Raw genomic sequence first — 117,670 nt, forward strand, 5'->3', positions numbered from 1 at the left:
GCTTCGAACAACTTAAAGTATTGTAGGTTACTTACAGCTGTTGTTCTTATGGCGGATATAATTCTTCACATAAGTTGACTGCTTTGTGCTGTAAATATGCAACCTTATGACAGACCCGACTACAATGAAGCTTGTTACCAGGCGTAAAAACACAAATACTTACAAGTGTTGTACTTTAATGTGAAAATGCTGTATATCTGCAGAATAACGATTATACTTTTCTTTTCCTTACCAGATAATTAATAAGTGGAAATGCATATTTGGTCTTTTGGTAGCCTACGCATAAGAGGCGATACTTCATTGATATAATATTAAATTAAGCATTTGGCAACTCTCGTAACTTTTGGAGCTTTTGTTTGAGTAATTTAAGGAATGTGTACCGCCAGAAAGGTAAGGAATAATTATATGCTTTCGACAAAACTTTCAAACTTGTTAGAACGAGTTGGACACCTCAGAGCGTATCGTGGTTTAAAAGTAACGAAGGTTGACATGTGAATAAGGAACTACATATTTTCAAATTTCAACAATCAATTAACTATGAAAAACTGTTGTTAAATAAAAATTTATTTTTTTAATTTTTTGACATTTTATTCTAAGAAAAAAGCTTTTTGTCATATGCCAAGCACCAGCAGGTTCAAACCTTTGCATTACTTCAAAGCATCAAGTACCAAAGCTTTAGATACGGTGTTCCTACTCACATCATGCGCAGATCGAAAAGGTTTAAAATTAGAAAAAATAAAATGTTTTTTTTTTAATCAATAATCAGTTTTTTTCAAATATCTCAAAATTCTTAGGATTTATAAAAAATACAAAATTACATAAACATAAGTCTAACATATGGACATAAGTCAAACTACTAAAAATGGCAACACTATATTCATGGAAAAGCCTGTGTAGCAAAAACCTTTAAAATTGTCCCTATTCACCCCAAATTACGGCAATGTTTTAAAAAGAAATGGGAGAAACTGTTCAACAATTTGGACCGAATAGACATCTTGTGTGACGTTTTTTCTGAAGGTATTGTTTCATGTTTATCTGAAAATTCTAGATCATGAAGTAGGCTACTCGTGATTTTTATGGACTACGTGACTACGTGGACTACGCTACTCGTGTTTGGGATGGACGACAAATGGCTCCTCGTGCCCCATCCTGTGAGTACCATCTGCTTTCAACCAGATGAGAAACGAAATTTGTCAACAAAGAGCCTCCACCCGGACGGCACAGCTGCAAGGGGCAATTGATAGCAAGTTCAGACGCCCCACCATTCTGCAGCTCAACATAGAAGGCTACACAACAAGCAAGACCAAAGTTGTGGAGCAGCTTGCCCATACCAACCGGGCACTCGTCATCCTCCTCCAGGAGACCCACTGCATTTCTGCAGATAGGCTAGCCATTCCCAACTACATGCTAGCTGGGTCTACCTTAAGCAGGAAGCACGGCATTGCCACGTTTGTGCATGAGAGCCTGAAGTGGACGTTTGTCGACCAATCTCCAACTGATGCCGAGATTGAGTGGGTGTGCATATGTATCTCAGACTACAACATCGTCAACATCTACAAGCCCCCACCCTCGCGAATGTTGCCATCATCCCTTCCAACGTTCCCCTCCCCCAGTCTCTACGCTGGCGACTTCAACTGCCAGCACATCGACTGGGGCTACAACAACACAAGCAGCGACGGAGAATTGCTGGCTGACTGGGCCTCCACAAACCATCTTGCCCTCCTATTCAATCCAAAGGAACCAGCCAGTTTTCACTCCGGCCGCTGGGGAACAGGGACAAACCCTGACTTGGCCTTCGCGAGTGTCGACAGCTCTCTTCCAGACAGACGTGTGCTTGAGAAGTTCCCGCGGTCCCAACACCGGCCGTCCCTCATCATCGCCCCAAAACTTGTGGCTCCTGTCCCGAGTTCACCGGTGAAGCGATGGAACTTCAAAAAAGCCGATTGGAATCAATACAGCCTCCTGACCAATGAGTCTGCTGCAAAGTTACCACCGACTGAAACATGCAACGCAGACGAGGCATACCAGGACTTCTGCAATGCCATAATAACTGCGGCAAAGGCCACAATACCACGTGGCCATCGAACCAGCTATAAACCATGCTGGGACTCTGAGTGTGAATCTCTCTACCGCTCATACCTAGCCGCCACAAGTGGTGCTGCTTCTAACACCGCCGCCACCAGACTACTTGAGCGGCTGGACACAAAGAAGCTTGAGCGGTGGAACGAAGCTGTCCAAACCATCGACTTCTCACACTCAAGCCGCAAAGCATGGAGCATCATCAACAACCTCACTGGGCGCTCAGCAAACTCCCCTCGTCAGTGCCCCGTTTCTGCTAATGCCATCGCTTCCCAGCTAGTGCAGAACGGGGTGTACAAGACAAAGGACCGTAAGGCACCCCGCCTTGTTGCCAAGGAAGTATCTGCCCTATGGCAAGTGGAAACTAGGGTGCGGTGAAAAATTAAAATTTTAGAATTTCAACAAAAAGTATGTCTTAAATGGTGGCCCTACACATAAAAACATGTCTGATGGTGTTTTGGAGTTGTTGCACCCCTAACTGTCCGTGCAACTTTGGAAAGTTGTATGCGGGGGGGCCCAAAATCATAAAAAATAGCATAACTCATGATCCATGTGTCGTAGGAAGTTAATTTTTGGCTCTGTGGAATCAGAAACACCATGTTTTTATTTGTTCCAAGAGAACTTTTAGCTCTAAGAGCAATAGAATTTAAGTTATGCTCAAATGTCTAAATTTGAGACATATTTTGGGCAAAAATATCACAAAATTGGCAACAAGTTCAGATTGTAAACCAATGACAAAATTTAACAAGAAAAATTTTCATTTCTGTCATGTGTCAGTGCTTGACTGTTGAGCTTACACTTCAAATTTTGATAATGGAGCACTGGCTTATAGTATACTGTACAAAACAATGATGCAAAATTGTGTATGATGCGCTCGAATACTTTGGAACAAGAAACTCTGTAGTTTGGGCTAATTACCGGTACTTAAGCTAAGCTCTTTAAATGTTGTCACTTGACTAATCAACGTGTGGGACATTAATCATAAGCAATACATTACACAATCATAAGCAGTGCATCAGTACACACAATACGATGTGTTGTCAATTTTTTTTCTAAGAGAGTTTGTCGACAGTAAATTGATGCTTAGTATGAAACTTTTTCATAAGTTTTCTTGATTTGATTCGCTGGCGTATCATGCCATCTCGTTTTTCAAAACCAGCTACTGCTCCAGCAGCTTCAGTAACAAGCTTGACATGTCTCTCTACTCTTTGATTGTGACAGGGATGCTTTAAACTCAAAGGTTTGTCATACAGCACGTTTAAATCAGCATCACTTAAGTCCTTGACAGCAGGCGGCTCTGTGATGCTTTCGAGTGCCAAATCAGTAAGTTCATGATATGACTTTGCCTTGACATTAAGTTTTGGTAAAACAAATTTTCGAATTGCTTGGTTGGAATTATCAACATCTTCAACAATCTCATCTTCTTCTTCTAGATGCCATCCAGAACCTTTTCCAGAAGTAGAGCCATTTCGTAATGCTCTTATTTTATTTACACCCAATCTTCGAATATCATCATCCTCGTCACACAACATTGCAAGCAAGATGTTTTCATGGTGGCCAAAATAAGCATTTCTTTGAAGAGTTTTCAAGGCCTCATCTTTTACTTGCTGATTTGAAAATTTGATAACACGCTGCAACATTCTGAAGAAATTCTTGCTGCCATCAGAAATCTTGTTGTTCAGTTTGATGTCAAACCAAGAAGAAAAATATACTTTTAAACAAAATTCAGCCAAAACTTTGAGGTTCTTGGATGGTGTTGAAGTTGAAACATATCTTCGAAGAATTCTACATCCAAGAGTTAACCACCGAGAGTGCACGATAGGTCCTACTTCTATAAATCTCAAATCCTCATCCACTTCTCCTGAAATGATGCACCAACAAATTCTATAAGCGTAGAATTGGTCTGAACTTAGATCATCAGTAACGTCATTTGGTAAAGTCGGGAAAGTGGAATATGGAAGTGGCTGAAACTCTGCAATAGGCCATTCGGAAGCTGAACCGCTAATATCTTTTCCAATTGCACCTGAAAAGCTGTCAGGACTTTTTGTGCAACCATCCAGTAAGGAGAAAACATGTCGTAATGGCAGTTCATTGCAATGAAGTAAACAAATTACCCATTGCAATGGGCGTTGAAGGTGTCTCTCCAGGTTTACAATACAGCCATTGATATTGCCAGTGTTCACAGCAGTTCCATCAGAACCAATAATTTTCAGTTTATGCTCCAGATCAGTTCCGGACAAGACATTATACAAATTTTCAGCAAGTGTTTCTCCTTTACTATTGCTTGTTGTAAAGTGTGTCAAATAAAATTCCTCTGGCTCACCCACAACAACGTAGTGTTCTTCCAATTTTGTAGACATTGAAGTTTTTCCGGTTTGTTCTTTTACCAAGGTTAGAGTTAAATCCTTTCTGCCATCAAAATAAATCGCATCAACCAGCTGAAAAAAGTTCTCTTCGTTTACTCTGACTTCTGTTCTGAACTTTTCTCGTTCTCTTCTTAATTTTGATGGGTCAATAACCATTGACCGGTCATTTTCGGTTACATATCCAGCATCTTCTAGTGCACTGTTGGCAATAGCTGCTCCTGCCCTATCAGAAACTAAATAACGTTCACACATCTGTGCTAGTTTAGGCCAATGTTTTCGATTTTGATTTTTTTGGACACAACTAGATAAAGGAATGGCATATTCAGATGATGACGAACATACTGACGGTGATGAATCACTTAAAACAAGCTCTTGCGCAGATGCTGAAAATTCATCATCAGTGTCTGATGTTTGAGAGTTTTCAGGCTGAGATACAAGGCCATATCTTTTGCTAAATTTTTTATCTGCAGAAGTTGGTGGCTCAACCATTGAAATGCATTTTTGCTTTCTTGTCGTTTTTTGATCTTGATAAAAACTGTGTTCTTTGTTAGTCATCTTAACACCATGCTGCTTTTCCAAAGACAATGTTTTCCTTTTGTCATGACAAAATATATCAAATAAACAGTCTATGTCAGCCAAAAACTTTGATTCTTTTGACTGGTAGCTCTTATCATTTCGTTTTGATTTAGGGTAACGACAAAGCATGCTAAATTCATTCATCAGGTCAAAAATTCTATCAGCAACAGTTTCATAATGAATAGTGTAAACATTGCACCAGTTCCACAAATCGATGAGCTCTTTGGCAACTTTTACTGCAGCAGGTTTCTGTAAGAAGTTATCCTCATTCAATGTTCTTTCAATAACCTGTTTTTTAGTTGGTAAAAGGCCAGATAGAAAATTTTCTATACTTGTAAATGTAGTTCCTGAGTGAAGCACTTTCGTTCGCTTTGTAGCCTGACTTCTTCTTTTCATGTTTCTGGAATTTAATATAGACAACTTTATACAACTATCGAGTCAACCATTAACAACTGACTTTAAATTCTTAATATGCATTCTGAAACAAAAGTTTATGTAGTGTGCAACTGCAACTATATCAGCTTACTCCTTATGAACTTCATATTTATATTTCATCATGTCATGATTTGTACAATTGTCGAGAGCTTACTGGTCTAATCCTCTGTACACTCCACATATACACAGATAAAATTAATTGCTAATTACTCTTAATTAACCTTATTAAAATAGAATCAATTAGTACGACAAAATAAAATATTAACATACAATTTGTAACTGAAGCGACTTTAAAGAATTATTATGCACTATGCTCAAACAACTTATTTCACATCTAAAAAACCGCAATCTTTCATACACAGCTGTTAAGAAATCGCCTTATCTCCAATCGAACTATATCAGCACTTCTGAAAATGGGAAAGAGCTTGTATAAACATCGTAAACGTCAATCAACTATTTTGGTTCAAACGCTGTTGAGAAAATAATTATGAAAATAAAACATATCGCTCTGCAATAAGATTGTGTACAAATCGTGACACATCATTACTACCGCTATCCTTTTACTCCCAGCTTTGCTTGACAACACTGCTCCATTTCTCATGCATTCCTGCAATGATCTGAGGAAAAGTTGGATATAAGCAGTAAGCACTAAGTAGCGTGATATTAATGAAAGTTGTGTGATTGTGATGTAACAAAGTGCAATTGTCAAAACTTCAAGTCATTTAAGACATAAAAAGTAATGAAACAAAATGCAATAATTTGTGAAATTTCATGACAAGTGAGATAATTGGGCACTGAAATTCGATTTTTACGCGTAACTTAAATTCTATAGCCCTTAGAGTTAAAAGTTCTCTTAGAACAAATAGAAACATGGTGTTTCTGATTCCATAGAGCCAAAAATTAACTTTCTACGACGCATGGATCATGAATTATGTTATTTTTTATGATTTTGGGGGCCCCGCATACAACTTTCCTAGGTTGCACGGACAGTTGGGGGTGCAACAACTCCAAAACACCATCAGACATGTTTTTATGTGTAGGGCCACCATTTAAGACATACTTTTTGTTGAAATTCTAAAATTTTAATTTTTCACCGCACCCTAGTGGAAACACCACCAGAAGAAACAATCTCTGGAGACTTCACTCCAGAGGAATTCTCCACCGCCCTCCGCCTAGTGAAACCACACAAGTCTCCAGGGCCCGATAAGATCTGCCCTGAGCTTGTGCTCCATGCTGGCCATGCCCTAAAGTCCTGGTTACGTAGATTCCTCTCTTCCTGCCTGCACCACCACACAATCCCAAAAATCTGGAGAAGAGCTTTAGTAGTTGCGATCCCTAAGCCTCACAAGCCACCAGAGGACCCAAGGAGTTATCGTCCGATATCCCTCCTCTGTGTTCCTTTCAAGATCCTCGAAAGACTGATCTATGCCCGCGTCAACCCAATCATCGACCCGCTCCTTCCAAAAGAGCAAGCTGGGTTTCGGCGCGGAAAATCCACTGTAGATCAGGTCACACTGTTGACCCAAGACATCGAGGACTGCTTTGAGGCAAAAAAGAAGGCCGGCGCTGTCTTTCTAGATCTCACAGCTGCCTATGATACTGTATGGCATCGCGGCCTTACTTACAAGCTGCTTCGCCTGCTTCCTGACCGACATATGGTCCATATGATTATGGAACTCGTCAGGAATCGAAGCTTCACCCTCACCACCGGCAACCCACGGCGAAGCAGACTGAGACGCCTGAAAAACGGCGTCCCACAGGGATCGGTCCTGGCTCCCCTTCTTTTCAACATCTACACCCACGACCTGCCAACCACGGTCTCCGCAAAATACGCTTATGCGGACGATCTGGCAATTCTCCACTCCACAAAGTCGTGGGAAAATCTAGAAGACACCTTGAGCCAGGACATGCAAACCATCTCAGCTTATCTCCAGAACTGGCGACTGAAACTCAGCGAAACCAAAACTGTGGCGGCAGCTTTCCACCTACACAATCGGGAAGCTGATCGTGAGCTACATGTCCACAACAACGGAAAACCTCTGTCCTTCTGCCCCGAGCCAAGGTATCTTGGGGTGACACTAGACAGATCGCTCACATACCGCCACCATTTGGTGTCACTGCGCAAGAAACTGACATCCCGCGCTGCATTACTGAAGCGCCTGGCAGGCTCTAGCTGGGGGGCGAGGGCTGACACTTTGCGAATAGCAGCCTTAGCCCTTGTCTACTCTTCAGCAGAGTACTGTGCACCTGTCTGGTGCCGCAGTGCTCACTGCCACAACATCGACACTGCCATAAACAGCGCCCTGCGCACAGTGACCGGATGCCTGCGTCCCACACCATTGGACAATCTCCCCATTCTCGCTGGCATCCAACCTGCTGAGCTTCGTCGCGAAGAAGCCACTCTGTCCCTCGGTCGACGGGCACTGGAGCCTAACCATCTTCTCCACCACAAGATCTCTGCCTTCCCAAACGGGCACCCCCGCCGACTGAAATCAAGACACCCATTCGTGCCAGCCGCTCGGCTTCTGATCAACGAAGCTGATGAACAAGACATCTCTGCGGCTACTTGGGCGGACCATAAATGGAATTCTGAATGGAAGTCAAGCACCACCAGACTCCATTCATTCATCCCCGACGCCGACACACGCCCCATCGGCCTGACACTACAGAGACAGGCATGGGTGCGCCTCAACCGTCTCCGTACGGGCGTCGGGCTTTTCCGCTCAACCATGCACCAATGGGGAATGGCTTCTTCCTCCTCCTGTGAATGTGGTGCCGAGGAACAGACCGCAGACCACATCATCAATGACTGTACCATCTTCAAACCACCTAACGGAGTGGAAGGTCTGCGCGTCATGGATGATGAAACTAAAGACTGGCTGCTCTCTAGCAGCCTTCCAGTGTAGTCCGGGAACATCGTGAATCTGGGGTGGTAAAAGGATAGACCCTCGGCCCCAGAAGCTCAGACGACGACGACGACGACGTGATTTTTAGTTTACAAACATTGACACTCCTCATGGCGTAGGTCAACCATTCTACTTATTGTGCGCTTTCAGGGCCGTTGAGAGAATAGCTCAGGCTGTTCAGAGAAAAATTTTGGCCTGGTGCCAATAGCATTTCTGGGCCTATGCTACAAGACACCGCTAAAAAGACGACGTCTATAATAAAAAATAGCCAAAAAAAAAAGAATAACTCGTAAAATCATTGGAGAAAAGATCTGTTTTCTTCCCAAAAGCAGAAGTTTTCTCCAAAATAAAAAGAACATGGAGTAAATGCGCTATAGCAAAAACAATATGCGGCGTTTTCTTCAATTTCTTGAACTCCGAAAAGACCCGGCCTAAAAATTATCACATCACTGCATTTGATCTTTAATTGCTAAATCTTGTCTTTTTTACATCGTTTGAAGTTTGATAGCGTTGAAAAGACGTAAAAAAAACTCTTTTTGTTTGCTGGGATCAATTGGGTTGTTGGTTTATTTATTTTGGCATGAACACATTATTTCTTTACAACGTCCAGATCATTGGAAAACAAATTTTGCCGAATTGATGCAACGCTTTTAGACATTGATCGAATGCAAAGCAGCCGATTTTCTCATGAGAACGTGAACACCTTGGTTCAGTTAGCAACGCGAAGTATTTGATGGTTACGTAATGCTGTGGACTTTGGACTGTCCAGCAACAACTAACCAATAGGTGAAGTATTATTTTATTTTTCTTGGGTGACGTAACTTAACGTTGTTGCATTGAAACAGCAAATGTTATTCACGTTAAACTAGCTGTGTCCTTCATGTACTCCACTGTTATGCCATTACGTAAGTGCTGTACGAGATTGAATCGCCGTTTGTCGTTTAAAATTCTTCAAACAAAGTGCCTGACCACTCATCGCAGAGACGCGCTTCAACAGCCTTTTTCTCTTCATGTCACTTCGTTACATATCCCGCATACCATCTGATAGCCAGGCTGCAAATGAAATATGCTGCCATGCAGCGTTCACGCATTGCAGCTTTGCCGAAAATCGAGCGGTTTGGCGCCATTAGAGTTAGAGGAGCTATTTTTTTACAAAGGTTTTTTGTCACTATGCGTTGAATCAATTTGAAAAGGAAACTTTTGTTTAAACAATAATTTCGATAAAATATTTTTGCCTTGTTCCTTTTATAAGTGAGAATGTTAAAAAAAAAGAGTTATTATGTTGCATGCTGAGTAAAGTACTATTTGGAATTCTTAACCTAATACTTTAAAACTAATATTCAGCCTATTTTGTGGTCCTTGTATTTCCAAGAAACAGTTTACTGAATCTTAATAAAATGTATGTTCAATTGTTCAAGTTAATCTAGTTTAGAAAACATAATTGTTTTTTCGTCGAAGTAACATGGCTTTGTGTGACTGCAATTCTGATTTTATATGCTGATATGTCTAATTTTTTTCATACAGTTAAAATACTCAATTTCAACTTTCGGCAATTACGACATCAAATAAAACCAGAAAAAATGGGCACAAATTTGTATAAAAACAAAAATTTGACAAGTGGCTTATTGTAAGTTTTTTTTACATCAAGAGTTATAGTGAAGGCCTGGGCTTGAAGTTTTTATTTAAAATTATACTCTTTGAGTTAGAAGCTTCGTTGTAACTGTCAAGCATTCCTCATTAAAGCTCGTTGTCGTTTGCAGAAAATCGGTTTAGGTTTGTTTTATTTTTTAAAATAGTTTCAATTTTTACACCTACTTTTTCATTCCATTTTTTATTGTATCGTCAAAAAGCGATGGAAGACCAAGGCTCAAGTCAGGTAAGAAATCAAATTATCTACACTACAATAAGTATTGTAGGTATGTGTGTATGATTGGAACAGTAATGTTTCACTGAATAGCTTGTTTGCAAGGTAACGTTTGGTAAACGACGCATGGTAAACGACGTAAACGATTTGTAATTTATCTAGCCTACTTAGTGAGTAGTTTTGAGATGGTTCTATTCTTGGCTACCGAACGCTGGGAGTGAGAAGAATATGTCACAAATGAAGGTTGGACCAATTCCTTTCTTTTGGCCGCTATTTCTTTAGAAACCAAACCGGACCAATTCATGACACCCACTCCTTAACAAAAGCAAACTGTGTTTAAATCCAACTGGGATCACTTTGTTGAAAGCCGAACGCACGATCTGCTATTCCATGTGATACCATAAAAGCAATGCAGGAAATAAATTGCACTCATATATTGCTTTCTCGGGAACAGAGTCCACCGACCCGCTCTAATGCGGTTGCTAAATGCTAAGAATGGGAATACGTGCAATGAATGTCTTCACGCGATATTTCTGCCCCATTTACTGAGAGTTTGGCTGCATGCTGTTTTTTAGGGTGTATAAAAATTAAATTTCACGCTTCAAATAAGCGATTTGTTACCACTTTTGTTAGTTTTTAATCTTAGAATCAAAGCATTGACAGAACTCCACAAAGCGTTATGCGTTACATATAGCCTACAACACTGTCTTGCTATTTTATTACGTTCAAATATTGCATAAAGTATGAAGAATAATAAATAAAACAAACAAAATAACCTGGTGTGTCGGGATTATGCGGTAGAAACGTTAAACTTCACTATTTTGTTCAATTTAATTGTTTCGTCTTAGATAATTTAGTGCAGGGTTTCTCAATTTTTTTACTCAGGGAACACCAAGACTTATTTTATCTTACAGTACAATGAGTAGGGGTCCCACTCGGCATAAAATCATAAAAAATCATAAAATTTTGCTTGATTTGGAAAAAATCATAAAATAGCATAAAATATAGACACAATCATAAAAAATCATAAAATTTAGTTGTAATGGAGAACTGAACATGTAAAAATCAAAAAAATTAATATAGTGTAATGTGTAACAATTCCAACCATGATAACAGCATAATTATTTGTGTAACGATTGTGTTGAATGCATTGATTTAGGATAACATGTGGTTGCGTAATCAAGTCCAGTGTTGCCTGTGGAGCTGGAATGAGAAAAGGAGCGTAACTAGATACTTTCAGTGCATGTTTTAAACGTCATTAGACATAGACAAGTAGACGCTGACAAGATTTCAAGACATTGCAGTTATTGTGGCAGAATGGTGAAAGGATAATTTGACAGCAATGTTTTGGGAAAAACCGTAGGGCTAGGCAAGGAAACTATTGAGGCCATTTGCAAGCAATGTGTTACTCAGGCGAAATTCATGGCGGAAATTCATGGCCGTAAATCTTGAGCGGTACCTCTGACATTACTTCCTGTAGTTTTTGCCTTAGCAAAAAACTTCAAGTCAAACATTGCATCTACCCAAAGATACAAAAGGATTTAAGAAGCATTAAAGGATCCTTTGATTGAAGCTTATATTTCATTTGTATCATTTGCTTCTGGTGACTTTGAACGGTTTTTAGTCCTATTCCAATATGAAGAGCCACTGAATCACATTTTTTACTCAGCAATGTGCTATCTGATCACAGCTTTGCTTAGTAAATTTATCAAAAAAAAAACCAACATAGCCTATCATCCACAGAGTCAGAAAATCTTGTGCTTGATGTCACAAACAAAGAACTTCAGAAGCCATTGAACTTCATTGATGCTGGAACATGAGCAAAAATTTTACTCAGTGATATTGCAGTCCTTACTGAAGCCGACAAGAAAAAATTTAAATCAGACTGACTAAACTTTTTTGTGGTTGCTACAAGTTACCTTTTACATCATTTACCATTGCATTCACCTGTTCTTAAGCAGGCACAATTTTTGTACCCAGAAAAAAGAAATGATGTTGGAACTACAACTTCTACTGTCAATCCATTGGACAGTCTCCAATTGCATTAAAAAGTGTCGTGCAAGTGCTTTTGCAATTGATGTATCTGTTTCAAGAGAAGAACTTTATGATAAGACAAGACTGCAGTGGTTGCGGTATCAATCTAAGGATATTCTAGATGAGTTTTACAAAAAGACTGATCTTGAAAGTAACAAATACAGTATACACCAATTCCCAATCTTCTTACTGGACTCAAGCACAAATCAAATATAGCTGTAGCTAACTGCTCTTGGCTGATGCTGAGCTTCGTCGGAGTCTGCAAATCAAATATGGTTTAACAGTAACACCCCTACCAAAAGTGTCTTCCTACAAGAGAATTGACTATTATTAGACAAAAATTGGAGGCCTGTTTGATGATGCTGGGATAAAAAATATCCGCAACTATTTAGTCTGGCAAAATGTTTTCTAACATTAAGTCACGGCAATGCCAGTCCTGAAAGAGGATTCTCCATTAATACACATTTGATTGATTCACATAGAGGTTCTCTTAAAGGAATCACAATTGTTTCACTGAGGATGGTGAAAGATGAACTAAATCGGTATGATGATGAGGTAAACTTCCCCATTAACTGTTTGAGTAATGTTACTAGAAAGTTGGTTTACATGAAAGTTGCCATCTGATCATGGCTTTGCTTAGTAAATTCATCAAAAAAAAAGAACGTATCATCCACAGAGTCAGAACATCTTTTGGTTGATGTCACAAACAAAGAACTTCAGAAGTCGTTGAACTTGATTGATGCTGGAACATGAGCAAAAGTTTTACTCAGTGATGTTGCGGTCCTCAGTGAAGTTGACAAGAAGAAATTTAAATCAGACTGTCTAAACTTTTTTGTGGTTGCTACAAGTTACCTTTCACATCATTTGAGTAATGTTACTAAAAAGTTGGTTTATACGAGCCATGCAAGAAAGATCAAGCCACAACAAATGCTGATTAACAGGTCTGTTCCAAAGGAATTATGATAAATTGGATTTCCGCAGAACCTAGAAGTACTGGTTATTCCCAATGTCTTTGCAAGTCTGTTATTGCGTTGATTTGATTTTTAAAGTGCAGCTTGCTCTGAACTGAGCTAAACAATTTAACCACATTTAAATAATGTAAAGTATAACAAGCTTACAGTAGGCTATATTATGTTTTCTACTTCCACTCAAAAGCTGTACCGTAGCCTATGTTTGCTTTTACGTAATGACTTGCATTGATTGTTTTTCCGTAATCGCTTCTTATCCTTAAACTGTGAAAATAAATACTTTAAAAAAATTAAATGTAACAAAACATCGAGCTCTGATGTAAAATCATAAAATTTTGATGAAAAATCATAAAAAAAATCATAAAATAACCAAAAAAATTCATAAAAAATCATAAAATTTTTGACTTTTTTGGCATAAAATCATAAAAAAAAATAGGAACATCTTGAGTGGGACCCCTGAATGAGTCAAAAGAAAATTTCTGAGCACGTTTTAAGAATAAGGTCTTTAGAACCTGACCAAGAAAACTCGAAGCTGAGCTAACTCTTTTCATTTTCCGTTAATGTCACATTTATTGGAACAATACTTCGAGTTACTGGAAGGTACAGTAGGTTGCTGTTTCCTATTAAATTATCATCACTCTTTTCAATAACATCAATATCACTTGCAGGTTCAATTTATGTTTAATAAGTAAAAGGCATAGCAGGATTATCACAAGTTTTTTAGGCTTCCAGTTTATACCCAGGGAACCATTGAAAAGGATTTGGTTTTATGAAACATTGGCTTACTGGTACTGTATGTATGCTAAAATGTACAAGTTAGCTCTAGTTTAAGAAACACAGTTTCTGAAACGCTGAAATCGTGCCTTTCTCAATGCTATTTTTACTACAATACACAAGGTGGTGTTGTTTGATTGCAGAGATGTACGTATACGCCGTAGACTTGCGGCGTAGACTTTTTGTTTACGCTAACGCTTGCGGCCACATCTTTTTGGATAGTTGTCGCTTGAGGCTACGCCGTAAAGTTTTCGCGGTTTTTTAGCGCATAGCGTCAATGCATACTTTTTAATGTATTTTTTTCGCTACAACACGCCAATACCTTCCAGCGCTGCAGTTGAAAGAATGTTTTCAATGGGCAAAGACATATTGAAACCAAAACGAAGCAAAATGTCAGATGAACACTTTTAGATGCTTGTGTTTCTTCATGGAAATTCAAAATAAAACTTGTTTGTTTCGAGTGGTTTATACCGTGTGAATGTTTGGCACCTAGCAAACAAAATGAGTTTACGCTAGTGTATGCGCTGACGCTGACGCCGCCAACTCTTTTTACAAGTTACGTTGACGCATACGGCGTATGGTTTTTCGGACGTTTGCGTTTACGCTGACGGCGTCAATATTTTTTGTATGCGCGTACATCACTGTTTGATTGTTTCTACAATGAAAAAGAGTACTTATTTAAGGTATTTCCAGTCTAGCCACTAACGAATAGCTGATGAAGCAATGTTTTTATAATTCATTTATTTTCTTTCAGGAATTCGTGCTTATCTCGGTGAGAAACCCAACGATATGTAACACGTTTGATGAAGGAAGATATGTCACCTATGAAATCATATTGCAAGTAAATAATAACAAATTTGTGCAAGAGAGAGAAATTACTTTGTTTGCCAATCAGATTCTGTAAAGCACACAACAAACTTTAGAGAAACGCTTAAGTATGCTTCGTACGAGAATTAGATAGGCCTACCACATTCCTTGAGAACGAAAAGGAAAATGCAACTTGTTGAATCATCGTGTTCTTAAACATTTAAGTTGATTCGGTCCAGTTGCTGAGATTCCGATTCATTTTAGTTTTATTTTTAAACTGTTTAGTCTGAGACTCCGGAGTTAATTTTTCTGAGGTTGGAGCTACTGTATGCAAAGCTCAACTCAATGTAAAACAGCAGACATCAACCCTTCTACATTATTTAGGTTTGAGGATAAGTATGACCCTTATCAAGAGTTGTTTATATCGAAATTAACCTTTGATTGAATAATAACAGATGACTCGTATTCAAAATTGAATCTTAAAATAAGTGCAGAGATACATACAGAGGGTTGTGATTTATTGAATGTAGCCTGCACAATGCACATGCTTTGCTTTATTCAAGTAGCATTGTCGAGTCGTTTTCGTCGAAGCACTTGTGTGATGGGATTAACAATTTTTAAAACTGTTTCTGCATGGACGAACAATCGACCATATGTGCAAGTTGTGAACTGAAATAATAATTGTTAAACACTGGAGAAATGCTGTTGTTTCATATCGAATTTTGACTTTACAACGTTATTACAACGTTAGGATTCATGAATTGCTTGGCACTAATAGTGGGCAGCTGGTGAACGCATTACCGTCGGCAAGATGGCAAACGTTAATTATTTTACCAGAATTTCTGAAACATATGACGATAATGCTCTCACCAACTTAATGGCTTTGATTCCTCGTTTAAAATAAGTGGATGCATCTGACCCCATGCAACTGGTACTACAAGATTAGCATTTACGGAACAATTGGAACGTAGTGATTTAACTATTTCATCAATGAAATAGTCTAATAGCCAGGCTAATAGGTTAATAGCCAGGCTAATATATAGGTTAGGACATATTAAATTTAAAAAGTTTAATTGTAGGCCTACTATATTAATTATTATAGATTGCCATATATTCTTTTGTAATAGCTACTTTGTGAAATACTGAGGTTAATTTTGTTGATAAAGGTGTCACGAAAACGTTCAATGGTTGGTTGGTTTTGAATCTTTATCTTCAAACTGGCAACGCCTTTATAAATTATTCCTGGTAGTTTTGCATACTTGTAGAGGCTTTTGACGCAGGTATACTTTTGTAGTTTTACTTTTCATTAATTTTATGTCAATCTCAATAGTGCTGCTTGTTTTCATATTTTGTAGCACAATAAAATGCGTCGTTATCCGGACCTGTTTTGAACACTCTAATTTTTTTCTAAGTAGCTCTCAATTAAAAGATCTCATTATATTTGCAGACCAACAGCCTGTCTTTTACAAGGAAGCAATCAGTGGTTCAAAGAAGATATTCGGATTTTCAATGGTTAAGAAGAACGTTAAGTCGGACTACTGGAGGGTAAAAGAAAACTTAGTAGATTTCATTGTTGTGATAGTTATGTTTGGCTGGGAGATCCCATCAAAACTGTAAAACTAACACGGAACTAAAGTGGTATGAGTAGGAATATTAAACCAGTAAAATGTTTATTTGAGAAAGTAGTTCCAACAGGCAAGATCGATTGTATTTAATCAAAAATTAAGAGCCTAAAATGTAGACACTAAGCTCATGTTTAGCAAAAGTTTCGAAATTTTAGAGGTTGAAGCAAGATGAATTGTAACATCAGATTGATTATAAAACGACAGAAAATGTTCAGTAAGATTGTTCGAAACGATTATTATTTTTGGTCAAAATCAAGACGACAAATATTGTGTCGAAACATAACTTTTCGAAATATTTTTGTTTGTAAAACCTATGACGTTTCAGTGCCATTAAAGCATTCAATAGGCGTACCAGTAGGCCACATGCTGTTTGTCTTGGGAATGACACATCCAATAATAAAATTATCACACAAGCAAAATATTACTCAATATGCTGTAATCCCACAGGCATCCTTTATTTACCTGCACTTAATGACCAGTTGCATATATTCTGCTCAATCGTTGCGAATCGTAATAGGGAGCATAAACAGAGATTTATTGATATTCTCTCGTTGTGTAAATAGCATTGTCACAGTTATTGATTGTTCTATTACAATGGCAAGGCTTTTAGTGGCTGTCCGTTTTCAATTTTTCTACTGTTGTCAGCTGATTGCTACTATGTGCAACATATCAGTCTACTCCACATGATAGCCTGTTTACATCATACAATGTAAGATTTTTCGCTCATTACCAGCAAACTTATTTTCACTGCTTTATAATACAAGGAAGCACACAATTATCTGCTTTAAAATAACACAGTGTTTTAGTACAACTTATACTGTACTAAAGACTGTAATCGAATTGAACTTACGAAAGGTAGTAGCTGAGACACCAGTCCATCTATCATTGATCCGATCAAACGATTACACTGCCAAGTTGTCCAAAACAAAAAAGTTTTAGCTGGAAATTGTTGTCTCTGATACGGATCTTGCCCGACAGCACGGACAAAAAAGTTATAATGTGCATTAAGTACTCGGCAAAACAAAGTACCACCACTGTCGGTACTGTGTGAGTCCGAATTGCTTGAATACTTTGCATGCCTAGCTTAAGTTTAGAAGGCATGTCAAGTTTCGCTTCCAGGCAAATCATTTGATTGCTGCAAATTCAATTCGAGTTGTATTTCTGGTCTTTTTTAGATTTTAACAATAACAATAAATCAGTTAAGCCATCAGCTTTATGGATCAATAGTAGGCCGATTTTGCCTAACCATCCATACAATACCTTCCTGTTTTGGAATCTGTCCAGCTCAATGGCTGGTACGCAGTTTTGTGTTATGATATTAGGTGAACGCTGCAACATCACTTAAAGGGCTGAGAGAACAATTTGTATGGTCCCAAACAAGATAGTTCTAAAAAAAACAAGAATTGAAGACTTCACTTTAAGCGCAGGAATAATTGGTAGTAAGTTTGTCAGCGACAAAGGTTGTTTTCCACGACTAAAAAGGATTTGTCTGTAAAAAAAACAAACTCAGAATGACGGTTTTTATTTTGGTTGTCCGAACTCTTCAGAAAATTCTAGGTCTGGGATTACAAGTGTATTTTAGTTACAGTGGTTAAAAAGTAATTTAACGCATGGAAGTGCCATAAGAAGATTCAAACTATTTAAGATCATAATAAATAGAAAGAAAAAGAATTAAACAATGAATTGCAAAGGATCAAATTCAGGCTTGTAGTAAAACAATATTTTTATCTCTCGATTTGTGCTTAAAAAGGTCAAATATAGAACTAGAACTTATGAATTCATAAACGAAAAATTACGTTTTATATTTAAAAAGCAATAAAATTACTGCATTGCGACTAAACCGAACTGTAGTTCAAAATTTATCAAACTATGTTCCATTTTTTTTCATTTGCTGATGTATTATTGTTAAAAACGTTGCGATTTCAATCACCTGATTGTAAAATTCCACGCTGTTTTCGATAGCCCACCTGCTTGACTCAAACTGGAAGTAACAACATCGTGGTTAATTTGTTGTAACTCTGTGCTCACAAAGGTTAATTGACAGTTAGTGTGATTTTTTTTCACAATGTCATTTACGTCATTTATGATTTGATTACTAACGTCATTTATGATTACTAACGTCATTTATGATTTGTTTGGCTTTTCAAATGCTGGGATTACATTGTCTGTTTTACAGTATGTCAAACAGTCATTCAACATTGCGATGTTATTAAGTCCAAACTAAAGTTTAAACGTTTTTTTTTAACTCCATCGCAAATTACAAAAAGTTTTACCACATTTTGTATCAAACGTATTAGCTGGTTTTTTATGAGGTCACGCAGTTTGAAACACAAGTCAACCAGTTTTGAGAGGTTTTTCCTTTAAGCAAATTAGATATTCTGAAGCCAAGTTGCCATTTCCTTCCCTACAACGTGTTTAGAACAATCAAAAATTAAAAAGTTTTCATCGTTTGTAAATAGATTGGTTGACTGATAGGGGTGGGCAAATAAAGGCATTTTGATAATAAGTATTTCCAGGACCCAATTTTTTCATGGCCATTTTTCTCTCTGAATAAGAATCCGATGAGTTCTTTTGTCTATGACGTCATTTTAGGTTGGTTCAGCAGCCATTTTCAAAATGGCCGCTGAAAAATTGATATTTTCCATCAATCAGATAAAGATTTGATCATATGGGTCATGTAATATGTCTAAATATAGGTTGTTTGGGGCGTAGATTCTAAAAATTAACTCAGTTTTACGATTCACTGCATGGCTGTGGCGATATCATCTAAAAGTACGAAAAAAAACGCTTTTTACATGAAAAATTTAAAATTTTTAGTGTGTTTTACTATCTAACAGAAAATAATCATACGAATATCTCATGGACAATCATTCCCACATAATTACACATGCCAGTTCACATAATTCTGCTCAAAAGAGAGTCCACAGTCGTCGTAATGTTGGATACTGGCTTTAGTACATTTTTAATGGAAGACTTCAGTTCTTCTGCATCAAATTTTTCAACCCGGTATCGTCCGTCAGCAGCTTTAACTCGTCTCATTTGTCGAATTTCGGGTGCTATAGTTAGTCGAAGATGGTTAACTTCGGCTAAAAGTTGTTTTCCACTCAAACATTCCAATGAATCAAGCGATGTACTTGTAACTGGACCGCCATGCAACTTGCACAAGTCGATCTGACGTAAGGTCTTCTGTGTATTCTTGTTCTTTAGATCTGCTTTTTTAATCAGTGAAAGTTTTTTTGTTGCCTCGACAGTAGCCAGAAAGTCCGACTCCAGTTTTTTCACGCTGTTGACTTCTTCTGAGCCTTTTGCCCATTTCCAGCGTGCTTTCTTTTCCAATACAGATTTTTGTTCAAAGCTGGAGTCCACCAGTAAGCCATTTGTGAAAACCACATTTTTCCGCGAGTGTGTAGCAACAGACATACTCCCACCTGTAACTCTTATACGATTGTCAAATTTTGCAAACTGTGACTCGCAGCCCAAATTTGTCGGTAGTGCCTGCTTCAGTGCTTCTCTATTTACGCCCACGTTTACATCTTGCCACAGGATTTCGACTGCCGAAAGTTGCCTCTCCACAGAATCAATAACTTCCCCCATCACTGCAGCTTCCAACTTATCCAGACCACTTGGTTCGTCTTCTCGCTTGGCCTCGATTCTTTCATCACATTCAATTTTTGATAAAAAAAAAAACCTTCACTCCATTCCAATTTCTGTCGTCATGCCGCACCTTGTCAGTCTCATCAATGCCTAAAAATTGCATCAGAGGGAATATGATTACATTTCCCATTTTGGTGTAGATTTCTGAGCATCGAGTGAACCATTCATTCTGAACGTATGCGGCAACTGCAAGCATCAACTTATTGCTGTTGATGTCTACCACTTGGTGAAAGAACGCATCTATGTGCACACGATGTTGCAAATACAACCGCGCTAAATCTGCAATACGCCCAAATCGGTTAGATACAAATCCTCTGAATCCTCGGTGATCAATATTATTATCTTCCATCCACTGTGTATAGTCATTGTATAGCGAAACACTGTGAGACGCATGACTTGGCGAAAATAACTTAGCGAGTGCTATGAGTCCTAAGGTATGAACTGATGTGCCATGGGAGCTGAAGACTTTCTCACCAACAGTTAGTGGTAAGAGATTTTGCAATCCAATTTTCGGCTCAGCATTTTTGTACACTTTATCTATGCCGTGGTCAACACACAGTATTATGTGAGCACAACATTTTAATCGCTTGTTGGTGTCTATGTCCAGTTTGTCCAGTAAAACATTACAATCAGCCGCCCGGTCAGACATCCAAAAGTCAATTTGACTCTTGATATCCTCCACAGTGCAGTTCGCGAGGACAGCTAAGGTTTTCAATTTGAAACTGTGCGCTTTCGCTCCGTCTTCACCGGAATGACTCAAATTTTCCACGTAACCAGTAGTAAATGACCTTTTATCACCAGCATTTCCAACGATTGTAATGTGATCTGTTTTAACATCGTAATGACGGTGACCGGCAGCTTTCTGTGTGTCATCGAGGCCTGTAGTGATAACTTTATCATCTTTATGCAGCAGCTGTCGCGCGACGTACTCGAGATTCAAATACGATGCATCTTCCAGATAACGCGATATCGTACGTCGACTTGGGAGTACGTAAGTCAGATCACGTACTGTTTGGTCAGGTTCATCATCATTATCGTCATCGCTATTCATTCCATCATCATATTTGTTTCCGGCATTGCAGTTTTCCTCGTTCTCGGTTTGCCACTGTTGACCAAATATCATATTAGCTACGTTGACGATTAGTTTGCATATTTCATTGGGCGATGCGGCCGTTTGTGAGAAACACTGGACCAAGCAACGTATGACTGTCTCATTGAAAGATTTTCGTCCAGTCCTCACCTTCACTGACGGGAACTTTATTTCTTTTGATGTTACGGTTTGTTTCTCAGCTGACTCTTTTGACGAACGAAGCTTTCTGTTGGGAAATGATATTTGGGATGTCGATGGTTCAGAAGCCTCGTAGCTGACATCCTTGTCTGTGTCGACTGCACAATTCATTGCTTCTATGCTCTCTAGATTATCCAGTTCTCACGGGATAAGCCGCTAACCTCAAAACTCTCAATAGCCTAGCCTAAGAACCTGGACCCAGCGAAACAAAAAATCGGGATGTAAGTTTTCTTGAGCTGACGGAAGTTCGCGCGCCATTTTCGCTTCATGTGTGAAGTTCAGAAAACGAAGTTCGCGGAAGTTGACAACAGCCACGAACTAAAAGTACAAAAACGAATATCCGTGAACTTCCATACAGTTTGAAAGTGCCTTCTCAATCTTCCTGGTAACATGGTTGCATATAACAAGAAGCTCAAACGATCATTGGCGTTATAAATACACAAATAATAACCTAAAAATGATCTTTTCTGCAGAAAAATACAAGAAGGTGTCATGCCAGGTAGCTAAACGTGCTTTTATTGTAATCTTTGACCCTCAAAACATATGTTTAGACATATTGCACAGGTATATTCGTCTCACTCGTATGTCCTGAGAGCAAAATAGCCATTTTTGGCCGCCATTTTGAAAATGGCCACTGAACCAACCTATTATGACGTCATAAAGCAAAAAAATCAACGGATTCATATTTACCAGCCCAAATGGCAATAGAAAAAATGGGTCCTGAAAAATCGACCTGAATTTGCCCACCCCTACTGATAGCCTGGTTTGTTTATGATAATTGAGATAAAAAAAAGCGGTTTTATTATGCCAGTTCAGTGGCTCATACTCTCTTTTGAGTGCTTTTGAACTAGCATTTATCGATTTTAAAAGTAGGCTACCCAGTAAAGGAGTGTAAAGCACTTCTCGTCACTCTGACAAATTTCAAATTTAATTCCATCTACTCAACAAAACAGTTGTTCATTTTAGAACAGAGTGATGACCAGGGCCACTGAGAGCATAACTTAGGCCGGCACCAATGCAATCCTTGAGCCCCTAACTACAACGCTTCTAAGAAAAGCGTACTACATCCAAATAATACAAAGTAATTCCTCAAGTCCCGGGCACATGGGCTGTATCCAAGGGGGGGTGATCACTCCCCCCCACTTATTGGAGTGGTTTGGAATAACTAAGACGATTTTAGCCCACTGTCTAAAAATCACCCCCCCCCCCGAATTCTAAAAGTGGATAGAGCCCCTGCCCGGGCCCCTTAAAAAGGCTACGGGCCCTAAAATTAATTCAGGGGCCAGATCCAACCGTAATTTCTGGACACCTTCTGTCAAAGGTACTGATTAGAGATGTACCGATATATCGGTATCGGCATCGGTATCGGTGATATCGGCCATTTTTTGAGTATCGGTATCGGCATCGGTATCGGCAAAATTTGGCCGATACTGTGGCCGATACTAAACATGTAATAAAAAGGCGTTTGCTGTGAATTTTCTGCAGAAGCAAAGATATAGATTTTTTAAAGTAGTAACTAACGTCACATTGATGTAGAAAAATAAAAACCTGTTCAAATTTTTGATACCTCACACTCCCATGACTTCATGCGCACACCTTTTGGCATTGTTTGCTTACAGTGATTCTTTCACTCAAACAAAACGTTTTGTTTCAGAAGTTTTGCGTTGTTCGACTCTTAAGTTGTGAAGGAGACTCAATTTCTCCAATATTTATCATTTATATATGTTTCTTTTTTACTCTCAACAGAGGATAAAACCAGGCCAGGACTGCCCAGGTGGCGGAAATGTGTATAATTTTGCATCGTTTTTGCGTTGCTGGACGTTTGGGAGACCCGTGTAACTTGGTTCTTTTTGGTGGGCTGGTTCTGTCGGTTTATGATTTGGTTTCCGCATTTAGTTATGGTGGACTCGCCAAGCTTGGGCAATGTCGTGGCGGAGTGGGTGGGAGCGGTGAGACTGCGAGTCCTCGCTGGGCTGGTCAATAAGTGGTCTTGTTGCACCTGGGATGGCGGCCTCGTTGTGGGGGGAGCGTTCTTCTCGGCTGTCGGCGCGGTGCTGGGCACTCACTGGTGTGGCGGGCTATTGCAATTCGCTGGCCATAGCGGTGTGGCTTCCACGCTAGCCATTTAGACCATCCAATCAACTATATGTTTCTCGGCAGCCGCTTTGCAGCAAGAATTGACATCGACAAGAATTGAAATGGCTAGTGTGGAAGCTGCACCGTTGTGGTTGGCGGGTCGCAGCTGCTCGCTGTGCTGGTGGGTGCTCGGCCTTGTGCTGGTGGCCGGGAGGGGCGCTCCTTTCTTCGCGGTGGGGTTGTCGTCTTGGGCGCGGCAGGACCGTTTTGATTGGTTTGGTGAGGATTCGTGGTCCCATTGCTTTCGTGTTGGGCCTGCTAGTTCTGCCGTGGAATTGTTTGGGCTTGGTGGGTATGTTGCAGCGAGGGGTGGAAGTTGGGTCGCGGACTGGTGGAGCCGGCTTGCTGGGGGCAGCCGGGTTGCATAGTTTTTTTGGACGTTTAGCAGCGTGGGGGCGATGCGGGATTGTGCATTTTTGCTGCCTTGGTGGTCTTCGCCTGGCAAAAGCTTTTCAACCAAACGACAAGCGCCCTTAGGTTGCATATTACTTGTCGAATAGTTTTTGTACGACTACACAAATCATTTGGTTTACATTTTACATCTTATTATCAATTATGATAGCCTATTTGGAGAGTTTGCGCAAATACTTTATTTAATTTTTCAGAAACCCCAATTATGATGTAATGTTTCTTCCCTTATACCCTAGTCCTCAATTATGGTGGCCTTTCATTACTAAAACCTACTATTATGACACAAAAATGCGGTTGAGATTGGATTCTTGAATCTTTAATAAATTATACCAATTGAAAGCTTTTTTTAATAGTTTTATGCAAATAAGGTAAAACTTAGCATTTGATATAATACCTTGCAAATACCAAAATTGCATCTTTTTGTAACACCAAAGTATCGGCCAAAATATCGGTATCAGTATCGGTATCGGCCTAAAAAAGTGATATCGGTATCGGGATCGGTATCGGCCACAATATTGGTATCGGTACATCTCTAGTACTGATGATGAAAAATTGTGACTGTTCATATTTTGCGCCGGACTAAAATATTCGTATTTTGTTATGACTTGTCAAAATTAAAAATTTACTTTGCTTTGGTTTTTATACTGCATTGCCTGTGGGTCAATAAATTTTACTGCATTGCGTTTGGTCCTGACTGGTATGTTGACATCAAACGCATTATGACGTGTCGTTCTTGTCAGCGTCAATCATAAAACACGAAGCGTCAAGATTTTGAAGATATTCAAACCCATGTTGAAAGAGCTACTGTTTTTACGTTGATTTTTCATTCACTTTAGTTGTTTTTTGTTTGCCTTGCAAGCTGCTCGGTTTCGGAAACCATTTTGACAGACAAATCCGTTCTTTGTTCGATCATAATTGCAGCTACCTCCTCTTTTGCGCCGGATTACCACCGTCTTTCCTCCTAATTATTATCGTGGTCGATGGGGGTGTTTAGAATTTTAATCACCTTTACCGCTCAAAAAATCTTTCAAACGCACAAGATCCAATATCTATCACAGTAAAAATAATTTCATTAGGACGTGTTCTGTGTTCATTCGTTCCGAAGTACTGCAGTACTTCATTTGCCATGTATGTATTCATTTGGTAGGCCAGTGACAGAGTTGAACAGTTTTCTCAACCGGTCTAACTGAAAAGTATACATGATTACAATAGCCAAAGTACATCATGACATAAACATTCTATTACACAATCTGGCCATTACTGTAGGAAAAGAGCCAAAAAAAAAAACTTGTTGCATTGAACGTAGCCAAAATCATTGCTACATTGGGACCTATGAGCTGCAGAATTTGATAAATGTTATCGAAATTCGGCTATGAAGCATTGAGATAAATTCAACCTTGGTAGGATTCAATAACCAACTAATAGCGGGGAGGTACTCAACGCTAATGTATTTATTGTTGGTGAAAATTTAACCCCAAACCTATGGCATAAGCCAGGGCTTCCCAAAGTGGGGTTCGCGACCCCCAAGGGGTCGTGTAACAAACTTCAGGGGTCGCAGAAAGTATACCAATTTTCACAAGGTACTGCATATTAACACTTCTGTGCGAGATGCTGTGAAGGTTATTAATTTATTAAGAGTTGCGCACTCAATAGGCTGCCTGTATTTGCTTTGTGGCAGAAAGCAGTCTCACCAATCACACTGAATAAATGTGTTTGCTTTTTTTGTTTTGTTTCCAGTAGGCTGCCCATATAGGCTTCGTTGTTATGGATAAAAACAAACTGAACTGAAAACGGTAAATTGTTTTTGGTTTTCGTTAAGTTTAAGATTTTCAACAAATATCACAAATGTATATTTCTTCACTGTTCGTCATTTTAATCGTAAGGGGTCGCGAAAAATTTTAGGAGATTAAAAGGGGTCGCGAGCAAAAAAGTTTGGTAAGCCCTGGCATAGGCAACCTGTACTCACTTATTTGCTATAATGCGTTATATTTGTATTGACCAAAAGAGTAAGATTGTTCACTCTGTAGTTCCTCTTTTTGATAATTATGACTTGGCAACTTATGTTGCGTGTTTGTGCCAAGATAGCAATGTAACTTTTATAAAGCATATGGGTGTGGTATTTATAGCTATTATTAAGAGTTACATGAAGAAAACGTTCTATGAACTCACGTTCTTTCTTGGTTTCCATGCACGGTATCTTCCGAGTCATTGCCAAGGAAGCAAAATAGCATCAATTCATTGTTAAAAACTTCGCATTCATTTTGACACTCCAAAAGCTTTTTTTTTGCTACTATTTGAAAAATATTTGGTCATTCTAAATAAGAGAATAGAACATTGTTGGTGCTATGGGATACGAAACACCAGTTGATATTTTCAGTAAAACACAATGTATTGATTTTTATTTTGTTTTATTGATTAAAATTGTCAGAAAAACAATTGGGATAAACATCAAGATAGTTTAGCTTATCCTTTTCGGCCGTTAAAACGAAAACGTTTATTTCATTAAACTGTCAAACTACTAGTTTGAACTATCGACCTTCCCAACTGTTCATTAATGTTGATTTGTTGCATTTCAGTGGCTTGTTCATCAGCCATTTTAAAATCACCACAGGAAATGTTTACAAACCACTTTGTCCAAACACATTGTAATTTCAAGCGCATGAGCTTCATTTGCGTTGATCATGAAGGTCTAGCAAGCCAGTGCATGGTTAGCTACAAATAAACGTGGTTGTACTTTGACCTCACAATCCCGCTGGCCGATTCCCAGCCGGAAAATCAATTCCTTTTTTTATTGATTAAAGCGTCCGTAGATGTTGCATCAACGTAAACAAGGATTGATTTGTTGGCTGGTATCCTTAACCTAGCTTCCATAGCAGTGGAGCAATGTTTGGCCTCAACTGGCGCCCAAGGAAGACCACAACAATGATCACGACTATAGTTTTTGAGAGATAAATTGGGTAATCACATGCAAACTTTGTGAATGTGATGCACTATTGAAAAGCAGACAATTGCTAAAAACCTCAGATGTAAAAGATTGATGGACAAACTACGTTTCTGTTGTAATTATTTCAGTGACCGATTTATTAGTTACTAGAGTCTCCGCTTCCGCCTTTAGTAGGCGTTACCGGTCTACATAAATGTATGGTTGACGTTGAACAACGAACATATCCAAGATTTGAGAACGATACTGCGTATTGTTAAGGCTGTGAAGTAGGAGTCGTGGTGACAGAAGGACTTTGGGGTGTCCGGAATCGAAGTGGTTAAAAAAAAAGACCGACTCTGGCTTGATACAAAACGATAAACTATAACATTTTGTTTGTCATTTTAGACTTCTTGCAATATGATAAATAAGACCAAAACTCTATTACTTACAACACCACTTCAATGCACTACATTTAATAAAACCATTGATTACTCTTTTGAATTCAAAAATTGAAAAAATTTGCCAATCCTAAAAAATTGGCAACACTGAAGCCGGTGTCAGAGTCGGCCAGTTGCAAATCGAGGAGTCGGAGTCGAATATTTTTCGCCCGACTCTACTGCACTGCTGGTAGTGCAGTAGTAAGCAAAAACTTTTTTGTGCCACTATGAACAAACACAGTGCTATACTGTAAATATAATGTACGGAATGTAGATACCGGATACCTAACATATTTCTGTCATTGTAAAAAGCTATTGTTCGTTTTCGGATGCCTTTGCTTACAAGAAGTCAACCATTAATGTAAATTAGCTCTCAAGAAGAGATATCTGAGTATTATTTACAGTATCAGGCAGGCTTACTGAAAGTGTGTTTCGATTTAGGGATATTCCGTCTATTCCGATGGGAAGGAAGTGGTTTGGAGTTTTCAACGAAGACTATCTGAATAAGCGACAGGTCATTTTAACGGAGTTTCTACAAAAGTGAGTTTGGATAAAACGTTTCTTTTCCAGTTTCATGTATTACACAGCAAACCATTGTACTATTTCTATTATTTATGTAGGGCTGTAGGCCCACACTTTTACACTGCAAATCATATACGCACTGTGAAATGAGCATGTGATAATGATGTGAGCGTGATCTGGGAGTACTACTTTCTTCTTATTTCGCAAGCATGTAGTGAAACTAAACATCCAAAGTGACCTCATTCACCATATCATGTCTACGCAATTAACATAATTCATATTAAATAAACATTTGAAGCAAAATATAGTAAAATAAAACTTTAGTAATTACATGTACGTTTTTGATGTTTAGAATCGTTAAGGACACTCTTCTGATCTCCCACACAGCGCTTCACCTTTTTCTACAAACCGAATTGAGCCAGCGAGACATGGCTAAAATGATCAGCCTTACTTCTTCTAAAGGTCAAGGTCGCTCTATGGATTCGCTAGAAAACGCTTGGAAAGCGTATGGCGTTCATGCCCCTCGTGTTCCAATCCGAAGATCAGAGACAGAAATTTCTACATTACAAAGGTTAAATGATGGAAAAAACTCAGCTTTAAATACATCCCAGTCTGTCCCTGTGATACCACAATCGGATGAATCTTCTCGAAATGACATGTGGCACACCTTAAAACCTTCATCTTCGGATGTGTTTGTACGGGACGGGACTGGATTGAACTCCGATGTTAATGGTAATTCGGAAGTGATTGGAAGTTTTTCCGTTGACAATGCCTCTTCTCGAATGCGTGGTAACTCTCTGAGGCGTCACACGGAAGATATCGAATGGAACGATTGGGTTGTGATTGAAGAAGTGGTGCCAGAAATTCACATGACTCTGAAAGAGCAGCTGCAAGACTTGGAGGAGATAAAAAACAACTTAAAGCCAGAAGACTATACCAATGTTAAATGGCAGATTGAAGACACCAGTACTCCATCCACATCCTCGGATGACGTCCCGATGTCCGCTTTTAGCAGAGATGACTCATCAACATCGCTTCTGATCAAAAAGAAGGTTTCCACGAAAACAAGAGCAAAGCAACGCAGCATGGACAAAGACGAAAGTTTGACTTTAGTAGCTGGTGATGACGTTTGTTGCAGCCATTCGTCTCCTTCACCTATATCAGTTCCTTCATCTTCAATGTCAGCTCCTTCATCTTCCATGTCAGCTCCGTCATCTTCCATGTCAGCTTCGTCATCTTCAATGTCAGCTCCTTCATCTTCCATGTCAGCTCCGTCATCTTCCATGTCAGCTTCGTCATCTTCAATGTCAGCTCCGTCATCTTCCATGTCAGCTCCGTCATCTTCTATGTCAGTAAGTCGTCACCAAAAAAATACACCATCCTCAAATGTGAACAAAACAGTTTTGAACGTGAATGAACAGATGAGGAATGAAAGTAACAGCTCCGAAAAATTATCCGGCTATGCCCAAAATGGACCTTCACGTAAGTTGGTGAAGATTCCTGGAAAAGCTAAGGGACCATTGAATAATTGTGAAAAGTTGACGGCAAAAACTGACAAAAAAGAAACAGCAGATGGTGTCACAGGATGTGATAACTCTTCAGAGAAGCATCAAAATACTGTGGATATCAACAAAAAGTCAGATATTCAATCACAAAACGAAATTTCGGATGCTCAAAGTGAAGTCAGCAAACATGACAAAGCGAAAGAAATTGCACCTCAGGAAAATGTTAGCGAAGATTGTGCGACAGCGCCACTTAGCGATAGCTGTAAAACTACAAATTCAGCGGTGACACTTCTTTCTCAAGATTTTAAAGCTTGCGAAGACGATAAAGATCAAAGTAATCTAAATTCATCAAATTAGTTGCAACTATATTTTTGCATTATTGTGCAATTAACATCAACATTGCAGTTGGCAGTCTTTCTCATCGTTGTCAACCGAGGTAAAGCACCACTGTTACACAAAGGTCTGAGTTTTTATTTCGTGTGTTGGCTATTGGTTATACGGTATAGATTTTTGACATTACTTTCTCTTTTTTCTTCAAAATTACATTTATCTTCAGTGTAATAGGTTAGCTAAGCTTAAAATTGGTCCCTTTCTAATTTATTGAGACTTATATTGCTATTATTTTAAACTATTTTTGAAAATAAAAACAATTATCTAAAATTTGTAACACAACAAAAACGTACCAGAAAATCGGTCTTTGAATACTGCAAAAAATAAACAATAATTGATGAAATAATTGTTGCAAAGTTTTAAGAAAGTACAGTCTGGTGTATTTTAGCAATTTAATGTTTGAGCACGGCGCCTAAATACAAAGGACGTTTGAGTTTTTATTACAAAAGTAAAAAAATTGTGCATTTTTTCTCCAATGTCTCCTTTGTCTGTTTGCTTGGCATATTCGAATCAACATCTTCTCATCAATTTCCCAATTTGCATCAAATATTTTTTGTTGCTAAAAAAAGGCTGGAATAGTATCCAATTCTAACCGTTTAAGCGTCCAAATCCAGCTGTCTAAAACGGAATTTATATATGTGAAATTCTGTACTGTGTTTGCATTGTTTCTTCCGTGATTTTCCACTAAACACTGTTTAATAAAAAAAAGTGGTTTGTTACAAAGACAACATAGCACTGTTATTCTATCAAGCATAGTATGACTTTCAGTCTAAAGTTATATGCAATACTTGATGTGCTTTTTGAACTTGCTGAGGTGCAAACTCTAGCTATGTGGTAAGCTACACTGGATGCTAAATTGTGTGTTTTCTGCCATTTTTTCTTGAGTCTCTATTCACATTTCAGTAGAAGCATAGCTTGATACATTAGCCTCATTTTCTAAAAAAAACATTACGTCAAGTGTAGCGCAGTGGCAAATGTATGTCATTCTTATGCAATTCAATATTTATAAACGTCATAAGAATAACATAAATCCCCTTACTGACCGTCGTTTTTCTTTTTTTTTCCTTAGAGATGCCAGTCTTCCATGCTTATTAAGATTGGCCAACCGTTTGCCTTTGCGGCTTTAGAATGTTTGTTTAATTTGTTCATGTAATCCTTTGATACCGTTGGTGGTAGTAATATAACAGGACATGCCACGTTTAACGTTTCACCAATAAACTGTCTTTTTTTCAGCAGTGTCAAATCACCACGGTCCACGACATATGCTGTATACGAAAATTGATCGTTTTATGTAAGGCTTCTATTTCGTTGACTCTACGAGAAAGTGCAAAAACCTTCTTTGCCTTTTATTGAATGAGCAAAATTTTATTGTTTTAGCTATCGTGGCATAAGTACATTAGTTTTTATTGCATTTTTGTTTTTGTATTGAAACTTTTCATAAAACAGTACTATGGTATTGCTTGTTGAATTATGAAAGTCATATGCAAACGGTGATGTGTTATTTATTTATTGCATTTTCTTTTCCTAATACATATTCTGCAATGCAAGGATTCTGCTGTTGTTTTATATTCAGGATCAGAAACTCGTGAGTTGGCCCATAGCCATGGTTGGGCTTTGTGGAAATTTCACCACCTTAGATAGATGATTACAAGACAATTAATCAAACAAAGAGTAACATTACAACTGCATGATTGTAGAACATTAGATCTCAACTTCGTGGCTTACAGTACCCAGGGTTGGAAGTAACGACTAGTTGTCACTATTCGATAGCGTTATTCGTTGCTTTCTGAATATCGAATGCTTACACCCATTCCTTTTAAAAATAAATATCGAATGCGCGTTATTCATTGCTTTTTTATGCAAGCAACGAAGTCATTATTCGTTTTTCAGCACTAATCGATATTTAGGAGAACTGCTGAATCATTTTTTGTTGTTCACTTACTTCGTCGTCAAAACGAATTTACGAGATTTAGTTTTCGGATTACTATCCCACCTATAATCCCCTTCCGGTTTTCGAACTTTAAAGAATCAAGGAAAAGTTTGCGGCAACACAGTTCAGAAAAACCATGCAAGTGAGCGTCGTTAACGATGTTGCCAACCTTGCGGTTTTCCCGCGAGTTTGGGCTTGTTTTTTTTCGAGTTTGCGTTTTTTTTTTTTTTGAGTTTGCGGGTTGCTTGTTTTGGGCTTGTTTTTTGGCCAGTTAAACATTTTTTGACTTGTTTTTGACACTGACATTGCGAGGTTTTTATTTTAGTCAACATTGTAGGCTATCCCTTCTTTTCAAGATAATTATTGCTTGGAATGGCGTAGACAAATGTCAGTCTTGAAATAAACGTGATGTAGCCTATGGACTATAAAGGTTGTATTGAAAATTTTGAACTGCTAAACTGCGTGCTTTATGCTAATTGCTAGCCTACTGGTTGCAAATTTAGCATCGATCGCATAACTTTTATTTGGATAAGATTCCAAAATGTTGTCGAGTTACATAGGCTAACTGTTAGCAAAACTTCTTTGTTTACCTCGTGTTAAAATTTGTCTGTCTTCGCCGGTTTCATTAAATTACATCATTGCGTTTTTGTAGTCTGGTTATTCTTCAAATTACTGATTAATTTATTTGTAGTGTCTGGAATGAATAATAATTTCCACAATGTTCATATAGGCTATATTTGCTATTCAAATCTTGTGTTCGCTAATTTCGGGCGAAGAAGATTTATAATTTGCTGTAAACTTGTTAAAACTTTTGATAGCTTTCGATTTTCGCGTCTCATGATTAGTGCACTGCAAGCCACTGCATAATAGGCTACTGTTGGTCTTATCGTCTGATATGTCATTTTACTCATGAGTCATGAGAATTTCGCTTTTATTTAATGCCGTTGTAACCTTTTTGTGAAATATGGAAATGAGTAAGAATTAAACAATAAGTTATATTTTTGTTATTTCTAAAGTTAAACTGGTAGTTTTGTTTCATCTGTGCTGTTAGCAATTATTTATTATTTTTATTTTAATTATTTTTAGTAATTGCTATTCGTTGCTTTTTAAGTATCGAAAGCGGAAAGTCATTGCTTTTTGGGCACTATCGAATAGTGAAATAGTCATTGCTTTTTGACTAACGACTTCCAACCCTGACAGTACCCTACAGAAAAGATAGATAAATAGTTCACGGCACCCTCACTAGTATTTCACCAAGCGGTTCATCGCAATGTCTCAGAAAATAACATTAAAACAATAAACTTCAAACAGTGTATTACTTGTCATTTATTCAAGGATCAGCGTGAAATTTGGGCTTGAAGTTTTGCGCAAAGCCCCTTAATATCAAGAAATGCGGTCGACAATGCCACACTCATTTCTTCATCGACCAGCAGCCAATGTAGTTTTTCCTTCCTTCAGTCTTACTGTTTTTCAGAAGCAAAAATCATATTTAACACATAGCCTATAGGCTATGATGTAAAAAACCGATAATAATAAAATCAATGCTTTTTCCATAAGCACTTTACAATGAAGAAAACAGTGTGTTGCTTCATCTCTGCAAATTACGACACATTGCTTCCGAGATAACTGAACTAGCTTACTTAATTAATCAAAGTAACCAAGTATCAACCTTCGGCTTACTGCATAATTATGATGATGATGAATCGAACACAAACAATTGTATCATGAGGCTTACAAATAAATCAAATATTAAACAAGTTTATTAAGAATCCAAAAAATTTCGCGCCACCCTTGAGCATTAGAAATCAAGAGATTGATGAACTTGTTTTTCATCCCAACTGAGAGGTTAAGAAGCACTGCTCTAAAGGATTAGGAGTAGGACCATAGCCGTAGGAGAGTAAAACCTTTTGGGGGAAGCAAACAAAATTTGCCCAAATTTTTCAAACTTTGCTCAAATTTTTGTCTTTGCAAAAATGTTTTCAGAAAAGTAACATTACTCAATTGCTGAGGTAATGTAGTCTAATAACTTCACAGGCATCAACTTGGCCGTGTACGAAAACACAAGCAAAAAAACGTACACCAAAACAAGGCTGAATTAAGTTTAACCCACATTCATAGACCTGTCTGTGACCCAATTAAATAAACCATCAAATTGAAACGTTTTGTGGCACAAAAAATGTATGTATCAGGCCTACAAGGATACAACAACAACTTGAACCGAGATTTTTAGTAATAACCAGACAACAGTGGCTGAATATCCGTGTCGTCAGTTTAAATTGAAAATCTCCAACCCAATTGCAATAACAGACCAGACTACAAGTAGCTTCAGTTCGCAAATTGCATTATTTTACGTTCAGTTTCTGCAGATAGTGAATCAAAATAGTACATTCCGTCCCAATTGCAATACTAAATTTTCCAAAATTGTCGATGTTACATTTTATATTGTAGGCTATTTCATACAAAATACAACACTATAAACAAATATACTAAGTTACTAACCTGGTAGAATCTTGAGAACTCATGATAAGAATTGATTTGTTCAAATACCGAGACATTTTTGCCCAAACGGATTACAAAAATTACTACATTAGTAGGACATTAAGAAAAAAAGCAAAAAACCTCATCAAATTACGTTTTCTAGCAGGCTTTTATTTCTTATCCGTGAATAAATGCAGCCTACATGTTAGTGAATATCAGTAATAAGCTTACCTCTGTTCATCAACTATGCTCTTTTACACTTATTTTTTTGCAGTTGTCGAATCGAAACTTATCCTTCTGCCCAAATTGCAATACCACATGCCATCGTTTCCAAAATTGATAATACATTTTACATTCATTGGAAAACATTAATGCATCATATAAATTATAATAGTTATGCAAATTTCCTAAACTTGTAAGATGTCGAAATATGGAACGATTGATTTGCCCAAATAACTGGACATTTTTTGCCCAAATTTGTGATGTTTTTTTTTTGCAACCGGGGGCAATCGCCCCCCCGGCCCCCTCATCTCCTACGGCTATGATTAGGACTATGCTGAAAACGACGAGAAAACTTCATAACTTCGAGCATATTCTTTAATTACATGATCGAAGTGTTAAGGTGCCAATTTGATGGTAGTCTAATGGTTAATTAAATTATCGTTTGATTAAAAACAGAGCATGATGAAGCCTTTACTTAAGTGCACGTTCTCGCAAGACAAATTTTTAGTGGCACTGTGGCCTACATCGTAGGTACTTTACTTAAAACAAGGCAATGTATTTAATGAGCGAAAAGACCTTTCGATTGATATACCCAATTGTGAAAATGTTTGGGTTGAAATTGTGCAAAAAAACTCACCAAGTATTATTGTAGGAGTCATATATCGTCATCCTAGTTACGCTTTTTCTGCATTCAAAGACAAAATAATTGATTCTTTAAATAAATTAGAAAACTCTCGATGTAAATACATAATTTGTGGAGATATAAATATTGACTTGTTAAAGGCTGCAAAGTCTCCTGCAGTATTAAATTATAAAGAAGCCCTTGAAGCTGCAGGCTGCCAGTCATTGATAACAAGTGCAACTAAATTTTGTGAAGAATCTAATCCAAGCCTACTAGATCACATCTACACAAACATAACTTGTAACCAAAATGCCTATGGCATTTGCTTACATGACATCTCTGATCATTTACCTATTTTCTTATGTGTTAAAAATAAAAATGTAGTGTGTAATTCACCCACTAAAAAAATTCGAAGCTTAAAAAACTTTTGTCTTGGACAGCTTCCTATGCGATTTAGAGTCTAATTTGAATAAAGTAAATACTGATTGTGATGATGCAGACAACTTGATGCACTCTTTTATTATACGATTTCAAGTAACACTAGATAAACATGCACCACGTAGAAACATGTCGAGAACTGAAATTAAGCTCTCTAACAAACCATGGATAACAAAAGGCATTCATAAATCTATTAAAATAAAAAACAGACTATTTAGATATTGGATAAAAAATAAAAATGAATCAGCAAAGAGGAAATACAAAGCATATTGCAATAAGCTGAATCATTTGAAACAATCACTGAAAAATCAACATTATAAAAAAAGTTTGAAGGAACAAAAAGTGACTCCAAGAAAACATGGAAGATCATTCATGAGATGATAGAAGGGAAAAGAAATTCGAATAATAAAAAGCTTCCTTCAACTATGACTATAAATGATAAAAGCTATAAAACAGATTCTATTGAATTCATTAATTTATTAAATAATTACTTCACAAATATTGGAACTTCAATGGCAGCTAAAATTCCAAATTCAAATGCTAATTTTGAATCATTCATGTTAAACAGAAAATGTTCTTCTTTTGGCTTTCCTGATATAAATGAGATAGAAGTATCTGATGCTATAAGGAGCCTCAAAGCAAATAAAGCTTCGGGCATTTTTGAAATACCTTCTAAATTTATCAAAATGGCTAATGTAATTATATGCCCTTTTTTAACAAAAGTACTGAATAAATGTGTCTTGCAAGAAATCTTTCCTGATGTACTCAAAAAGAGTCTGATAATTCCTGTACCAAAAGTTAGTTCACCTTTACACTTTACAGATTTGCAACCAATTTCTTTATTGCCAACTTTTGCCAAAATTTTCGAAAAAATTCTATATAAACGGATGATGAATTTTATTGACAAATATAATATTTTAACCCCAGCTCAACATGGTTTTCGTGAAAATGATTCAACAAGCTTAGCATTGACAAAAATTTATGATGATTTACTTTCTAACTTGAATGATCATAAATGCACATGCTCGGTTTTTGTTGATTTAAGTAAAGCTTTGGATACAGTTGATCATGGCATACTTTTAAAAAAACTTCACCATTATAGCTTTCGTGGCAAGTTTTTAAACGTTTTAACATCTTATCTAACAAATAGAATGCAAAGTACAAAAATTAACGGTAAGAATTCTAATTTCAATGTTGTTAAATGTGGTGTCCCACAGGGGTCAATCCTTGGTCCCTTGCTTTTTCTTCTTTATGTGAATGATCTTCCAAATGCATCTTCTTTTTCAACTACACTTTTTGCTGATGACTCAAACTTTCATATGTCAGATAAATGCCTGTCATCTCTCCAAAAAATTGTCAACAGAGAAATAGAAAAAATTGATGTGTGGATGAAATCCAATAAACTTTCATTAAATTATAGTAAAACTACTTATATGATCCTCTGCAACAAAAAAAGTGCAGCAGAAAATTTTAGTCTGTCCATCAGTGGCCGATCCATCGAAAGGAAGAAATGTATAAACTATCTAGGTGTAACTTTGGATGAGCGATTGACATGGGATAGTCATATTATTAATCTTAGAAAGCAGCTTGCAAAGGTCTGCGGCATAGCATTTAAGCTGAGATACATTGCCCCTTTAACAGTATTACGGGCTTTATATTATGCTTTGTTTCAATCCAAGATCCAATACTCGATTATAAATTGGGGAAGAGCAAACTCTACATTGCTTGCTCCACTACAAGTGTTACAAAACAAGTTCATTCGATCCTGCTTATTTTTGCCGAGGTCAACAAATACAACTGTTCTTTATCACCAATTTAATGTGCTCAGAATTGACGATATTATTAAATTAGAAACTGCAAATTTATGTACAAATATGTGCACAAAATGCTGCCCCCGGCCTTTGCTGGCTGCTTTATTTTTGTAAATGAAATTCACCATCATAAAACCCGTCAGAACCAAAAAAATGATTTATATTTGCCTTCTACAACGTCAAACTCTGGTAAGAAGATGCTATGTTTTAATGGAGTGAAACTATGGAATCAAGTACCAAAAGAAATAAAAGAAAAGTCTTACAATGTTTTTAAATTTAAATATAAATGTTTATTAAAGAATTTGTACAATGATCACTCCTGAAACGTATCATCCGCTTATTTCTCTACACAATGTTTTTTTTATGTTGCCCTGTGTTATTCCATTGTTAATGTATTGTTAATTCCATTGTTAATTTTTACAAATTAAAGTGCTGGTATTGTGCTATATATTATATACCGTATGTGTTAATGTTCTTAATTTTGGGTCTTTTGTTTAAATGTTTGGGTGGCAGCTGACTTTGGTGACCTTTTGGTCTTTTGCTGCCATCCTTGTTGTGCGAATTATTTGTGTTTATTGTCTTTTTGCTTTTTGTGTCTTTCTTTTTCGCCAACAAAACAAAAAATAAACTGAACTGTGCAACAAATTTCCACGGTTAATTCAAGAACTAATAACGCTGCACTTTGTAAATTCAGGGGCGCTGATTCCGAATGTGGGTTTGTTTTTTTCGATCAGGTCATGATTTTTTTTTTAAATGTTTTTAATTTTTTTTTACGTGGTTCTTAAAAATCAATGGCTATAATCAATAAATTCAAAAACCAAACTAATGAAATCGCTTGGTTATTCTTGCAAACTGGCATGTGTCGCTACAAAGAGAAGCATTGAATGATTTTCTCTGAAAACTGTAGATGCGCCTGCGGTAGGCTACATATAAAACTCCCCTGGTACCCTGTAGGGGATCCAAGAGGGAAAGGGCACTTGGTCACGTGCTCCTCCCGTCCAAAAAAAGGACAAAGAAAAACATGTATTTTTCTTCGTTTCTATAAAACGCTTTTCGCTCGTCGCGCTCAGTTACGTTTTATTTACCTAACCGGTAGTATAGGAACTGCGCATTTTTAGCAGTAGATACTTTAGTGTAGTATAGGACTGCACATTTTTGCATTTTATAAAAGATGTGCATTTTTCTGCCCCTCAATACAGTGGCGGACCCGAATGGGGGATTGGGGTGATCGTTCCCCTAAAATACATGAAATTAGATATGTTCATGGTGTATTTATAAAGTCGGATTAATGTAAACCTACACCAGTGGCGTAGCCAAAAAGAAAATTTGGGGGGGCCAAATATTTGATGAATTGAAGAGAACGACAAAGTGTTTAATTTAAGACATCTGCAGTGGCGTTTCCTGGTGGGTTAAGAAAGAGAAGCAATAAAGCTGATGGGGAGTTAAAGCGTGCAGAAGGCATGCGTATACTAGGGGGGTCCGGGGGCATACTCCCCCGGAAAATTTTTGCAAAATTGCACTCAAATAATGGATTATAGCGCTTTCTGGAAACACTTTCAGGGAATATTTGTATGAAATTTATAGACAGATAAACAGCTATTAACTTATTAAAGGTAGCTGTTACACACAAAAGGGCAAAAATTGCGGCTAAAATTAGAGAACACAAAAAACCTTAGCTACACAAAAACTACAAAAAAACCCAACAGAGTAAGCGATCCTGAAGTTGCTTCCACAGATTAGTTAAAAGAAGCGTAAATCGCGTAAACTTTGCGCGATTTACGATTTGCAAAACTCATTGGTGTCTTTCTGTGTGTCTAAAACAAGTCCTGGAGGGTGTTAATAGCCAGATGTCTTGAAAAACAATATAAATTTATACAAATTATATTATATTTTCAACAAAGGGTTCAACTTCGGAATCCAAACTTTGAAAATTTGGGGGGGCCATGGCCCCTTTCGCCCCCCCCCCTGGCTACGCCTATGACCTACACACACATCATTTTTTTGTTGAAATCAACCCCTCCCATAAGACCACTTGCTAGATCCGCTCCTGTCTCAAAAACTGAGAAAAAATGCAGTGTTTCGTATTAAAACACTTTGCTCACCCACCTATAGTCAACAGATAAGCTAAGCTATTCTTGTGTTAATAAAAATATGAGGTGAAAATTAATGTGCCTTGTGTACCTACAATGTGGTAAGGTGGGGCAACAGCGGACGGATATTTGAAATTTCTCTGAAAGTAACTGAAAGGCCATGTGATACCTACTATAGCCTACAAGACAAGGTACCACTTCTTTAAAAATTAAGTTATTGCAATTCTTCTGCAGTCATGAAAGAAAGATTGTATACTTAACTCAGGGATATCTATAACTACGGGATTGGAAACTCTATCCAGTGCTATACATCAGTAGGGTCATCACATTACTACGACCTGCTACAACTACAGAAAGATTAGCAAAATAAAACACCGACTAAAAGATATACAAAATTCGATTTTACAATAATAATACAAAATGTACTCTCACATTGAAACTTAATTGATTATAAAAATACATTTACGCTGCTAGAAAAAAAACAATGAATCCAAAAAATGAATGAATGCAACGAGTCCAAAAACCGCCTATTGTTGTTCTTTAGCATTTTGCGTAATGCAAATCAGATCAGAAGTAAATGAGGAGTGTTCAGTAATCAGCGAAATATGCTGTTGTATCATCAACTTGTTCACAGACCAATCCAATATGAAACCAATCCGTTTACGATGTCATCAGAACTAAAACCAATATTCATTCTGGAAATTTTTTAAGCAGCAAACCAAATACAACATCACTTCACTAATGGAATACAAACAAATAAACAAACCAGGCAAGCGTAGACTTTACAGTTTACAGCAGGTGAATTGATTGTTACACTTTTGGTTGTTCGTTTAGCCTACTACTTGCTGCCCTTTGAAGTCAATTTATGTTATTATTTATCACAGCAGCGCACAAAGAAAAGTGACCCTACTGGTGTATAAAATGGTTTTCAGTTCCACAGAGTTTCCAATCCCGTAGTTATAGATATCCCTGACTTAACTTCAATTTTAACAAATCTTGCGACTCTAACTTCTACAGAAATTTACTTTTTAGTTGGATGGATTTAATCAAATAGGCTACAATGTGTGACTTTTATACGGAATAAAATAAAATGGAGCGCAACACACGCAAATGCAGATCAAAACAAGATAAAATATGCCATATTTTTCTAGGGCTTTCCCCGAGATCCCCAGTGGCGTAGCCAGGAAAAAATTTTGGGGGGGGCCAAATATTTGATAAATTGAAGAAAACGACAAAGTGTTTGATTTGAGCCATCGCCACCTGATGTGCAGTGGCGTATCCTGGTGGGTTGAGCAAGGGAAGCAATAAAGCTGATGGGGGGTAGAGCGTGCCGAAGGCACGCGTATACTAGAGGGGTCCGAGGCATGCTCCACCGAAAAATGTTTGCAAAATTACACTCAAATAATGGATTACAACGCTTTCTGGAAACACTTTTAAGGTAATATTTGTATGAAATTTATTAGCAGATAAACAGCTATTAACTTATTAAAGGAAGCTCTTACACACGAACAGGCAAAAACTGCGGCTAAAATTAGAGAACACCAAAAACTCAGCTACACAAAAACTCAATAACTACACAAAAACCCAACAGAGTAAGCCATTCTGAAATTGCTTCTACAAATTAGTTAAAAGAAACGTAAATCGCGTGAATTTTGCGCGATTTAGGATTTGCAAAATTTATTGGAGTCTTTCTGTGTGTCTAAAACAAGTCTTTGGGGGTGTTAATAGCCAGAACCAGTGGCGTAGCCAAGGGGGGGGGGGGGGTGGGTTTGGAGGTTACAACCCCCCCCCCTTTGGCACGCGTGTGACGTCACGATATTGAGAATGATGCTTTCAGTCTAAAAAAATTGCCTAATTTTAAACAAAATTGCATTGAAAAAGCGAGTTTTGCCTATACCAAACATTCAAACATCTCAGCCAGGAATTAGCAACAAGAAAACACAGAGACTTAGCTTTATTTCCGAAAAATGCCGAAGAAAACATGATCTTATCCTTTTGCTATGCTACCGGACAGCACCATTTTACAGAAATATTCGTACCCACATTATTGTTGAAAATGCTCTCAGAATGCACCAAATTCAAAGTAATTTTTCAAAATTTTCTGGGGGAGACCCCCCAGACCCCCGCCGCTGGGTGGCTAAATCCCTCCCTTTCAAAATTCCTGGCTACGCTACTGGCCAGATCTCTTGGAAAAACGTTATAAGTTTCTACAAATTTTATTATATTTTCAACAAAGGGCTCAACTTTGGAATCTAAACTTTGAATATTTGGGGGGTGGGGCATGGCCCCTTTCGCCCCCCCTGGCTACGCCTATGCAGATCCCCCTCAGTTTTTTCGTTATTTCTCAACCTCAACATTTGTAGGCCTATTGTGCAATTCGCTTAAAATTTTTTACTTTATTGAAAATCTGGTAAGACTACAAATTTATTTTCTGTATCCATTACTGCAATGGTATGAATGGTAAAAAAAAAGTAAAGGTGAGTCCCATACTCCAAGCATCGGGGGATGGGAAGATAAGGTTCTCATTATATTAAGCCTTCGGCACTAACGAGAGTAGGTTGACCCTTTCTCTCGGCCGCCTTTACTTTAGCAACTACGCCCACCCAATTTATTACACCCTGAGTAAAGGTGAGCGGTGTTTTTCAACAACCAGCTTAAGCCGGGAGTCGAACCTGGATTGCATGATTGGAAAGCGAGCGCCTTATCCGCTGCGCCATCTCACCGGTACGAGTGGTACGTGTTGTAAAATGAAAACATAGAAAACAAAAATGAGGTGAATATAGAATATAACATGCCATTACTACTACTCAGGCAAGTATGATTGACAAAGCTTTCTGTTATGCACAGTCACTTGTAGTCTCCTTCAAATGTAATGTGATAGTGCCTGCAATAAGCCAAATACACACATTTTTGGAAAATGTGAAATTAAAATTATGAAAAAATGGAGGAGAATGGAATTCATATTCGTGCTCAGCGCTCCGAAACTATCGAGAAACAACTCTTTGCTTTTTGGATTTTTTTTGTGTTGCACAGCCCACAGTGTATTCAACAAGTATCGCGTTATTCTAATCATGTACTTGATAGTTGGGATGAACGCTTTCATGGAATTTTTAAAGTGCCTCCAAATATGGCAAATCTTGAAACGAACGATAGAGGGGGTGCTGTTTGTCTGCTGCACTTGTCACTTCTTTGTGAACTTCAAATGATTGTATCGATTGAGGTTTCACGTCGGCTTAAACTTGGTTGCTTCTTGCTTGTACAAGAAAATTATTACTTTTTACTGACAAAACGTCTTTTGTTCTTTTAAAGGGTTTTAGCATGTTTAAAGGTTTCTTGTCGCATGTTGTGAAGGTCTTAACCCAGTGGTTCCTAGCCTTTTTGTCTTGGTGACCCCCTTTAAAAATTTTCGTGGATACCTCGACCCCCACTTATATTCTTTCCTACATGCAAGTATACTATTAACAAATAATACAACAAAAGGCAACACTAAAAATGTTTTTCTTGCATTTATTGACAAATCAATGCGATGGTTGACCTTGTAGGTCTGCAGCTAACCTTGAAATTCGAGGTTGCGTGCCAGACAGGGCCAGTCTCATGTCGTCTTCGACATCCATTCTATTTCTTTTCTTCGTTTTCATATGCAGAAGAGCTGTAAAACCACTCTCACTTAGATACGTCGTATAGCGAAGGTCAGTGGGCTAATACTTGAAAAGCCAGCTTAGAAATCTGTTGGTATGAATCATACATTTCACACCAAAATTGAGAGAGTGACTTTGTAGACTTTGTATTGCTGGTTTGCAATTACTAATTGCTCACCTAATTTAAACAACCAGCATTCCAGTCCCAGTTGAAAATATCTATCATTATGATTTCAAACACAAAAAGCTATTGCACTGATGTAATGTTCAAGTTCTTTCTTCCTCCTACACTACAAATAAATACTTATACAGACTACAAACTACTAGCACTAGGGATAATCTCGTTGCTAGGATCTCATTGCGGTGTGTTTACATCACCCGCAACCAGGGGCTCCGGACACTTCCTGAGAGTGGGGGGGGGTAATTTAACCAGGGGCGGAAACGATGTTCTGACATCGACAGGGGCTTATTGGATTATCGCATCACATATACGTCTGGAAGGTCGCTCCCCAGACCCCGTTTGCATTACTGAAAGCTTCAGTTTCTTATACAGCGCCTTAGGCGGCATGTTTCGCGCCGAAGGCGCAAAATTTTTGCCTTTCAGCACGATTTAAAATCGAAAAATTCTTTCAACGAATCTGAAATCACAAGCAAAAGCTCTTTAACATTTGCCACATTTTTGAGGTTTTGAGACAAGTTTGACTGGAAAAGTAAGCAAAGGACGTAAGCAAAATTCCTCTCTGTATTCTTCCTTGGCCCAAATCCTTTAAATTTTGCACTTCAGACGCTAAAAGTTTAGATTTAAAAGGCCAAAAGCGTTAAGGTCAAAGCTATAATCTATAAAACTTAATTTACAATTACATGAATACAGCACGACAACCTATGACATAACATCCATAGTGAAATGAAACGTTTCAGCATCTAGGGTTAAGCCTATACTCAACTCAGAAAAAAAAAGAAGCTAAAATGCATTAACTTTTACAAGAACTGAAAATAAGGAGACATCTTGATCGATACTACAGGAAGAAGGCCTACCATCTGCGCCATTATGAGAAATAACACCAAACAAAAAATGCCATAACACCCAGGTAATAGGCCTACCTTGTGCCAAAGCAAAATCTCACAAAAACCACACAGAAATAACATTATAAACGAACACCTCAACTCAAACAAAACACTGTGTGCACTCTGCTTCCATTCTAAGCAGAACAGTCAGAAGTCGCCAAAGACTTAAAATTTTTGTGCATTGTTGAAAAATAATTCTTTGCAGATTTCATCTACACTTAGTTCATCCAAATACTGTAACTTACACTTAATGGGCATGGCACATGGCAATGAAATTGAGTCTTGAAGCAGTCATTGTGCTTCGGAGCCATGTTTTTAAGCGGCGTAGCGAGCTAAACGATCTTTCAGCTTCTGCAGAAGAAGAGCCATTGACCAATAGCAATTTAACAAGCTTTTCCACACTGGCATAAAACTCTTTGACAATAATAGGCCTAACTCCCATTAACTTATTTTGAACATCACACCCATACTTGATCGGCCCAAATTTCTGATAGAAGTGGCTTAAATCTTGGCCCAAAATTTTCACGTCGAAGCCATATCGTTAAAACGCTGTAACAGCACTGTCGTTGACTGTGCCAGATACTAAAACTTCAAGCATTTGGTGAGTTTTAATTTCTTCACCATTGAAGCGGTGGATGAGGCCTTGCACTATGCTGCCAATAGATGCATAGAACTGCCTTCTGTAATTAATGAGAAGCGAGGTCATGGGAAGCACTTTGCTCACAGCGCTTTCTTGAAATTGAACTTTAGCTAAGCCTAAGCTATCCACTTGCTACTGAGATTCCTTGTATAACTGCATAAATTGTTCTTCATTTCTAAGACTCTGGTAATTAACTTTTGAGTTTTCAACCAGCTCCATCATGTCGCTGATGGTATAGGCTAAGACTTGTTCGGCAACAGGCCAGTTATCTTTTCAAGTGGTTTGAATAAAACTTGGCAAAACTGCAATGCAAAGTATGTGTTGCCTTGCAATAATTGGGAATAAAGGCCTAATTATTTCGCATTGTTGAAATTTTGATGTGTGTTTAGCAAGGCTTCGTAGTTTGACAACACTGAAGAAATGGCCGGTACATGCGTCAGCCATCTTGTTTGGCACAAAGTGTGCAAGCCATGGTGGGATTCCTCCTGCAGGGCGATTTTGAACTTGCCAGACTGATTTTGCAAACTACTTAGCTCCTGAACAATTCCCATAGCATTATGCAGGTCTCTATTGCATATCTGCGTTGTTTTGCGAGTCGGAGTTTCCAAGCAAACAACTAAAAAGTTGTGGAACAAAATAAAAAAATGAAAATAAAACACAAAAGTAGAAAAAATATAAAAATTAAATTTTTATTTCTACATTAGTGGGGGAGGGGTAATTTTATATTAGTTACCCCCCCCCCCCACTCCAATTGGTGGGGGGGTAATCACCTCCGCGGCCCCCCCTCTAACGGAGCCCATGCCCGCAACCGCTTCATTTCGGTTTCATTTCTGTTGAAACTACCGACATGAAATCCAGACCGCCACGCATCTCATTTCGGTCATCGCATGCAAACAGACTACGAGTCTGGCAGACTAACCGAAACGGAAAATTTTCATTTCGGGCGCAATGAAACGTCATGTAAATGTAGCCTGGCACATACTACTAGCGGACCGGTACCTCGTCCTACTTACATTCACTTTTGTTGTTGCATGAGCAACAGCTTCGCGACCCCATATAAAATGCTCTGCGACCCCCAGGTTGGGAACCACTGTCTTAACCTCTACAGTAACTATTCAGACAAACCCAAGAAAATTACCAGTAATATTTGATATAAGAAAACTACCGTAAGTACAATAACTAGTTTGGAATAAACACAACAATAACCATGGCTATCTTCAGGTAGCCATGCAACAACGTGTACGGATATGTATATGTTCCATTTTTATGGTTGAAAAAGTTCATTTAATTTGTTTTTATTTATGATAAGTTTTTTAAATTAAAACAACTTTTCATTCAAACATAAAAACTGCTTATTAGTTTCCTTTCAAATTAAGTTTTTTATTTAAGAATTTTGTTTTTATAATGAAATTAGTTTCGTTTTCTTATCTGCTTGAAACAAAAATTAAGCGCAATACCATCTCTGCAAACAAAGCACACCATAAAATGAGTTTGAGCGATTTTTTTTAACCACATCCTGATACAAATAAGTTAAAATCTTCGGTTTGTAGCTGAGTAAATTTCTTTTGTTAAAAGTTATGAACAAATAAGGTAAAGACAATCTCATCATGGTCGAATGCACACGGTCACGCATGACTTGTCAAATGCCTCGTGAATTTTAGCTTTTAATCCTTTTCTGACTTTCTCAAATATGTCTTCACTTGTCAGGTCGGTAAACATTGCTCGCTGGCAAATAGAAAGAAGTTGCAAGAGTCTGATCTGAGAAAAGTTTATAAAAGTGTTTACTTTCCTTCCAGTAAGCTTTTAGTGATAAAGCTGGTTTAGTGGTTTACAGCAAGTAGAAGAAGAAAAAAGTGTTATTGCAACAACTCCGTATTGTTTAATATCTTTTTTGCAATAATGGCTTTCTTGAAATGCAAAAAGAAAAAAACTACAAGTAAAGTTTCGGCGATGCGTTCTGTATTACCCAATGCACATTGCGACGCTTTTCGCTCAAGAAATAGATTTACTTTAAGTGCATGACAAATAAAAAAGCGGTTAATTTAGGTAGGAAAAAGTTGACAGGTTCTTACTCAACATATAAAAATGAAGGATATGTGTGAAAACCTAACGTGATACAGATGTTAACACGTTCGCTTTCTGCCAAAAATATGCTATGTGCGGTGTTGGTTGTGCATTTGTGCAACAGCCAGTTCTCTAATATGGTCAATCGAGTGATTAGTCTTAGCGTAGAAGTCAACAGTGCTGTAAAACGAACCACTTCAACAATTCGTTGTAGCTTGCAAGTTACAATCATCTACTAGCGCTTTCTACTGCAGGCTACCTGCATTCGCGCTGCAATTGTGTATGAGGTCAAAACCTGCACCACCAACAATTCTAAGTGGAATTGCTCAATGTTACCTTATAACAAAGTCAAAGCAATTTAAAAATTAATAACCAAGTTCGTGACTGTAGGCTAAGAGACACAAACTCGACAAACAGGAATACTTCGTCTGAAGCTCGATTCTAAGAAGAAGGTTTATTTAATGATGGATTTATTATTTCCAATTAAATACCAATGTTATGTTAATCTATGAACTGTTGATCTGCCATTTTAGTAAGACTCGGTTGGCGTGCATGGTTGAACTGTAGAGCTGAGATGTGAATATTGGTGGTTACAAATCTTGGGAAAGTGCAGTTTGTTGCGACCCAGTAAAAAAAATTTCATGTTTGATATTTTTCAATGTTAAAGCGAAACAAAGAAACGATTTTTTAGCTGGCATGTTGCAAACCAAGAGGGATCACAACAAGCCATAAAGGAGGTTCATAAGGGCAGAAGCTTTATACAAAAGACCAAAGCAGAGATGGAATAACTGCAAAAAGGAAGATATTTGATATAAGACTACGAAAGTGGAGAAAAAGCATTAAAAGAGAAATAAAACTAAAAGGAACAATGAAATTAGTTAGTAGAAAATTTGCCATGGTCACGACAACTTCATTCTTTTTTCTTGCGTTTGTGTCACTTGCTGTAAATTCTACTTTGTGCTTTTGTTTGAGTGGATTTGTTTTGCGAAAGTCTTGTACAGCAATATACAACTACAAAAGTCTCAAATCTCACATCGTAACTTAGCAACAACTCAAAGAAGAAAGAACTGTGATTACACATGAACTTCAGTACCCTGCAATCTTTAACTTTGATAAAGGATTAGCCGACAATGATTGATAGGACAGTGGGAGACTGATGATGTTAATCTGAACTTTGGTCTTAATCACATTTTTGCTTTGTCAAGCCTCCAGCTATGCGAGAAACATAATACTGTACTTAATCAGGTGAAATAATGTTCGGAAGAACCCGCAAAGTTGTTATAGGGTGTATCTATGTAGCATAGTCTATTAAAACTTTAACTTGTCAGATAGATATTGCTGCGAATACGTAACGAAATTGTGAGAACTTCTAATTGTAAACGTATAAATCAAGTCAATTTTGAGACGTCACAAGAACATAGGCTACTTGAAAATGCTGTGATGATGCAACCACAAGTGAAACTTCAGAGGATTGCACAAATGATCAAGGATTATGAGTTTAAATCTTTAAGAGGTTTTTATTTTTGCTCTTAGAACTCATTCTACCCTAGTTTCTACCCGTTCAAATATGCTTAAGCCAATAACAACAAAGCTAACATATTATTCTTTATAGATGTTTTGAAATTTAAAGAAACGTTTTTTTTGCTGACGAGGTTAAAGTTGGAAATCAATGAAAAAGAGGATTCCATGTTCAGTAGCGTAGCCAGGAATTTTGAAAGGGGGGGATTTTGACCACCCAACGGCGGGGGGTCTGGGGGTCTCCCCCAGAAAATTTTGAAAAATTACTTTGAATTTGGTGCATTCTGAGAGCATTTTCAACAAAAATGTGGGTACGAATATTCCTGTAAAATGGTGCTGTCCGGTAGCATAGCAAAAGGATAAGATCATGTTTTCTTCGGCATTTTTCGGAAAAAAAAGCTAAGTCTCTGTGTTTTCTTGTTGCTAATTCCTGGCTGAGATGTTTGAATGTTTGGTATTGGCAAAACTCGCTCTTTTAATGCAATTTTGTTTAAAATTAGGCATTTTTTTTTTAGACTGAAAGCATCATTCTCAATATCGTGACGTCACACGCATGCCAAAGGGGGGGTTGTAACCCCCAAAAACCCCCCCCTTGGCTACGCCACTGTCCATGTTAAATCCATGGGTTCCAAGATAAACAGTAAAAAAATATTCTTGCCTTGCTATGTTACTGCATTTTGAGATAGTTATGGTTTTATAAGTTTGGTGAAGGTTTCAGGAAAAAAGAAATGAACGGATAGTAATTCTTATTTTTGCATTTTGTTCTTTGCCTGGGAGAACAATTGTAGGCCTAGGCTAGGCTACTATCAAGTCCACAAATAGGCTATTCTTGCTTCTTGATATGATGTGCGTTTTTCGACATCATAAATTTTCGATATAATCCTAGGGTGTTTAAGCTTTCGTGAAAACTTAAAAGTATTACGTCTTCACACTTTTTGCAATTTTTTGCTTGACGAAGTATGTGCTGAAAGTCTCTGTCGTTATGTCTTTCTTCCTCGACTGGCTTCAGCCTCCGTGAAACGAGCTGAGGAAGAAGCTAAGAACAACAGCTATATTGTTGCTTTTTAATTTGTAAGATCAGACTCGCTTATCCCCAGTTAAAATCTTAAACTTTCAAGCTTAGCTGATTTAATCATAACAGTGTTGTCTTATGAACCGAAGCTCGATGTGCATTGTGCATGTGAGCGTTATGTTATGAGTTGGGCTACTAAAATAAACAATCTCAAGATGTCAAAAGTGCAATCACAACTATTATCCTACTCTTGTTTTTTTTTGTTTTTTTTTGTCAATGCAATACCTAAATCTTATTGGTAAGAACGTCTAAGTTCTGCATTATTGCAGTTAACATATGAACAGTCATGACATGTTTGCGATAGTCACAAAATATAAAAGGCCGTGAATAGTCACCAGTGAATATTATAAAGTAATTTATTTTATTCACAAGTTGTCACTGTAGGCTACACCACTTTTCAAACAACCTACGATTGGCTTAAATAAACGGATTTTTTTTAATATTTTGAGAAAGCAATACTTCTTTATCTTAATCTGTACAAGTGCCATCTCTAAAATATTTTATACTTTGTATAATGTATATCAACCATCCGAATACAATTCTTGACACTAACTGGTAAATTAGCTGCCGCCTAAAGTTTCTTTTGAGACTTTCAATGATGACTGATTCTTTCACTAGTTATTGAAAGGCTTCTGGTGACCACTTTAAAGTTAAGGGCACTTGACGCTACTTTCACCAGCAATGTTTTTACTTTCCACGATATTGCTTTCATATTGTATGTAGCCCAATTCAACAAGGTGGTTTTGCACATGTTCATAACTGCCCGCTTATTGTTAACATAAAGCATGAGCTAAGGAATTCATTTGCTAGCTACATTTCTCTTGGAAATTAGCGACAATACTTATTTGGTGCATTTATAGGCTCTTTAACATTTACATTTACTTCAAAATTGCTAAGATTTATAAGCAACTTGCATTTTCAATTTCATACCATTGTTGTGGCATGTGGTTATATACCCACGACCTTCGTTCCTGACTTTTCTGCCTTATTCTTATTGCCTCACAACACGGAAGGGCATAACCGGTATTATTTTTGAAGGCTTCGTTACCGTTATGTTCGGTACAGTTTTCTGTAGTCATTGATATAACTCGACCTGGAATCGAACCAAAACCCACCAGTTCCAGAGCAATGACACTGATCACCTCGCCACCTATAGCAAGTTTTAACATTGTCTTTAATTCGCTGAAAAAAAAACGTTAGGTTGTTGCAGAAATGAGAAATACATTACAGTTTTGTGCAATAAAAATGCAAATCATTCGCAAATTTATTATAGAAGTGTACTTCAGCGTTTATTTATTAGAACGAAATTTTTTTATCCTGATTCAAACAGCTCGTTGAAAGAAAGATGTATTCACCTGGTCACAGGAGACAACATATAGCACCAAACCTGTTTTTACAATATCGTGATTTCAAAAAGGATTAAATTGTTAGCTTAAATTGTAATTTACGCTTTGATCATGATCAAGATATAATTAATCAGTTTGGGCATAGCTTAGTGAACAAAAATAAAAAGAGCAAATCATGAATTAATTGTGACCTACATCATCATCATCATAATCCATCGTCGGTTTGTTCCCCACTAGTGGGGGTGGCCGATTGTTTCCGCGCAGCAATTGTTTTTATCCCTCTTCTCCATTTCACCCTGTCCCTTGCATCTTCCTCCTTCAGTCCGACTTTTTTAAATTCATCCTTCACTTGTTGTTTCCACGTTCTTCTTGGACGACCGCGTTTCCTCTTCCCATCCACCTTTAGATCTAGTGCCTTTCTAAGAAAACTTCCTTCCTCCCTCCTTATCACATGTCCATACCATCTTACTCCATTTGCCCTTGCCATTTGGTCTATGGTCTCTCTCATCTCTAGCATATCCAACAATTCTTCAGTCCTTTTTTCCCTTCTCGTTTTCACCCCACACATTGCTCTCACCATTGACCTTTCCGTTCTTCTCAGGATTGCCAGTTCACTCTCTCTCAATACCCATGTCTCGCTACCATATAGCATTGCAGGCCGCACACAGCTCCGATATACTTTTCCTTTCATCCTTAGTGAAAATTTTCTGCCATACAACATTTCCCCACATTCCCTGAACTTTGCCCAGCCCAATCTTGCCCTTGTTGTCACCGCTGCTTCACATCCACCACTTCCATCTATCCGATCACCCAGATAACAGAAGTCTGTCACTGTTTCGATGCCATGGCAGAACTCATCATCATGGCCTTCCACTTCATTCCTTCCTTTACTGCATTTCCCACACACAAAACACTTCGCCAATCTTGTTGCGGCTCTCTTGACATTAGCACATCTTGCATGTACCCACTTTCCACATTCCTTGCATTGCATTGAATTTCTCATCACTCTCTTGCCACATATTCCACAGGGATCTACTTTGCTCTCAACAACTGTTCCTTCTGCTCCACTCACCATCACTTTTGTTTTTTCAAGATTCACCTTCATACCCTTGGTTTCAAATGCTTCTTTCCATTTCTCAAACTTTCTCTCCAGTCCCTCCATACTATTACTTGTCAAGACCAGGTCGTCTGCATACAAAATTTCACTCAATAAGCCCTCCCTCACTCCTTCAGTTACAACGTCAACCACAATAGCAAATATCAGAGGTGACAAAACTGATCCTTGGTGTACACCAACCTTCACAAAAAACTCGTTTGAATAATTTGATCCAACTCTCACTTTTGTTCTTGCATCCTCATACATAGACATCACAGCTCTCACTAATACCTCTGGTATACCTCTTTTCCTCATTGCCCACTCCATCACTTTCCTTGGTACTCTGTCAAATGCCTTTTCTAAGTCGACGAAACACATATATAGTTTTCTCTGCTTCTCTCGGTATTCCTCCTGCATTCTTCTCAATATAAACAGAGCATCCACTGTACCTTTTCCTGGCATAAATCCAAACTGCATATCATTTAATTTCACCAATGTTCTCAACCTCTTTTCTAGTATTCGCTCCACAATTTTCATTCCATGCTCTAGTAGTTTTACACCTCTATAAGCACTGCAACTTCTCACATCCCCTTTTCTCTTGAACAGTGGAACAACAATACTATGCTTCCACTCCTCCGGCATTCCCTCTCCATCTAATACCCTTTGGCTAAGTTGTAGCATTACTTCAATTCCCAACTCTCCACTTGCTTTTATCATCTCTACGCTCACTTCTGATGGACCGGCTGCTTTATGCAGTTTCATTTGCCCCATTGCCTCCACCACTTCATCACGAGTCACCTTTCCCACTGGGCCCTCCACCAGATCAACCTCTGTCATATGATCCCATACATTCTCCTTATTCATAACATTTTCCATATGTTCCTTCCACACTTCTCCTCTGCTTTCCGGGCTGAAGTGCAACTTCCCATCTCCACTCCTTATACATCTTCTCCCTACAATATCTTTCCCATCCTTTTTCATTTGCTTTATGAGTCTGAATACTTTGTTTTGGCTTTCCCCCATTTTATTAAGTTCCTCCTCAGCACCATTCTTCATAGCTCTTGCAACAACCCTCTTTGCCTTCTTTTTCATACTCTTATACTTCTTTTTATTCTCTTCTGACCCATTTTTGCGCCACTGCTTGTATGCATCTCTTTTCTGTGAAATCGCATGCTTCACCTCTTCATCCCACCACCATGTGTCTCCACGATCCCTCCTCACTTTCTTTTTCCCACATACTTCATCACATGCTGCTAAGACACCTTTCTGAAATGAAGCCCACAAGTCCTGCGCACTTATGTTTACCAGCTCTTTTGCTCTTTTCACAAACTTAATTCTCGTTTCTTTTTCCTCCAGTTTCCACACATTTCTCACAAAAACTCGTTCTTTCTTCACAATTTTCTTCACTTTTTTCATATTTAAGTCTCCTACTACTAGTCTATGCTGCAACTCCCACGGAATTACTTTCACATTCTTCAAGTACTTTCTCTGTTCCTGCCCAACCACAATAAAATCAATTTCCGACTCATGTCCTCCTGAGCTGTAAGTCACCTTCCTTTTCTCTTTCTTTTTAAACCATGTGTTGGCAATACAAAGTTTCCTTTCATCACAAAATTCAAGTAGCATTCTTCCTTCCATGTTTCTCTCCCCAAAACCATACCCTCCGTGAATGCCCTCGAACCCATTTGCTTGTTTTCCAACATGTCCATTAAAATCTCCTAATCCAAACACCAACTCTTTTGAACTCCGTAAATCCCATTCCTCTGCCAAAACATCATAAAAACTTTCCTTTTCTAAGTAATCCCTACCACTTTGAGGTGCATATGCACAGGTTAGCTTCACTACCTCCTCTTCAAAAGCAAGTACCATTGTCATCACTCTGTCACTCCTTCTTCTAACTTCTATTACTTTCTCACATAATTCCTCTTTTACCAAGAAACCAACACCACCGATTCCCGTGTTATTTCCTGACCACCATAACTTATATCTCCTCCCATTGGCACCTAAAAACCGCGCTGACTGTCCCCTCCATCTTACTTCTTCTAGGCAACATATATCCACCCTTCTTTTTCTTAGTTCTTCACATATTTCAGTTCCTTTACCACACAAACTTCCCACATTTTCGGTAAATAAACACAAACTCCCTACAGTAATCGGTAAATACTTTACGTAATCAAAGCCTCTTAAGTTCAGGAGCTGGCAGCTTTCAAAATAAATATTTTTATTGCGCATGTGAATAGAACATGGTTCAAATCAAACCCGTTGTCTGCTCTGTTGTAACTGCTTGATATTCGTTGGCTTGTTCTCCAATGTCACAAAAAGTTTTCTGAAACAGTTTTCCGTCACGATGGCTGTTTAAGCGAAATGTTTCGGCTAATAACCATCGGGAAAAATTAGTTTCAAAATTATTCCATAGCTTGCGTGATACTAATATCATATATTCGTTATATTCGAGTACTTACAATGACTAATTCTTTTATTGGCCCTTGTCGATTACACCCATGCAGATCATTACACATTGACCTTTTCCTGCTCGTTTTTGCCACATGCGCCTGCCGGGTCTCAAGTTTTGTTGAGTTGTTGACTGACCAGACTTCAACTATAATTTTTTATACTGTTCAGATTGTATGTTGTTTAATTTTGTTAGGTTACTAAATTTCCAATAACATTTCGCTGTGAATTTAAACTTATCGACGCAAAGAGATTGCATTCAACTCTTTTCATTTGAACAAGATCAATTACTGCAGAAAAGCGATCTATTCGCAAACTTGATGCAAGATCGAGTCATGCTGCAGCAAATTCTCCCGATCCAACAACCACCCACTACCGCTGTACCACAAGGTGGATTTGTAGGTTATGAGGTAAGTAATAAATTTATTCTATTAATACGTTTTCAACAACGTCCAGTTTACTGCAAGAGGATGCATTAGACTGCCAATTTTAATGACCCTCCAGCCAACAAGAATTTATCTTTTTTACGTTAATTCAACGTCTGCAAATATTATTCAATGTAAAAAAGACAAATTTTCTGGATTGGAGGCCTCTGTTAATCGTTCAATGACAATCAAACTATTCCTTCCATAACAGAACTTCCAACTATAATTCATACCAACTGGATTAGTGTCAGTAAAAATGTAAGGTTTCACAAGTAATTGTAAATTTCAAAATTATTTGTCATAAAAAGCATTATCTGTTTCGAACAAATAGTTTAAAAATATTTTATTAATCTGCAGAAATAATATATTTGCATTATGCCTGGGCTACTACGTTTTTTCTCACTTATAAAAAGAGGGAAAGTACCATGCTCACAACTTTGACATTCTGTTGCGAAACAACAACTAAGACTTTGGACAAAAGTTACTTTCTGGCACCAATTAAGGCACTGGCTGGTACCAACGTTTGTTGAGTGTTTTGTTGCAGTTTGCACCTCTATTAAGCTCCAGGTTATGCTATCTCAAGAGCGTGCAATCTGACCGCATTTTAATGATTGTTTTTCTGTGTTATTTAGTGTTGTGAAAATATAATGTAAATTTAAGTTAAAGTAAACAGCTATTAAAGTAAATAGACCACTGTTAAAGTAAACAGACCACTGTCACAGGCAAAACCCGATTTTAAAAACATAGTTTATGCAGCATATCTACTTTTCATTAAAAAAATTCTCCGGAATTTTTTATGTTTTGTCACAGGCAAAACCCGATTTTTAAAAACATAGTTTATGCAGCATATCTACTTTTCATTAAAAAAATTCTCCAGAATTTTTTATGTTTTGTTTCTGATTTATTTAGTCCTCGTTAGAAGAATTTCTAATTAAACAACTGTGATAAATTTTTTTCTGTGTACCGGGCTCGGCCTCATTCGCAAAGAAACGACAAGATCAAGCAGCGCTGATTCGACACCTTGGGTGTGCGCTTGAGCAACGCATTCAAGGACTGCTTTCCATTCAGTAGCAGTTAACGGATGGAATAGTTCACAGGCAACAAAACTTCAACAACAAGTGAAGTCTTTATTCTGTTCTCGGTGTCCGAGCCTGCGTCAGTGGTTCAAAGCTTCTACAACTATGCGAAACTGCCAGGATTAAGCTCTCAAAGAAGCTTTCTCAGTCTGAGAATAAGCAATAAACATTCTCGAAATCAATCAAGCATGATAATTTTCCAGAAAGGAATGAGTAAGCATTTAGAAATCCACATATGATGATTTATTTTTTCATCAGCAGATGTCACCTGGAGGCACTCCCGCTCTTGTTGGTAACCTGCCACCTAATCAGGTGATTGGACCCTCCATGGGAAACTCCTCATGTGTGACTCCAACTTACACCATATTTCAACCTTCAGGTACTTTTTGTGCAAAATACAACTTTTGAACAGCCAACCAAAATAGCTGAATGAAAAGCTGTGGATATCAAAAATATACCTGATTTTAATGGCTGGTAAACTGGGTTCATTTTTTTTTTTTTTGTAAATGCTGTAATCTATATTGAAGTGCATGTTGTCACTGAATATTAAGTACAATGATGAGTGTAAGGCAGGATTTCCCAATCGATGTAGTGAACAAATCAATAAGATTCAAAATTTCTTCAGTCCATTTGCTTCAGAATCAATTGATGGCCAAGAAGCATAAAGTTAAATTTTCGTCACGAGAATAAGTTTTGCAATGTATTGGAAACTCTTTCTGAAATGTAATTTAACTTATAATAACGCAAAACAATTCATATAATTGCAAACTAATAAGTTGCTTAAATTAAGTAATATCATGGACTTAGCAAAAAGCCGATTTAATTAAACGAAGATATTTTTATGAAGTTACTTTAATCAATACTTCGGCGCGGGAGATTATTAATTGATCTGCAGTATCCTTCGATAATAACACACATTATACAGTAGGGTGGCTCGTTTTTGAACTTTTTTTTTAAATTCTCTCGGGGTAGTGGGGAAATGGTGCCAATGAGTGAGAAAACAATCATGACAAAATTTGAGATTTGTAAAAAATTGTCTTCAGCCTCCTCATGGGGCCCAAAAATCGAAAAATGGGGTCAAAAACGCAATTTTTTTTTTAAATATTTTTAGTTTGGGTAGATACAATATTGTTTAGATATGTCTAATTAGCCTAAGAAAAAAAATTGGAGTCATTTGAACTATTCCTTCAGCTTCCTCACAGCTTCTGAAAATTTCCCTTTTGCTGAAAATTTCGCATTTTTGTGGGTGGGTACATGATACATAATTGCGTTAGACATTTTGCCAGCTATAAAACGTCATTGTATTTCTCTTTATAGGCCTGCCCTGAGCTGTTGCGTCATTTTTTAATGAAATTGGGTTAATTTGGTAGGAAAAAGTGACGTCTTTTATTTGAATTTACGTCACTGACAAAGTTTGTAGTTATGTAACCACAAACAAAAATGCGAAATTTTCAGCAAAATAAAAATTTTTAGAAGCTGTGAGGAAGCTGAAGGAATCATTCAAATGACTCCAATTTTTTTTTATAGGTTATTTAGATATATCTAAACAATATTGTATCTACCCAAACTAAAAATATTTAAAAAAAAAAATGCGTTTTTGACCCCATTTTTCGATTTTTGGGCCCCATGAGGAGGCTGAAGACAATTTTTTACAAATCTCAAATTTTGTCATGATTGTTTTCTCACTCATTGGCACCATTTCCCCACTACCCCGAGAGAATTTAAAAAAAAAGTTCAAAAACGAGCCACCCTATTATACAGCCGAGAAACTTTTGGTCTCAAAACAACTAAAATGTAGGCTATTTGGGTGTTACACAAGCAACGCGTAACATGCAATTAGGCTTTGCAAAAAAGACGTTTCTTGCCTTTAAATTTGAAAAATGAAACTAAGCAAAAGAAATTCTTGGTCATGTGGTTAGCGTTTTGAATCTTGTTTTTCTTCAGTGGACTTCAGCTAAGTGTAAGTGCTTGTTGTCTTTAACAAACTACAAAATTAGTAACATACAGAGAGGTCAGGCGTTACTGTACCAGTAGTGGTCTTTGTGCCAACATGTTTAATATTTATAACGCCCACTCCATAAGTTGGTGAAGACAACGACATCTTTAAACCCGTTATCATCTTTATTATCATCAATCTTATTACTCAATCTCAAGTGTTTTTAAATGTTCATCACTCACTAAAAGCCTTAATTGGCTAATTCATTATTTGTATGTAGCTTATTCTTTATTACTGTATTTACTCAAAAGAGATTGGCTAATTATTTAAACCCGATGGAGCTTTACTATATTTTTTTTACTGTCTCACCTAGACCGTGATACCACAAACATAAGACCAATGACAACAGCAGCACTGCTTAAAATAATTAAACAAAAATAGAAATAATAAGTTTGTTTGTTTTATGCTGTACTTAGTTTTTTTTTTTTCGATAAGCTATCGGCTTAGCTTCACATGGGTGCCATAGAAGTCAAAATGTGTCTGTGGCAAAAAATGCATTTGGTTTTGAATGTTTCTCAGAGAGATATACAGTAATACACTTTTGCAAGTTGGTCAAGATTATTAAATGGAAGCTAGAAATATTCAACAAATACACTCGCTTTTCTGAGTTGAATCAATATGATGTTAATTTTTGTGAAGCCACTTATTATATTTTAAAGCTTTGGTAGAGAGTTTTCTTTTTTGAACCATAGAAAAACAAAACAAAGTAACCTTAGCTGGTTTAACATAATGTATTACACACACAAAAAATGTTTTGTGGCACAGCAAAGCAAACTTTGAACCATTTGTATTTTCATCTTCAAACTAATCTTCAAATTTAAATCTTTTAACTGCCATTGAATAACTTTACAACCAATTTAGGACACATGTCTTGTGGAATTAAAATTAATCCCACTTGACAATGCCATGTCTTGTTTCATTCTTCATTATTTTAGTTCCGTTTGAACTGCCATAGTTAAAGATTTATCGAAGAAAATTACTTTTCTTGTTTGTGCGTCGGACTTTTAATCTCTTCGGCTTATAAACAATTAGAGATTAACGGCACTGAAATACATCAATTGAAATTGCATTAACACGGTTTTGAACTAACTGGGCCACATGCAGGTTGAACAAACACATTTGCGTCTTCTTGGAACAGTAAATACTTGTGACAGGACCACCATAATTATCTCGATCAACTTGGCACCCCCATTTCTGGTCTATCTCGATTCCCGATACCTTCAACAAAAATATCCTAATTTGTGAATATAAAAATGTTAAAACTTACTGACACTATTTCAATTCTCGGTTTGTAGCCAACAATATCAAGCACCGCACTACAACGACATTCTTTTGTAAAACCCCAAGCTGCAGTAGGCTAATTTATTCGAATAGTGTAAGTATATGATCAGTAACAAAGTACTTCAAGTTCAAGCTGTCAACCTAAGCAAGCCTGCGGCAAAGGTCTAAAATAAGATTTACTATGGAAGGCCATTGGGAGGCTAATTTAGGGCCGGTACAAATGACATTCTAGAGGATTTTTTCCTTTAACTTCCCAGGACCTCGTGAAATGTTTATGGCCCCTTAAATCATCCTGGACCACTGAAAACCACCCCCTCTCCTCCTGTCAATAATAGTGCGACTATACGACTATACTATGACTATGAGAGAAGGCTTCCGATTGCAAAACATTTTATCAATGAATTATATTTGTAATTCCGAAACAGATACTCACATACCCTAATCACAAGCTGTACCTATACAGATCTCTCCACTTTGAACCATCAACTATTGCAATATTATCCCATTCCGACTCCCCAGACACAAGTAGCAACAGTGGTACCCACAACTACCAGCATACGAGCCGATAGACTGGAAGTAAGATTTAGGCCATTGCGTTGCTGTACTTTGATTGTTTCGCTGTTTTAGTTTACAAATTAAATGTGAAAACAACACATGAAACTGTGAGTTGTTTTAATTGATAATTATAAATGGATATAGGCTACGAAATTTTTATTTATGAAATTGATATTGATGAAATTTAATTCCAGTAGATAAATCACTTTGAAACTTGTACCGAGGTAAGTTTAGGACGAAGATATGTCATATTGTCATATCTTGCTCTGGAAATCTCTTAGCAAAACACAAAAACGCTTCCAAATATTTACCAGTCGATTTGAATTGTTATGAAGGTCAAAAATTGCAATCATGCATGCCTCAAAGTTGTTATTAGCATTGACTGCTGACTATCATCTTACAAGACAACATTTCAAGTCTTTATGCAGTCAATTTAAGTTAAGCGTATGGCGGTTGTTGGACATCCTTTGTAATGTTATATCTTCACTTTATCAGGCCAATCGACTTAAAGGTTTGGCATCACGTTCCAACGTTAATTAGCGTGAACAAAATGTTTTCCTCACAAAAAGTTTGCATTTTCACTCAAGCATTTTTGCACGAAGCGTGAAGCAAATTAACTTTGACATGGAGTACTTTTTCGTTTTTCTGAACGCTTGGACTATCTTATCGGAACAGTAATATACTGGATAGAATGGCAATGGCTAAGCGCATAGTTGCTCGAATTTACTGTAGAATGTCAACAATCAAACAACAATATTAAAGTCATTGGTTTTTTTGCTATATTGACCTATATGGTTTTATTGCTATATTTTTTCCTATATAGGCTGCATGTTGACCGACAAACGTTTCATTCCTTGGGTTTCAGTAAACCATCCACAATTTATGTTAAATGTTCTCATTGTCTTAGCGTTGGCGAGTGAATTATGCATACCATACCGCAGGCCCGCAACCAGCAAATATTTTCGGGGAAGGCATTTAATTTTTATCAAAGAACAAACATTAAAATAATGCATTGTGACATTGTTATGTTAATGTCCGCGCCCATTGATAGAGTGTGTGGCACTACCATGTTACGGTTCAGTGGTCATAACTTATGTCAATCACGTTTTTGTTTAGTACAGCATTAAAGGAAACTAGCCTTTGTAACCCTTTCTCATTTAGCTATGACTACCCAAGGAAGAAAATTACGATAATACAGTAATGTGTTCAGTCGATTACAAATAAAATACAACATCTGTAGGCTACGAACTCCATTGGCACGACTGGAGTCATAAATTAATCAATAACATATATTTACATCAACATAAACAAACAGATACATATGAATAAACTCAACACGGTAATTACAAATTACAATCCTGAAACATTTTGTTGGCTCAACAAGTTTTTATGTTTGTAGGCCCAAAGAAGTTGACTTTGCAAATGCAAAATGACATTTTAATTTAGAGCATAATGTCTAACTTTCTACTTGATTTGGCAAGTTCGTTTGACACCAATTCCGCGCTTGGAATTTAAGTAGGCTACGATGGATTTGCATGAGAGCTAGTCCAGAAAGCCTGTCCTGCCCCATAGTGCTTCTAAGGTAACTTGTCAAGCGTCGTAGACAGCTAAATGTTCTTTTTGCAGAAGCAGTTGTGACTGGAAGTGTAGCCAAAATTATCAAGAGTTTGTAAATGTTTGGATAAAACTCTTTTTGGGATTCTATTGCTGACACCGCATCAATCGCACTTGCTGGCCTTTCACTTTCAAGAATTCGTTCCCACTTAATTTTCCACCTGGCAAGTCCATCTATCATGGCTTCGCAGTCAATGTCTCCTTTGTAAAATTGTACTGTATTGTCAATGTCACTATAGGCTACCTCGTTGAAGCGACATTTCTAGGCACAATGAGTTGAATTTGGGCAGCTGTTTTAAAATGCTCATGAAATCTTCCTTGCAATTCTTGTAGAAGGCCATCTACATACGGTATGTAGCCTATACAGATTGACGATAGAAATCTTCCGGATCATTTGTCTCGTAGTTTTCTCTCATTGATTGGCGACCAGCTTTCCTAGGTATTGTTATTGCATCTAGAAGCAGCTCTTGGGCCTTAGAATATATTGTTTTGAAATCAGCAACTGCATTTTCTCTGCAATCAAATACAACTGCTTGAACTCTGCTAATTTCCTTTGCACACTGTGTGAGGTCCATATTTGGAGATTGAAGAATTTTAGAAATCGACAAAAGTAATCTTAAAAATCTGGCGCACACACAAAGAGATACAACAAATTTTGGAGAGAGCATAGCACATAAATATTGCGGTGCCTTGGGAGCAGCAGTTGTATCTGACCACTCTGTCATTCCTTCAAGTGTGTCAAGCACGACAGGAAACATTTCCACAAATTTTGTGACATTCTTGTGACGATCCACTAGGGATGGTAGAACGATCCACCCACCTGGTTTGGTTTCACACAGGCGTGTGAGTGACTTACTCCTACATGCACCCGAAATGGATTCACTGCTCTGTTGCAATGCTTTCATGCGCTTTGCTGAACCTCTAACAAATGTGGTGATGTCTTTAATTGTGCTCACGCAATTAGATATGGCAGCTACACTGGAAGCCTTACAAACAACCAGATTCAATACGTGTGAAGCACAGTGCATATACAGTACACAGCAGTAGGGTACTGTCTTTTTACATGTGCCTGCACACCATTAACGTACCCTTTCATCGATGCAGATAATGAGGATGCCAGCCTAATTTATCGAACAAAGTCGTTAGCATGGCTTCCAACCAGCGTAGCCTACTTTCGGTTTCGATAGTCTACACTCTACACTACAGTATAGCTGTAAGTGTACGACGTACGTCTATTCATAGTACATTTCATACTGCATAGAACGTTAAAATTTTTCCAAAAAATTTCGGGGGGGGCAAATGCCCTCAATGCCCCCCCCTGGTTGCGGGCTTGCCATACCGGCATTATGGTAGTTCAAGTCCGTATCGTTGCTGTTGCAATATCTACGATACCTGCTCAATGTTCTACTGACGAATGTTCCTTGCTTGAAAGGAGAAAGTACCATTTTGGTTGCATTTTGTGATCTAGAATTTAATTGAAGCTGCGGCTAACCAAGAACAGTAGATGAGACAATAACTTGGATCAATAAGCAAATAACTTCTATCTAGTTCTTTTAAATAATAAATAAACAAAGCAAGCTACTGACAAGCTCGGTGACGTTATTAGTTTCGATTTAAAGTCGATACACATCGCTTTTCAGATAAACAAGCCAATAATTTTGTTTTGATTGTTGATTGCATGTAACCTACATTTAAGATGTTGTATCATGAAACTCACACAGTTTGATTCTGCATTTCATGACTAACGCTTTGGCATTCGAAAGTACATCAATTTTAATACAAAAAATATTTATCCTATGTTTAAAGCCATTGCAGTAACTGATCATCATTGTTGTCCTTCCCATTGTTGCAATCATCGTTAAGTATCTTTAGTTTGTAACAAGCTAATCATCAGCTAATCCTAATTCAAAAAGAGCAAGCAGTTCAATCGTAATCGACTTCTTTGAACGTTAAAGTAGTTCTCATAATTTAATTTTTAATAGAAAATAACAATTCTCTGCGAGAGAAGGTGACTGTAGTCCTCACACCCGTTGTGCGACGTTGCCTTTGTTGTTTGTTTTTTTTCGCTCAAAGTTCAAAGTGGATACCACCACACCTTGCAGGTTTACAATTTTCCATATAAAATGGATTTGTTGCCTGACTCATCATTAATGTGTCCGCTCCGGGAGCCTCCACACACCCAAACACTCAACAGGCAAACCATACTTACATGGAAGATATCTACCAGGGACATAGTGTTAAACTGTTTTATTCGCATCAGTAGCTCACGGTACAAAAGATTGACACGGTGAGAGAGTACAAACAAACATAGCCAGGTCGAAGACTTTCAGAAACCGGCCTGCCACACCCCGCGGCGGCGGGGAGCGGCGTGATTTATGGGGTGACGATGCACCCGGAGGGTAAGTCCACCAGCTTAGGTCGCGGGGGCCAGGCTGGGGAGTCGAGATACCTGTGGAGGGAGAGTGTGGATCGAAACACTATATGGCCCGTCCGCAAATTTAGAATGGCGGAGCGGGCCAGGGAGACAGGCTCTTTCTGCATAGCCCAGAATGAAGCCCTGCGACGGACCGGGCGACCCGTCGCGTGTGGACGCTAGAACCGGCAGTTATTGACCGCCGGGCAGCGCCCACGTCTCCTTCACGCGTCCTCGCGCAGGTACTTTGACTCTTATATTCGGTCTGCCAGTAGACAGAGCGGATAAAATTTGGGTCTCTCACGAGGAAAAGAGTCGAACCATTTAAGGATAATTTGGCTCTCGTGGCAGACGAATATTCAATAAAAATGTGGAGCAGAGGCTCGATGAATCAATATACTGTAATAAAAAAAAAATATATATATATATATATAGGTGGGAGTGTAATTAATACTCACTGGAGAAGAGTAAGCTTTCATTCGGCGAGCACGGATGTGCACTGGCCAGACGTTGAGGCAGGTTCGCCCAGCTGGGTCGGGGAGGCTAGCGATCGAAACCAGAGGCACTGATAGGCTACATTTCCGGTAAAAATAGAAAATTGAGGTAGAAGTTTGAGGCTGCATCGAGTTGATCAGGGTTGATCAGTTTTCAACGAGTTGATCAGAAAACAATCGAATTGATCAGTTTTCTGTAGCGTGTTGATCAATGCATTGAAAGCGGAGCGATGTTGATCCAAGCGGGCAAGAACAGCGTTACAAGGCGAAAGCAGCGCTCTGACCGAAGAGACCCCTGCGATAGTTGATAAACGTTTTAGTGTTGAACTGTTTTATTCGCATCAGTGGCTCACGGTACAAAAGATTGACACGGTGAGAGAGTACAAACAAACATAGCCAGGTCAAAGACTTTAAGAAACCGGCCTGCCACACCCCGCGGCGGCGGGGAGCGGCGTGATTTATGGGGTGACGATGCACCCGGAGTGTTAAGTCCACCAGCTTAGGTCGTGAGGGCCAGGCTGGGGAGTCGAGGTTGCCTTGATTTTTTTTTTTTTTTTCCCTTTTTTTCGCGGTTGCCTTGAGTGGGAGTTCTCTATATTGGGTTGCTCAGCGAAGGCTAGTTGACTCTTGTATTTTGTCGGAAACAACTTAAGTTTGTGGTACTGAAATAGAGCAAAATCCCGAAAGCGGATTAAGCTCTTTCGTGACACACTTTTCTAGCGCACTAGTGTGACAAGCTATGAATGAATGAATAAATACAAAATCAGAATGTAACAACTGTGTTTGCAATTGATTGCTCTGAAAGCTTGATTAATTGTACTTGAATCTTAACCGAAGAATAAAGAAGTAATCAACTACGTTTCTCATCTAATCATCTACTCGTATTTCAAACAAAGTGTCCTTGCAGTTTCTCACTTTCGATTTTATCCTTATTACCATGAAGGATGTTAATTACTTTATTGAATAAGAATACATCTATTCCTTGGCGAAGCTTTATGTATATATATTGATATGTAATGTTTTAGCCGTATATTCCAGGTATGCCGAGACTATCAGAGAGGTAATTGCACCAGAGGAGAGTTAGAGTGCCGCTACGCACACCCCCCTGACTTATCGATGATCGATCCTGGAGAGAATACTGTAATAGTGTGCATGGACTGCATAAAGGGCAGGTGTAATAGAGAGAAATGCAAATACTTTCATCCTCCTACACACTTGCAAGTAAATACAACGGTTCTACTTTGCAAGTATTTGCATAACAGACCCGGCAACTCACTACGTTACATTTAACATGATCGTCAAAAGTAAGCTTGCAAGCGTTCTGCTTAATGCATAACTTACAAACGCAAAAATAACCCATCGAACATATTGGCCTGAAATGCAGCATATCATGGAAGTATTTTGTACATTTTCAACGTCTGGCGGCATTGAAGTGTAACGTAAGCAGTAGAATTTGCTGGCTTATACTTCAAACGTGGAACCAGAAGGTTGAAGTTACAAGTTTGATCAACCGTCAATTGGATAAATAGTCGTTAGTCAAATGGCGGCTATACAGTATTACTACAATTTATTTGAATAAAAAAAACTTTTGATCTTTCTATGACAAAACAGATTTCGTTTGGTTTTTAAGTTTTGGTAATTTAGTTGTTATTTTCAATTTTGTTTCAATATAATTTGTGTTGTGTAGGCGAAGATTCGAGCTACTCAAAACCCCCAATCTGCCTTCCTCCAATCGATGCCTCCTCCCTCTATAAGCTCTTCGCGTCCAAATGCTATGGTGAGCACTGATTGGTTAATAGTGGTCAGGTGTTTGTCGCGTTCCGGTTAACAGTAATATTTTGTATTTACTATTTCACAACTATAATGCAAAGGATCTGTTTCAGCGTAATGCTGCGGGTTCGCTGTGGTGATAGCGATTTATCACAACCTTTCGGAACACCGTTCCCTGGTCATAGTGGTCATATGCATTGTGCAATGACGACGGAACTCGTCAGTGCAAACACAATAGAGATGGTCAACTGTCCAACTGCAAGAAAAAAAAATGATGAAAGTCGTTTTTTTCTCATACCTTTGCTATGCAGATGTCAAACACTGCAGCAATCTCACATTCTCCGCTCAAGCGACAAAACATCGAGCCACAGATGATTCCTTCTGCTGGAAATCCAATCGGAAACCCTGCCGCACTTACTCAAACGAGCTCGAACTCCCCAAACCCTGTCACTTTAACTGCGATGTACGGATACAATGGTATGACATACCCTGGATTAACAACTGTGCATCATCAAGCCCTTTCTACAGTTCCGGCGTACTACCAACATGGTAAGCTTTTTTTTTTGTTTTTTTTAAGTGAACATCTTATAAATATAACGTATAGGTAACACCGCACTCACGCCTGAAGTGTTTCAAACATTTTTGACATATCCTGGCTTATGCCCGGCATCGCGTCGACAAGGACATGGCCGTAAAGCCAACTTTGTAGGCCTATATTGAGCGCCGTGCGGACGTTTATAACTGTTACGCAGCTAACATTTCGTGTGAACGTTCTTCTTCCACTTGTTGATGATCGACCGTAAGAAAATTTTTTACTGTGGTTTCGTGGACTTGATCAATTGATTTTTTATCCACCAAATGAGAAAGGTTCTTCTGCAATTTCTTTCTGATCTTCGCTCATTTGAAGCAGCTTTGAACCATAGACAGCAGACACTATCCCTAATCTACTATGTGCCATTAAAATCGCAAGCTGTTTAAAGTGCGCCACTGCACCAAACATGACATGTATTGCAGTTTCTTAAAGTTTTATTTGCTTTTTATTGAAATTGTCTTTGTAATTCTAGCTATGCCATTTCATTTACCATATGGAGCCACCCCCAACACTGTTTCTCCAGGACAAGTTAATCCCTTTTTTAACATCTCGGCTACAGGAAAAAATAACGCCAATGTAAGTAGCTCACAATACAATTTTCATTGTATTATAATTTCACACACATGGAGTCATTAACTCAGATCATCAATTTTTACAGCGCTCGGTTCGCTGTGTCCTTTCTTGCTATTGCTCTACTGTAACTTTGTATGTTTAAGTCTCTGTTGCTGTAACCAACCGCCTTTTTTGTTTTATTGTATAGCCTCATATCAGTCCAAATTTATATCAGTCAAACTTACAATACCACTGCTTTGAGTGAATTACAACTGAGGTTTTTGTCAGGACAATCTTTTACCCTGGCGTAAAATTATACTTCAGGTATTTGGCTAAATATGGCGAGAAAGAAATTACATGGCTAACATCGGCCAGAAATAGAGAATGTACAAAAATTAGAAATGCATAAACCATGGAATTTCATTTCTTTTCCACAAAATTAATGAACAAATAATTGTTTGAAAATACAAAAAATTATCTTCAACACGTTTAGTTTAGAATACCATATACTTTACTCACGGTTTGTTTAGGTGATGTTAAAGTGAACAGTGAGGAGAAATGACTGAATGCTATCGAAGGTAATACGATGTGTCATGAAATGTGCTGGTGTCATTTAAGCTATCTGCTTGACAGTGTGATTGGTCGTAGCATGGCTAGTGCGGAAGAATCTTTAATCTTGGACTGAGAAAACCTCTTAGTAAGCTTAATCCCGCAGTTTCACATGCTTGATGAAGCTTTGAACCACTGATATAGGCCGTGCCATGGAATGAAAAGCTGTACTGAAATTTTTTGCTCAAGCGTACTTCCTGAGAGTTGAACTAGCATTTTGTGATATTGTAGTTTATTTCTTTATAAAGTGTGGTGCTTATCCAACCAAGCCACGGGGTTGCTTCAAACAAGCTTCAAATAAAAAAATAAAAAAACATAACGGTCGAGCACTGAAATTGGTGCGCAGAAACCAAGACATAATTTTGATCTTGCTTTACATTTAGTGATTTTTTTAGTTGTGTATTTTCAATTAAGTGTAACGTTCTTTCAATGGTATGAGCTTAGAGTTACTGGAAATGTTGTTGCGTTTATGAGTCATCATAAAATTTGGTTCATTTGTTGCAGAAGATATTTGTTTCCAAGACAATAACTGCAATCTTCCTTTTTCCGTTTCAACTTGAAGTAGACCAAAATGATTCCACTGATGCATGTCAAAACAGACGTCTCTCACTTTGAACCCAAACTACATCTTAGTTCTTAGATACACCAGTAAACGTTCATGGAAAAGAGAAAAAGCATAACTTTGATGGACATTTTTTTTTGTATTAATTGTTTTATTTCGCTTTTTTTTGGCTTTTTTGGTAGATCCTGTATGCAAATATACAAATGGATACTGTACAATGCATACAATACAGATTCCGGTGTCGTCTGAAAGATTGGCCAAACGAGAAAAATATAATCAAGAAAAGCATTAAATATATCTTTCTTGCACTCTTGTCGTAATAACGTTTTTCGTGTTATTTCGATGTAACCTTGTGTATTGACAGCAGGTATGTGCCCCTCCATGATGAGTGTTAAAAGATTTAAAGTGAGTGCCATTTTAAACAAAGTAACACTGCTTGTTTTTTTATGGCAGTACTTCACAAAGATTTGTAAAGTGTGTTAATAATATTCTATGGTAGAGCACTATGAATAGTATACACCTAAGGTAGTGAAAAGAAACGTTTGGTCAAGAGAGAACAACTTAAAAAACAACTTCTGAAGAACTTGATTTGGATTATTACACGGTTTTTCATTGATTTGTTAGTGGAAGCGATTTTGATTGCTCACGTAGCCTACCACAATACGTAATTGTGTTGATCAGTTCCTCAAATAACGTTACAATTTCACAAAATTGTAACGAGGCATCGGTGAATGGGACATACTCTTTTCCTGCTTGATACGTGTTTCTGTTCATGCTGTAGTAACAATTTTACATTCAAGGAAAGGAATCTTGTTGGTGAATAGAATGAGTTCTTTGCTCGTGCTACTTTTAAAATCATAACTTTTTTTATTTTTACTTTTTATTATACAATATAGTGGTGTGCTGGAATGCCATATATTTTAACAAGTGACAAACTTAAGCTTACACTGTTTGTTTTTGTCCCTGATAATGTTGGTAAACAGAACAAAGACATAACAATTTTTTACATTAAGTTTATTGGGACGTACACTTTGTAATATTGTGCGACAAGCGAAAGATGCAAATGCACCTACGAGTTTAGAATTGTTGCATCCATTCGAATATTCGGTTTTATCCATAATAAAACACATTTTGAGAGTTGCGTACAGAAATTTGTTCTCCAGGCAAAGGGTCACGTGTTATGACGTTAGTGATGGCATGATCGCCAGCCATTCGATTGCTGAATATCGCCACCACGTGGCAAGAGTACGTGGTCCTTGGAAGAAGGTTGTCAAATGTCCACGATGGGTTTTTCTGTGTACGGTATTTCAAAAATTTGAAAAACATATAAAATGTATGATCACTGAATTTTCAGTTTAAACTTAAGCAAAAAATAATAACCTTTTGTAATAAAATGTTTGTTGAAACCTACTACGACATTGGCTGGTGACAAGAATAATAAACAAATGCTACTTTCACATTTAATATTGATACGTAAGTTATGAAGGTGAAAAAGCACTGCTGTGCTTGCAACACCATTATTATTATTATTATAGGAAGCTGATAAAGAGACTGTTGGGTTCGGTTGCTCGGAGATTGTCAGTTTTTTTTAAATTTTTTATAAGTTATAGTTGCCACTTTTCTATTGAGCGGTTACTTTTACCATAATAGGCAAGAAACATAACACAAACATAAAACCTTATGCTTGTGCAAACTACGTTGTTTTTAATTTAGGACGTTCAATGCAATGCACAATGTGTGAGGTAAAAACAAAAAGGGAAAATAAGACTGAAGAACGTTAGAGATAAGGGAGACTGCAGTATAACCAACTTACAAGGGCAAAGGAAGTAAGACGACATGGGTATACGTGCTAAGAAGGAAGTTTTCTCCGAAATGCATTGGCTTTGAAGGTGGATTGGAAGGAGAAACAGCAGCCGCTTAGGAGGCTTCATAGAAATGTATTATAAGATTGGGTTAACCAAAAAGAGTAAAATTTTACCTTTGCTTTTATAACTGTCCATCTGATATTTTTGTTTCTGGTGACATCATTCGAAAGGTAAAGAAAATATCCGACAATATCTGGAGACTGCCCCGTCGTCATATCAGCAATCACTGGAGGCTTCCAATGCAGCTGCGCCATTATTCCAGCAGGTGTCGACACCACGCCTGTAGTTTTGAGCTTCAACGGGGCGCTGGATTGGAGAAAATCTAAAACAAATTAAAAATTAGCACTTTACTTTGCAGATTTCTATTATAAAAGTAGTTTTTTTTTCTTCTACAAAGACCTTGTTGGTAGCCTACTTATAAATGAATAGTGGTCTACTGTAAAGTTTAAAAAAATGTTTACGACAGCTTACTTCTTGTCATAGGCTACTTAAGCTGTTAAACCTGTCCTACTTTTCGCATAATTTGGTTGAGTTAATCTTGAATTTTCAAACGTTACTTTTTGTTTCAATAAATGCCGACTTTCAAATATCTTGCACCATGGTAAGCTACTTCTATATGAGTTGAACTAAGCTGAAATTTGCTAATTCAGTGAAATAGATTCTTAGGCTACATAACAAACGATTAAGATAAGCAAAGAATAACATCATATTTTAAACGGTTTAATCAAGGTCCAAAGTTTTTTTTTTAAAAGCAGTGCTTCGCAAGCCATTTATAAACCGTCATACTAAAAGTTTCACAACCACTGATTTATTGTTTCCAAACGTCCCCCTGGTGGCCTAATGGATAAGGCATTGGCCTCCTAAGCCAAGGATTGTGGGTTCGAGTCCCATCCAGGGTTTTCTTATTTTGATTTGAAGGATTAATATCATAATTTGTTTTTGAGCTTCAACGTGAATACAGCTTGTCATAGCAAATGGTAGACTCACCTATTCGTTCTGAACACATTGATTAATTTTGAATTATTGTTGAAATCTTTATCCTCGGACTGAGAAAGTTTGTTGAGAGAATGAGAAGAGTAAATTGATGCGATATAGCCTATTTATAAAATAAACTGAAACAGAGCAAAAAGTATGTGCCTGTTTAGATTTCACACGAGCTTACTTATTATTTTGATTGGATGTTCACAGCCCTGGTGGCCTAATGGATAAGGGATTGGCATCAAAAAATTGTGGATTCCAGTCCAATCCAGCTTGACGTTTTTTTTTTGTGATTAAAATTGTGGATAATGGGCTAAAGTTTTTGTTTCTTTGAGCAATGAGCATATAATGCTCACTCACTACAGACAAATTTACCCTTTATGTAGGTAAGTGTGGTAACATTTTTATTTAGGTGTAAGTTTAACGTATAAGGATAGTTTATATTTATATTTGAATTTAGATTTAATGTTTGTTTATAATTTGAATTAAGATTAAGGCTGTCTGATATTTATCTATCTACTTTATCTAGTTTGGCTATCTGACTCCATGAAATAATTTCCACACAATTATTGTTATTCGAATTATAATTTTAAGTTATCAGAAGGTGTTCATATAATATTGTAGGTCTAAGTTATAACACAAATTGAAATTAAACATTACAGAATAGTGAAATTGCAGAACAGGGAAACATTAGGCTATTACGAATTATTACATTTTTAACTAAACAATCAATTTGATGTTTTCTGAGAGCTGAACTGGTCTAACTGGACTCTCGCCAAATGCGAACAAATCATTTTATATGTTTCTCAGCAGCCGATTTGTAGCAAGAATTGACAGCGACAGACACGTGTTTCGCCCATGAGGCTGGGCTCATCAGTATCGCACCGTATTCTGCCACAAATTTATACGACCACCGCTTTAGGAGTCAGTTTAACTCTTATCTTTGTGGAAACAAAGAAAGAGCCAAAAAAACCAGTCTGTTCCCTTTTTTCTATTTACTTCGGGAGCAGTTTACATGGAAAATTACAGAAACACTAGGAAATAAATTTAAGTTAAACTAGTTTACTATAGTAAAAGGCAGGAAAACTTACATGATGAAATAATGGATCGCTACATAAGTGACAAAATACAATAATGACATGGTTTCTTTAAACTTTCTCAGTCTAAAACTAAAAGCTCTCGAAATGTTTTAGAAAAAAATTAGTTCTTGTTTTTACCTCAAGTCTCACCTTTAGGGCACGAGTTGTCCAATTCTGTTGTTATTTTGGGCTCGATTAGTCCACAAGGTGGCGTGTGAAAGGTAAGCTGTTTAACTCGCGACCATTGATGACGAAAAGACCCATACATGGCTTGTACCGTTAAATTGTACTCACAACCCAGTAAGAGGTTGGTCAGACGAAAGCTGAGAGTCTAAAACATATCACAACCAACATTCTTACACAGTAGTAAGCCACAGAACACGATTTATGACTGCCACGAGAAAGACAAGCCAGACCGATAAGGCCTGCAATGAGCCCCTGATGCCACGTCACGTCGTTACAATGTTGTGCATTGGTTTATTACATCCCAACGTCGCCCTTGTGGCCTAATGGATAAGGCATTGGCCTCCTAAGCCAAGGATTGTGGCTTCGAGTCCCATCCAGGGTGCTTCTATTTTTGCTTCCTTGGATTTGGAAGATATATCCAATGGTAAACAGATAAAACCAAGCAACCACACGGCATTTACCATAATATATTAAACTGAAGATAAACTATAAACTACGAACGTTTTCGGCGGCCATACACATGTTAGCCCTTTTCAAGTTACGAAAAATTTAATATATTATGTTAAATGCCGTGTGGTTGCTTGGTTTTATCTGTTTATGGTTGAAGAAAGTCACCTCTTTACCAAAATTGTAATATCCAATGGTGTTAAACAAATTTGCGTTCTTGCACCAATTTGACCTTTCCGGCAAAGAAAGATGAAGTCTAGCCTACATTATCGCATAGATGGTTTCCTGTTCGACCTTCGGCGTTTTAGAGCTTGTACAAAGACACAAGAACAACTAATCATCGAACTGCTTTTCTGATGGTGCTGTCTCACATGCTCACACAGAAGAAGCACTGCAACGCTTAACTTTTTACTTTGCGGAAGCTGTGAAATGCTCGGGTTAGTGATCAGCCTAAAAATGACGGAAGCACTATAGCCCGCACCAACCTGCGCTTAAGAATATATTATGCCGTCTTCACTCCTTATATCTTTGTTGATTAGTCGAAGCTCAATTCACTTCCGTAGCCAACATCAATTTCGATACGGAGGATGTGGAGAATCATTGAAGCTCACTGTGCATGGGGCTGTTTTCAAGCAAGCAAACGCATACCACCAAATAAGAGGGAAAGCTTCAAAATGGACAAGCCCGTGCTAGCTAGTCACGCTGCTAGTCACGCACGGCATTGGATCACAGCATTGCAATGGTCACGCATGCATTTAGGTATAGTCTGGCAGAACCTGCAAATGACGTAACTGTGAAGTACAATGTTTGCTTCAAAGTGCTGACTGAAAGAGATCAAAAGTATTTGCCTGTTCGATTATAGTTAAAAATCTGTATTTTTCAATTTATTAGTATCCGCAGCCCTGGTGGCTCAATGGATAGGGCATTGGCTTTCTAAGCCAAGGATTGTGGGTTCGAGTCCCACTCAGGGTAAGATAATAAAGTAGTTACTTTAAAATGGTGAAGCTTGTACCTAAATAGCAATTTCTAACGTGTTTTGGTCGTGCTGACAATTTTCATGTTAGAAATCCCAGTTCATTCCAACGTTTTGTCTGATCTACTTTCTCGCTTGTGCTTTGAGTGCACTGCAAAAAAAAAACAAAAAAAACACTGCAATAGTGACATCTCGATTTCATGAACTCAAGTGCTCTCGGTCTAAAGCTGTTGCTGATCTTAGTCAGAACTCAGAAGTGATGCTATTTTCTAATTATAGGCATCGAGTGTAAAAAAACTGATAGTGTAGATAGCTGCTCTTCATCTTTTGAACATCGTTGAGGTTACATCAGGTTCTGACCATGTGACGTCGATCCCTACTCATAACAGTCATTTGTTTTACTTTTGTTCTGGAAACAAAATGCACCCCGAGTGCTTCGACTAATATTGATGTTTTCTGTTGCATTAATTTATTTACTTACAAATTTTAAATACAATTTTGGTAAAAAGGTGACTTTCTTTAAGCATAGACAGATAAAACCAAGCAACCACACCGCATTTAATATCGTACATTAGAGTGAACATAAACTATAAACTACGAACGTTTTTGGCCATACACATGTTAGCCCTTCTCAAGTTGAGAAGCCCTGATTTTATCTGTCCATAAACTTTTAATCGACTATATTTTATGGTTAAACTCTTAATGGACAATTTGCAAAAATGTAAAACTTTTGCTTATTTATCACTCAAAAGTATGTTATTAAAACTATAGAATGTAAGGTAGCAGTCACTTAATAGTGGTCACAGAATTATTTAACAGTATGACAATTACAATAATTTGTGTGCTTTACAATGTATGATCGGTTATACAAGAGCTAGGTAGCTAGTCAAGTGGGGAGTCTTACGTTGCTTAGTTCTTGATTAGTGATCGGGGTGGCAAGCTTATGCAAGCATTTTCTAACTTCCCACTCCATAAAGAATTTGACAAGCTTTTCAGGCGCTTCTGCATGATAAAACAAGATTGTTCTGGTATATCAATCAATTTCACTCCCTAAGACTAAGTATTCCCAACCGCTTGCATTTGCATTATAACCACTTGCAAAAATTGATGTTCATAAGTTTATCTGAATTAATGGATTTATGTATAGATAAGTTTCAAAGGATTATAACAATTATTATTATTCTTACCTGTGAATTCAAATGCCCAGCTGATATTTACAGCAGCACTATCATTTTGAAGGAAGAAGGGAAGATCGATTTTCAGGTTCTTGAGTTCTTGCGTTGGTGTTTCCAACGGATATCTGACTAAATTTAAAACGTACAAGTCTGTAAGGTGTAGATTACTGTGTGGGCTGTTCAATGTAGTAAAACAAAATATGCTTACCAACACAAAAACCTGTAAGTGTTGGAAATGTGATAATAACCCCACAAATGAAGAACAGAATGTTTAAGGAAGCTAATTAATCGTAAAAAAGAAATTTTTAGCTCTGTCTTTGTTGTTATTAACACAAAAATTCAGAAATAATCGCATGCTTAGTCAAACGAGTTTACAGTACGCGAGCCAGCAACTACGATACTGGAAGTTTGTAATTTAGTTTTTGAGATCTTTCTACTTTTCATTTCCAAACTTTGATCTCTGTCAGTTATCTTTACAATAGCTGTTAGATTTATGTTCAAACAAACAAAAGTGATTTATCACACTTGCTATTACGTTGCAGATGTGCTTCGGCGCTAAACAGAGAGTGTTCTTTCCAACCGCTAGATGCTGCTACGGACACGTTGTAAACGTCACCAAAGTGCAATTTGTAGACCCAAGTTATCCAGTAAGTGTAGCCTTCCAGCAAGATGCTTGTTGACGCTTTTACGTATCTGCGATTTGGCGTGTGACGAACTCTGTAACCTGATTGGCTAACCTTTACCCATGTCACGTGAAAACCTGCAAAGAATAACGAGATGAAAAAAAATTGAAACCCTAAATTTTCTCCATTTAAAAAATATATATATATTCGGTAGCCTATTATCAGCTAAAAGAAAGAGCTTTCTTATTGTGTCATTTCGTAGCGTTAAAACTAAAATATTGTAAATGTATATGGTTTTCTACGCTGAAAGTGCTTGCTTTGTATAGAAATTAGTACGGTAATATAAGCAATGTATAGTAGCCTACAGTAGCCTATATCTGCTTTAACCTACAAGTGCAGAGTGCAGTGCTTTATGAAACATACAATGTTATTGCAGTGGAGGCCTGTTATATCATTGTTACAATTTCTTACTTTGACCATAACGTTTTCACAACCTACTGTAAATTGAAATTATATTCCAAACTGTTTATTAATGAGCATCGTAACGTATATGCAATTTTACATCAGTTTTAGGGCATTTTTGTAGTGACAAAATCAGTTTAATTTTACCTTTAACTGGCAAATCACTACTTTGGTCTTTTGGTAGCTTCCATTTCACTTGAATGTTGTATCTAGCGCCTCTAGTAATCCTTAAAGCAACTTGTTTAAAATCAGTGGGTGTAGGCGGCCGTCGGGGACCTAGACAACAAAATGGCATTGTGGGAAAAATATAATTTTTCTATTGTGACTTCTCAAGCGTAGATATAATCATAGACCAGGATCTTTGTGGTAACTGCCGCATCCAACAACTAAAACTGTATCTTCGGATTCAAAATTAGCAGCTTTGATTATTATGAAATGAAAACTTCTGGATTGGTCTACTATCAAGTAGGCTATATAGTATAGCATTTGGATGGCGGAATGCTTGGGAAATCACCCTGGCTGGCCAAGGTGTAACTTGGACTGATTCACGAGGTAGCTATATTGGTTCTAGGAATATAAAATATCTTTTGAAGTATTGTGGCATCGCATACTTCTTCAGGCTCTGAACCACTTTCAGCATGTAGGTTAGGTCTTGGCATCAAGATTACAGAGTGACGTTTCTATTACGAGCTGTAATGTTTGTATTTTTGCAAATATTTCATGCATAAATTATTGCTTGATAATGACCTTTCTTGGCTTGCAAGTTGAAATAAACTCACCAGCAGTAAGACGAAAAGGTTGTCGCAAGACAGTAAACCCCTTTGTTCCATTTTTGTTGACTACGGCTATTCTAAATTGATACCAATAGCCTCTTTGAAGATGAAAGAAGACTACTTTTGAATCTGAAGTCTGCATAATAAAAAGCCATTTGAATTTTCTATTGGTTTTGCTTTCAACGCTGCTATTTCAAAGTTGTAGAAAATGCATTAAGTGCAAGAACTTAAAAACAATCTACTCTTTTATCGACTTTTGGGTTCAATCTAAAACTACTTTGCATTGAACTAGCTAACTCAATCTGTTATTGCGCCTTTCAAAGACAAGAATTAGCAATTAAGTCAAAAATACTTTGGTAGTTTGTGTTTCTATTACAATGCTACAAATTGCGTTCCTTCTTGCATATTTGCCATGAAGGTGTTCGAAGCAAAATTATTTCAAAAGAAAACGATTTCCTATTTTAGTAAAAAACTTTTTTCTGCGTTTTGTTTCTAATCGAGGAAGAATTTTATTTCGCTCTGATAAAATTTGATTTGAATATCATTATTGTGGATATTTTGTTTTCCATAACCATAAACAAACTTCTGTGATTATTTTCCAGGCCGACTTAAACTTTTGTGGAATCCCACGCGACAAGTGATGGCGCTCTTGAATGACGTACATGACCCAGTTGTTGGATGCCTGAAACAAAAACTTGTTTGTAAAGGAAACTAAAAATAAAATGGTATTTTTTAATGTTTTCAGGCACAATAAAGAAACAGCTTTGGTCCACTATTACAAATGCATGCGGTATGCCGTGTTCTACATATCAGCAAAAAAAAAATGGGAGGTCATTATTTTTATAATTATTTTATTACTTATTTTATTACTTTTAAGATGCATAGGCAATCTTACTGATGAGACAGGCTCCCATGACAGAACAACAGATTTCCCATCTTCTCGTTCAGTGAGAGTTAAAGTTTCGTTATTGATGAGTGAAGGCATCCATGACTTTTGTGTCAGGGCTGGTCTGCACAGAGAGCTGCACCCAAATCTACAACACTAAAAACCGGAAACGTTTCTAACGGAAATAATTGGCAAACAAACTTTTACAGTTTTCCTATCACCTGACTTGCGTTTTTGCGGGGATTTTTATTTAAGAATATGGCGCTGGTCAAAAACCTGGCCAATAACATCATTTTATTTCAACTTGCCCTGCTTGACCTTAACCTGTCTTGCAGTTTTCGTTTGTTAAAAGCTGCAAACTTGTTCAAGAATACTAATTTGTAAACTTCACATATTTTTTACAAGTGGCTTAAATTCAAATAAACAAAAAAATCTGTCATGAAATGTCTGAAAACGTTTTTTTTTGGGGAAATTCTCCAAACTTTAATTAAAGTCTCAAGTTTGTCTTAAAATTATAAACTGTGACCTTGTTCTTAAACTGTGATTGAAGTATTCAAATAATTTAAAAGATGAAAATATAACCGTTGCTGGATTACTATTCATGGATAAGATTCTATACGCAATCTAGTAACTAAAAAAGAAACACAGATCACACAAGAAACTTCAGATATGGAAAGAAGAGGAAACAGCCTCAAGCAATTGTAATTTAATATCTTGAAAAAGAAAACTAATCAAAAGACCATGATTTCGGACTTGCCTTGTTATTGGTTGAGCAACCGAAGTCTGTTTGACATTCCTCAGAACAAGTTGATTGGTTGGATGAGGAAGGTAAGTGAATCACCAAGCTACTACCTGGCTCGTCTTGAGCCACAGTTGGAGCAGAACAGTAACCCATTTTCTTACCATTGATATCACTGATGAACGCACAACTGGAAAACAATTGAAAACAACTATAACATTTGCTTTTAATTATAAAATGATCAGTTTCGTAATGTTCTTCAATGTAATAATATTTTTATTTTTAGAAAAATAACTTGCAGTGTACAGTAGCCTACTACAAACCTATTTATGTCGAGTTTGAAAAGATATTGTGACGACACTAGAAACAGACACATAAGAGACTCTCTTTGCAAAATCAGAAACTTTACACATTTAAAAAATCAAAAACTTGAAAATATCGCCACGAAAGACGTAGCCAAGCTTGAAAGATAAGTGGAGTGCTGACTTTCTTTGAGTGAATTGTAACCACAATGTGACAAAAATCGATGGTAAGATGAGTAACTGGTGTAAAAGACTCCACGTAAATTCTTGATATGGATAGTGTTAAAAAACAAAAAACAAATCATGATTCATGGGCCAAAAGGATTCTAAAGTAGAGTAGCCTATCACTATTGCAATTACAGTACATCTATCTACCTGTACATGCATTGTAAGTTTCCTTTGCACAAGGCCAGGCATCTCTCGAGGCTGGTAAACCTTTCACCACAAGGTTGAATGCATTCGCTACAAGAACGCCGAGAAAGGCAGGAATCAAAAGAGTTCTCAGTCGTCAACTAGTAGTAACAAAATATAATTCAGTAACAAAAAAGGTCTTACCAAGAGATGATTCACTTCAACAAATCAGAAAAAGATATAGCTGTATATGTAGGATGGTACCAGGGGCGTAGTCTGGGGGGGAAAGGGCAAAGAGGGTAATTGTCCCGCCCTGAAAATATTTTTAGGGTATATATTTCACAATTTTCTGGGAGAGGCCCCTCATGCCTCAACAGGAGGTGTCGCCTTTTGCGATACGCTGCCGGACTTCACCTAACAGACTCACTGAGAATGCCATGTGCAATAATACTCACTTGCCACCCCTCCCCTGCCGAAATTTTGTGCTAGCCACGCCCCTGGGTGATGCGATATAAATAATGTTAGTGATAGCTCAGTTGGTAAGAGCTTGACTTCGTGGAAGGAAAAAGTTTTTTAAGATCAAGCGGCATTGGTTCGACTCTCGGGAAGTGCGCATGAACAACGCATTCTAACGACTGCTCTTTATTCAGCGCACATAATGGATGAAATAATTCTCCGGCAACAACACTTCAACAATCGGAAAAACTTAGCTCTTTCGATCTCGGTAACCGGTCCTGCATCAAAAGCCTCCACAGGTATGCGAAACTACCAGGAGTAACTTATCAAGGCTCTGCCAGTCCGAGTACAAAGATTCAAACCAAACCAACCTCGCTGATTTTATAAAAAAAAAAAACTACTGAAAAAGTCACACTGTAAGTGGTGAAAACCTTCCAAAAGATGAAATCTGCTAAATTTTATAATATTTTTCTTTTATTTAAACTCGTAAAAACCTTGGAAAAAGAGGAAAAAATTGTTGAAGTCGTTGTACGGTCTAGCACACCTCGTATAGTTTTAGTAGCCTACAGTACTACACACTGCAAATAAAATAATGCTAAGCCTGCAATGTTTTTAAACGTTTGTATGTGTTCAGTGTTTTCTCAAGCAACCTATTCATTCTTTCTTAAAAACTCTATTTCAAAACTTCAAAAAATATTTTCGACAACTTACCAATCTGCTTCCAGTCTTGTATTTTTTGTTTGTTCCGATATTGTAATTATTCACGAAGTTTTGCAGACACCTAAAAAGAGCAGGAATGTCATGGTTTTCGTTAGTATTATTATGGCACAACTGTTAAAATTACTCAGCAGCTGCAGTCTACAATTTTTGTTTTTATATGATTATTTTTTATTGTCACAACCTATTCACACTGCTTTATACAAAACGGAACACATTTTGTTCCATTTCTAAATTGTACCTTATAAACTATGTATTTACGTTTTCTATACATATGTGTGTCATATTATGTCATCAATATGTTTATGTTGTCCATAGTTAAAATACAAGTCCGACTTGAGGTTGCCTGCAATCTCTTACCTTGAGATACATCTGGTACCTTGTAATATGACATGGTCATGATTTTTCAGGGCCAAGCTTTGGTAGAAAATAATAAAGAAGAACGCGTGCTGCAATAACAGTTTCATTGAGCAACCTTGCTAGAGAGAGATTTCAACAGCTATTTTGAAACATCTATTTCAAATTAAAAAACACTTTTTAATAATAATAATAATTCATATGACTTTAATTATCAACATCAAACATAAAAATCTGTTATCTAAGGTTTTGAAACAGTCGTCAGGCATAAAATTACTCAAGTGGACTCCTGACAAACAAACCAAGTTACTTCTCTGTGTTTTAGGGGTGGATCGCCGGCTCTAGCAAACTTCTACCTCTTATTTCTGAGAATTTATTACTGGGTAGGCTACATTAATTGTTAACGTAGAGTCGTAGACCTTTGGCACAACAGCACATCAACTGCTGGTATCAACACAAACGTAACAAACAGACGTCCCCATACATTGAAGTAACGTGATGATGGCAATGGTAACTAACAAGCTGCATTTCTTGAACTTACAACCGCTAGCTTACTCTTTCAACCTCTAATGCAAACGTCAGTGAGGAAAAACTACAGTATAGTAATGTTGAATTTACTAGTACCGGTAATAATTTTAATAAGCAATGCAAAATCGCAAATCCCCAATGCTTGACTGTTTTTTTTTATAGATTAAATCTTACTTTGTGGAAATGTTGCTTGCTCTGTTGGTTAGTTTTCTTTCTATGTAGGTCGACTGTATTTCGCGTTCCCAATGCCATGGGCATATTTCGCGTTCCCAAGGCAATGCCATGAATCACAAGAGTAATTGATTAGCTACTAATTTAGTTGGTGTTTGGATCGATTAATTAAATTATATCCGCGGAATTTAGAGCTTTTTCTTGCAAAAGTGAATCAACTACTTCCGATCGATTTGGCTCGAGTCTTTATGACGCTAGGAAGAATAAATCAATAAGCATAAATGGAAAAGTATGCATAGTTTTCTATTGCCTTTTTCTATTGCATCTTTTTCTATTGCCGTTTTGAGTGCATTACGAGATGATTAAAACACTTTTATTTTCAGCTTGGTTCTTAGGTATTAGGTTTTTAACCGTTTAAATACAAACCAATCACTGTTCTTTTGTTGTTGGTTGCTTGGATAAGACAGTTTGTTCAACTTTCGAAACGATGTCGGTTCAGCTCTGGTTTCGCTGTAAGCCAACCTCGACCAGGCAGTTCATGCCATTGGTTAAAGTTAAACACAAACTGTTGATAATTCTATTTGCCTTTCCGTCTACTTTGGATAGCACACTGTAAAAAAACTCGTTGTCGTCTTCAGAATATTGCTTTGTTTAAAAAGTTTTCATTTTAATTAGTATAGTTCTGCCAGTACGATAAGAATTTCCATAAAGTTAGTGGTCGACATCGTGAAGCGTAACTTCTAACTTCAAAGTAGGCAAGTCGATTCCATAACACTTTCCAACAAAATCTAATTAAGGATTTCTTCGCAATTATCTAAATCCTAAAATCTAACAAATTGCCCTACTAAATATTTAGGTTGGGCATTCTTGACTTCGGTAACCTTCAATTGACTACCCAGACAGCAAAATCCATTACTTTTACATTGTTTAACGTATGCAGACGTTAAACAATGTAAAAATGACGGATTTTGCTGTCTGGGTAGTGGGTATATGACATTCAGATTGATTGATTGAATTTTTATCTTCGGACTGGGAAAGCTTCTTGCAGAGCTTAATCCTGACAGTTTCGCATACTTGTAGAGGCTTTGAATTACTGACGCAAGCCCGGTCACCGAGATTGAAAGAGTGGAGTTTCCGATTGTTGAAGTCTTATTGTCGAGGAACTATTCCATCCATTAGATGCCGCTGAATGGAGAGCAGTCCTTAACATGCGTTGCTCAAGCGCACACCCCGAGAGTCGAACCAGCGCCGCTTGATCTTGAAGCTTCTTCGTTCCAGAAGTGACGCGCTAACCAACTGAGCTATCGAGGCGGACAAGAATTTCCATAAAGTCCGCCTCGATAGCTCAAACAAGTTAGAACAAGATAGATCAAACAACAAAACAAAAAACACACGTAAAAAAACTCGTCTCAATCCAACTCCAGCGTCGTACTATAATTAAATTTGCCGAGTTTGAATCTTTACCGGCAGAAAGTTTCATAGAAAAAGAATACGTGAGAACTCGAGTGCATAAAATTGAATCGTTTTCTTTTGTCTGTGACATGCCGCAAGAAGCGTTGATGGTAGGTGAGAAGAACAAGCTGATGTGTTCAAATGAAATGTTGCCTTTTCCTTACCCACCGAGACTTGCAATTAAAAACTACTACCAAGGTAGGCTATACATAGATTAAAAAGATCAAGGATATAAGAGTTTAGTGCCTTTACGTGAGTTCGATATGTCGTAAAACGCACGACTGTTATGATGAGGTACTCCAGCGCACTCATCGTCGGCAGTGGACAAAAAAGAAATTCTTTCAGTTTTTATTTGATACATTATTGAATTAAATTGCTGCCTCTGATATGTTGTATCAAAACTCGCATAATATGAAGATCACAAACTTGCAGTTGAGAATTTATAACAAAGGGCGAGACTCGGCAAAAAAATCTATCAAGTGTAAAACGGTGTAAAATAACCGTAGGCTGCTAGAATACGTCAGTATACGTTACGCTTTGTCAAATCGACAATACGAGTAGGCTAATTAATATTAAGCAAACTTTGAATATTAGTAAAAGGTTCTCGGCAGTCGAGTGTAGCAAGAATTGACAACGATAAACACGTGCTTCGTCCATGAGGCTCATCAGTATCGCACCACTAATTCATGCCACATAGTTCTCAACAGCTGCTTTTGTCAGTCAATTGAATCCTTACCTATGTGGAAAGAAAACAACTAAACTAACTGTCACCAAGGATATGCACTGTTGATGAGGAGCGATCTTCATGGCGTCAGCACTACTTGACTACTCACAACAGAACAGTGAGCAGTGTGTTTCGCTAACCATCCCGGTGTAGCCTCCACACTAGCCATCAAGACTTTTCCAAAAACATGTGTTTCTCGGCAGTCGAGTGTAACAAAAATTGACAACGGTCGTAAAAGAACGCATTAGTAAGAAAAGAACGAAATAAGAAAAGAACGATTAGTAAAAGAACGCATCAAAAATCAAAAGCACTCAACTGCGTTCGCAACCGGAACAGAAAAATCCACATTCAACGGCACATGAGACCATAATTCATGCGTCTGACTATAATTCGAAGGGCAATAACCCAATGGGCCACATTTACTTCATTTGCGCTCAGGTTGAAATAACCCTACACCATGTCCCATTGTGAAAACGTGAAATTTTATTAGAAATAAGCAAGGGGCGAATGGGGCAACATAAATTTAAATCGCAAACAAATAAAAGATGTGGAAAGCATTTTGTTTCAGGAAGTAATAAAAACACAAAAAGACGTTTATCACTGCAAAGTTCTAAAGACAAACCAAAAGCAGATTTTAACAGCCTGAAATCATGTCGGATGAAACTTGAGTTTAAATTTGCAAAACAAAAAATCAATATTTTGTCATTCTAACTTTAAATGACATTATATCTATTTTGTCAAAATCCGGTTTTTCTGTCGTGAAGTGTTGAATCAATCCGAAATTATTCCATTGGATCAATAAAATTTTTACTCAAAATTCATTTGCTCGTGCGGTATTTCTAAGATATAACAAATGTATAGGAACTTGGAGGTAATTACTTTACAAAAAAAAATCGACCAGATTGAATGGCTATTAGGCAAGAATGCTATAAACGAACCCGTTATATACAAAGGTATACTGCGGTTTAAAGGTTATGATATATACTGTACAGTGGCCTCTAATAAAGATTGGGGTGGCTAATACTGCTCATTGGTGCGTAATGACGATTTGCTATGTACAAGTTTCATAATACAAGCGATATTTGCGTGAAATAATGTTTGTTTGACGCTAAAAGTAGTTCTTTTTCTATATATTTTTTTATCTAGAAAAGAGATACCTCTTCATTAATGATCGCAGAAATGATAGAAAGAAATTGTCTTTCGGACACAAAAAGAAGTCATCGATGAAGCCAAGTAGGCCAAGAGAGTCTTCTACTGTTATTCTTCCACAGATATGCATCACAGCAACAGGAGTAGTTAAATTGCAAACCAGAACGTTGAAAGTTTATTTCAAACTAAGTAGGCCTATTACAAGGGGCAAGACAAGCAAACGTCTCCAACTTCTGCTCTGAAAACATAGATCGTGTGAAAGAGAATTTGGCTTCGTTTTTACGCTGTTGCTAGGGAAAGGTGGTTTGTAAAGTTTACTTAAACACAATACAATTGGAATTTAGTAAATTAAGTAAACAAAAAAATATACAATTGTTTCCAAGACAAGGTTTTGAAAAGTTTCGTTCTTACAAGAAAAGACTAGAAAACTTCACTTTGGCTGAGCCTTTATTGCATCAGAAAATTTTGCATCGGAAAATAAAGGCACTTACTGTAAAAGCATTTGTCTTGTTAAAAGATAATTAATAATTTGACATTTTTTAGAAAACTTTTGGATTAATTTTTGAAATAAAAATTGATTTCAAAGAATCGAAAAGACAATAAAATATAAGGAAACATTGACACTGACAAATGTGAGACCAACCGTAAAACAATAAGTGGAAACACGGAAGTGAGTAATCTACAGGTAAATGTTTTGCATTTTTGCAGACATAGCTGGATGATTAAACCAAAATTAATTACGAAATTGATCACATCCAAATAGCCATCTTCCTTTAAAAAATTAACAAATTACACAATTCTTATGCAAAGATTACAGACAGGAAATTGTAAAAAGTCTCCTCAAAAAACGTCTCAGATAGCAAATCAACCACTTTTAACATTGATGTAAAAAACAGTTGATTTGCTATCTAAGTTGAATTAGAAACAAACAGGATTATGAGTGTGTTTCAACGTGGCTTAATACCAATATATTATGCTGATCACCAACAAAAGGCTTGAAACAATACAACACATAAGCGATACATACATACATGAAAACATATAGCTTGTTGTCACATCATAAACATTTTAAAAACTAAACATTTAACGACAACAATGCTGACAAGACCCAATCAGCAAAGTTGCCATTTTTACATTGTCTCAACGCAACAAAATATAAAAACATCAACTTTAGCCACTTTAACGGGCGACTCACCACCTAGCCTACAAAGGAGCTTTTAACTCGGATGAATTGACTCCAGGGGACACACTTTCTATTTAAGGGGATATACATCTTCAATGCGATAGTGAACAGGGTTTAGTAAGGTTAGTCTCACATACATATTCCACCAACTTACGCTGACATTTCAATGAGCAGATTTATCGGCATTGCAAATTGGTCGGACCTTGCAGCCAAGAATGATCCCAACCAAAAAATTTTTTTTTATATCGTATCAACATCGTTTGACCTGTTCCGTCGCTTCAACATCGTTTAAATTTTGGCTAGCCGAGATATTTTTGATAGTGGCTGTAAGTTTCTAAATGACGAGGTGACTGGGTTAAGTTACGAGAGGCAATAAATAGTTGTGCTAAGTACAGTTACGAACCTTCTCTTCATAAAGCAGAGATTTTAACACCAAAATAGTAATGGCCAGGGGAGTGTAGTTACTGTTGCAGGTTAATCTCAAAAATATTGTTCACATATAGACAAAAGTGAAATCATTTAATAACTCTGCGGTGTACATTAAAATAACGTTTCCTAACAGTAGAACAATTCATTACAACATAGAAGCACTTAGCATTGTGTCGGCAACAATGTGTCAAAGCATAGCACATACATAAAAACGGACAAACATGAAATTTTAACAATCCTTAAAAACAGCAACCACTTTGATTTTTAACAGAACCACTAAAATCTTGGTATGGTGTGAGTTTTAGTTATCAATGTATGAATGCCGATGTAAAATGACATGAAGCAATCCAACAATAGTAGTGAATTGAACATCAGTGTTTAAAACTTGTGGCAACTATCAAGGTTAATCAATTGAAAAGGGTTCACATCACAGGCACGTCATACAATATGCATTTTTGAAACAAAAAGTAAGTTGTCGGCCAGCGTCACTTGGGTCATTGACTCGATTTAAACGACGAAATAAAACAATGAAACTCGAGTGACCCATCAATTTCAAATCGATTTTTGTTTCATGCAAGAGCTTCAGCATTCATGAAAACCGCGTAACGACTACAGCAATACTGGCATTGTGAGTAAATGTGGTATCAGTATTTAAAACTCTATGAAACTTGACAAACAAACAGTTACAAATTTACTATCGGAGTGCAACCGGTTGTGGGGGTCTGTAGCGTAAAAAATATCGTTAAAAATAAAACCGCTAGTTGGCGTGCCGCAGTCGATCTTTGCTTTGGGGTTAAAGCTTAACTTTCTGTGCTGACAATGTTAGGCCTCACATAGTTTTCATCATTCACGGAACGATGCCGACCATCGGCCGATCGACGTCGATTTAAATTGTCGCGAATTGGTTCTCCACTCGGTGGCGGTGAAGCATCGCTTCGCATGCATACGTGGCATCTGCTGATTCGTTGACGCAAGGTGCCAGCTTTCAAAGTTTCAGATTCCGGAGTTCTAGAAATTGTATAATATGTTAAGTAATAGTTGCATGTGTAGTAAGAGTTGCATTTGTAGATGTAGTTTCAATGCAATGAAACAGCCCTTGTGAACCAAAAATGGAGCCTTAAAACAAACGCTTTCTTCTCCACAAAACTTTCCATACTGTATAGTTCTCTATATGTTCTAAAATATAAATTTAAGTTGAATATTACATACTATCCTGTAATGTATAGACACAGTTATATATGCTTTTTTTTTGTGTCAGAAAGCCATGTTTGATTAACCAATGCATGAATCAAACGTGGGATACGTTGTTGTCTGCGAAGTGCGTGAAGAAAGAAATTGCACTTTGCTTAAATAATATGAAACAACTTATGATTATTATGACTAAGTTGTGACTCACTTGAACTGATTGTCCGGCATTATAGTGGCCAGCCAGAAGCTGTATCCGTTCGCGTATTGATTGCAGGTTCCACGGCCGTGGCACTCTATAAACGGTCCGGCCCTGAAATCCTCCAAGCAGGAGCCGGGAGATTGCAGGGATTGTCCGCTTCCCTCCGCTCCAGCGCTCGTGTGCTGTGAAGTAGATAACATCAAAGTTATTTTAAGATGATACATAACAATTAAAGGGGAAGAGTTTCTTCCACTGACACTATAACTATTAACTAGTGTCACACCTTTCTGTGAGTCTGCAATCAAAATTCTAGAATCTATTTTCTTTACAAAATTAATCCGACGAGATTCTCTTCATTTGAATCCTGATTAAAAAAAAGGCGAAAAAGGTCAAAATTGTGTTTTATTATCAACTTATCTTATCTCTTCAAACAATAGAAATATGCCGCATCCATTTTAAGAAGCTGAATGTCACCCACCATCACAAAGCTGTAACCTATCCACAAACTCTCCCAGCCGTTTGGACAGTCAGGGATATTATCGGATTGGCTGTGCACTGCGATGGTAAGTGAGGGTGTCTCGCACACGGCACATCTGCTGATGTATGGCTCAATGTCCGTCCCTGAAATAATTTGAAAGCAAGTTATTTAGTGACGTAAATACTAATGTCATGCATTTGAATCGCAGAAAAAAGTGGACATTTTAATTGACACAGCAAGTTAATGAGTTTGAACCGGTACACACTACACAGTACACACCCGTGACAGCTTCCATGGACATTGGGAAGGGTTCTGGAGTGGATAGCCAGTACGAGTAATCATTCCTTGACGCCACACGACAGTTGTTGTTGACGTTGCAAAACAAGAAAGGCATTGTGCTGAATCGGCGCAGGCAAGAACCGGCCGTCCCTGCCAAAATAATAGAAGTAACTTAAGTCCTTCATCCAAACCAAGCGGAAAATCATTTAAACGACATGTCGGAGTAGCGTGGCTGCTGGCTAGTATCTTTCAATGTCACTTCTACTTCATGCAAAAACGGCTACCTATTTAAATTTTGAATAAACAGAGTGGTGGCATCTAAAGTCGTCCTGCAGTTTTAGAGAGCACACCAATCGGTATTGCACACCAGACCAGAATTGAATCAATTACATCACTTCAGCTTAATTACGTCACCGTATATTTTCATATAGATTTATTAACTTTTGAGTAACTTTTACGCTTGGACTACCTTGTTTTGCGGTATTTTATTAGTGAAAGGGAACCACCTACGAAAAAACAGTTACCAAAATAATGAGTGAAATGAAGTAAAACTAAATGCAGTATAGAATTATGTTAAAACAACGCAAACCTAAATCTTGTCCGTGAGCTCTTTCATTTCCTTGGATGAACAAAAGGGAGTATCCGTCCCACAGTTTATTCATTCCGTAGGGACACTCAGGAATCTCTGTGGTTTGACTGTGTCGTGTCACGAAGTAGCCGTGGAACAGAGCGCTTGCTCCAGCTGGGCCTGGGAACCCATCCCTGCCGTCCAATCCGTCTCTTCCGGGTACGCCAGGAAGTCCTATAAAAACAAGAAAAACAAATGTTGTTGCTGCTTTGTGTAAAAGTAAAACTATGTAAAAATCTGGAAATCCTCAGATGGCTCATGAGTACAGAACAACCATCCCTTGCCAACTCTGTGGACTTTGACCAGTCTGATAGTTTCTTTGTCAGACCATCATGCAATGCCACAGTTTAGGCGACGCTGGTGTGATGAGATCGCGTGCATTTACGTTTTTAAGTAATAAATAAATTCTTAAATCACAGTTGGGCTTGAACCTTCATCTTTCCATTTTGTTAGTTTGTCGTTTTATTGACTGAGACCAGACTTACTGGATGTAGGATGCATACAACTGAATATGAAAATATCTGTATGTAAAGTTGTTCTTACCAATGGGTCCCTGGGCACCTGGTTCACCACGGTCACCAGTGAGTCCATTGAGTCCGGGTATTCCGTCAATTCCTTTCTCCCCTTTCGGCCCTGTAAGGCCAACAGCTCCCTGTCGACCGGTGGCGCCAGGTCTTCCAATTCGGCCAGGTGGACCAGCTGGGCCGGGAGCACCTTTTGCTCCTTCTTGAACCAGAGGCAAAGCATCATCTCCAGGGAGACCAATCGCTCCTAAAACGGTTCAGTCAATTTTAGTTTTTCTACTTTTTAATGGCCTTATGGAAGATGTAAGTGCATTTTGAGTTTTATTCAGCTTTATAGATATTGTATTGTAACTACTAATTACGAGCAGCAATACATCAAGGTTATGAAATAGCGACACTTACTCGATTATCGGCTAAAAAATAAATTTCTGCTTTAAAAAATATATTTATTTACCCTTTTCTCCCTTTCGTCCGGAAGTCCCATCCCTTCCTGGCCTTCCATTTTCTCCAGGCTCTCCAGGGTTTCCTGGTAATCCATCAGCCCCTGCGAGACCCCTATCTCCTTTTGCTCCGGGAGATCCGCGACTTCCATCAAGACCCTAAAATGAAAACATATTGATGAAGACTGAAAAAACGAAATACCCTTATGATCCTAATCAACTGAATAGAAAAGTGGTATAGCAATCTGCATAAGTTTGAAAGAGTATGGCTTTGACCTTTGACATCTCAAGAACAACATGAAAGGTGTTGCTCAAGTGGATTCGAAGTCTTAATGCATTTACATAAAATGAAATGAATTCTTGACATCTTTATGATATACGATTAAAAAAGTCTACTGCTTAGTCATTATTTTGTTGACATGTGGACTAAAAAACTAAACGTTAGGCTAGTGCATAACCAAAAACGTAAGTTTGAAAGTGTTGTTCTTTCGTTCAATGATAAAGAATTCACAGCATCGAAAGTTAGAAAACCCACTCGAAATCCTGTCGCTCCTTTTTCTCCAGGAGATCCGTTTCGACCTGGCAAACCCACGTCACCTTCTTCACCCCTTTCTCCTTTTGATCCACGCTCACCACGCTCTCCGGGTATTCCCGCGAGACCGTCGGGTCCTGAAGAATTTTTAGTATATAACTGAACAGGATATTCCGCATCATACAGTTTTGCTGAATTTATATTAAATAAATTTTTTTACCCTCATTTCCAAAAAACAAGCATGGATATCAATCAGAAAAATCCAAGAAAAAATTTAAGCCTACGACTTGTGGTAACACTGTTACATAGGTTTGATGCTTTTGAATTAAATTTATTTTAGTTTTGGTGACACTCACAACATGTAGCCGTAAGTTTTAGCAACCTTAGCTCTTCCATTTTTATTTTATTTTCATACCATCGTTTCCGGTTAAACCAGGAAGTCCTGTTACTCCTCGTTCGCCCTTTACTGAAGCACCACGTGGACCAGGTTCCCCAGTGCGCCCTACGGGTCCATCTTTACCCATTGCACCGGGTTCTCCTTTGATTCCAGTAGGACCAGGATAACCCTGACAGATAAAAATCGAATATCAATAGCAGCAGGCAAAACGATAAACTTGATTTGGTGCCACTATATCGTGTGGTCTACCAACAACGCCGCCTGACCACCCATGGGCTATATATGAAAAGCTGACCATTCGTATAATAGAAAATAAATGAAGGGTTAAGTTGAGATTTTTTCTTTTTAATACTCGGTTAGTTTCACGTTTCAGTTGGTTAGTTTTAAACAACAAAATATTGAAGATCTACTTAAAATCTTGAACGCAAACTTACAGCTGGTCCTGAATCTCCGGGTTCACCCTTACTGCCGATAAGTCCTTGGGGTCCTTCAGGGCCAGGAGGTCCTACAACCGATTCGCCTTGGGGACCACGTTCCCCTCTTGTGCCAGGGATTCCATCTTGTCCAGGAAGACCTTCAAGACCGACTTCTCCTGGTTCTCCAGGCATCCCATCAAGTCCTAGATAAAATTACAAAAGATTTTTCATGAAAAGACATGCACGACATTAATTTGGTTAGAAGTAGCAAAAAGTTATGAATGCTTCTAAGAGTTTTTTTATGTTTACATCTGCTTAAAAAACAATGGATCGTCGGTTCGGGAAATGTCTTGCATCGTTATGTTACGACAATACAAAGATTTACAATGAAACTGAAAGTGACCCTTAGATTTGTTATTAACTTACCTCTTAACCCTGGTGGACCAGACGGTCCAGCTGGTCCTTGATCACCGGGCGATCCTTTCATCCCGGCAGGGCCTCTTCTTCCTTCATATCCATCACGTCCTGGAGTACCCTTGTCACCTTTGACCCCAGGCTCTCCTGATGCGCCATTTTTCCCAGGAACCCCATCCAGACCTGGAAGACCAGGCTCTCCGTCTGAACCGTCCAATCCCTAAACACGAGCAGGTTATATTAAGCCAGGAGGGATTGACTAGGCTTGACTGATTCTATGCTTGCTTAATTGATATTAACATTTTGCAAATCAATCATAAAGATCTCTTCTAGTGGATGGTCATTTTATTTTTGTTTGGATGCGAAACGTACATAAAACAATAGCGTACAGTGTGCATCCAATGAGCGAGTGCGAAAGACCTTAACCCTGAAGGCGTAGGAGATCGTCGAGTCTGCACTCTCTCATTCAAACAGTTATACGAAAGAAAGTATTGCGTTTGTAAATAGCAAATTGACACAAAAACAGAAAAAGGAAGGAAGAACAGCAAAAAAACAAATACTGTAAGTGAATAGTGGTCGAGCGTGGTGGATAATCAAATGTGATTGTAGTTTCGAGCCCTTTATTCTGCATTGTAAAGTATCTACAGTACTGTAGTTCTTGAACAGGGTACTTTTATCTGATTATTATGGGCAAATGCATAAATCCATGGGTCTGACTTGCAAGACGATTAGTTTTCGTATGCTAAAAGTTTCATTGCTCTTATATGCCCATGGCCGACATTTTTTAGCGCAAGTTTATCTCATCAACTAATTTTTTTTTAAACCGATGTATTTATCATTCTGTACACATTTCGGCTTATTATATCTTTTCTCTTAATAAACGTAGCTTACACCAACCTAGAATCAACTTGTCAAGTTTTTGTACTTAAGAGAGAAAAGGCCGGTAAAGAAATAGATTAATCAGCAAATAAAGTGAGTGTCGATTTAAAACAAAAAATCAAATTTTTACGATTTTGTTGCAGACTTTTTGTGGAAAAACACTCACTGGCGTTCCTGGTTGTCCTGGGGCTCCGGCAACTGTGCTTCGTTCTCCTTTGTCACCTTTTGATCCAAGGGCACCAATTGGTCCTGGCGGTCCTGGTGGGCCAGTATCACCTTGAGGTCCATCTAATCCTGCATCCCCGGGCAAACCAAAATCTCCTTTGTCTCCCTCGGGACCTGAGATGCAGACAGTAAAAAGACCCTCAAAACATAAACATTACTTCCATGTTGTTTGATAATAATGAATACAACGTGTAAAATGTTATGAACTAAAAAGGAAAGACAACAGCTTTAAAAAGAAGAGTTACACTCTATTCGCATCACTAAATTTGTCTTCATGACCTTTTAGTTGACGTACTGGCTGCTGCGCCTGCATATTACAACGTGACCTGCGCGGCCTACAGCACAATTGAACACGGATGCAAACAACTGTTAGTTCAGACATGATCACCTTGCTCTCCAAAAGGCCCGTCTCTTCCTGGTTCTCCTTCATCTCCGGGTGGTCCAATAGGTCCAGATGGCCCTTGAGCACCTGGCTCACCGGGCGCTCCTGTCCCCCCAGGCAACCCGTCCATTCCTCTGTTGCCTAGTAATCCTGGTTCGCCTGGTTGAAAAGAGAAAATAAATGTATTTAAAACCGATAACTTTTTGGACCAAAGCAAGCCAAAGAAAAAAATCAAAATAAAACTTATGATCAGTTGATGGTAACCCAATGAAAAATTAAGATAGGCTTCGATTCAGATTAGTCAAATTAAAGCGAAGTTATTTCGCATTCTGTCGCTTCTATCCTTTTCTAGACCTCTGCCATGTTTGGTACGTATTGTTTGCGCTATGGTGATCAGAAATCGCTGTAATGGCCAGATGCCAACCTCTTGCTAAAAACACATTTGTATGCTCTTGAGTGGTGTGGAACCGGCAGTCCGGCACTGTTTCGAACATCATACCAGGGCTCTAACCTTTGAGCAATGCAGGCAACAGTCGACAACAAAAATACTGTCAATATTTTACCAAAGTATGTTCATTCCCTGTCGGCGATGTAAAAACTTATATTCTGTAAATTCACAACGCAACGTTTAACAAGAACATTTATATCACCTTTGTCTCCTTTCTGTCCATCTGCTATTAAACCGTCTGGGATGGCGGCCGGTTCACCCTTTTGACCTTGAGATCCCCTAGGTCCAGGAGCACCCAAATCACCAGCAGGTCCATTCACTCCTGGTATCCCATCTATTCCAGGAACTCCATTTTCTCCTGCATCTCCCTTAGGCCCAGGAAATCCTGAGTAAAAATCAACAAGTAGACACAGAAGGAACACAGCCCAGAGGCAAGTAACTACAAATTGATTTAACAAAAAATTTAGATTGAAGCCAATAGTAATTGTGGAAGTTGTATAAAAATAACTTGACCAATCTCGGTGATAACATGCCAAAAAGCTTAGAGCAGTGACAGGGATAAACCTGGCAACAATACAATAGGCTTCACTGATAGCGTTGTGTAGTACTTCATAAACGAATTGAATATTGAACACTTGTGATAATAAATACAAACTGACTCATTGAAAACTAACTCAAATAGTTAAAAAGTTCAGCAGCGCATTGACATACCCATTTTGCCTTCTCGACCTCTTGGTCCAATATCTCCAATGGCCCCTGGTTCTCCAGACAAGCCATTAGGTCCAATTAATCCATCATTTCCAGGTTCACCTGGTTCACCAGGAAGTCCTGGCTCCCCTGGCTCTCCGGGCTCCCCAGTTTCACCCGAACTACCTTTTTCACCAGCAAGAGCTTGTCCTGGGGGACCGGGTTCACCCTGACGACCCCGAGGTCCAGGTTCACCTATGTACGCAATGAACCTGTTTAGTGATTTAGTTTATATACTTTCGATACATGCATGTAAATATAAGTGATTCATTGGGCTCTGGAGAAATCAATCACTTTTGAGTGTCGAAACGTCGAGAGTTATGAAATTTAAAAAAATGCAATCTGGTTTGATCAAAATTTAAGAACACTAACTGAAGAAATAAAACTCACATTCAGCAAAGGTTTCGAAAACTAGACTGTATTCACCTTCATTGCTATTGAATGAATTAAATGTAATTACAAGGAAAACTGATTAGTTTTTGAAAAGTTGCTGAATATGAGTTTCATTTCTACAGTTTGGGCTATTTTTTTTTTTATCAGATTGATAAGGCGTTTCAACCATTTGCTCGTTAATTTAATCTAGAATCACCAGAGGAACGATTGGTGGTTATTAGAAAAAAATAATGTTTCTGCTGTGATTGCTTATCTTGGTATAAACTGCTACATTATTTGAATGAATTATAACGCAAAAAATTGAATAAAAATAACTAACAAAAATAATCCAAAACATGAAAAACTAATTTTTTGTAATTAAAGCTTAAGTTGTCTATAGCTATTTTTGCTTGTTCATTAACTCGACTACCAAACACATTTACCTGCATTCCCTGACGGGCCTCTGAATCCTGGTGGCCCCATGGGACCCTCTAACGCTTCTCCTGGCTCTCCAGAAAGACCTTGAAATCCACGAGGGCCTCGAGATCCCTTTTCCCCTGTATAGAATAATAATACGGCTTTGAAGTTTTGAATCACAGTTGTACTTTTATAAAGCAGTAAAATTTTCATTAAAATATCATAGTGTTGCTGACACAGCGACAAATGTTCATTGTTCAAGCAGAGTTTTCATTCGAATTCATTCTTGAGCTGTCAGCAATCAACACCACATCATTTCCAATAGAAAACCAACACACATGTAGAATAAAACACACCAAACACGTCTCAAAATCATCACCTTCTTGCCCATCTTTTCCCGTCGGCCCTGCAGGTCCCTGAGGTCCTTCTTGGCCTTCTGCACCAGGTTCACCTTTCTTGCCTTGGGCTCCTTCTATGCCCCTTTCGCCTCTTCTTCCTGCGCGACCAGGGCGGCCCACACCAGGTTCACCCTAAAGATATAAATTGGATCAATACCAGAACAGTGCACTGAGCTACGGCAGTTGGTAAAAACAAACAAAATTTCAAAAACTTAACTTACTGGTGTGATATTTTTTTTTTGGGGGGGGGGAATTTTTAAACGTAGATAAATTTCTAAACTTTTATAGCTATGTTCTTTTTGTGAAGTTTGTCGTTTAAATAGCGTTCTGGATGTGCTGGAATAAGTAAAAAGTTAGATACTTCTTCATTACTTTTGTAAACGCTCGACAAGCGGAAAAGTTATTGGAAATCTGTCCATACCTTTGTATTCAAAAATATGTGGCAAATACACTATTTCTTACCTTAGGCCCCTGAAGACCATCTAACCCATCCATCCCATCAAGACCGCTAGACCCAGGACGCCCAGGCTGGCCATCTCGACCGGGCAAGCCAGGCGCGCCATTTTCACCTGGTTTTCCCGCGACTGAATCTCCAGGTAAGCCATGTTTTCCCTTATCTCCTTTCTCTCCGGCAAATCCCGCAAATCCGGGAGCCCCTCTCTCACCTGGCAAGAAAATAAATCAGACCAGTTTTCCAACTTGCCATTTTAAAACGCCTGGTGACGTTGAATCAACGTAAAAACATTTCTGCATGTTTGTCTTTGCGATTATTTTGATTGTTCTCGCAAAAAGTAACATTTATGTATTTCTTGACAAAACCATGACCAAACTCAACTAAATGACACCCTTCAAACGATTCCACTTCCAGCCAACTCAATAACCAAATCTGTGTTGAAGGTTCTGTAGCTTACAAATCATGCACTTACCCTGCTTCATAATTAAAGTTCTAATTCACAGTACGGTACGTACAATACAATTTACGATTAATTTTGCCCAATACCACATTTGTGTGAAAAAAACTGTTGGCTTTTCAATAACAATAACAAGCGAACTCTCTACCAAAGCTTTCAATAATAACGTTGAGATATACAATTACATACGTCAACTTGATGATCTAGAAACAAGTAGCAAGTACCTTTGTCACCAGGTTCCCCGATTTCACCAGGGATACCAGAACGTCCTTGGGGTCCTTGGTCACCCTTCTCCCCAGCTACAATCCCTGCTTCGGCTGGCTCACCCTTTTGACCTAAGAACAAATTTTACAATGTTTACAATTACCATGAACTATTACTCCATGGCCGTAGTTGCTTGACTAGAATTGTTATACTTTACTGTTTTAGCAGACTTTGTTCTCAATCTAGTTGAGTACCAAGCTTGCAAAAGCTGCTCTTTCGATTTTTTTTGTCGTATACAGTAGACGGAAAGGCAAGGAAGCCAATCATTTTATGAATAAGTGTAAAAAGAACGTACTTTGCTGGCAGGGTAGGTTCAATACGTTATGCCGATGGCTTAGATTCATTTAACAAAATGACACAAACGATATATAAAAATATATATTGTTGCTGCATCAACCAAACTCTGTAGGCTATCAATGCATCAAACTGTAAACTATTTACATACCTAGTGGTCCGGGAATACCAAGAGGTCCTTGACTACCAGTGGCACCTTTTGGACCAGGCTCTCCTTGCTCGCCGGGAAGATCTAAACCGTCTTTGCCAGGTACGCCGGGCTTTCCAGGCGGCCCAGTCTCACCAGATGGACCCTCTGGCCCAGGGGGCCCGAATTCACCTTTCTGACCCTTCGCACCGGATACACCATTAAGCCCATCGCTGCAAAACATAAAACAAGCTAATTATGTTTGACTTAATATTTATAGGTTGAAAAACACTCAGAAAAACACAGCACAGAAATCAATATTTGATTTGTGTGTCAGTGACATCAGTACTTTAATCCTTTTTTTGATTCTAGAACAAATTCTTTAAATATGAATCTTGCGTTAGCATTTTTTTTTCCTGTGATTGAGTTCCTACGTGTTTATATTTAGCACTATGCGAAAGTAGTTCTAATGTTATTAAAAGTAACATCCTTCTTTGCTATTTGCTCGGCTCAGGCATAGGAACTATCAGGAATGAAGGTGGAAATTTTAAATTTGCTTGAATGATCTGATTGATACAAGAAGAATTAGCCTATTAACATCACAGACGGTAAGTTATATATTGGAAAAATAAATGTTCCGTTCTTCTATAAGATGACTAACCTTCCTGGGGTTCCCGGTTGTCCAGGGCGACCAGCCGAGCCAATGGCTCCAGGAGGACCTGAAAGAAACAAACAGTGAAGGAAGAATATTAGTAAAAAATCGCTGTTTGGTGACTACAGTTGATTATGAGGGTTCATTGATCGATCAATTTGGCTGGGTAACTTCTGCAGCAGAAAAAACATGTGATAAGGCTGGACAGAACGTTGACGATAAGACGCTAAAATGAGGACGTTGTTATCTCCTGGTAGTCTACAAACTGAACGCAGCGGGTGGAAAAGAAGTTTGCTGAAAGTCTTGTATGTTACGCACGTCTACGTTGAAATATCTGTTAAAATCAAAGCCAATCTTCGGAAAAATTACAAGCGGCAACAAAACCACCAAAGGCATTTGCATTTGCAAGCACATTCTTTGCTAATACGGTCTCTACGTTTATGTTTACTGTGATGGTGAGCTATGATAACCTAACCAAGCCAAAAATGCCACCATCCGTCACGATAATTGTTATACGAAAAACAACTGATTTCAAATTCGTAATAAACTAAAAAACGTTTATAATAGTATCTTACCTTGCATTCCTTTTATGGTGACAACTCGTAGTTCACCGGTGTCGCCCTTAGGTCCGGTTGCCCCAACCATGCCCTGGGGTCCTGGACGCCCCTGTAGACATGCAAATATTAACAACAACACTATATAACGTTAGTGGTTTGGTGGGCAAGGTTATGTTCCAGAAATGACGTTGAATCGGCTGCCATCACCTGCTGCAGTTTTGATTCTTCGACAGTTTGATAATTGTCTTCCACGCAGAGTCTGCTTATTTTTTCAGATGTTGCAAAAAAAACTCTCATCAACAACGAAAAATGTAAACAAAGGGTTTTCGCAATATGACGAATAGCAGCAAATTTATTTCAACCCTACCCTGAATCTGATTCAAAACTAGCGCATTAAAGCGCAATCATCTTTGATAAGTTGATTAAATGATATATTTCGTTGCAAGCATATTGAGTAACATCATAATTGACCAGTGACCACGTTTGTTAACATTTACGGGATTTCCTGAAAGGCCTGGAAATCCATTAAATCCTTTTTCTCCCTTTTGGCCGTCAGCTCCAGCGAATCCCATAGCTCCGGCTTCACCAGGAATTCCCTGTGACCCAATGGGGCCTTGTGCTCCTTTAGGACCCAATTCACAAACACCACACTCTTCTCCTTTTGGACCCTGGGGCCCGCGCAGTCCTGGATGAACAAAAAGTAATAAGAAATGACTATCACCATCGTAATCTCACACAAAATATACTTCAATAAATAGAAAAAAATACGTCAAGAAAGCAATGCACATTCCAATACACATTGAGTTGCCAAACTGCATGTTTGCGAGCCCACTCAGCATGGTCTTAAATTACACAAAACGCGAACAAAAAGAGACCTCCCAATTTTTTTTTTCAGGAACTGCTTCGATTCTCCTTCCTCTCAGATAACTTCCTCCGTGGATGGTGAAGATGAGCAATTTTTTTTCGTAAAGAGTATATCAAAAAATAGCTATATTTTAAGGTAGTGATGCATTACCTGCAGGTCCAGTACTGCCGCTGAATCCTGGAGGTCCAGGAGGACCAGGAAGTCCAACATCTCCTGGAACAGCCATGTTTTTGGCCATATCTTCCATCGCTTCGTGGGTCAAAACCGCATCAGCTCCTCTTTCTCCTTTGGGTCCACGTGGCCCTGGAGAACCTGCTTGGCCGTTTGCTCCCGGACGTCCATCTTGTCCTGGGGGCCCAACAATAGACAAACCTCTTTCTCCTACTTCCCCTTTAGGTCCTTGAGGCCCTTGCTGCCCTGGTCGACCAGAAAGTCCTGAAAAAGTCAACGAAAATAATAACATATTATTAAAAAAAAAATTTTACATAATTAACCTGACTTGGCGGTTACAGTGTCCGGCTCTCAGGCGGTGACTGCAGCCTACATATCCTTATGGATTGTACCAAAATCACTACAAAAGTGGCACTGAATTACTTTTCCAATCAGAACTCAAAACTCTAAAAATAGATTTAAGGCAATCTAGCTCTGCTGAAATTGTTTGTGTTCGGAAAGATTGAAAGCAAGGCGAATCTGCGATAGCTTCAGTACTACGTAAAATAACATAACACTAATATCTACCTTTGCTAAAATCTGACTGTATTTTTTAAACAAAACCAAACTAGAAAAAATGAAGTTAGGATAGAGCAGAGGTCACCAAACTACGGCCCGCGGGCCAAAACCGGCCGGCGAACTGATTTCATCCGGCCCGCCACGTGCTGCGGAAATAACAGCTGCACTACAACTATTAAGGAAAAAAGTGAAAAAGGTTTTTGTTGAAATTGTTCGTTCTTATAGTTCATTGTTGTATGTTGAATTTGTACACTTTTCCACCAGGCAGCCTCCATGTTGGTGTTCTGTTTTTATCATTAGGCCACCACAAATGGGGACAGCCTAGGCCAAATTTGGAAAGATGTAATATTTTGTCAAGAGCACGATGCCCTGTAGTGTATCACAGCAGGGGATAACTTTTCCAGCAACCTTTCAATTTTCATCACAACTTTGTATCTCACCGCTGACTTTGTTATTTATTGTGCTCAATTCAAGTCAATAGAGATTGTAAATAGTTGTATATGTTTTCGCAGTTTCCATCCGGCCCGCAGCTGTTAATCTTGCAGCAATCCGGCCCTCAGAGAAAAAAGTTTGGTGACCGCTGGAATAGAGGAAAGCTACAAAGAAACTCACCTGGCGTTCCAGAAGGTCCTGGCTTACCGGGGGGTCCTGGAAGGCCAAACCCTTGTAATCCTGGAGGACCCTGCTTGCCTGGGGTACCAGGTGAACCTGGAGCACCTTTAAGTCCATTGAGGCCTGGAAAACCAGAAAATCCCATCTCTCCTTTCGGTCCCGGTAGTCCTAGGGGACCATCAGCCCCCTCAGGGCCCGTTTCACCACTTTCACCCTGAACGGCAACAAAAGACATTGTAAAATCAACACTTGAAAGTTTGCAAAATTCTGATTATGAATAGCTTATATAAAAGCGCTTGATAGGCTACAAAACTTCTTGTGCGAATCAATTCAACTGAGTGAATAAAGCGCCAATGAGGATGAAATGACATTAATAAATTAATTGCACAACCTTTCCAATAAAACCGGTTTGTGGCTCCAGCGTCTAACTAACGCATAGTTACTTACAGGTAACCCAACAGGTCCAGGTGACCCTGCGTCTCCTTGTTCGCCTTTGCTCCCTTTAGGACCATCTCTTCCTTCGAAACCCTGGTTACCCCGTTCACCTTTAGGACCCTAAAAAACCAAAAGTATGAAGTAACGATCATTTGGAATAGAATAAGATGAACAAACATAAGGAATAGCACTCACGTCAAAGCCATTTAGTCCTGGGGTGCCGGGCTTCCCAACTTTGCTGCTCTGCAACAACAATCAAGAATCAACGTCATAAAAAATCACCAGGGACACCTAGCAGGTGAAGTTGACTACCGATACCAGCAGTTCAGTGACAAGTGAAAACCTCTGTCAATCTTTGTGACTTGGAAGGCTCTGCGAAATGCTAGTTATATATTAATACTATCTCTCTGTGCTAATGATTCGAAGCATGGACATTGTACAACACCACAAGTATGGAACGTTACGACAATGTCGAAACGAAAGTACACTTTTTTCCGTTTTTGTATCGCTTGCTAATTGTCAACCTTATATTGTGGACATATACTGTAGCAGAAACCGATAGCAGAAACTGATAGTTGTAGGCTACATGCCCCTGAGGGGGCATCGTACGATTTGATGAAAGTTGTTATCGAATCGTAAATAATAATCAGCTGAAGACAACATACTGTAACTGATATATTTTTACTGAATAGAGTATTTGGGTAGCTTGGTTATAATCCATTCGGTGCTAGTGGGGTCAAGTTGAAAAGGGGGTATGTGCTTACCTGTGGCCCTGGAGGTCCATATTCGCCCTTTCCACCCTTGCTTCCCTTCATGCCACGTGTACCCTAAAAACCAACGAGAAAAATTCCAATGAGTAAATTCTAAGAAAATGGTAACAAGAACGCAAACACCTTTCACAGCAATTTAATAAACTTTAAAAGCTTTGTACAGTGTACACTGCAACAAATAACATACAGTACCTTTTACTTTTTTAAATTTGTCGATTTGTTTTTGTTGATTTAAAATAAGACAATTACAGTAGTGTTCGATATATGAATTAAAAACTTACATATGGGCCTTCCGGGCCTCGGTCTCCCTTTACACCCCGATCTCCTTTTTCACCCTAAAAGAAGGTTGTACATTACAACTGTTTAGCATGTTGATCTGCACGACACACACTGAACACATTATATATCGTATCCTAAAATTTGTCAAAACAAAACGGTTAAAACATAATAAATTATGTAGAAACTACTTTTTAAGTTTTCTGAAAACTAATGAAAAAAATTAACGCAATCCATACGGATATACGTAAAAAGGATTATACGACAAAATTTTTTGCTAATACACTAAACATCAAAGTTTATAAACAAGAGCATATCAACTGTACAGGATTTACTCACATCTTCACCGGGGGGTCCTGGTGGTCCCTGAAACATATCGTTTGTCTCTTATTGAAATGTGAGTAATATGTTCATAGACGACCTCACTCAACTTTTGTGAAAATTAGCTTATTGCAAAAAAATGTTTATAGACGTTTTCCAATATTTTACAAAACAATGATATTGGAAAATAAAAAAAAGGGACTGGTAAAAAACAGGTGTCCACTATCCAGGTATAGTTAGTTGTCTTTTCATATGTCAAGGTTGCCCTTACATTGCTTCAACGTCAAAAGAGATGAAAAAAACGGAAACTATACTCAAGTTGGTATTGTTTTTTTTTAATAAAATATTTTCAAAAAACTTACAAGTGGCAAGTCCGCTGCAGGGGGAGCATTGCTTTCTTCAAGTGCACCCGGGGGGCCCGGAAGACCTGGTGATCCCTGAATAAACAAAACAAGCATTCGTAAATAAAGAAAAAAACGATTGCGCAATAAGTATCTCCTTAGAATTTGCAAAATTTACATCTATAAAATATTTTAATTGTTGCAAGTGGCCTCGAGTCGTGAGAAGCAGAAGTGCAGCAAAGTTCGTCATTTTTACGTTGATTCAATATCTGCAGAAGTAAAATCAATGCAAAAATGACGGATTTTGCTGTCCGGGTAAGTGGAAGGAGACCTTGAGAACAACGTAGTTCGAAGGTCAACCAATCATTTAACCATACAGCACTTCATCCCATATTACATTTCTCTGTGTAGTTTACATCGTGAGAGCAAAACCTGATAGATGTTTACAAGAACTTTGTTGCAAATTGTAATCAAACCTGTATACTAATCAGTAATCATGTAATGGTTACATAATTCTACTTCGCCGGCCAAAAAAACAACATTAGAAGGAACACTCAATCTCCGTTGCAAGAAAAGTCAAGCAAATTGTAAAATTATGACCGAGCGTTATAACGTAAGGCGATCATACCAACGGGAAAGGTACCAAAGTAAATCTATGTGTGGGGCAGCAGCAACACAATGATAGCACCAACGATAATAATGAAAACTCAGCTCAGACGGTGACTTTATCAGGGACATATCTTTACCAGATCTGGTCAAATCCGTACCCAATCTGATGAAAATATGTTTCAAATAGAGTGGTGGTTTGAGGAATTATAACGTACTTTTTCTCCTGGTTCTCCCGTTTGTCCAATACCTTGGTTACCCTGAAAAAGGCATAAATATTAAAAATAGTATGGTACATATTAAAAATATGTACAAATGGATGTATGTAAAAATAGTATGGTACAACTACATTAATTTTGCTGCAATATGTTTGTTGTACCGATGTGAGTTGGATACGTGGCTATCGGAATGATGATTTAATGAACATCAAGCTTTATTGAATTACCAGCTTTGTTGATTAAAAATTTCTTTACAGATCTACATCGGCTTTAATTATCTTGGTGAGACGCTTAACTGTTGTTTTATAATTTAAGGTTACCCAAAAGAGACAAACAATTATCACAGAGTTAAATCTTCAAACAACATTGTCAAACAAAATCTTACCTTTTCGCCTCTTGGTCCAGCATCTCCAGGCGGTCCCTGATTACGAAAAATAAATCATCACAAATTCAACAAGGTCTCCTTTATTTCTCACTCAAGATTAATCCAATACAAACAAGATCAACATGCGTGTTACATTTTTACCTAAACTAATATTACACACTTACACAATATGCAGCCATATGTCTCAGCTAGCAGAAAATTTTGTTGCTATTCTAAAATAAACTCGAAAAAAAAATTTGACAAACAAACGTTTAATCACCATCTGCCAAAAATTAGTGCAGTGGAGAGCTGCAGAGTTATACAACCACATGACCTCCACAACTATCATATTTCAAGACTACAGTAACAAAATAAAAATTAGAATTAAATACACTGTATAACCACAGTATAACCCACCGGGGGTCCCGTTTGTCCGATTCGACCACGGGGGCCTTCAGGCCCAGTGTCACCAGGGTAACCTTGTGGGCCTTCTGGTCCTACACGACCGGGTTCACCTTTAGTACCTGGAGCTAAATTTATCACCTCCCCAGCTTCACCCTGAAATAGATGCTCCGGTTTTTTAACGATAAGTGATGACCAAAAGCGTGATTGAGTTGAGAAACAAGTAAAACTAAAAGAAAAGTAATGTAAAAGTTCCTTCTCCATTTGCTCATGTCATACGTAGAAATATGTATTTGTAATAAAATGTGAACAGATTTATCCATTCTCAATCTCTTTGGTACAAACCTCAAGTTGCATCACTGGACATAAGTTTTCATTGCATTTAAATTTCGAAATTTAGCCATAAAGAATTTTAAACACACTTGTCGCTAATGATTGACGTAGGTAATAACAAGATCACTAACATTGCTTGATTGCTTCATCAGAAATCTAAAAATGAAAATTTAAATTGAAAGACTTGGACATCAAGCTACGTTTACACAATTTAAAACTTCAGACCTTCATTCCTTTAACGCCAGGGTTGCCAGAAAACCCGTCTTTTCCTGATGGTCCAGGGGGACCAACTGGTCCATCTTCTCCCTTAAAAAAACAACCAGTTTTTACAGTTTAGAAAAACGCCATTTATTCTGCATTGGTTCAATCATAAAAAAGCTGTTTCAACGTAAAAAAAAGAATACAACTAGCCGCTCTTAAATAAAACTGTGCTACAAACTGGAACTAAACATAGTCCGATGACCTTTTACCTTTGAACCATTGCATCCGTCCAATCCGCTTGGTCCAGGTGGTCCTAAACTTCCGGGAAGTCCCTAAAAATGTGACGTTTGGTTTCCGTCAAACGCTGTTTTATGGCGCAACAATGTAACAGTTGTATGGGCTTACTTCGCTTCGCAGCAAAGAAACAAAATCACACAATATGACAGAGAAGTTTACAAATTGTAGAATGCAAATCAACCAGAAAGCAGTAGGGTATAGTTAAAACAAACTTAGCGCCATTACAAACAATTGCTTACCGGAATACCGGGTGTGCCAGGGTAACCATGAGGTCCTTGAGCGCCCTGGAATGAACATAATGATAAAACCGGATCAAAGCAGAAAGTCAAACTGGAAGTACGTACTTTCAGTACTGTAGTAAGTAATAGTCAAACTGCATAATAAATACAAAAAATATATATAAAAAGAGTGTGAAAAGAATTACTTCGTCGCTCAAAACCATGACATTTGAAATAGGGATATGCACGGCATGGTGACTTAAAACAGTCGGATTATTAACTACGACAGCATTGGGAGGTCTAAGAGTTCCTTAAAAAGTAAAGCATCTTACTCTTGATCCTTTGGGCCCTTGGATCCCTTCTCGTCCATCTTTGCCCTGTTGAAAGAAAACAATTTTGAATCAAGTCTTCAAACTATTGTTGCTGCAGTGTGCTACACTAGTGGCACAATTTTAAAGCACTTCCAATCCGCCTGGTGGAGCAAGACTCTTATAAAATTCTGCATCTGGACAGCGTGTGCAACGGTTAGCAGACACGAATTGGGTAGCACTTCGATGAGCATACAATAGCAGTGTGGGTAAGCTTATGTTTTATAACTACCTACTTTACGTTACGTAGGCTAGATGATGTGAAAAAGTTACTAACTTCAACAAGTAACACGATAGTTTTTAAGCAACTCATGGTGTTTTAACCAACTTATCAACGTATATGTCTTTAATATTTTTACCGGCTTTCCAATGGGACCCGCTGGTCCTTCAGGTCCAGGGTAACCAGGCAATCCAGGGGGCCCTGCCATTCCAGGGAGTCCAGTCTTACCCTAAGTAAAAACAAATAAGAGCAATGTTAACCAAAACAAAAAACAGGCCATGTGAATCGCACCATGACAGACTGCATCTTTCTACAAGTAACCCACGCGTGACTAAACGCATACACCTTTGGTTGTACACTACAGAATGAATGCATGGCAGTCGTCACAACTAGCATGTTTATGACGGTATTAATTCTATCAAACGCAAAGTAACAACAATGCAATGGCTGTACAAAAGTGAAACCGATTAGAGTCCTTTCGCAAAGCTTGGCTTGAAGATTAGCTTTGCAATAAAATACAAATTGCCTGAATGACGTCATAAAACATTTAAAGTTCCTCTTGTTGAGCCAATATCCATCCCACTTGGTACTGGTGATTTTAGATCGGATCTCGGTCAGAAATTACGTAAATTGACTCATTATCAAGCAACGTAAAGAATTACAATGACTTACTCGATCTCCTTTCGAAGCATTGCAGTAAGTCACGGAAGCAGAGCCGTCACATCCAACCGACTGAACAACACCGTACATAGACTGTAATAGAAACGGTGTGATAAGTTTGTTAGTTTACAGGCAGTTTGTTTTCTTTGCAATGCAAGGGCAACAAGTTTTTTAAAGTTTTGCCATTCACCGATTCATGAGTTTTATTATACCTTTCCTCCATGTACTTCCAGACTTACATACAATGTAATGTAAGCTGCATACTCTAGAAGTGCATGCCTCTCCCCAACACAATAATTGAATACTTTCGCTCCAAGTTTAACTAAATTTATTTATTCGCGAAACCTAATGTGGTTTCAGATTTTAAAGCTAATGTTGAAAACTATTTTTCAATAATCGGCATCAACGTAGAATCCCGATGCATGGTATTAAAGCTATTTCAGTCGACCTGCAAGTAAATTAAAAATATACCGAGTAAGCCGCTAAGCTGAAGTCGACATCTTGTCAGCGATGTAACCCAACTGAAATGTAACACTCGCGCACTAGATGGCGATAAAGAAGGAATTTGCTTTTCAAACTTTATATTAAACGCAAAGAAAGCTAAAAAGTTATATTTTTGTGTGATTCCAATGTAAAAACAGTGAAGTGAATGTGCATGTTGCACTATGACTAACAAGAGATGGCTTGAAACAATAAAGATCAGGATTGTAATCCATATTTGAAAAACAAACGTGTTAAAAGATCAGAATTATAAATTGACAACGGGCTAGCCGTGTGACAAGAGTAAAGAATAAGAGATGGGCCAAAATACAAATGTATAGATTTGAAAGCCATTACCGTACTTAAATAAGATTAAAGTAAAGAGGGCAAGATGAATTGCAAAAGAGATTAGCAACATTTGGTTGAAAAACTGAATGATATAACGCAGTGGGAAAACTCCTAAAGACCACCTGATAGCTGTGGTATAGTCAGTTGACAACAATAATATAATTTAAGAGTCTTTGAACCAATTCAACACTTCTTCTTATCGGTTATTACTCTTTTGTGGAAAACCAAAAGTAAACTTACAATCTCACAAAACTGGTTCAATCCAGTTTTAATAGACTTTAATGGATGGTTTTAACAAAATCATATCAATTATAAGTGGCCAATGTCGGGCCTGGCAGCCGCAAACGTCACACACAGTGACAATTATAATGAATATTAAAAATGTATTTAATGGTTTTGTTTACTTTGCTTATGCCATGGCGTAAGCCTACAGAAGAAACTGGTCCTTTTCATGTCAAAACAACGTCGCTTGACCGAAATTGATCACATCAGGTTTATTTCAGACAATAAAGCAAGACTGCGCATTTTTTCTCGATTTCAGCTTGTTCATAATAAAACAGGAGAAGATGTTTTGAAAAACGTCTAATTCACGGACTACGTTTTATACACTGCTGTGCAAAGGATCTTGCAGTTGTTCATTTTAGCACCGAGCTCGTTTCTTACACTCAAAACCGTTTGCTGTAGTTAAAACTATCGATATACTTTCTATAACTTTAGTGAAGAAACGATTTTTGTTGGAAAGTTTCCTATAATGTTTCTATCATACTACAACATGATCTACATCCGGATACACGATATGCAGGGCATGTGCGGTAATTATGATCATCCGCACAAGTACATATTATACTGTTTTGCACAACAGCAGTATTTTTGCAGCAAAAAGAACACTTTGCACATACTGTACAAACGAAAAACTAACTTCCTTGAACACTCAACCGCTCAGGTAATTTTTACGTTCTTGTATGATAGATTATATAAAAACCCTCATGAAACGTTGAATCAATGTAAAAAATGACGGATTCTTCTGTCTGGAAGTCAACACCCAACAATGCACAGACAAACAAGAATCACGCTCCAGATGAGGCGGTAATGAACTGGTCAATTCCGTACAAGCATCAAGCTCATCTGCAATAATTTCGCCAGCCATTTGTTTTCTTTCAGTGGCGCACCTGCGGAATTAAGATGGACCAAGTACCGAAGAAGTGCAGATTAATCAAGATAAGAGTGGCGTGGGTTCCGTCAAGCAAGTCAAGCGTCTGATCTCAGATTACAAATTCACTTTTTTTGTGTTGACAAATCGTCATATTACGTTGCATGAATGAAACAAGATAGCTTTCTAAATTCAGCATTCTACACACAGACTGAAAGATCTGTGTTAACAACTTTTTGTGGAGACGTCATGTAGCTAAAAGCCAAACAAGCAGAATGATTGATTATAAAGACTCATTACAAAACATTTTGAAATAATTGATAGTGCAATTTTGATTGCTTTCAGCAGGTTTTCAAACATACAGGTAAAGATTACATTTTTATGTTAAAACTGAACATTATTATTGAATACATAGATACACAGCAAAAGTCGCAACGATAGCAATGACAGTCACATCTATCTACAAATACAAATCTAAAAATGACCTTGTTGTCATATCAGCAGGGTTGCCAATTTTAAATTACACCAAAAACGTTTTAGACAATGTCATCCCTCACACCAGAATATGCGCAAAAACCGTTTCAATATCGAAACGACGTTCCGTATTTCCAGAACTAGTAATTTAATTTAGCAATTTCTGTGATTAGACATACTACAGTAGTATAATTTATGCATCTAATACCTGACAAAAAACGCAGAAAACATCAAAATTACTCATCAGTGTTATGTTTTCTTCTGCGTGGAGAAAATATTGCAGTAAATATAACGCTTTTAAATATTAACTGTTGGTATTATTTTGCCAATCGTGAAAACAGCAGAAGTTTGTTTGTCAAGACTTTTGTTTCATTTCGCTGTCATGCCTTTCTGCTCGTTGAACCAAACACATGTTAACTCTTGGTCTAGCTACTGAAGATAACTTTAAATTTCTAACTATCGTTAGATGGCGTCAGATAACGTGAGATTACGGCATTGTTTCGTGTTGACGGAATGGTAGACGAAAAGTTTCTGATTTAATTCGCTCCTTGTTATTGTGTACTTTTACACAGAACAACACACTTTGTTCACATTTACACGTAAATAATATGTTTGCATTATGATCATTAACTTATTCGAGTTTACGTTTTCCTCTAAAGGTAAAGACTTTAGACTCCTGGATCTTGTAATATTCAATCTCAAGTCCAGGGGGTTAAACAATCACCGAGCGAAGACATTTGAAATTCATAACTGAGCTGCTTGCTTGCCATTGCGTAAGCCTGGAGCCTGTGCATACAACCCCTTGCACAGTACTCAATTGCTTTGAAGATCAAGAAAGCACAACCCTTTGGGCAGTTGTAGTTTTTGCTGCTTTGTAAGAAATTTTAGCAGTTTTGTTTTTATGTTCATAGTTTGTGCTACAAGCTTTTCAGTCGCAAAAATATGCACCCTATTACCATAACGCATTTTCGTGTACGTTATGTACAGGTCTTCCCTTTGTTCGAATGCTATCAATGGCCTGTATAGTGACTGATACTTTATGATTGGTTTGACATTCAGTTCACAAAATCAAAATAAAAACATTTGCAAATGACGTCAGTGCAAGATTTGCCTTTTGTATGGCATGAGTTACACAGTAGGGCATTAAAACGGAGACGTTCCGAGCACGAGTCCGCATGAATTGCCGGTGACGTTGAAAAATTACTACATTGCTCTAGTGCGCCACCACGCGACAAGTAAAAAGAGAAAATTGTTTATATTGATAGCACTTCTATGCGGTAGGCCGATATACCAATTACAACAACAAGCACAAACAGGCCACAAAACTTACACCATCATCAAACTATGCACGATATAGTTACATTACGACGCTACAGTAAAAAAAATACACTAAAAAATAAATAAAACTTCCGTGTCCAAGAGACAATGATTGGCCTACTTTTTCGTAACCAAAGATTTTCCATTCCGGTGTATCTAAAGTATCTAAACGAATAGCAGAACATGCTGTGAACAAAGCTGCCAACCTACAGCTGTCTAAGAATCTCCCTTTCAGCATGACTTTACGATGTCTAAACGTTGAAGCGATGTAAAAGACCATATCTTTCATGACATAGCAAATAGGTTTAGCGAAAACGTGCCCAACTCTCTAAAGCTCTTTTGAGTTGCACAAAACACTTTAAGTCTTCAAAACGTATCTTTGCTAAATCGAGTAGAAAAATTCGAGGGTAATCTTATCTGCAATAACCCTAGATGACCACAGTTCATGAGAGGTCATTCAATAATTCAAATTGTTTCACTTTTTAGGCGGATTCAGCTTTTGCGTGACGCAAAATAAACTTTAAAGATCAAATTTCCGTCTGACCTAGTTTAATAATCGTGAATTTGAAAATCGAAATCACGTATTTATTATGAATGAATAATGATAAGCCAAAAGTTATTTATAAGCACACAAGGAAAAGTATTCCTGAAGAATGACAATTCTATGTATCCATGGTTCAAATCGGATTGATAAAGAACTTGGAGCCAAAACAGCCTTCTTTCAAAATAATTATTTTGTATTGACCATCTCTCATACAAAGTGCTTAGCAATTAGGACAAACAGTTAAATGAGTAAACAAATACCATGGCGACCTTTATACAAACCAATACTAAAGAAATTAAATCGTAAGAAAGGGTTTTTTTGGAACATTTCTAGCTAGAACAATCCTAAAGCGTAACTCAATAGTTTCGATTCTTTTCTTTAAACACTTTGCATTTATTATCAAAATATCAACTATTAAATTAAAGTTTTGCAATATACTCATGCAACTAACTTCTTCAATGACCAAAGTCTCAAGCTTTGCGATTCACCAAGAAAGGTTGTAGTAATCAGGGGGTGAGGATCAACTTTCCCTCGCCTTGACTTAAGATACATCATGCTGCCATGAACTGTTTTAGCAAGAATTACTCTTTCATTCACCGCATTTCTATTTTTGCGAGTAACAAAAAAAACAGTTAACAAACGCTTGAAATATTTCCAACGTGTCCAAATTACTTTTTAATGAGGTCTGCAGTGTTCATAATATAGCCTACCCATTATGATGACGCCATATCACTGATCGCTGCCCAGGCAGCAATATCCTTCATTTTGACATTGATTTAACGTCTGCAGAGGTTAAATCAATGCAAAAATGACGAATGTTGCTATCTGATCGCTGTATTTCAACAGCTGCGATGTCAACGTTATAAAAGAGCAGGTTCATTTTTGCAGAAACATCTCAACTCAGCAAATGAAAAGGAAGTTTGTTAATATTGTGAGCAAACAAACTATTTAATTTTACACGAAAGAGCATGTAACAGTTGTTACATCATTTACGTGTAGTAGCCTACGCAGAGACACTTTAGCGATACGACTGTTACACATCTTGTCGCGTAAAATAAGATTATTAAACTTACAAATTGTGGCATGATGTTTTGAAAGTTTATGGTACTGTGTCGGTCGCATATTTTTCAAATAATGCAGGAGATTGCACTTTGTAAACCCTGGTTACAGTTGTCTCATTGTTAAATTTCCTTTTATCTTTCTCGACTTCGAACATAAAGTTGGATTTAAAACATTTCAGTGAAAAGAATGTAGGCTCAAGAGTCAAGGCATACACTTAATGTACATCCTTCCAAATTAAAAAGTAAAAAACATTAAAAATCGTTTCATCGAGGTCTTCGGTCTTACGCGGAATGCACCAATTTGCTGTTACAACAATGTCTTGTGTCTGGTTTCTTGTGCCAAACAAAACTAAATGATTTCTCTCTCATATCATGAACTAGAAAATATCACCTTCACTCTAGAAATGAGCTTTGCAGAGAACAAGGCGCAGAACTTTCAACTTAAGTGTTTCAAATTAAAACCAACTTTATTCAATTTAAAACAAGCAGAGTTTTCACTGCCGCATCAAAAGTCATGCACACGATAACCAGCTATTGCTGTTGCCCCCGGTTTGCAACAAAAATTTAGTTTGAGGTACCGGTAGGCTATTCACAACATCAACTCGTTCACTGACATTTTTGAAACCTGCAGGAGTTCTTTGTGTACTACTACATTGTATTGGATGTTAGTGAATCATCATCACTCATCACATCTGCTTTTCGTCAGTGCAACTTGTGACGAAACAAAACGTATATGTTTTCAGACAAAAAGACTCAATTCTACATCAAGGTGAATGCGTAAACTGGGAAATCTAAAGTTTACATCACCAGATTTTCGCAATTAAGCGGTAACGCTAATCTAAAACAAGCATATGTTACTTACTTTTCCTTCGCTTGATATCGCAGTGCAAAGCAGAAAGATTCCAATGAGAGGTACAAAATGAACCGTCCTTGTTACTAAAGACGACATGGCCTTTTATTTTAATTCTAGGCCCTAGCTACGAATCTGAGGCAACCTGTAATACACACACAGCAAATTTCAACAGCAAGTTTATACTAAAAACTAGCAAACCTGAACGTTTTGTCTTGTTAAAGTTGGTCGTCCAGCTATTAGTCTGACATCGGAAACATTTTAAGCTAAAGACCGTCAAAGCTACTGCCCGCTTCGCTCGATCTGTGAGCGAACGATGTCCGCGATTTCTAAAGCTTCGTCTGAAATGAGAAGTGAAGTTTCGAGACTACACGGTTCGCTGGTTACGTGGGAGGAAGAGAAGTAGAGCAGATCATCAAAAAGAAAAGAAAAAAGAAGAGGCGAAAAGCATTTCTATTTCTCAAATAAATGTGGTGAAAGTCTCTGGGCTGCGTTTTTGTCACCTTGCTTTTAATTTTTAATTACAGTATTCAGAACAAAATCTCTCCCAAAGCTTTAGTATTCAGAACACTTTTTACATATTTTTAATGCTTGTTGTTGAGATTTTGATACATTGGTGGATTGTTTAATTTTTTCATGTCACTTTAACAAAATAAAACTGCATTAAATTTTCAATAGGCTACTTGCAAATGCAGTTGAACAATAAAGCAAAGAAGCACAGACATATCTCGTAATACAGTAATTCAAAGACTATTTGGAACAGATTGTGTAGCAATTTACTATGTCACATGTTTTTGATATTATAATAGCAAAATGCAAATACGAATACTATCAAAACAAGGCATACAAGTGCCGTGGTAAAGCTAGAAGAGTTTTAAAACGCGAGTTCAAAGCAGTCTTGAAGGGGATCAGCAAATTCAACAAAATATACATTTTCAACTCTGGTTAAACAAAGTTTGTGATCACCTGCCATGACAAAACTGCTCAGTCAAGTAGAAATTAGCAAACTTTAAACTAAAGACTGTCATACTCTGTGTCAAATTCATTGATTGAATGCGCTCACTTTGCAAAGCAGCTCCCTACTAGCAAATATAATAAAGAAACAAAAGAAGAGGTCGAAGTGAGCGCTTATCTAACAACGTTAAATCGGAAAATCTGCAGCAGCATAAAAAACTCCGTCGACAAAAAGTATTTAACCGGAAACCGTAACTTTAAGATGGCCAGCACTAATCGGGACAGCGTTACTCTTTTGCGTTCGAAAATTCCTTCACATCTCTTTTAGATTAAGGTTTCCTGGGCCTTCGGCACTGTATGTCTAGTATTATTAATCAATGAATAATAAGTTGCATCAATGGTGTGTGTAGTTTTTTTGTTGGCTATAGTTTATTTCAATGTAACATGACAATTTAGGATTGATTGCTCTTCCAATCATCTTTTGTCTTAGTGTGAGCGAAACAGAATGTAGGCTACCGTAGCCATGAGGCCACCAACCTAATTTTTAAAATATTTTTGTCTTTTCTACTGTGGGTGTATGGTGCGTTGTTCTGATCTTTTATCTCGCTATATTGCAGGTCTATCACAGCACTTCATCAATCATCATGGCAAACCGCAATAAACAACTTGGTGCTAAAATATCAGTAACATGATTTCAACATATACTCTACAAAACTTCATTGCAACATCGCTAGATAATGAACAACTTGAACAAAATTCCAAACAAAAAGAAACAGCCTTATTCGTTAAATGTTTGAAATAGATTGATTTTCTTCCAACTTTTTGTGGTTTATTTCAAAGCGTTTTACCGATAAATGTTTATCTTTTTTTTTTGAAGAATGCGATTATGTACATTTTTATCCAGGCGGCAAAAAGCAAAACAATTGCCTTGTGGAAGAAAGAAATCCTCTAAATACATGGATACCAAATCAAAATCAAAGCCGTTTAAATCATGTATAGAGTCAAACTTGAAAAGAAAACAACATACTAGTAAGTAAAACTTGAAATCAAAGGTGTGTAAAACCACAAATCCCGTACAAAGCAGACGACTAACGTATGGCTTTGTCTGAGGTGCACATTTTTGTCTCAAAAATTAATTCATATAATTCAGACGAATATTGATGCTGATAATAATTAATCAACCTGGCTATTTCGACTTATTAATTGCCACAGATATGAAGTTTGTACAATTCTTTATAACGATGAATATCAAGGAATATTTGATTAAGCCGGATGTGCTTATCAGGATGGTATAATCTTGAAAACGCAATCAACTGCTACAAAGGGCTGAAGAGCATTTTCCTCGAAAGCAATCATAAGAGAAAGTCCAAGTGACATCAATATCAGCTTTTTATATTAAATTATAGCACTGACATAAATTACCTTTACTCGTATTTATTTTTCGACTTTCCTATATAATTAGCCTCTGTTGTAGGTCTAAGTCTAAGATGTGCGATTAAGTGCCATAAAGTAGAAAAATTATACGTTTTAAACTTCATAAGAAGTAATATAATCTTCCTCTTAGGAAATGGGTGGAGCTTTAGTAACGTTTTCACTCAGACGTAAAATTTATGTCTCGCATTTGCGTCAATATGGTTGTGGTGTAATTGACTCATCAGACGGAGACGTTGGGCAAACGCAAGAAAATCGCCACCAACACAAACTAATAATAGCTCTGGCACAGTCAAGTCAAACGAGTTGTCTGGACTATGATGATGTCATCCAAACTAGATGTACAAGGAGAAGAGTAACTTTTGCTTATTTCTTGATTTTTTTTTTGTCATTTTGTGTGGTCTGGCAAGTTTATTGTTGAAAGTAAAATAATATTCCGAAAAATTGCTTTGTTTTATCTTTTTTTGTTTTCAAATGATCCAACTGCGAATATCTGCATCGATCCACCTAATCTATTTTATTGGAACTTATGGTTGCTTCGTAATAATAAAACAGAATATCCACCCAACCAAGGGTAAGGTCGGCGTGTTTTGAATGATGAAACCAAAGACTGGCTGCTTTCTATTAGTCTTCCGGTGCAGTTCGGAAACATCGTGAACCTGGAGTGATAAAAGGACAGACCCACTGCCCTAGCATCTAAAACGAAGAAGTTACAAATATGTAATTACAAACCTCAAAAAAACGAAACAGAAAAAGATGAACTAGTTAGATACCTGACGAATCAATTCAGTAGCTGTTCGACACCTGCTAAAGTATCTAGCCCTAGTCACCGCTACTATCCAAGGGTGGTAAAATGCAAAGCCCCTCGACGCTTGCAGTGGCGGAGAAGAAAGGTTTACACGAAAAAGAATAAAAGCCTTTGTTTAATTTTTGAAACTGGCAGTAATTTTAACTTTGCGATTATAAGAATTTATACGTTGCAATAAAAGCTACTGAGTGCAATGATCAACTTGCAACAATACAAAGTCAAAAACTGTTCTTCGTGCAACAGTAGTTCACAATCATTATTATTTTTTCAATGCAACTCACAGTTGGTAACAAATAGCTGAGCAGACTTTAGCTTCCCGTAGCCTAAACGAAGATAAGTGGACTATGTCATGCTAGATTTAGGCCATATTCACTACCTCGATTACGGTACTCCTAATGCTTAAGTCAAGTGTGAGGCCATATAGTGAAAGCGGACGCTCAAAAAGGATGTCACTTCTGTGATTGGCAAGGCACCGACTGGCGTGGTAGAAGGTGGGCACAAAGATTGGCTTTTTTGATTATCTATTCACTAAAATAGTTCCTCAATCACCAGACATAGCCTAGGTACTGTATGTGTACGAGAAAACAAAACTTTAGGTCAACTGGTGTTATAAGTTGCTGTCGTTTAGAAGCCACCAATCCACCATTGAGAGTTTGAGACAGTCCTGACAATACGATGTAAATTTACGACATCGACTGTTCGTGTGAGTTGCTACGACGTGGAAGTTGGTTTACATTTTAGGATCTAGATTCACTGAAACGGTTTTTCCGGACAAACACAAAAACCAGACACATTTTGAAATGGAGTTTGTGATTCATCAATTTTTTGACAATAGCTGAGATAGGTCTGGTTTCAGACACGATTTTTGAAAAGAATGTAGGAGGAGTAAGTTACGCAGATATAGTCATTTTAAAATAGAAACTAAGTTTAATCAAAGTTGAATATTCTTGGTTTATTTGTGAGGCTAAATACCGAAAAACTCAGGTCGTCCATGATGCTTCATCAGATTTCATCAACAGTTCCATTGATCGTCTGATCAACAAGAAATTAAAACTAGAAACACACAAATGACTTCATGGCTTTACTGACGTTTTAAGCACCATGAAGATGGGCATCTTCAGATTAAATAACGTCTATAAAAGTTAAAATGTATACAGCACGAGTAAGGAAAAAAGCTGATTGAAAACATGTCTAAATTTTTGAACAAGATATGTAGTGTAGCCTACTGTAAATGCTGTATGATGACTTTCACTTCAGATGATGACCACACATACAAAGTTACAAGACTACCTCCCAATAAACGATCTGAACCATCGACGTTATGATTCTTGTCATCATGTCATGTATCGAGACATCTATTTTTTAGGCATGCAAGTAGAAGCTTGATGATTTCATCCAAAGTGAGAATAACTTGCTTCATTAAGTTTAACTACCATGCCAAACCGCTATGTTTGGTTCATAAAATGATACCATCTAAGCCAAATGTCATATAATTGCTGATAACCTCATCCAGAAGTAAATGGTAACCGCCGTAATACGAAAGTTGATTAATTTTTTGTTCATAGTGATTTGAGTGCACCCGGCAAAAGCGCGAGCTGAACCTGGCAGAATGCACGAAACAATACAAATATTATTGAAAAATAAAAATCTTCAGCCACGCACTGTGACATCATAGAGAACAACACATTGTCAGCAAAGCATGAATTGATTTTGCTTCATAATCA

At 37.7% G+C, this 117,670-nt stretch overlaps 4 protein-coding genes and 2 non-coding genes across 7 annotated transcripts; 4 read left to right on the forward strand and 2 right to left on the reverse strand.

Moving 5' to 3' along the window:
• Positions 1-16,289: 16,289 nt before the first annotated feature.
• LOC145765123 (uncharacterized) lies at positions 16,290-31,241 on the forward strand. The gene is made up of 3 exons (XM_082576876.1): positions 16,290-16,354; positions 27,725-27,823; positions 28,158-31,241. The coding sequence occupies exons 2-3, from the start codon at positions 27,744-27,746 to the stop codon at positions 29,665-29,667; spliced, it is 1,590 nt and encodes a 529-aa protein (XP_082433002.1). The 5' UTR covers positions 16,290-16,354; positions 27,725-27,743; the 3' UTR covers positions 29,668-31,241.
• A 23,124-nt stretch (positions 31,242-54,365) lies between these two features.
• Positions 54,366-69,377, forward strand: LOC145764919 (uncharacterized). 2 transcript variants are annotated; one of them, XM_082576618.1, is made up of 9 exons: positions 54,366-54,591; positions 55,944-56,061; positions 59,423-59,535; positions 65,074-65,256; positions 65,723-65,812; positions 66,117-66,354; positions 66,870-66,973; positions 67,480-67,527; positions 68,063-69,377. In XM_082576618.1, exons 1-8 carry the CDS (start codon positions 54,502-54,504, stop codon positions 67,492-67,494), a joined length of 951 nt encoding a protein of 316 aa, XP_082432744.1. In that variant the 5' UTR covers positions 54,366-54,501; the 3' UTR covers positions 67,495-67,527; positions 68,063-69,377. The 2 variants fall into 2 exon arrangements, with proteins under 2 accessions (XP_082432744.1, XP_082432743.1); XM_082576617.1 differs by having other exon boundaries at positions 55,941-56,061; positions 68,063-69,376.
• On the reverse strand, positions 69,170-81,275 carry LOC145764277 (anosmin-1-like). Its single transcript, XM_082575898.1, has 15 exons — positions 81,192-81,275; positions 80,493-80,581; positions 80,127-80,196; positions 78,984-79,120; positions 78,325-78,496; positions 77,577-77,723; positions 77,265-77,363; positions 76,688-76,817; positions 76,056-76,184; positions 75,359-75,583; positions 74,836-74,952; positions 74,553-74,650; positions 72,193-72,373; positions 70,099-70,307; positions 69,170-69,413 (listed from the first exon to the last, which is right to left on the reverse strand). The coding sequence occupies exons 1-15, from the start codon at positions 81,273-81,275 to the stop codon at positions 69,231-69,233; spliced, it is 2,070 nt and encodes a 689-aa protein (XP_082432024.1). The 3' UTR covers positions 69,170-69,230.
• Trnar-ccu (transfer RNA arginine (anticodon CCU)) lies at positions 70,812-70,884 on the forward strand. Its single transcript has one exon. It is a non-coding gene; the product is annotated as a tRNA-Arg (tRNA).
• Positions 73,575-73,647, forward strand: Trnar-ucu (transfer RNA arginine (anticodon UCU)). The gene has a single exon. It is a non-coding gene; the product is annotated as a tRNA-Arg (tRNA).
• A 2,551-nt stretch (positions 81,276-83,826) lies between the features above and the next one.
• On the reverse strand, positions 83,827-112,900 carry LOC145765093 (uncharacterized). The gene is made up of 41 exons (XM_082576841.1): positions 112,766-112,900; positions 106,542-106,622; positions 106,009-106,098; positions 105,614-105,658; positions 105,303-105,347; positions 105,036-105,098; positions 104,791-104,871; positions 104,248-104,388; positions 103,852-103,887; positions 103,467-103,508; positions 102,664-102,738; positions 102,320-102,346; positions 101,986-102,039; positions 101,699-101,761; positions 101,130-101,177; positions 100,947-101,054; positions 100,500-100,713; positions 99,309-99,593; positions 98,791-98,978; positions 98,312-98,402; positions 97,746-97,803; positions 97,109-97,317; positions 96,624-96,734; positions 95,951-96,153; positions 95,470-95,620; positions 95,117-95,230; positions 94,266-94,496; positions 93,757-93,939; positions 93,113-93,265; positions 92,666-92,838; positions 91,633-91,840; positions 91,225-91,409; positions 90,809-90,959; positions 90,397-90,530; positions 89,876-90,020; positions 89,441-89,668; positions 88,859-89,071; positions 88,270-88,419; positions 87,991-88,133; positions 87,522-87,694; positions 83,827-87,133 (listed from the first exon to the last, which is right to left on the reverse strand). The coding sequence occupies exons 1-41, from the start codon at positions 112,850-112,852 to the stop codon at positions 86,926-86,928; spliced, it is 5,388 nt and encodes a 1,795-aa protein (XP_082432967.1). The 5' UTR covers positions 112,853-112,900; the 3' UTR covers positions 83,827-86,925.
• Between the last annotated feature and the right edge of the window lie 4,770 nt (positions 112,901-117,670).

The sequence above is a fragment of the Aplidium turbinatum genome, chromosome 2 (assembly GCF_918807975.1).
Source record: "Aplidium turbinatum chromosome 2, kaAplTurb1.1, whole genome shotgun sequence".
NCBI lineage: Eukaryota > Metazoa > Chordata > Ascidiacea > Aplousobranchia > Polyclinidae > Aplidium > Aplidium turbinatum.

Excerpts from the sequence above, each read along its gene's own strand:
- LOC145765123 (XM_082576876.1), top strand. The coding sequence starts at position 27,744 with ATGGGAAGGAAGTGGTTTGGAGTTTTCAACGAAGACTATCTGAATAAG. Across the intron at positions 27,824-28,157 it reads TTAACGGAGTTTCTACAAAA|AATCGTTAAGGACACTCTTC; the intron begins GTGAGTTTGGAT and ends TTTGATGTTTAG.
- LOC145764919 (XM_082576617.1), top strand. The coding sequence starts at position 54,502 with ATGCAAGATCGAGTCATGCTGCAGCAAATTCTCCCGATCCAACAACCA. Across the intron at positions 59,536-65,073 it reads TACGAGCCGATAGACTGGAA|GTATGCCGAGACTATCAGAG; the intron begins GTAAGATTTAGG and ends CGTATATTCCAG. Across the intron at positions 66,355-66,869 it reads TCCGGCGTACTACCAACATG|CTATGCCATTTCATTTACCA; the intron begins GTAAGCTTTTTT and ends TTGTAATTCTAG.
- LOC145764277 (XM_082575898.1), bottom strand. The coding sequence starts at position 81,275 with ATGCCCATGGCATTGGGAACGCGAAATACAGTCGACCTACATAGAAAG. Across the intron at positions 80,582-81,191 it reads GCAAGCAACATTTCCACAAA|CACGCGTTCTTCTTTATTAT; the intron begins GTAAGATTTAAT and ends CTGTTATTGCAG. Across the intron at positions 72,374-74,552 it reads CTAATCAAGAACTAAGCAAC|ACTCTCAGCTTTCGTCTGAC; the intron begins GTAAGACTCCCC and ends GATATGTTTTAG.
- LOC145765093 (XM_082576841.1), bottom strand. The coding sequence starts at position 112,852 with ATGTCGTCTTTAGTAACAAGGACGGTTCATTTTGTACCTCTCATTGGA. Across the intron at positions 101,762-101,985 it reads GAGGCCCGGAAGGCCCATAT|GGTACACGTGGCATGAAGGG; the intron begins GTAAGTTTTTAA and ends GTTGGTTTTTAG. Across the intron at positions 91,841-92,665 it reads CAGGACAACCAGGAACGCCA|GGATTGGACGGTTCAGACGG; the intron begins GTGAGTGTTTTT and ends GCTCGTGTTTAG.